The 144,179-nt window shown below is 40.9% G+C and overlaps 1 long non-coding RNA gene across 1 annotated transcript; it reads left to right on the top strand.

The window, feature by feature from the left end:
- The first annotated feature begins 38,739 nt into the window (after positions 1-38,739).
- LOC124256781 lies at positions 38,740-132,765 on the top strand. Its single transcript, XR_006893096.1, has 6 exons — positions 38,740-39,652; positions 44,850-45,115; positions 53,330-53,396; positions 81,052-81,100; positions 117,502-117,696; positions 132,738-132,765. It is a non-coding gene; the product is annotated as an uncharacterized LOC124256781 (long non-coding RNA).
- Positions 132,766-144,179: the final 11,414 nt, after the last annotated feature.

The raw sequence follows: 144,179 nt of genomic DNA, 5'->3' as shown, positions 1-144,179 counted from the left end.
TTGACAGATTTGTGAATGTACATGGTAGTTGTAGTGACATGTCTAAAGGTAGGTACCTTTCTTTTCTTGATGTCAACATTGTGTTCATTGTGAAATCTATAAATTTTCTACTGAGTTGCTGAATACACCACCCTGTTCTACAATCATATATCACCCACTCAAAACAACACCCTGATCTACAACCATATATCACCACCCTGTTCTACAACCATATATCACCCACTCAAAACAATACCCTGATCTACACCATATATCACCACCCTGTTCTACAACCATATATCACCCACTCAAAACAACACCCTGATCTACACCATATATCACCACCCGGTTCTACAACCATATATCACCCACTCAAAACAACACCCTGATCTACACCATATATCACCACCCGGTTCTACAACCATATATCACCCACTCAAAACAATACCCTGATCTACAACCATATATCACCACCCTGATCTACAACCATATATCACCCACTCTAAACAACACCCTGATCTACAACCATATATCACCACCCTGATCTACAACCATATATCACCCACTCTAAACAACACCCTGATCTACACCATATATCACCACCCTGTTCTACAATCATATATCACCCACTCAAAACAACACCCTGATCTACACCATATATCACCACCCTGATCTACAACCATATATCACCCACTCTAAACAACACCCTGATCTACACCATATATCACCACCCTGTTCTACAACCATATATCACTCACTCAAAACAACACCCTGATCTACACCATATATCACCACCCTGTTCTACAACCATATATCACCCACTCAAAACAATACCCTGATCTACAACCATATATCACCACCCTGATCTACAACCATATATCACCCACTCTAAACAACACCCTGATCTACAACCATATATCACCACCCTGATCTACAACCATACATCACCACCCTGATCTACAACCATATATCACCACCCTATACACCACCCTGATCTACAACCATATATCACCACCCTGATATACAACCATATATCACAACCTTGATCTACAACCATATATCACCATCCTGATCTACAACCATATATCACCACCCTGATGTACAGCCATATATCACCACCCTATACACCACCCTGATCTACAACCATATATCACTACCCTGATCTACAACCATATATCACTGCCCTGTACACCACCCTGATCTACAACCATATATCACCACCCTGATCTACAACCATGTATCACCACCCTATACACCACCCTGATCTACAACCATATATCACCACCCTATACACCACCCTGATCTACAACCATATGCCACCACCCTGATCTACAACCATATATCACCACCCTGATCTTCAACTATATATCACTACCCTGATCTACAACCATATATCACCACCCTGATCTTCAACTATATATCACTACCCTGATCTACAACCATATATCACCACCCTGATCTACAACCATATATCACCACCCTGATCTACAACTATATATCACCACCCTGATCTACAACCATATATCACCACCCTGATCTACAACCATATATCACCACCCTGATCTGCAACCATATATCACCACCCTGGTCTACAACCATATATCACCACCCTGATCTACAACCATATATCACCACCCTGATCTACAACCATATATCACCACCCTGATCTACAACCATATATCACCACCCTGATCTACAACCATATATCACCACCCTGATCTACAACCATATATCACCACCCTGATGTACAGCCATATATCACCACCCTATACACCACTCTGATCTACAACCATATATCACTACCCTGATCTACAACCATATATCACTGCCCTGTACACCACCCTGATCTACAACCATATATCACCACCCTGATCTACAACCATGTATCACCACCCTATACACCACCCTGATCTACAACCATATATCACCACCCTATACACCACCCTGATCTACAACCATATATCACCACCCTGATCTACAACTATATATCACTACCCTGATCTACAACCATATATCACCACCCTGATCTACAACCATATATCACCACCCTGATCTACAACCATATATCACCACCCTGATCTACAACCATATATTACCACCCTGATCTACAACCATATATCACCACCCTGATCTACAACCATATACCACCACCCTTATCTACAACCATATATCACCACCCTGATCTACAACCATATACCACCACCCTGATCTACAACCATATGCCACCACCCTGATCTACAACCATATATCACCACCCTGATCTACAACCATATATCACCACCCTATACACCACCCTGATGTACAACCATATATCACCACCCTGATCTACAACCATATACCACCACCCTGATCTACAACCATATATCACCACCGTGATTTACAACCATATATCACCACCCTGATCTACAACCATATATCCCCACCCTGATCTACAACCATATATCACCACCCTGATCTACAACCATATATTACCACCCTGATCTACAACCATATATCACCACCCTGATGTATAGCCATATATCACCACCCTATACACCACCCTGATCTACAACCATATATCACTACCCTGATCTACAACCATATATCACTGCCCTGTACACCACCCTGATCTACAACCATATATCACCACCCTGATCTACAACCATGTATCACCACCCTATACACCACCCTGATCTACAACCATATATCACCACCCTATACACCACCCTGATCTACAACCATATATCCCCACCCTGATCTACAACCATATATCACCACCCTGGTCTACAACCATATATCACTACCCTGATCTACAACCATATATCACCACCCTGATCTACAACCATATATCACCACCCTGATCTACAACCATATATCACCACCCTGATCTACAACCATATATTACCACCCTGATCTACAACCATATATCACCACCCTGATCTACAACCATATACCACCACCCTTATCTACAACCATATATCACCACCCTGATCTACAACCATATACCACCACCCTGATCTACAACCATATGCCACCACCCTGATCTACAACCATATATCACCACCCTGATCTACAACCATATATCACCACCCTGATCTACAACCATATATCACCACCCTGATCTACAACCATATATCACCACCCTGATCTACAACCATATATCACCACCCTGATCTACAACTATATATCACTACCCTGATCTACAACCATATATCACCACCCTGATCTACAACCATATATCACCACCCTGATCTACAACCATATATCACCACCCTATACACCACCCTGATGTACAACCATATATCACCACCCTGATCTACAACCATATACCACCACCCTGATCTACAACCATATATCACCACCCTGATTTACAACCATATATCACCACCCTGATCTACAACCATATATCCCCACCCTGATCTACAACCATATATCACCACCCTGATCTACAACCATATATCCCCACCCTGATCTACAACCATATACCACCACCCTGATGTACAACCATATACCACCACCCTGATGTACAACTATATATCACCACCCTGATCTACAACCATATATCACCACCCTGATCTACAACCATATATCACCACCCTGATCTACAACCATATACCACCACCCTGATCTACAACCATATACCACCACCCTGATCTACAACCATATACCACCACCCTGATCTAAAACCATATATCACCACCCTGATCTACAACCATATACCACCACCCTGATCTACAACCATATACCACCACCCTGATCTACAACCATATATCACCACCCTGATCTACAACCATATATCACAACCATATGTCACCACTAAATACACTACTAAATAGCAACATATTATACCAATTATGGTACCTGTATTTCTATAAGTGACATGTTAAGTGATTTTTTGTATCCCAAACCCCGATTTACAGAATATTTTCAGGGTATTTTATTAAAAAAGAATAATGTGACAAAAGCTGTATTTGCCGGTGCCAGCATAGATGCACAGGCAGGTATGGACATCTGAAACTCTTGCCCATCAACAGAAACACTCTCCTCACACAGTGTACCCACTGTTTTCACTTGACAATATTTGTTACATCTTCTACAAATGCTTGCAACCATCCACATCCCTGATACAGGCTTCAAGCTCCAACAAGAAAGCGTGGGGGAGGAAAGCTATATATAGTGCTTATTCGACAAATGCCAACTTAGCCGAAACAGACTATAAACTGCCACAGATCTTCACTGATTTTGCAGGTTCCATTAGGCAGTGGTTGACACCTTTTCTGAAATGGGTCTTAGAAACTGGTTTGAACACGTGCTGACATGCATTGATCCTAAGTGTTGGTCATGCAAGATCTGAAGGTGTATACATGTGCGTACTGACAGCTTTCTGAAGTACTGTTAAACTCAAGACCGGGTCTGAAATTTTGGGCAGTTTGGGGCCACTGGTCCCCTGGCTAGAAGGACACTAGAGGTGATGGTGTTTAAGTCATGCCTATTTTCGGCTCGGAGGCTGATGTCACAATGTTGAGAGATAGTTTTGAGCCATTAAAAGCTGCTCTTATTGATTTAAATACAGAACCTCGCACCTGTCTGTAAAGGGACTGTTTCTAGGGGTCCCTGCTGTGGACGAGAGGGATGCAGTTTACAGAGGTCAGTGATCTGCCTCCTGGGAATCTGAAGCAATTTTCAGATGAAGTTAATCAGTTTGTGTTATCAGAGTGCTGCGTGGAGGTGTTTTTGTGGATGACCTTGAGATTGATGTCGTGCCTTTGAAAGTCTTCTTCCAGTTCGCCATGACAACCACACATTGACAAATAATTGATAATACCTGTTTCTAAATAAAAAAAGTTTTGTGAATGTAGTTAAAATATATTAAACAGAGATTAATTTAATGTGTAATGATACAGGTATGTTTTTTTATGATTGTTTTTTGTCTCAAGATGGTCAGGTGTGATTTTCTCCAACTGACCAATTCTGATTATCTGTAACAACATGGAACAAATCTTATTTCAGTGAACAAAAGTTTAGCAGCTTAATGCTGGGTTTGTAGCTATGCGAGACAGGTACTAAAGTTGAAATATCGTCTGCTGCATAATGGGAGAAGAATGGATTTCCTTGTGGGAATTTACCTACCTGTGATGTGGTCTACTTCTAAACATTTATATACCACCCACCCACACCTCTCCCCTTCCTGTCTCACTCAAACCTTTGCCCTCCCGCCGCCATATAGCTGGAATATTGCTGAGTGCAGCGTAATATTAAACTCACTCACTCACTCACTCACTCACTCACTCTAACCCTCTCTCACTCAAACACACACTCACACACGCATGCATACGCTTTCCCCCTACCCAACACACATTTTCCTCCCATTTCCAAGCCACACTCACCTTTCTCCTTCCCACCCACACTCACCTTTCTCCTTCCCATCCACACTCACCTTTCCTCTTCCCACCCACACTCACCTTTCCCCTTCCCACCCGCACTCACCTTTCCCCTTCCCACCCACACTCACCTTTCCCCTTCCCACCCACGCTCACCTTTCCCTTCCCACCCACTCCACCTTTCCCTTCCCACCCACACACCTTTCCCCTTCCCACCCGGACTCACCTTTCCCCTTCCCACCCCACTCCCTTTCCCTCACCTTTCCCCTTCCCACCCACTCACCTTTCCCCTTCCCACCCACGCCACCTTTTCCCCTTCCCACCCACGCTCACCTTTCCCCTTCCCACCCACGCTCACCTTTCCCCTTCCCACCCACACTCACCTTTCCCTTCCCACCCACTCACTCACCTTTCCCTTCCCACCCCACTCACCTTTCCCCTTCCCACGCTCACCTTTCCCCTTCCCACCCACGCTCACCTTTCCCTTCCACCCACGGCTCACCTTTCCCTTCCCTTTCCCCCCTTCCCACCCACGCCACCTTTCCCCTTTCCCCTCTTCCACCCACGCCACCTTTCCCCTTCCCTTCCCACCCCGCATCACCTTTCCTTCCCACAACCTTTCCCCTTCCCACCCACACTCACCTTTCCCCTTCCCAACCATGCTCACCTTTCTCCTTCCCACCTACACTTCTACCTGCTGAGTCAGGTAAAATCTAAGCATGTCGTCAACTCTGCATTTTTCACAACCTCTAACAATATCACATCCTGGTTTTCCCGACACTGAAAATTACCCCCAGATTAGATTAACCAAGTGATGGTGAGGCCCTGTGGGGGTGATTAAGACTCAGGTGGTCAACAAGGGATCAATACAATGGAGCCAGCAACCCCTACAGAGCCCCTGGCCCCTTCAAGGGACTGCACAGGTGTAGCCACACAAACCATTATGTGGATTCTGCAGGCTGACCAGAACTCAGTGTCTTCGTTAACCTTTACTAGGGATTTCAGGGACAGGGGGCCTTCTCTACCCACGTGGTAGTCTTCAGCCTCTCGATAGCGCCCACTCCTTGGCTATAAATAGAACTGGCCTCATACCCCGAACGGAGCCTTGCCATTGGCTGGTGTGTTGCTTAGCTTAAACCTTACTTTTGTTGGGAGTAAAGTGGTAGAAACATGGAATTTCTGCTTCAAGGTTACACATTTTCACATCCAAACATGTAGAGATATTCTAGGTGTGTGATAGCCCCTTTTGCCTGGGTTTCAGGGGCTCATGTTGGTCCAGAAGGGGTTTGTACTGCCATCCCTTCTATGTATACTTTAGGTACATATTTGGTATATCTATGGTAGAGTGTTTATTTGGGTAGTGTTGGTAATGTGTAGGTGTTGGGGGTTGAGGAATTTGAAATGAAGTTACAGTTGTTATTCAGTATTATCACCATGGCAACAAAGGTAAAAACTTTGAGTAACTGAGATATTGAATTTATGATGAATATAATTGTTATATGATAGTAAACTGGCTGTTTGACAAGAGCGATATTAGCAACAGAATGTACTGCCATGCGTTGTTGCAGTGTCAAAGTTCAGCTGTTATCTTGGTTTTAAGAATGATGTTTGAATAGTTTATGGACGGTTCATAATTTATGGCTGGGTGTGTGTGATTATTTTAGGGGGGAAGGGGGTGTCACCCATTTTGTTCTGGGGAGGTAGGGGGTCATTAATTTTGTACACGTTTCTAGGCTGTGTCAGCAATTTTGTACATACATTTTTTAAAATTATTCTTAAAATATATTGGGGGGGGGGTCATTGATTTTGTACATGACATGCAGGGGGGGTTACCTACTTTGTACAGAAAGTTTAGGAGTGGTCGTTCACATTGTACATGCTTCTCCATAACAATCATCATCACCCCCTGCCTGGCCATAAATTAGGAACGGTCCCTTAATGCTGCCCTCCGCAATATTCCTGCTATATGATGGTGGTCTGTAAGTAATCAAATCGTGACCAGACAATCCAGTGATTGGTGGTGTAAACATTGCTTTCCAGCTGGATACAATGACAAGCATCAACCAAGTCAGTGGGTCTGGTCGTTGTTGAAGGGGTATTGTAACCTGGATCTTCACTTACCAGCCCCTCAACACAGCGCACCACCCCTTGTTACACTAACACCTTCCCCACCCCGCAATATTTATCCCCAAACGCATTTCACTCATCCATACTCTCTGTGTGTGCACTAATGGGGGTGAGGTGAGAGTATTGAGGGGTGAGGAGACAGTACTGAGGGGTAAGGCAGTGTTGAGGGGTGATGTGATGTTAAGGGTGAGGCAGTGTTGAGGGGTCAGGCAGTGTTGAGGGGTGATGTGATGTTAAGGGTGAGGCAGTGTTGAGGGATGATGTGATGTTAAGGGTGAGGCAGTGTTGAGGGGTGATGTGATGTTAAGGGTGATGCAGTGTTGAGGGTGATGTGATGTTGAGGAGTGATGTGATGCATGTGATGTTAGTGATGTGATGTTAGTGTTAAGGGTGAGGCAGTGTTGAGGAGTGATGTGATGTTAAGGGTGAGGCAGTGTTGAGGGATGATGTGAGGGTGAGGCAGTGTTGAGGGGTGATGTGATGTTAAGGGTGAGGCAGTGTTGAGGGATGATGTGATGTTAAGGGTGAGGCAGTGTTGAGGGATGATGTGATGTTAAGGGTGAGGCAGTGTTGAGGGGTGATGTGATGTTAAGGGTGAGGCAGTGTTGAGGGGTGATGTGATGTTAAGGGTGAGGCAGTGTTGAGGGGTGAGGCAGTGTTGAGGATGATGTGATGTTAAGGGTGAGGCAGTGTTGAGGGATGATGTGATGTTAAGGGTGAGGCAGTGTTGAGGGGTGATGTGATGTTAAGGGTGAGGCAGTGTTGAGGGGTGATGTGATGTTAAGGGTGAGGCAGTGTTGAGGGGTGAGGCAGAGTTGAGTGATGTTATGTTAAGGGTGAGGCAGTGTTGAGGGGTGATGTGATGTTAAGGGTGAGGCAGTGTTGAGGGATGATGTGATGTTAAGGGTGAGGCAGTGTTGAGGGATGATGTGATGTTAAGGGTGAGGCAGTGTTGAGGGGTGATGTGATGTTTAAGGGTGAGGCAGATGATGTTAAGGTGAGGCAGTATTGAGGCATGACGACGTTGTTAAGTGCTGATGCGTGATGTGAGGGATGAAGTGAGTGTTGAGGGGTGAGGTTAAGGGTGAGGCAGTGTTGAGGGGTGATGTGATGCTAAGGGTGAGGCATGTTAAGGGGTGAGGCAGTGTGAGGCAGGAGTTGATGTTAAGGGTGAGGTGTTGAGGTGAGGCAGTGCTGAGGATGATGTGATGTTAAGGCTGAGGCAGTGTTGAGGGGTGATGTGATGTTAAGGGTGAGGCAGTGTTGAGGGATGATGCGATGTTAAGGGTGAGGCAGTGTTGAGGATGATGTGATGTTAAGGGTGAGGCAGTGTTGAGGGGATGATGTGATGTTAAGGGTGAGGCAGTGCTGAGGGGTGAGGATGTGATGTTAGGGTGAGGCAGTGTTGAGGGTGAGGCAGTGTTGAGGGGTGAGGCAGTGTTAAGGGTGAGGCAGTGTTGAGATGTTAAGGGTGAGGCAGTGGTTGAGGGAGCAGTGATGTGATGGGTGAGGCAAGGAGGTGTGCTGATGTTGAGGGGTGAGGCAGTGTTGAGGGTGAGGCAGTGTTGAGGGGATGATGTGATGTTAAAGGTGAGGCAGATGTTGTTAAGGGTGAGGCAGTGTTGAGGGATGATGTGATGTTAAAGGGTGAGGCAGTGTTGAGGGACGATGTGATGTTAAGCGTGAGGGGATGCTGAGGAGGGGTGAGGCAGCAGTTGAGGGTGATGTTGAGTTAAGGGTGAGGCAGTGTTGAGGGTGAGACAGAGTTTAGTGGCACAGTGTTGAGGGGTGATGTGATGTAAGGTGAGGGGGAGGATGATGTGTGTGAGGGGTGAGGCAGTGTTGAGGGGTGGGATGTGATGTTAAGGGTGAGGCAGTGTGAGATGTGAGGGGTTGAGGGTGAGGCAGTATTGAGGGATGGCACAATAAATTGAATGGTAAGGCAGTGCTGAGGGATGGAGCAATAATTGAGGGTCAGGTGAGTGGCAGAGTTGAGGGTGATTGAGGCAGAGTTGAGGGGTCAGGGGGTAAGGCAATGCAGCAATAAATTGAGGGGTGAGGGGTGGGATAATTTGTATTTGGGTGAGGCAGTGTTGTGGAGTGGCACGATACATTGAGGAGTCAGGCAATACATCAAGGGGTGAATTGAGGGGTGGACTTATATGTTGAGGGTGAGGCAGTGTTGATGGTTGAGAGAGTGTCTAAAGGGTCGAGGCAGAGTTTTGAAAAGCCTGAGGGGCTCAGTTTGATGAGGAAGGTGACAGTGCATTGTGGGGTGGGGCAGTGTATCAAGGGCATGTTTACAGTAAGTTTAGGGGTGAGGCAGTGTACAGTGGGATAGGTGTACTGATTCCTTAGAGTCTCTTGTACACCTTCATGACAAAGGGATCTCACGGTGCCAACTGTACCAACAATGAACGAAATATCAAGTACTTGTGAAACCTTATGTTTATCAAAGATGGGACTATTTTGTTTGAAACGGAACTTATTGATTTAGTTAGGAACATCAGACATGAACAGTAAAATGTACCCTTGCTTCTTTGCTTGGCTGTCATTAAATTGCTTTAATGATATCTTTGAGTCCCAAGGAACGAGCAGTGCAAATTATTTGCTTCCAGTCTCAACATTTTATGCGTACAGAGTGCAATAATTTGACAAGTACTTTTCTAGAAATATTCGCTTCCAAGAAGTGGTTAGTGTGATTTGAGTGAGTGAGTTTAGTTTTATGCTGCTTTTAGCAATATTCCCACAATATCACGGCAGGGGATACTAGAAATAGGCTTCACACATTGTACCCATGTGGGGAATCGAACCTGGGTCGTGTGACGAGCGAACGCTTTAACCTCTAGGCTTCCCCACCGCCCCTAGTGTGATTTGAAACCTCCGACTATTCAGAATGAAGTAAGCTACCACCCTCTTTGTATCCTGGAGTGGGAGAAGGGAAAGTACTTTGTGGAGACAGTACATTTTTTCAGCCATGGCTATAAAACCTGATATTTTTTAAATTAAAACTATGAGACTAAATCTTTTTTCTTTAAAAACACCTTGCACAGGTGGTATTTTTTTTTTCTATTTTTTTTCAACAGTCTGAATCATAACAATTTTGTTAAAGAGTTTGTGGGGACAATTATTCAATTTAAAACAATTTAAAAAATTCCTTAACCCCCAACAGAATATTACATGGTTGCCACCACATTTCCAAATTCATGGTAGAATTTATATCAGCTGCTAAGAATTGCTGCTCACAGCCAAACAGCGTAATCCTAGGGTACAACTAAAGTATGGAGTTTTCAGATCCACAGGACTGAATATTTAAACGCTGAAAGTTTCTAAGCTTCTTTAGGTGTTCAGGCAAATTTGAAAATTAGGTCAGTTTAAGGCCTAGAGAAGAAATTAGTGAGCTGAATGATTTAGAATAGAGAGATTAGGGGGCTGTGATGGGGATTTGAGTACTCCGCTTTGAAGGTCCACATTACTGGAGGTCCTTGGGGACATATTTTTGTGGGGATGGGTGCAGTTGTGATTGTTATCAAGTCACTGCTGAGAGTGTATGTGCTAATTGGAACCTCATTAAGGTTAATCAGTTGACGTGTTCTGCGGTCACTTTTGTCCATTCGTTGGGAATGGACAGAAGGTGGTCTCGGTGTTGGCTGGCATGGTTTCTTTACTGGCTGGCTTTGTTCACTCGGACTTCGGGGTGGTTCGGGGTGAGAGGGTGTTGCTGCGTGGAGATTGATTGAGGGGTCGGGGAGAAATATGGAAGTAAGATGCGGTGGGGGAGGCTTGGGTTTGAGGGTTAAACAGTCACAGAACGACTTTCCCTTATTCAAGGACTTGTGAAAATCTTTAGCATCTTGTTTTTTTCACCAAAACGAATTACTATGCAAAATCACATGTCCGATAAGACTCATTTGGTTGATTGGGGTCTGGCCCCAATGACTTCATCTTGATTGGCTGTCTTCACTGGTATAAAACAAATCCAGTCTGCTCCTGTCTCGAACCATCCAAGTGTCTGCTAGAGAATAAATTTTCAGGTAATTTATGCTTGTGTTTTTTCACAAAATTCTGTTATTAAGTTTACCTGGCTGAATTACTGGATTTAGTGATCTGAGAAAACCCTAAATCTGAAAGAACTTCGAAGAAATTCCACTGACTTTCCAAGTGCGCTTTTCACGCTTGGATCTGCTGCATGTGAATTCTCCTTGTGAACGAGCTTACCTGTGAAATACCCAGGTAGAAAGAAACACAGGTAATGGATCCTATAGATAGCATCAGTGGCTCGTAAAGCCCGGCTGTCATCTCGCCTAGTTCATTTGTCAGGCTGGTACCAGACTCGCCTCAGCGGGGTGACCTCCGGAGGTCAGCTCATTAAGGCTCCAAGGCTTGCTATCAGCTTGGTTATCCCAGTAATGCAAGGTTTGGGGACTTTGGGGGTGTTGTTTGGCTTGTTAAGTTGGTATCTGATGCAAACTTGGACTTAATACAGGAGGTGGCAAGAAAATGACATCCACGACATAGAATACAGGGCCTAATCTCTGTCAACACCTTGATCAAGGTCGCGGCCTCGTTAAGGATTTTTATATCTGATTTTTCTCTTAACATAACTTGCATTGTTGCCATTTTTCAAAAGAAATTGAGCTTGAACATTTCAGAATATTACTTGTCCTATTTGTCAGTTACCTATTATAACTTGAAAGTCTTTGTCAATGTATATTTCATGTTCAGTATTTAATATAACATTATTGAGTGTATTTATTCACAATAATGACCCTTAAGTATTTATGATTTTAAATGTGGATTAAATTCAATTGAGATTTTGGTACTTTTGTTGAAATTAAATTATTTTTTCCTTGTTTGAATTTTATCATTCCATTTTTTGGCAATTTCCATAATTTTCATCACTAACCAGTTTCTGAGAATGCGAGCCTTTCGTGAGCTCCTTCTTTCAACGACTTGGTAATGTTTGCCGATTCCCGGGGGATGTTTTAGTCAAGTTTTGTTGAATATATGGAAAAATGTCGTAGGCTGTCTTGTTTCTTCAGCAGATGAGTTAAAAACAGTGTCAGTATGTCCTGTGGGACCCTTGATGATTCTTTTTGCCATGGCGACTATACATGGCGGCAGTTATGACCTTGACGCGGACAGGCCTCTGGTTGTTATGAAAAAAATATGCTCTTGTCATCATATGAAAGAGACAAAATTTTTTTGGTGCGTGCTACCAGCTTCGAGGTATCGTCAGTAACAAATCGTCCTGCAGTCCGATATATCACAGAACGGTTTATAAACAGAGGCTCGGTCACTATCTGCTGGTTTGGGCAGGAACTGATATCAGTCATGGTAACTGTTTGAATTTGAGATAGATTCAGTTGTAAAACTGATAGTTCCATATGTGCTCGTTACTGAGTTTCTGTACATTGTTTTTCGGTATAAATGGATTCTTTCAAGTTGAGGCCATTGAAATTTATCATTTGTTTGACAGTTATGCGTTTCAGAAGTGTTTTTCTGTTTTCATATTGTACAAGGATTCTGGGTTAGACAACATCCCTATCTGCCTGTCATGGTTTGTGAGGCGACTTATTAGATGGTGGTGAGGCTTGATGACTTAAAAATGATTTTCTGAAGGCGGTTATCTTGTAACTAGAGTAGTGCTGAGTGAGTTTTTAAAAAAGAAATAAACAACTCTTTCCCATAATTGGATCTTACATCTACAGCTGCACATGTCTCTCTTCACACAGCTGCACGTCTCTCTTTACACAGCTGCACGTCTCTCTTTACACAGCTGCACATGTCACTCTTCACACAGCTGCACATATCTCTTTACACAGCTGCACATGTCTCTCTTCACACAGCTGCACATATCTCTTTACACAGCTGCACATGTCTCTCTTCACACAGCTGCACATATCTCTTTACACAGCTGCACGTCTCTCTTCACACAACTGTACATGTCTCTCTTTACACAGCTGTACATATCTCTTTACACAGCTGCACATGTCACTCTTCACACAGCTGCACATGTCACTCTTCACACAGCTGCACATGTCTCTCTTTACACAGCTGCACATATCTCTTCACACAGCTGCACATGTCACTCTTCACACAGCTGCACATGTCTCTTTACACAGCTGCACATGTCTCTCTTCACACAGCTGCACATGTCACTCTTCACACAGCTGCACATGTCTCTCTTTACACAGCTGCACATGTCTTCTTCATTGTGCCGTCTCTCTTACACAGCTGCACATATCTCTCTTTACACATCTCTTCTGTACATATCTCTTTACACAGCTGCATGTCTCTCTTTACACAGCTGTAATATGTCACACAGCTGCACATGTCACTCTTCACACAACTGTACATGTCTCTCTTTATACAGCTGCACATATCTCTTTACACAGCTGCACATGTCACTCTTCACACAGCTGCACATGTCTCTCTTTACACAGCTGCACATGTCTCTCTTCACACAGCTGCACATGTCACTCTTCACACAGCTGCACATGTCTCTTTACACAGCTGCACATGTCTCTCTTTACACAGCTGCACATGTCTCTCTTTACACAGCTGCACATGTCACTCTTCACACAGCTGCGTCTCTCTTCACATGTAGCTGTACATGTCTCTCTTTACAGCTGCATGTCTCTCTTCACACAGCTGCACATGTCTCTCTTTACACAGCTGCATATCTCTTTACCTGGTACATGTCTCTCTTTACACAGCTGCACATGTCTCTCTTTTACACAGCTGCACATGTCACTCTTTACACAGCTGCACATGTCTCTCTTCACACAGCCAATACATGTCTCTCTTTACACAGCTGCACACATATCTCTGCTTACACACAGCCTGCTGCATGTCTCTCTTCACACAGCTGCACATGTCTCTCTTTACACAGCTGCACATGTCTCTCTTCACACAGCTGCATGTCTCTCGCTTCACACAGCTGCACATGTCACTCTTCACACGCTGCACATGTCTCTTCACACAGCTGCACATGTGCTCTCTTTACACAGCTGCACATGTCTCTCTTCACACAGCTGCACATGTCTCTCTTCACACAGCTGCACATGTCTCTCTTCACACAGCTGCACATGTCACTCTTCACACAGCTGCACATGTCTCTCTTTACACAGCTGCACATGTCTCTCTTACACAGCTGCACATGTCACTCTTCACACAGCTGCACATGTCTCTCTTTCACACAGCTGCACATGTCTCTTTACACAGCTGCACATGTCTCTTCACACAGCTGCACATGTCTCTCTTTACACAGCTGCACATGTCTCTCTTCACACAGCTGCACATGTCTCTCTTCACACAGCTGCATGTCTCTTCACACAGCTGCACATGTCACTCTTCACACAGCTGCACATGTCACTCTTCACACAGCTGCACATGTCTCTCTTTACACAGCTGCACATGTCTCTCTTTACACAACTGCACATGGTTTCATAGTGCCAGCTCACTGAGATACCATGCCGCAATGAAGCATGAATACCTTACTCAGACACATTATACTGACTCGAGGCGACCTGTCGCTTTTGTACCCATTAATGCGAACGCCAGGCAGGGACCAACAAGTGCCATATTTGGCGTCTTTTGGTATGGCGGTCGGGAATCCGAACCCGTGACCTTTCTGGGCAGGCGGCTCTAACCACTACACCACGGGCGGTCCACACACAGAGTATAAGTACAACTAAACTCAATACAGCACATGAAGACACAGCCAGCCCCCACTCGGTGCACACCCCAACACAGCAAGGAGTTCACTAAATGAAGACAATCAAGCTCCATGTAGTCTGTCTCACAGTCCCGAACCGCAATATTATTTTTCCTGCAGCCTAGCTCTCCCTGCAATGTTAAAGCCCCAAGTGAAGCAAGTCTACAACTTTCCTCAGGTTTTGAATCTCCCATCTCACTGGGGCTCCTTTTCAATTTAACAGCTGCACATGTCTCTCTTCACACATTAGCTGCATCGTCTCTCTTTATTAGCTGTACGTCTCTTTACATTAGCTGCATGTCATCTTACCTTCACATTAGCTGCACATATCTCTTTTACAGCTGCATATGTCTCTTCTGCTTTTGAGCTGCATATCTCTTTACATATTGCACATGTCTCTCTTCACAGCTGCATATCTCTTTTACATAGCTGCCGTCTATGTCACTCTTCACACAGCTGCACATGTCTCTTTACACAGCTGCACATGTCTCTTTTGAAGGTATTACAACATGTCACTCTTACATTAGCTGTATACATCACAATAGCTGCACATGTCACTCTTACATTAACTGTACATATGTCTCTTTATAACAGCTGTATATATCACTCTTCTACACAGCTGCACATGTCACCTTCACACCAGCACATGTCTCTCTTTACACAGCTGCACATATCTCTTTACACAGCTGCACATGTCACTCTTCACACAGCTGCACATGTCTCTCTTTACACAGCTGCACATGTCTCTCTTCACACAGCTGCACATGTCACTCTTCACACAGCTGCACATGTCTCTTTACATAGCTGCACATGTCTCTTTACACAGCTGCACATATCTCTTTACACAGCTGCACATGTCTCTCTTCACACAGCTGCACATATCTCTTTACACAACTGTACATGTCTCTCTTTACACAGCTGCACATGTCTCTCTTTACACAGCTGCACATGTCACTCTTCACACAGCTGCACATGTCACTCTTCACACAACTGTACATGTCTCTCTTTACACAGCTGCACATATCTCTTTACACAGCTGCACATGTCACTCTTCACACAGCTGCACATGTCTCTCTTTACACAGCTGCACATGTCTCTCTTCACACAGCTGCACATGTCACTCTTCACACAGCTGCACATGTCACTCTTCACACAGCTGCACATGTCTCTTCACACAGCTGCACATGTCTCTTTACACAGCTGCACATGTCACTCTTCACACAGCTGCACATGTCTCTCTTCACACAGCTGCACATGTCACTCTTCACACAGCTGCACATGTCACTCTTCACACAGCTGCACATGTCTCTCTTTACACAGCTGCACATGTCTCTCTTTACACAACTGCACATGGTTTTATAGTGCCAGCTCACTGAGATACCATGCCGCAATGAAGCATGAATACCCCACTCAGACACATTATACTGACTCCGAGCCGACCTGTCCTTGTTGTACCCATTAATGCCGAGAGCCAGGCAGGGACCAACAAGTGCCATATTTTAACGTCTTTTGGTATGACGCGGTCGGGAATCGAACCTGTGACCTTTCTGGGCAGACGCTCTAACCACTACACCACGGAGGCGGTCCACACACAGAGTATAAGTACAACTAAACTCAATACAGCACATGAAGACACAGCCAGCCCCCCACTCGTGCACACCCCAACACAGCAAGGTTCACTAAATGAAGACAATCAAGCTCCATGTAGTCTGTCTCACAGTCCCCGAACCGCATTATTTTCCCTGCAGCCTAGCTCTCCCTGCAATGTTAAAGCCCCAAGTGAAGCAAGTCTACCTTTCCTCAGGTTTTGAATCTCCCATCTCACTGGGGCTCCTTTTCAATTTAAATGGGAATTTTGGTTTCTATCAGAATTATATATATTCACAAACTAAGAAAATTATATGTATTCAGAGACTAAGAGTTAGTCTAAGCTCCATACAACACCCTGAAGACACAACCAAACTCCACACTGAGCCCACAACCAGGCTTCAATTTGAAACCCCCCAAGCCTGCCTTAAACTATAGTGTTAGCACTGAAGGCAGAGAAAGGCTGGCTGGAAGTGCAGTCCTCAAGCTCAACTGCCATACCTCCCTCGCCCATGGCCCTTTAAATCATGCTTGACTGACCAGGAGATTAATACCTGGGTCGGTAGACCGTGAAATAATGCGAGGTTTATTATCCTCCAGTGTGGTGGTGACCACTAGGTCGGGACATTCCAGCACCACGTGCCCGCCCTCTCCGCCAAACACTGGCGTTTGTTACAGCCACTCGGGGGATAATCCCTGATTGTTAAGTGGTCAACTGACTCATAGTGGACATAAGCAGGTTGTCAATAACCTAGGGTTGTTGTTGGTAGAAGTAGGAGCTCAGTCTGGCCCTCAGGGCTTTACATGGTGATGGGCTTGTGTGTGGCAGGCAGTCACTGAGTTAGGAGACAACTGGAAGATTGTGGGCTAGCCAGTTTAGACGGAGCCTCACTCATATCAGAATAATTTGTGGCAGTCAGTTATTGAGTTAAGAGAGCTAGGAACTGAATTGGAAGATTCTAGTGTTGGAAGTTTAGAGGGAATCTTCTTGGTCTGAGGATTATGTGCAGCAGTCAGTCATTGAGTTAAGGAAGTTACTAAGTCGAACTGGAAGCTTCTGGTGTTGGAAGTTTAGAGGGAATCTGCTTGGTCTGAGGATTATGTGCAGCAGTCAGTCATTGAGTTAAGGAAGTTACGAAGTCGAACTGGAAGATTCTAGTGTTTGAAGTTTAGAGGGAATCTGCTTGGTCTGAGGATTATGTGCAGCAGTCAATCATTGAGTTAAGGAAGTTACTAAGTCGAACTGGAAGATTCTAGTGTTGGAAGTTTAGAGGGAATCTGCTTGGTCTGAGGATTATGTGCAGCAGTCAGTCATTGAGTTAAGGAAGTTACTAAGTCTAACTGAAGATTCTAGTGTTGGAAGTTTAGAGAGGGAATCTTCTTGGTCTGAGGATTGTGCAGCAGTCAGTCATTGAGTTAAGGAAGTTACTAAGTCGAACTGGAAGATTCTAGTGTTGGAAGTTTAGAGGAATCTGCTTGGTCTGAGGATTATGTGCAGCAGTCAGTCATTGAGTTAAGGAAGTTACTAAGTCGAACTGGGAAGATTCTAGTGTTGGAAGTTTAGAGGGAATCTAATCTTGGTCCAGGATTATGTGCAGTCAGCTCGAGTTACAAGTTACTGTTTAACTGCAGATTTAGTGTTGTCAGAGTCACGGCTTGGTCTGAGGGATTATGTGCAGCAGTCAGTCATTGAGTTAGTTAAGAAATTCGAACTGGAAGATTCAGGAGTGTTGGAAGTTTAGACGGAATCTTCTTGGTCTGAGGAGGATTTGTGCAGTCAGTCATTGAGTTAAGGAAGTTACTAAGTCGAACTGGAAGATTCTGGTGTTGGAAGTTTAGAGGAATCTGCTTGGTCTGAGGGTTATGTGCAGCAAGTCAGTCATTGAGTTAAGGAAGTTACTGGTGAACTGGAAGATTCTAGTGTTGGAAGTTTAGAGGGAATCTGCTTGGTCTGAGGATTATGTGCAACAGTCAGTCATTGTGAGTTAAGGAGGAAGTTACTAAAGTCGAACTGGAAGATTCTAGTGTTGGAAGTTTAGAGATCTGCTTGGTCTGAGGATTATGTGCAGCAGTCAGTCATTGAGTTAAGGAAGTTACTAAGTCGAACTGGAAGATTCTAGTGTTGGAAGTTTAGAGGGAATCTGCTTGGTCTGAGGATTATGTGCAGCAGTCAGTCATTGAGTTAAGGAAGTTACTAAGTCGAACTGGAAGATTCTAGTGTTGGAAGTTTAGAGGGAATCTGCTTGGTCTGAGGATTATGTGCAGCAGTCAGTCATTGAGTTAAGGAAGTTACTAAGTCGAACTGGAAGATTCTAGTGTTGGAAGTTTAGAGGGAATCTGCTTGGTCTGAGGATTATGTGCAGCAGTCAGTCATTGAGTTAAGGAAGTTACTAAGTGAACTGGAAGATTCTAGTGTTGGAAGTTTAGAGAATCTGCTTGGTCTGAGGATTATGTGCAGCAGTCAGTCATTGAGTTAAGGAAGTTACTAAGTCGAACTGGAAGATTCTAGTGTTGGAAGTTTAGAGGGAATCTTCTTGGTCTGAGGATTATGTGCAGCAGTCAGTCATTGAGTTAAGGAAGTTACTAAGTCGAACTGGAAGATTCTAGTGTTGGAAGTTTAGAGGGAATCTGCTTGGTCTGAGGATTATGTGCAGCAGTCAGTCATTGAGTTAAGGAAGTTACTAAGTCGAACTGGAAGATTCTAGTGTTGGAAGTTTAGAGGGAATCTTCTTGGTCTGAGGATTATGTGCAGCAGTCAGTCATTGAGTTAAGGAAGTTACTAAGTCGAACTGGAAGATTCTAGTGTTGGAAGTTTAGAGGGAATCTTCTTGGTCTCAGGGTTGTGATGCGCACTCAGTTTTTGAGTTATTAAGCAAGAAAGTCGGAACTGCAAGAATCTAATGTTGGCTGTTTAGATGGCTTTTGTTTGATCTGTCATCATTGTTTCCAGGAATAAATTCTAAACTTAATTTATGAAACTGAGAGTCTTCCTGACCATAGTCCTCCCCTGTGGGCCCTCTAACTTGCCTACGCTGATCAACGGTGCCTGGTTGGTACTGCATAAGGACTCTTTTACATGCCCCACTGTGACCCATGCAACCTTCCTGTGGGCCCTTTAACATGCCTGCAGCGGCCAGTGGGTCTTCCATGAGGGCTCTTTAACATGCCCACAGTGTGCATGAGTCTTCCCTGTGGGCCTTTTAACTTGTCCATAGTGACCTATCGGCCTTTCCAGTGGACCCTTTAACCTGCCTTCAGGGTATGAGAGCATGGCTCGTCCAGCTGTCCGACTGCAGGAGGCCGGTTGACCATCATGATCTATGACCTGAAGTTGTTAACGAGATGCTTATCACAACACTGGGCGATAAAGCTATTAACTCCCTGCTGTTTGTTTGACCACTGGGCGCTCTTAAAGGGTCTGGCTGTAATTGTGCTTGACCATTGCCTCAACTGACCAGTGGCCATGTGAGATGGTAGGTCTTTCTGGTGATTTGCTTAAAGGGGCCGTGCTGCAGCAAGAGTTGATTGCCTGATGGTCAGTTGAAAAGTGTCCAGTGTGATGCTTTGCTTAAAGGGGCTGTGCTGCAGCAAGAGTTGATTGCCTGATGGTCAGTTGAAAAGTGTCCAGTGTGATGCTTTGCTTAAAGGGCCTTACTGCAGCAAGGGTTGATTGCCTGATGGTCAGTTGAAAAGTGTCCAGTGTGATGCTTTGCTTAAAGGGCCTTGCTACAAGAAGACTGAATGACTGGTTGTATATCCATTATTATTTTATTTATTTATCCTCCAAGTTGGGAGAGTACAAAGTACAAGTTGCAAAAGGTAATATTTACAAATGGTAATATTTACACCGCTGTGACATTGTTATTCAGAAAGCTGGCTGCAGTGCTTAGTGCTGTGTGACCTCTCTGCAGATCGGTGATATTGTTGGAATATTGCTAGAAGTGACATAAAACTAAACTCACTCACTTTACCAGGACTGTGAGCAAAATGAGCTGCTTCACCAAGAATTCCCCCCTTCATTCCAGCAGGCATACAAAGTCTTTAAGATGTGCCAACTGATCCCCATGTAAGTCACAGTCTGTCGAACCAATCCCCAGGTACATTATAGTCTCACCAACCAATCCACATATAAGTCACACTGACCAACCAATCCACATGTAAGTCACAGTCTGACCAACCAATCCACATGTAAGTCACAATCTGACCAACCAATCCACATGTAAGTCATAGTCTGATCAACCAGTCCCCATGTAAGTCACAGTCTGACCAACCAATACCCATCTAAGTCACAGTCTGTAAATCAATCCCCAGATACACATAATAGTCTCCAACCAATCCACATACAAGTCACAGTCTGACCAGCCAATCCACATGTAAGTCAGTCTGACCAACCAATCCCCATGTAAGTCAAAATTTAACCAACCAATCTCCATATCTCAGTTTCACCAACTGATCGCCATGTAAATCACACTCTCCATGTCATGTTTTCCAATGAATTACTCCAGATTAACACATTTTACTTCACAATAAATTTCCAGTGAACAGATCTGTCCAGATAACATGAATAGCATGGTTTCAGGCGTGAGATACCTTGTGTAAAGATCCAGATAGCTTGACCAGTGGTCAAGATGGTATCTCCGCTATTCCCTGCTGAGTAAACAAATCCTTACCAGTGTAATGAGATAACGAGTTTCACTTGACCAACATCTGACCAACCAATCCACATGTAAGTCACAGTCTGACCAACCAATCCACATACAAGTCACAGTCTGACCAGATCAGATGGCGGTAGTGGGTAAGATGAGTATCTCGCTATTCCTGCTGAGTAAAACAAATCCTTACCAGTGTAATGAGATAGCGAGTTTCACTTGACCAGCAGCCCAGAAGGTGTGTTGATCTGACGATGAAGTTGTCAGTGGGTTGTTATAATGATGACCACAAAGGAAGTCATAAACACTATCGAAGTGTTTGAAGAGCTTGTTGTGACCAACCAATCCACATGTATGAAGTCACAATCTGACCAAGCAATACGTAAAGTCTTAGTCCTGATCAGCCAATGATCCCGCCCCAGGGCGCATTGTGTTGATGACGATAAGTTGTCAGTGGGTTGTTATAATGACCACAAGGCGTCATAAACACTATCGAAGTGTTTGAAGAGCTTGTTCGGCTTGGCCACTGGTCAGCCAGCTACCATGGGGAACACATGCCTTTTAAAGGGCTCTCAGCCTGCAGTAGTGGAGGGTCCCCTGGCTCCAACTGATCCCCATGTAAGTCACAGTCTGTCGAACCAATTCTGTAGGTGTATGGGCTCACCAACCAATCCACATATAAGTCATACTGAATAGCATGGTTTCCAATACCACATGTAAGATCACAGTCTGACCATGTCCACATGTAAGTCACTAATCTGAAAGCAGTCCACATGTAAGTCATAGTCTGATCAACCAGTCCCCATGTATCGAGTCACAGTCTGACTGAACCAATACCCATCTAAGTCACAGTTTGTAAATCAATCCCCAGATACACACATAATAGTCTCAACCAATCTTTTTGGGTTAATACTATCCAATAAGTCAGTCTGACCAACCAATCCCCATAGGCTAGGGTTAACCAACCAATCTCCATAATCATGCTTTAGGGGTTAATATCAAATCCATGTCATGTTTTAGGGTTAATATAGGCTAGAGTTAACACATGCTTTTACTTAACAATAAATTTCCAGTTAAACAGATCATGTTTAGATAACATGAATAAATCATGGTTTAGAGGAGTTATACCTAGTGTTAATCATGACCAGTTGAAGAGTTAATACAGTGTAATGAGATCATTTGAAGTTGACCAACAACCCATCATGACTTCCTAATGACTGAGGCGTCATAAACCTTAAGGGTTAAGACTGAATCATGACTTGAAGGGATAATATTGAATCATTCCTTAAACAGGGCTTGATGTAGTGCTTTATTACTTGCACAGGTGCAACCCAATATTACAAAATGCAACCTAGTTACTAGTATAACTTGCACCAGGTGCTGAATCATTCCTTAATGCTGAATCATTCCTTAAAGGGTTAATGCTGAATCATACATTGACGGGTTAAAGGAATTTTCCTTCACATTCAAAACGTGGGTGCATGGGGAACCCCAGCGAATGTTTTCAAGGGTCTCACAGGAGTTTCGAAGTTCTTAAAAAATAATGAAATGGTGTTCTTTACTTTACTGTTAGAGAAAAAACAAGGAGAAATATTCACAAAAATCATTCCTTCAAATTATGAACAAAATACTCCTTCTTCCCAGGTGGTTAAGCAGTGCTGCCGGTGGCTTCACAATCAGAAAGTGCTGAGTTTGGATCCCAGGTGGGAATGTTTCCATTTTTGCTTTCTTTTGATTTTCATTCATGTCTGGAAATGTGTTAGTATTTTAGTAAATATATTTAAATGGCAACCAAAGGAAATTGTTGCTGTTTCAACAATGGAAACAAACGTTAACCTTGGCGACCTTGAGGTCTTCCACGTTCTTTGAATATGGGACCCCACAGTATTTAGTTTTGAACACTTGGGTTGTTGTACGGACCTGTTGACTTTCATGTTTAATTTGGAACTCGATTCTGCCTTTGATTCTGACCATGATGATTGTTAGCTTCAGATGGTTTTTTTTTTTTTCAAATCATCTTTTCCCAGGTAGTGTTAGTTATACGTCCATCAACGATAAACACAGTACATCATTACCTGATCTATTCCTTTTTTGACATGTTTGCAGAAACTTTGTCAGGTTCATCTAACAAAAGATAGGGGGTGGGGAGGGAGGGATTAGAATGAAATTCCTACCCATGAAGGCCTGGGTTAGAACTGGTCTTTATCAACCCATGAAGGTCTGGGTTAGAATTGGCCTTTATCAACCCATGAAGGTCTGGGTTAGAATTGGTCTTTATCAACCCATGAAGGTCTGGGTTAGAATTGGTCTTTATCAACCCATGAAGGTCTGGGTTAGAATTGGTCTTTATCAACCCATGAAGGTCTGGGTTAGAAGTGGTCTTTATCCCCATGAAGGTCTGGGTTAGAATTGGTCTTTATCAACCCATGAAGGTCTGGGTTAGAATTGGTCTTTATCAACCCATGAAGGTCTGGGTTAGAATTGGTCTTTATCAACCCATGAAGGTCAGGGTTAGAATTGGTCTTTATCAACCCATGAAGGTCTGGGTTAGAATTGGTCTTTATCAACCCATGCTTGTCTACTTTACGAAGGTCTGTGTTAGAATTGGTCTTTATCAACCCATGCTTGTCTATACCATGAAGGCCTGGGTTAGAATTGGTCTTAATCAACCCATGCTTGTCTACTCCATGAAGGTCTGTGTTAGAATTGGTCTTTATCAACCCATGCTTGTCTATCCCATGAAGGCCTGGGTTAGAATTGGTCTTCATCAACCCATGCTTGTCTACACCGTGATGGCCTGGGTTAGAATTGGTCTTCATCAACCCATGCTTGTCTACACCGTGATGGCCTGGGTTAGAATTGGTCTTTATCAACCCATGTTAGTCTACCTCATGAAGATCGAGGTTAGAATTGGTCTTCAGCAACCCATGTTAGTCATGCTTGTCTACACTGTGAAGGCCTGGGTTAGACTGACTGACTGACTGACTGAGTTTGGTTTTACGCCGCTTTTAGCAATATTCCAGCAACATCACGGCGGGGGACACCAGAAATGGGCTTCACACATTGTACCCATGTGGGGATTCGAACCCGGGTCTTCGGCGAATCCCCACATGGGTACAATGTGTGAAATTGGTCTTCATCAACCCATGCTTGTCTACACCATGAAGGCCTGGGTTAGAATTGGTCTTCATCAACCCTTGTTAGTCTACCTCATGAAGATCGAAGTTAGAATTGGTCTTCAGCAACCCATTCTTCTCGTAAGAGGCGACTGATGGAATCAGCTGTAGGAATGAGGTTGATGCATGTCATCATATCCCAGTCACGTAGATCGATAAACATGATGTCAATCTCTTGATTGTCTTGTCCAGACTGCGGTCATAAATAGGGGTGGGTATTGCAGAGAAGTTTCATATTGCGATGTATTGCGATGTGAAAGCATGTGTTGCGATGTGTATTGCAATATATTGCGTGAAGTATTTTTACACAAAAAACTACTTATAATCGAGGAAATGCTTGATTTATAGAGCAAATACACAGCAAAATCACTAGGCTTGATTAAGCTTTAATAACAACTTTTATTCATGATTAAAAATAAAAATGTGAATAATATTTGGCACAAATGAAAAAAGGAAATATCCTAAGATTTCCGAGTGTTACGAAGTTTTCCGAATGCAAATCAAAATACCGGTTTTCGATCAGCATATCGCAATACGTATCGTTTTCATGTCTGAACCGGTAAATACCGGTAAACCGGTTATATTGCGCAGCCCTAGTCATAAAGCTGGAATAGTGTTGAGTGCGGCATCAAACAACCACAAGAATGAGACACCCAGTTCAGACTGACTGAGTTTGGTTTTACCCCGCTTTTAGCAATATTCCAGCAACATCACGGCTGGGGAACACCAGAAATGGGCTTCACACATTGTACCCATGTGTGGAATCGAACCCGGGTCTTCTGCGTGACGAGCCAACGCTTTAACCACCAGGCTACCCCACCTCCCCCACCCAGTCCAGACGGGAAGCCATGTTCAGGATGCTGGTTTGATAAGAGTTTTGGTGTCATTTCATCGCTGATTTCAAAAGTTGTACAAAGTTCAAGTACTATATTTGTCCTGCAAAAAACGAGACCAACGACCACCTTTAACTAAATTTACTGGTTCTCAAGAAAATGTTGCAGGGCGTTGAATCATCTCACAGATGACATCCTTATCTTGTCAGCTTCCTGACAGGGTTAACATCTTTGGTCATGTGGACAAGGCGTCTGATTTCGGATCGGAAGGTCCGTAGTTCAAATCCCAGCACGGGACTCGAAAATTGTATCTCTTCTACAAAAACACACTTGACTCGGAGCAGTGGACTAGTGTTAGTTCTGAACACTGCTATGTCAGTGTGAAGCAGACGTAGAAAAGAGAAATGTTTCTGATCATTGAGATTTGTACCACACAAATGAATGCATGGCCACGAAAGTGTCATTTTAATACAAAGTTCTGTGTATGTGCTTTGCCGTTATCTCAGTAATATAATTAATTATCAAACTAAGCTGTTCAAGGAAGCTGAGCGGCCACAAGGAAGTACTTGCAGGTCAAAGGTCACGACCTTGACACACAGTACAGGGTTTCAGTATTACATGACTACATGTCTGAGATTGCAGCGATACATCCGGATCTACACTGTCTAGAATATATCCGGATATATTGTAGGAGACGATTTGATTGGTCGATACAGTGCTAGGTCATGTAAACTTGAATCGCATGACAGTGGGTCGAATATACTTGGTATATTCGGTATATGACTGCCCTGTTTTTCATTGAGGGTTGAAGTACTATATAGTTTAACTCACGTTAATTGTTATTATCCATTTGGGGTGATGGAACATCAGGAGTTGGTGACGTTTAGTGCCCATTTTAAATTAATATTCAAGACATATTTGTCTGTGGATCATTGAGATTTTGTCTGTGAAATGTTGAGAATATGTTTGCAGTGTTTTGAGAATACGTCAGTGGAATATTGAGAATATGTCTTTGGAATATTGAGATTATGTCTACAGAATGCTGTGATTATGTTTTCAAAATATTGAGAATATGTCTTCTGGAGTTTTGAGAATACATCTATGGAATATTGAGATTACATTCTAAGAATAGTGAGAATATATCTACGGAGTCTTGAGAATATGTCGACAGAATATTGAGAATATGTTATCATAGTCTTTATATTATGTCTGCAGGATAATGAAAGTATGCCTTCAGAATACTGAGAATATATTGATGGAGTCTTGAGAAACTCATATTATAGAAACGCATGTCTATAGAATACTGAGAATGTTCTGCAGGCAGATACCCATTCAAATATTCAGCAGCTTATTTTTCATACTATATATTCATACTAGCCCACAAAAGGGAACTAGTTTGCTCCTCCTCAGGGTGTACAACTCCTGCTTGAAGACGGAAGACATTGGCTGTGTCCAAGCATAACTGAGACTTTGGGAACTGGTACAGAGTTACTGCCCTCAAAAGCTACTGGTCAGTGAAGCCTACCAACATTCCCCATTTTGGTCGATGGGGTAGTCTAGTGGTTAAAGCGTTTGCTCATCACGCCGAAGACCCGGGTTCAATTCCCCACATGGATACAATGTGTGAAGCCCATTTCTGGTGTCCCCCGCCGTGATATTGCTGGAATATTGCTAAAAGCGGCGTAAAACTATACTCACTCACTCCTTTGTTCCTTGTGATCAACACAGTTTAGTACTCTATGACCATGGACTAGCATGAGTTCAGCAGGCTAAATCATTGGCTGAAGAATGGTGCTGAGGGCCAAGTTGGGCTAGAAGTCTCCAAATTTTTTAGCACAGGCTGTGGTAACAATGAAAAACTCTGGATCTAAAGGACAGATGTGGTTATTCATGTGTCTCGGTGGTAATTGGTAGGCTGGTTTACCTGATGTTATATATAGGGTGTTATTGTCATACAGATTGACAATATCGAATCAATAATGCCAATTAAATTAGCTGGCAATTTTTAAAAAAATATGAGGGGTGGTGGGGTAGCCTAGTGGTTATAGAATTCGCTCGCCAAATCATACCCATGTTCATGGGTTGCACTGGTAAAGATCTGAGATTGGCATCACTTCAGGATTTCCTTCCACAAAAAGCTTACAAGCAGTGATAAATCTGGAATACTGTTCAAAACAGCTCTAAATCAAACTCATTTTCTCACTCACTAACTCATTCCTTTGTAGGCGTTAATGACCCAAAGCACGGACACAAACCCACACCCGGAGACCCTTAAAGGGGCAGCCGTCTGCCGTAAAAATCCCATTGACCATTGGCTACTGTGGACAAATCGCTTAAGCCGTGTGCCGGACTAAACAGGCCCTTGATAGTGTTAGAGGTTAATCTAGCGTGATAAGATGTCAGGGGTTACGCCTCCAGCGGCCATTGAGACTAATTGACCAGCAGGAGGTTCTCAAGCTGCTGCTGAGATAAATACTTGGATGGACATGGATGACCTCCGTGGCCACGTGCCACGGTTATCCCTCGTAAGTAGGTGGTGTCCAACAGAGAAGGCCGCACCTCCTAGGCTGGACAGGTATTGTGGTGAATGCAAGAAAGCTGGCCTTTGACTAACACTGAGCTCTTCACTGTAGCCATCTTGTGAGGGCTTTGACAAGAAGGATCAAGTGTTGGAGTGTGTGTACAAAGGGGTTTGATAGTGGTAGTTTAGGTAGTTATTGTTCCTTTATGGTTTATGTTTGGCCTCTGATCTTTCACTTTCCACCTCGGCTAGACTTAGCCTCACACTGCTGTTTGGGCTAGAATGACATTCAGACGGACCTCAAGTTTATGCTGTAGTTGACTTGATACTTTCTGATCTGATACTTGAGTGGACATTTCACTATCATCACTGCTAGATTGGACCTCACACATCCTTCAGTCTAGTGTGGGCCTTACACTACCCTTCATTCTAGAATGGGCCTTACACTACCCTTCATTCTAGAATGGGCCTTACACTACCCTTCATTCTAGAATGGGCCTTACACTATCCTTCATTCTAGAATGGGCCTTTCACTATCCTTTATTCTAGTATGGGCCTTACACTACCCTTCATTCTAGAATGGGCCTTACACTATCCTTTATTCTAGCGTGGGCCTTACACTATCCTTCATTCTAGTATGGGCCTTACACTATCCCCCATACTAGTTTCCATTCTTGGGCCTTACATTCCTATTCTAGCATGGGCCTTACACTATCCTTCATTCTAGCATGGGCCTTACACTACCCTTCATTCTAGAATGGGCCTTACACTATCCTTTATTCTAGCGTGGGCCTTACACTATCCTTCATTCTAGTATGGGCCTTACACTATCCCCCATACTAGTTTGGCCCTTACACTATCCTTCATTCTAGCATGGGCCTTACACTATCCTTCATTCTAGCATGGGCCTTACACTACCCTTCATTCTAGCATGGGCCTTACACTACCCTTCATTATGGGTGGGCCTTACACTATCCCCCATACTAGTTTGGCCTTTACACTATCCTTCATTCTAGCATGGGCCTTACACTATCCTTCATTCTAGCATGGGCCTTACACTATCCTTCATTCTAGCATGGGCCTTACACTATCCTTCATTCTGGGTGGGCCTTACACTATCCCCCATACTAGTTTGGCCCTTACACTATCCTTCATTCTAGCATGGGCCTTACACTATCCTTCATTCTAGCATGGGCCTTACACTACCCTTCATTCTAGCATGGGCCTTACACTATCCTTCATTCTAGCATGGGCCTTACACTATCCTTCATTCTAGCATGGGCCTTACACTACCCTTCATTCTAGCATGGGCCTTACACTATCCTTCATTCTAGAATGGGCCTTACACTATCCTTCATTCTAGAATGGACCTTACACTATCCTCTATACTAGTGTGGACCTTACACTATCCTCAGTGATAGATTAGACCTCACTAGATTACATCTCACACTCTTCTTCATGTCAATGTGGGGCTTTGGGGTAGGCCAATGGCTCAAATATTCGCTTGTGATGCTGAAGCTTGGGTTCAATTCCCCACATGGGAAACACATTTCTAGTGTGCCCAGCCCTGATATTGCTGGAATATTGCTAAAAGCACTCTCTCACTCACTCACTCACTCACTCACTCACTCACACACTCACTCACTCACTCACTCACTCACTCCACTCACTCACTCACTCCACTCACTCACTCACTCCACTCACTCACTCACTCTCCACTCACTCAACACTGAGTGTCCCCTATACAGGCTCACTCACTCACTCACTCACTCACTCTCCACTCACTCCACTCACTCACTCACTCAGTGTCCCCTATACAGGCTCACCATGAGATACAGTGTATTCAGCAAGTAGTTCAGGCCTTGTCCCAAACCATTACACACATCTACAAATATCCTTTGAATGTTGAAGGGCTATCGCTCTGGTTGCCAGGTCTTGTTGGCGGTGAGGGGGACGATAGCAACATTTTATCCATTAACTGCCACAACACAAATGTTAAAATCAAAACCAATTGTGTGTAGGCGCTGGTAATTACAAGACAACGGTCACCTCAGTCTTTGAAGTCAGCTCCTTTAGATCGGTGGTCTCAGTTGCTGCATATATTTTTTGTGTCTGTTAATCATCCAATTATATTAGTGTTGAGTCTCTGGTACCAATGTCCGGTGTTGCCTTGTTTGAAGAAAGCTTCCAGAGCGTCTACAGCGTCTACAACTAGTTAGTTGGAAACAGCACACTGTCGCTTAGCTCTTGTTGCGCACATTGCATGTCGGGACATGTTTGTTTGAAGACTGTTATTTGTTCCATAAACACTTTGTTGTTGTATGGAGATGTTGCTGTCGACGGAGGGGTGAAAGAATGTTTTTGCCACGATTGACAGGAGGAGGATGGAGGAATGTGTCGGTGGGAAGGTGCTTGAGGGAGGTGTTAGGAAAGCATTTAGGGAAAGGTGTTTGTGGGTGGGAAAGTGTTAGGGGAATGTGTTGGAGGAAGAGGGTTTTGAGAAGATGTTTGTGGGAATCTGTTGGGATGAAGTTGTTGGTGGAAAAGTGTTTCGGGGAATGTGTTGGAGGAAGAGGGTTTCGAGATGATGTTTGTGGGAATTTGTTTGGATGAAGTTGTTGGTGGGAAAGCGTTAGGGGAATGTGTTGGAGGAAGAGGGTTTTGAGATGATGTTTGTGGGAATCTGTTGGGATGAAGTTGTTGGTGGAAAAGTGTTTCGGGGAATGTGTTGGAGGAAGAGGGTTTCGAGATGATGTTTTTGGGAATTTGTTTGGATGAAGTTGTTGGTGGGAAAGCGTAAGGGGAATGTGTTGGAGGAAGAGGGTTTTGAGATGATGTTTGTGGGAATCTGTTGGGATGAAGGCGTTGGTGGGAAAGCGTTTAGGGGAATGTGTTGGAGGAAGAGGGTTTGAGATGATGTTTGTGGGAATCTGTTGGGATGAAGGCGTTGGTGGGAAAGTGTTAGGGGAATGTGTTAGAGGAAGAAAGTTTGAGATGATCTTTGTAGGAATCTGTTGGGATGAAGTTGTTGGTGGGAATGTGTAAGGGGAATGTGTTGGAGGAAGAGGGTTTTGAGATGAATGTTTGTGGGAATCTGTTGGGATGAAGGTGATGGCAGGGAAGCTGTTTTTGGAAGATGTTTGTGATAATCTGTTGGAAAGAAAGCATTTCGGGGTAGGTATTGGGAAAGCATTTCGTGGGATGTGTTGGAGGGAAAGCACTTTGGGGAGGTGTGTGAGACAAGGTTTTGGGAAGGCATTTGAGGGGAAGGTGTTTGTTGGGAATGTTTTGTAAAGGAAAGTATATTGGGGTAGGTGTTGGTAGAGCTCTTGGCGAAACATGTGGAAGGTGTTGTTGGGAATATGTTGGATGGAAAGCGTTTTGGGGTAGGTGTTGGGAAAGTGTTTTGGGGTAGGTGTTGGGAAAGTGTTTTGGGGTAGGTGTTGGGAAAGCGTTTTGGGGTAGGTGTTGGGAAAGCGTTTTGGGGTAGGATGAATTGGGTTCAATTCCCCACATGGGTGCATCGTGTGAACCACATTCTGGTGTCCCCTGCCATGCTATTGGTGGATTAGTGCTAACAACGGCACAAAAACATCCTCACTCTTTTGTTTCGTGTTCAGTTATTTATTGCGGATTTCGAACGCGCACAAACTTCTTCTTTTTTCCTTCAAAATTGCACAAGACAACCGAACCACCATTTACATATTTTTAGTGTTCCTTAAGAAAATATACTAGACTTAGACTGGCAGTCTAGCGGTCGTGTCGTGTACTGGTTTAACACAGATGTCATGGGCAGGATGTTTGGTTGAAATACAATGCTGCTGTTTCCGGTTTCATGAAGAAATGATAAATATAAGGAAATAATATCTAATAAAAGTTTAAAAATATATGAAAGTTTGGTAGAGCTAGAATGGCATCTTTTAAAATTAAATTAAATTTGAAATTAGCAAATTAAAGCTTCGAAATATGTTTCTGAAGTTTTTTGGGGACTGTTCAAGTTACATGTAAGGGACAAAACTGATCTATTCATGAGAATATGTCTTATGTTTTAGTGGTAAAGAGGATGAGTGAGTGAGTGAGTGAGTATGGTTTTACGCCGCTTTTAGCAATATTCCAGCAATATCACGGCGGGTGAGACCGGAAATGGGCTTCACACATTGTACCCATGTGGGGAGTCGAGCCCTGGTCATCAGCGTGACGAGCGAACGCTTTAACCACTAGGCTACCCCACTGCCCTTAAAGAGGATGAATATCATTTTTGTGTTGAAATGCTACTTATGATAGGATATTTATAAAGTGCACATATCCACGCTACTAGTACATGCTCAAGGTGCTTGAGTGTACCCTTGATCAACGGATGTCTTGTTTGTCTGGCATTATTTTTACCATCTCAACTCCCTGGGGAATATTCAACTCATGCAGCCTGTTAGGCGCAGCGAGTTATCACACAGATTCATCCTCACAAGGTACCCATTTGCAGCTGGGTGAACTGGGACACATAGTCACAGTATTTTGTCCAATGATACTGCACGTTACTGTACCCACAACTAGGTGTCTGCGCGTGTTCGTGTGTCCGCCATCTGGTCACCTACCGTCGGATGAGTGGGTTTTTTAAGTGCACAGGTTTGTGTACTGCACACTAGGGGTTGTGACAACACTGCAAGAGCCTGCAAGTAATGTTATGATGCTATAAAATTTAATATCTACCAAGAGAATGCATTATTGGGAAAATAATTAACACATGATCCTGAACAAATCCAATTGTTCTGTATGTATATTTATCATGCTTATGAAAGGAGAAAGATTTTGTTTAACATTTTTCAAATTGATAAATTGTTTTTCTTGTTTATTTTTCATGCGTGTGAAAGGAGATATCTATTGTTAAACACTGATTAAAATGATGTATATTGCCAATGTCATACATAAAAGTTGTTATTTGTATATGGGACCAGTATGTGGCTAGTAAAAATCCAGTCAGGCCAGAAAATCTCCAGTCACTGGCCTGACTGGGTAGTGAATTTTCATGGGGGTCATTTTGTAAATATTTCACTCTTCGACGTGTTAAGTTATAATACGCTTTTATATCATGCAAGATTATGACCTAATGAAAATGTTCATCATATCAGCTTAATGATGAAACCCGTGTCATGCAGACAATATCATATTCTCATCTATTTTTGTAGTCTTTTCCTTAGGGTCTACATTCAAATTTTGGAATTATTTTGTGGACTAGTAACTTTCAGGCATAGCTAGCCCTATTGGCTGGCAAAATTTGGAAACTATTTTGCACACTGTATGGGACAATGGCCTTTATACCGAATAAAGTATTGTGACTGAAACTTACGGAACATATCGTAGCACCTAACTTCATTCATATCTTCAAATATAAGTTGAGTAAACTAAGTTTTAAACAAACACGCTTATGATGAACTGGCGGATGCTTATGGATGCTTGCTGACTATTTATTTGAAATGCGTATAATGAACATCAAACTAAAAATTGCGGTTTCTTTGAGTTCATTACAACTGTAGTCTACTCTCTGTCTCTGTGTGTTGACTGTCTGAGATTTAATGAAATATTTTGTGATCATCTTGTTCATCTGTTTAAAATATGACTTTTCTTTGAGGTTTAAGACAAAGGATGGTGATGAAGATATGGTTGATAGTAAATAGGGAAAAATTCACTACTTGATACGTTCAGACACAAATTCAAGTATGTATGTACGCTCTGAATGTTTCAAAATTTAAATTTTGTTGAATTGGGAAATTTTCTCAGTACAGTGCTATATAGATTATAAGTTTAAAATAATCTCTTTAAGCTATAACATATTATCAGAAAGAAAATTTCACTTTATAACCAATATGTGCTTTAAAGATACATATAAATCATTCTTAACTGTAGAGTTTATGAATAGATAAATAATATACCTAGCAACAGGACAAAAATTAAAGTAAATTTTTCACTATAATTTCCTATTCAGTATTAAACATAAATTCATAAATCTAATAAGTGTACATCGTTATGAAACATTCAGTTCTATTGCACCAAAATCTAAATTAAATTTTCACAGTAAAATTAACAATATCCTTATATATATCTTAATAAATTATAATAGTTAGAAATAGGTATATAAAAATCTGCTATTGCACCAGAATCATAAAGTAAAGTTTTCATAGCAAAATTAACTATATTCCTATTAAATATATCGTAATAAATTATAAATGTTATAAATAGATAGAATGCAGTTAGAAAGTGACAGACAAATAGAAGTAGGTCCAGAGTTTGGGTCAAAGTTGTCCAAGTTGAGCCACAGTTTAGACACACCAAGGCCATTGCACCTACTACCCTTTCCAGTTAGTCGTTTCTTCACAGACAAAATGTACCCCAGTTTCTTGTGCAGAAACTGGTTTCGCTAATATTTCATCCTGGCCCTATACATTAATGTTGGTGCAAGCGTTCTGATTGGCTGGGCTAGGCTCACGCCACAATATGGGCCTGGGCTTAATGTAGTGCACAAGTTATTCGGGGGGATGGAAGAGAGAGAGGGGGGGTCGAGGCTCTAGTGGACTCAGCCAGACAGTTTCCTTGTGGGTTGCCAGACAGACTGCCGTGGAATACCTCCACCAGGCTTTACTCACAAACTGCTTACATACCACTACTGTTCTTTGGAGATTAACGGCACTATTACAAACTACTGCTGAACGATTTTAATGAGTTTGGGTTTTCAAGTGAACATTGCCGAGTTCAACTTTACCACTGAACATTTTTAATTAGTTTGCTTATAAGGATTTTTCTTTTCAAGAGATTCTATACAATCCATGATGTATTTTGGAAGATTTATCATTAATATATGTATCAACAATTGAAGCTTTAATTATAAATTAATTTTTATTGGCATATGTAACAGTTTGGAATTTAATGAGGGTTTTTTAATGAGTTTGGTTTGTCTTATTTATCAATTACAAATTTGATGTTTTTTCTTTTCTAAAGCACTTATTGTTCTGTATTGAAATGGTGAGTTCAGACTTTAGCACCAAGTTTTATCGGTTAATAATTCATTAATTGTTGAAACATTCAGTTAAAATGAACTATTGGATTCACCATTTGTGAATTGTAGAAAGCGTTGATGTAAGGATAGTGTTGGTGTTATTTAAATATTTATTTGTGATCTTCTGTCTTAACTGGTGCATTTTTAATATCAAGACAGAAAACTGGTAGATAACAGAAATTAAATAAGTTAATATTACCTTAAGAATACTGACCTTTCCGGAAAACAATTTATCGGTCTGTGTTACTGTCAAATAATAGCAATAGTTTTATAAATAATTATATCAACATCACTATGTGTTGAGAAAAAGATGGATATATATTTTAAAATGACATACTAGCAAAGTTATCGTTTCAGAAAGGATATTGAACGGTTCATCAGTATGAACTTCTATATATGTTGCCTTGAATCAGTTCGAAAAACAACTTTGTGTCAGTTCTTTTGATTATATATTGTTTGATCTGGTATGATGAAAAATAGAAAATTCGGGAATATTTCCCTCATTTGTTGAAAAATCATTCGATGAATTGAACCTTATTAACATCAAAGGTGTATGGTTTGTTAGTTCCTAGAACAAAGAATTAATATAAATCTGTTTTTGGGTGTGTGTTTTTGTATTTTAATATTTTTTTAGATTAATTAGTCTTTTTTCTGTTCATGGAGATAGGTTAATGTGTTGCATAGCACAAGCTAAGCATTAAAATCTCCCACCTGTGAAAGATAAGTGATGGGACACTTTGTTTTAGATTTGAAATTAACAGAATTCATTAAATTAAAATTTAATAATGAAATGGGAATTTCAACAGTGGATATGACATTTGACAAGAAATTGTGTTTTGACTGACAGTAAAATCACTGAATGATTTTCATGAAATTGTGATCTTGCATGAATATTGAATATATGTAATGTCTATCCGAAGTAACTTCTTGAAGCAGAATGTTTTTAAATCAAGTGAAAGAAGCTATTTGACACAGGTATTGAAATTTTCTGATAATCTAAATAAATATGACATAAGTTCACAGATTTGTATGTTTGTGAATTAAGTAAAAGAAACTGATTAGAACCAGCCATTAATACTTCTGATCTGAATATGTCAGAAGTAAATGTTCAATCTGAATGTACACGTATTCAGATTCAGTGAAAGTGACTCATATTGAACCCAGCAATTAATACTATGATCTGAATATATCAGAAGTCTAAAATCTAAATGTTTTCATTGCGGTGAAATCTGTCAAAAGAAACAACCTTAAATATTATGATCTGAATATGTCAGAAGTAAATCATATATCTGAATATTGTGAAATTCAGACAAAGTATCTCATACTGAAATCTGCCATTAATACTATGGACTGAATATACCTGAAATAAGTCTTAAAATCTGAATTTTTTAAAATGAATTTACTCATCAAATTTTAATGTTATTGAAACCAGCCATAAATATTATCATCTGAATATATCAGAAGTAAGTCTTAAGTCTTATTTTAAAATTCAGTGAAAGTAACTAATATTTAAACCAGCCATTAATGTCAGGGTGAAATAGAAAAAAAACACAAAAGTAAGTTTTAGATCTGAATTTTTTAAAATTTGTTTGCTAATCGGTTTCACCTGTCCTTGCATTAGAAACGAGCAACACTTACTGCTGCTAGGACAGTAAAGGGGAATATGACAAGGATGTTCCCATGTGCCACCAGGATAGTTTGGATGTTGCCATGTGCCACCAGGACAGTATGGATGTTCCCATGTGCCACCAGAATAGTAAGGATGTTCCTATGTGCCACCTCGTACGCTGGATTGAATCCAAGATTACCTTTAAACCTTTCAGGTAATTCTACTGTGACTCAGACATCACACAAGCACTGGTGTATTATAGCGTAGAGGTCGGAGGTCAACCAGTGGGATTGACTATCTCCATAGCAACTGCCAATCAGGGTTGTACAATGTTGAGTCGAGTCGTCCTATTTCTGCTATATCAAGCAGGTTGGCGGCCGGCCGGTCCTTGTTATTTCCAAATTGAGACTGGAATATTTTTTGACACCAATTTCTTTAAACAGGTCCAGAGATTCAAATCCTACCAGTAACAATTCCATATTAAACACCTGTGCGGAGTCGGAGAGATCCTTCTCTCAGTCCTAAGATCTCACCACTTGGTCTGAAGCAGCTGCAGCAGTGTGTCGGTAGGGCGCCCACCTCTCTTGTTCTGGCGAACTGGCTTAGCCAGCATGGCTGTTCAGTCAGCTCGCTGATACCACAGTGTCATAGGGTAGCTACGCAATGCTCACACTGGCTAACATGGGAAGAGTGACCTAGATTAAGGTCATGTTCTATATAGTAACGGGCAGGCTTTTCTCTCTTGTGTCCCCTCACACACTATCCTCCTCTTCTTGTAGTAGCTACGTCAAGAAACAGACTGAGGCAGATCAATGAATTTCAGAGAAGACATGTCTTTTCCTTCCTCCTTGTCTCCCATCCTCGCCTCTGGCTCCCACATGTTACCGTGACAGTGTTGGGCACACAAAACACACACATCCCTGGTACTCCGATGATCGAGATCTGTGGTGGGGACTGAGAATGTACCTGGTGTAAATTGGAAGAAGCTCACTAACACTGTGGCCGGCTTGAATCTCTGCCTGCCTGGCTGGCTGGCTGGCTGGCTGGCTGGCTTGCTCGGCTGGTAGGCTGGCGGAGTGAGTTTAGAACAGTCAGACAGTTCAGTACTGTGACATGGTGCAGTCAAGGTTACTAGGGCCTCGGCAGGCGAGCCAGCCACTCTTTGTCAGATAACGACTAAACATATTTTGTGGATTCTTACATTTTACATGAGGCAAGATACTCCCCCTGACGGTGACAGGCCTGCGACTGTGAGTATGGGGTATTTCCCACTGTCGTTGTCTCGGGTTAGATAATGCCTTGCTGTCTGACCTCCCTCGGCAGTCAGTCGAGGACTTATAGGCATTTTTGTGTTGGGGATGAGAATATAAACGCGTCTCGTCCAGATTTGGCTCGGGCTAGGCTGGGGCCAGATTGAAGGGAGAAGTCCATAGTGGGTGAAAGAAGTCACGTGTTAGGAGAATAGACGCTATGCTACTGGTTACTTCCTATTGGGCTGACCTCTTCTGCCAGCCATGCGACTCACTCAATGGCAGACTCCGCCATCAGAGAGACGAGATCTTTCCAGGACATGGAGGTATTTCAGTCTGGATGTTGTGTCACTCGTGGACTTACCACGCAAAAAGTGATCGTCTGCACGTTGTTGGATCTTTAGAAATGGCGGGAAGGGATGATGAGCGAAGCAAGCCCGTGGCTAGACTTATGCAAAGTGGCCCCACAGCCAGGACTAGCACAACATGTTGGACTGACCTCACTACTCCTTCTCTCAGCGCTTTTTGAGACTTTTGAAACGTCTCGAGTGATTTTGTGCGCTCTATTCAAGGTAAGTATACCAACAAGCGTTGGGGTGATTAAGCCGGGTTAGTGCATGCACCAGGCATGGGTCAGGTCGTCTGTGATGTAGCTTGCTACTCAGCATTTATCTGCAAATGCATTTACTCTATGACATACTCATGCGCCAGATATTTAAACTGCGCAGGGGGTGTCGTTCCTTTGCCTCTTTTTAATATCGGCCAGACAGACACCTCTGTGATTTCGGCATGCCGTCTGCCTGTGATCTGAGAGGTCAGACATTATTCGCAGCCCTTTTTTTCTCCTTGCTCAAACTTGAACCTTGCCTATCTGCGTCAGATACACCATGTCGTAGCACTTCCCGCCTGAATCGCGTCCCCTTGCTGGCAAAACCTGTGTCTCGCTTCAGACATGCTGCTGTAGATTGGTTCTAAGTCTCCTATTCAAAGTTTTCACACATAAAATTGAATGAAATTTTTCAGTTGAGTGACGTGTTCAGTGTGCAGGCTTGACATAGGGTGAGCAAGCGTGGTTTCAGACAGTATGGCGGATTGTTGGTCTATCGAGGAGGGAGGCTGTATGTAGAGTCTTCTGCATGTCTTGTGTCTGGCTGTTACCCTTTTCTTGATGGCGCAGTGCGAAAATATTCATTTGGAGTTCTATCTGTTTCCTTTTTGTTTGGATTTTGAATTATTCATAATGGTTTGTGGATTTTTAAATGTGGCCATGTGAGTTGTGGTATGAATAACTACCTGACATCGAGTCTTGCTTGTAATGGCGTCCTCGTAGGTGTGTCGGCATGGTGAAGTACTTGCATCGGATGCGCCTCGCTTGGGAAGAGGCGACCTCGCGGGGTGGATTTTCTGCACTTTTTGACATTGTGGGTGTGTGCACTGTGATAGGACAGGGGACACATACCTAGTGTACATCTTGTGAGACTGCACAGACGCTAGGCGGGCGCATGCGCAGACGACCTAGCTGTATATGCCCATTGCATTTCTAAACCGCCAAATTCTGGTGCAGAAGAACGTTAGGTCTTTAGTGTGACCGGGGCTGCCTGTTTATGAGCATGGAGCTATTATGCAGAGAGAGTTCGTTATGGTTTTTACATCTATGGAAGACATGTGTTTCTTAGTCTGGAATTGAGATGGAGACAGTTGAAGTCATCTGCAGGTAGTGGTTCATCTAGGATGGCCGTCACGTGGACTTCTAGTCAAGACAGACGATGCAGATCACTCTGTCTGGGGAGTAGGTATGTTGTCTTCGTTAGTTATTCAAATTTCTCGGTGCTTCTAAATGATATGACGCGCCCCGCCTAAATTTTAATGCATACAGTTACCATATTATCCTGATTTGAGAATATTTTTCTCAATTTTTCACTCGAATTTTCACAGGCGATAATTTATGTTACTTCCCTCTCGATGTCTGTCCTCTACCTTGGCGGTTGGAGGCTGAATGTGAATTCTGTTTTTTGAAGAAAAAGCGTTGGGTTGTAGCGTCTGCATTATCTGTGCATGTCTGCATGTCACCGCTGTGCACTAGGTGTCTCATATTTTAGGGTTATTGTGGCGCGGGGCTAGATAGCTCACATTTACCTTGCATAGGATCCACAATTACACTCATTTCTATGCAGTGATGTAAGGGTACAGGGCTATTAGGATCTCGAGGTGTGTCAGCGCTCCATGCACACGAGACACTTTTTATCAAAGAGACTTTATTATCAAGATGTATATGGGATCAAGAATAATTATGACATTATTTGTCGACGCTACTGTCTAGGACAGACTGACATAGGGTGTTTTCATATATACGAATGTCGCTTTCAAGATGGCACCCTCGCTGTAATGACACGTGAACTTGAGCTGATCAGACGGGTCTGAATGCGCCTCGGAGATGCGCATGTCTTGACGCCAAATTTGCAAAAGTGTACATTTGCGCATGCGCCCGTGATATATTTTGCTAAAATATTTGGTTCGTTTATAAATTGCGCCTTCCTTCCCTGTACTCCCCATCAACACATTTTGAAATAGATCCTACAAATTTTAAAATAATTTATATATTCTTTAAATGGACACCCGTCAACGGTATATAGACATATACTTTCTCCTTTTTACCTACGTCGCGCATTTCGCTCATCTTTATTAGCGTGTAGAATGATTTTAAAAACTTTCTTGCATAATTTAGTCAGATTAGGCACTCACAATGACGGCATTTTGAAATTTTGGGAATCTTCAGTTTCTCAATATGTAACTTGACAGTTACACAGATCTTTAATTTGTCACCAATACATGCGATAATCGTTAACGAAAAGACTGTGGATTGTGCGCACATGAGATTTCAAACTCAACGTTTTTCTCAAGATCATCATTTCGACACACCTGGATTTCTTACTTAGTAAAGTTGGTGCATGATTGGGGCATTGTAATTTCCAATTCTGTTACTTTGAAAAGTTTGTGACCAAACAATTTCCTCAGAGTGTTGTCTCTTTCCCATGGGAAAGAACATAACTAGATTGCAGCGAGAGAGCAAGAAAAGTCATCGATGTCAAGGCATCAAGTGTCCGAATTTAATAATGTTGTTTCATGACAACAATATCGTAAGATTATTAAGAATTATGAAACACTTTTGAGAGAGACTGGGGTCACTTTTCCTTCTGGCTTCTGGAGAGTTAGTGAGTGCTACACTTATATTTCACTTCAGGTTCCAAAACTGGGGTTGTAAAATCTGCACTCTTAAACATGAATGTTCAGAATTCTGGCTGTTTCATTGCAAACTTCATTTCTGACACATTAATGATGTTATGTAGTCTTTTGGGGTATAGTACAGGTGAAAAAAACAGGCTGGCACTTGATTGATAAGTTACGGTAAGATGAGACAACTGCAGCAGAAGATGGTTGTTAATGATGTTCGGGGACAACTAATCATATATGGTGTAAGTAGGTTTCTTGTCACTTATGGTGTTAGTAGGTTACTAGTCATTTATCTTGTACGCAAGTTACGATTTCTGTATATTGTACGTAAGTTACTAGTCATTTATGGTGGTAATAACTCACTTGTCATTAATTATATTCGTAAGTTATGAATCAAATATATAGTTCGTAAGTTACTTGTCACTTTAGGTGTTGATAGGTTACTAGTCAGTTATCTTTTACGTAAGTTACAAATTATGTATATTGAACGTAAGTTACTAGTTATTTATAGTGTTAGTAAGTTAGTGGTCATTTATGGTGTGCGTAAGTTACTTGTCATTTATGATGTACATAAGTTACTAGTCACTTGTGTTCGTAGGTAACTAGCCATTTATGGTGTACGTAAAGTACTGGTCATTTATGGTGTGCGTAAGTTACTTGTCATTTATGATGTACGTAAGTTACTAGTCACTTGTGTTCGTAGGTAACTAGCCATTTATGGTGGTGTAGCCATCTTGTCATTTATGATGTTAGTGAATACAGGAACTAGTCATATATTGTATGAATAGCTGACTCAGCTTTTATAGTCTTAGTAGAAGAGTAGTCATTGATAGTGTCAGTAGACAACTTCTCATTTATGAAATTATTGGGTGACTAGTCATTTGTTGGGACCGCCATACGGCTGGAATACTGCAGTGTTGAACAACAAACCACCACTTGTGATGTAAGTAGATGAGAAGTAATTCACAATGCAAGTAGAGATTTCCAGCCGTTTATGGTTTTAGTAAAATACTTGTCAGTTTTGTTCTAGTATACTTCTTGTCAGCACCAACGTCGTTGACAACTTGTAGTGGATGGTGTTAGTAGTTACCGTATAACTGAACTCCTACGATATGTTCATACTCTCTGGGGGCGGTGGGGTAGCCTAATGGTTAAAGCGTTGGCTCGTCACGCCGAAGACCCGGGTTCGAATCCCCACATGGGTACAATGTGTGAAGCCCATTTCTGGTGTCCCCCGCCGTGATGTTGCTGGAATATTGCTAAAAGCGGCGTAAAACCAAAACTCAGTCAGTCTCAGTCAGTCTCAGTCAGTCATACTCTCTGTATCTGGAGGTAGAAATGATCCAGGTCTTTGAATGGCATTTGGTAGTGAGACACACAAGGAAGAGAGTTTGATGGTGTCAAATTCTAGAAGTAGAAGCTGACATCCTTGAAACTCTTCCTTAGAAATGATCCAGTATTGTATATACACAGTTTATCTAAGAGTAGATATCGTCCAATATTGTACGCACTCTATACATCTTGGTGTGGAAGGGATCCATTATGTGTATATGTTGGGTATAATGAGGGCGAAGAATGATCAATCTAGACATAATTCTTAGGACATCTCTACTATTCAACAGACTGACCATGGTTCTGCCATGACTGCAAGGTTGTATTGTAAGGTACTGCACCTGTAATATCTCCTAGACATAAATGATACCTGTTAATGATACCTTGGTGAATATGGTACCTGTAATATTTGCTGGTATAAATGAAACCCTTAATATTTCCTAGATGTAATGAAACCTTTAATATTTCCTAGATATAAATGAAACCTTTGATAATTCCTAGACCTAAATGAAACCCTAGTGTTTCCAGGATGAAAATAAAACGTTCAAAATTTGCATAATTTCAGTGAAACATTTAATAGTTGCTAGTTGTAAATGAAACCTTTAATACTTCCAAGATGTAAATGAAACCTTTAATATTTCCAAGATGTAATGAAACAATATTAGAAACTTGAAATGTTATTAATATCGCCTGTCCAGGACATCTGCAGTACACATACCTATAATTGCTTGTTACAGATAACACCTGTAATATCTGCTGGTTACAGGTGATGCCTGTAGTATTTGATGGACATAACTGATACCTGTAATATTTGCTTGATACAAATGATACCAATGTAATGATAAACACAACTGATTGCTGTAATTATTGCTAGATTAAAAAATGATACCGGTAAAAATTAATGGATATAAATGATCCCTATGTAATAATTGCTAGACATAACTTATACCTGTGATATTTGCTCGTTAGAAAAGTTTCCAACACAGGTGCTTCTGTATCATTTCCTAAGTATTAACGATACTTGTAATATTTTCTATGTTTAAAGGTTTCTGTAACATTTTTTAAACAATTATTTTCACTCAAGGTTTCTGAGAACATTTTAAATCAATTATTTGTATAAATGGTGTCTAATATATTGAGAATATTAATGATACCTTTAATAGTATTAATGGTATTTGTATAAATGGTGTCTAATATTTTCTGGTATTAATGGTACCTTTAATAGTATTTATGGTATCTATAGTGTTTGTTGGGTATTAATGATACCTTTAATAGTATTAATGGTATCTGTAGTGTTTGTTGGGTATTAATGGTACCTTTAATAGTATTTATGGTATCTATAGTGTTTGTTGGGTATTAATGGTACCTTTAATAGTATTTATGGTATCTATAGTGTTTGTTGGGTATTAATGGTACCTTTAATAGTATTTATGGTATCTGTAATATTTGCTGGGTATTAATGGTATCTGTAATATTTGCCGCGTAATAATGGTATTAATGGTATCAGTAATGGTATTTTGGTATTGATGATATGTGTATTATGTTCAGATCATTGACCACAGGTACATACACTATGAAGTGTTCTCTCCTAGAGGCAGAAAGGGCGTGGAGAGTTAGTCATGTTGTCTAGTTTATTTTTAAAATTGATTGTGTTAGTAAGAGGTTGCTGTGTCAGAGTGTTGTGTGACAAGGGATGACATCACTCTCTGTCAGACAAGTGACATGGCAGACAAGTCTGGTTGGGTTTACACAAGGGTTCAGACAGAGCGGACAAGTCTGGCTGGGTTTACACAAGGGTTCAGACAGAGAGGACAAGTCTGGTTGGGTTTACACAAGGGTTCAGACAGAGCCGACAAGTCTGGTTGGGTTTACACAAGGGTTCAGACAGAGCTGACAAGTCTGGTTTGGTTTACACAAGGGTTCAGACAGAGCGGACAAGTTTGGTTTGGTTTACACAAGGGTTCAGACTGGGGGGACAAGTCTAGTTGGGTTTAAACCAAGGTTCAGGCTGGTGACAAGTCTGGTTGGGTTTGAACCAATGTTTAGACTGGGGACATCCATACACATCCATATATACATCCTTTGCTCCCATGAAACCATTTAATTCTAATACATACACAAACAGTTTTCTGAGTTCAAAACAAACAGCTTATTTCTACTGCAAGAGGGCGGTGAGGTAGCCTAGTGGTTAAAACGTTTGTTCGTCACGCCAAAGGCCCGGGTTAGATTCCCCACATGGGCACAATGTGTGATGCCCATTTCTGGTGTCCCCTGCCATGATATTGCTGGAATATTGCTAAAAACGGTGTAAAACCCAACTCACTCACTCACTCTACTCTAAGAATGAACATTTTTGCCATACCATTAGCATGCCAGAAACTCAAGGTTACTTCAAATATTTAATTTCGCCTGTTTTCCCTTCCACAGAGCGTGTTCACCAATTTGGCACCGAGTCCTTGGGAGAAGACCATGCCTGGCACCAAGCCATTGTACAGAGACGCCCCTTCCAGGCAGTTCCAGTGCTCTTTGAATTCCCTGATACCTCTCAATTCTGTCGCGACAACCGAGAATTCCAGTCATGCTAGGAACTGTCAGTGACTTGGATCACTTTCAGACAGGATTGTGCCATTCATCCGAGTGGTCTTCTAGCAGAACAAATTGTTAGAAACATGTGGGAATCTTACTATGTGAAGGTGTGTTTGTGTGGAGATCTTAATAGATTTACCTGCTTTACTCGGCTTACCTGGTGATGTGAAATAGAAATGGTTCGACAGCATTATAATTCATAGGAATGTACTGATTAGGGGTGGTTATTGCAGAGAATTTTCATATTGCGATATATTGCGATGCGAAATCATATATTGCGATATGTATTGTAATATATTGCAAGAAGTTTTTTTCAACAAAAAGCCACTTAGAATCGAGTTAATGCTTGATTTATAAAGCAAAAACACAACAAAATAACTATACTTGATTAAGATTTGATAAAAACTTTTAATCATGACAATATACAAATGTAAATAATATTTGGAACAAATAAAAAAAGGAAAGGAACAACTTAAAAAACGGAAATATCCGAGGATTTCAGAGTGTTACGAAGTTTTCCGAATGCATGTCAAAATATCGGTTTTCGATCAGTGTATCACAGTGCGTATCGTTGTCATGTCTGAAACGGTAAATACCGGTTATATTGCACAGCACTAGTAGTGATGATGGGTAGTGAAGGATTGAAGTTAAACTTGTGAAACATTCTTGGTGTAGAATTGAGATGATTTTATGTTTTTCTTGCTGAGCATTTACTTGGTGTAGGATTTAGAAGATTTTATGTTTTTCTTGTTAAACATATTCTTGGTGTTGAATTGACAAGATCTTACATTTTCCCTTCCAAACACTTTCTTGGTGTAAATTGAGAAGGTCTTATGTTTTACATACTCCTGAAGATTTGATGTTTTACTTGAAAAACATATTCTTGATGTTGGCAATAGAGGTGTTGATAGTTATTTACGGAACATATTCTCAGTATTGAATAGATAAGATTTTATATTTTTTTGCTGAACATATTCCTGATGTTGAGATAAGATTTCATATTTCATGATGTTAACCTATCTTGGTATTGAATAGAGAAGATTTGATGTTTTCTTTCAAAGCAAATTCTTGGTGTTAAGGAGAACATGTCTTTCGTTGTACACACATCTTTGGTATTGAATAGAGATGATTTCACATTTTATGTTTATGTGAACCTGTCTTGATGCTATGGTGGAGGTTTGATGTTTTACATGGTTGACCAATCCTTGGTATTGAACAAGATTTAATATTGTACTTGCAAAACATATTGTTGATGTTATGTGGAAAATGTGATGTTCATGAGGTAAACGTATCCATAGTATTGAAAATAGAGGAGTTGATGGTTTGGTTACTGAATATCTTCATGGTGTATAATAGGGAAAACTGGACATTTACTAAGCATATTCTAGGTGTAAAATAGGGAAAACTGGACAGTTACTGAACATATTCTTGGTGTAAAATAGGGAAAACTAGACAGATACTGAATATCTTCTTGGTGTATAATAGGGAAAACTGGACGTTTACTGAACATATTCTTGGTGTATAATAGGGAAAACTGGACGTTTACTAAGCATATTCTAGGTGTAAAATAGGGAAAACTGGACAGTTACTGAACATGTTTTTGGTGTCAAATAGGGTCAACTGGACAGTTACTGAACATATTCTTGGTGTCAAATAGGGTCAACTGGACAGTTTACTGGCATTTTTGAATAATGCAAGGAACAGTATTACATAGTACAATATGACATTGCTATACACCAGGTTGTACAATATGACATTGTTATACACCAGGTTGTATGATATGACATTGTTATACACCAGGTTGTACAATATGACATTGTTATACACCAGGTTGTACAGTATGACATTGTTATACACTAGATTGTATGATATGACATTGTTATACACCAGGTTGTACAATATGACATTGTTATACACCAGGCTGTACAAAATGACATTGTTATACACCAGGCTGTACAGTATGACATTGCTATACACCAGGTTGTACAATATGACATGGTTATACACCAGGTTGTACAATATGACATGATTACACACCAAGTTATACAATATGACATTGTTATACACCAGGTTGTACAAAATGACATTGTTATACACTAGATTGTATGATATGACATTGTTGTACACCAGGTTGTACAATATGACATTGTTATTTACCAGGTTGTACAATATGACATTGTCATACACCAGGTTGTACAATATGACATTGTTATACACCAGGTTGTACAATATGACATTGTCATACACCAGGTTGTACAATATGACATTGTCATACACCAGGCTGTACAAAATGACATTGTTATACACCAGGCTGTACAGTATGACATTGCTATACACCAGGTTGTACAATATGACATTGTTATACACCAGGTTGTACAATATGACATGGTTATACACTAGGTTGTACAATATGACATTGTTATACACCAGGCTGTACAGTTTGACATTGCTATACACCAGGTTGTACAATATGACATTGTTATACACCAGGCTGTACAGTATGACATTGTTATACACCAGGCTGTACAGTATGACATTGCTATACAACAGGTACAATATGACATTGTTATACACCAGGCTGTACAGTATGACATTGTTTTACACCGGGTTGTACAATATGACATTGTTATACACTAGATTGTACAATATGACATAGTTTTACACCAGGTTGTACAATATGACATTGTTTTACACCAGGTTGTACAATATGACATGGTTATACACCAGGTTGTACAACACAGCATAGTTATAAACTACAAGATACAATATACATTAATGCAAAGCTCCAGATAAGATTTAGCTCATGTGGGTACTGTACCCACTGTATTTTTTTGAGTGGGTATTATGAATGTTAAGTGGGTATTTCATTTTCCGTTACCCACTGCTTTCAAATATGTGCATATTTAAGTCATTTTACTCACCTAAGTATTATGTCATTGAGTAAGTTTACTAAGCAGGTATGTTCTGCCTCATGTCATACCTAATCAAAACCAACTTAAATATAATGGAAATGATTTCATAAAAAATCACTCATCCTATACTGACAGTGCAACACTAGTCCTATACTAACAGTACAACTTGATACCAATCAGTGTCTTTTTCATTACACAAGCGATTTTTATAAATATATTCCGTACGCATTTGTTTTAAACTTTTTGTGTATCTAACATTTTAAATGCGTAATTGGTACGCAACAATTACTTTTCAATGCATAAATGTAAATTTTCTATGCGTATTTTACCGGATACGCAGCTTATCTGGGCCTCTGCATTAATGCATGTTAACTTGTTGCATTTGACATTCACCATCATACACTCAAGCACGTGCCTGATGCATGGCGTCATATCCCCAGTACTAGACCCCAATCACTAGATTGTTAGGTATGAGATAATTTACACACCTCTGTCATAACTGAAAAATAGCATAGCATTAAACAACAAACAAACAAACATTATGTTGTTCCGTGCAACAGTGGGCCAATGTACTGTAACATTGTAAATGATCGTTGTGTTTCCACATATATCTTTTACTGTGTAATTATGACAGAATAACACTGTATTTGAAGGAATATGTCGTCATAGCACAGAACTCAATATTGGACTGTGGGACACAGATGTCGTGGAAGATAATGTTGTAAATCTGAGTCTTCGATCTTCGTTTAATGTCATTTAGTTTAATTTTCCTTTAATGATAGATGATGAAAATGGGAGTGTATATCAAAGAACTGAATGATGACCCGCTTGATAGAATGGATATGGCAAGTTTCTATTTTGACGACTTTCAGTAGACAATCAGGACTTTTCTTGTCAGAATTATAGTCGTCTAAGTCAGAGTCAGGTGTCACTAGGAATGCAGATGAACTTGCGTTGTTTTCACGGATGTTTCAGAAGTTGTGCCTTGACCTACGTATCTTAAGTCCCACCCACTCATCACCTACCATGGGGTGGTGGGGTAGCCTATTGGTTAAAGCGTTCACTCAGCACTCCGAGGACCTGGGTTCGTTTCCCCATTTGGGTGCAATGTGTGAAGCACATTTCTGGTGTCCCCTGCCGTGATATTGCTGGAATATTGCTAAAGGCAGCGTAAAAATAACTCACTCACTCACTCATAACAAGAAATATGAGGCTCCTCAAGCAAAGAAATTGTGTAGCATACTGAACTGTGAGATATGACAATTATTTTAATGACCATGTCTTTGTTAAAACTGGTAAAAAGAATAATGCTGTGTGTTCCTCAGAATGAAGCACCTTCTATTTTCGATGTCCGTTCTCAAATTTAGACGTACTTGGTATTTAGACATTTCTGCATTGTGTGAAACTGTTGATATCTTATCCTTCTCGAGTCTTGCAACAGATACGTACATGTACCACAGTGTGACTGTACGCTCTGACAATGAATACTCTTGCAACAGATACGTACATGTACCACAGTGTGACTATACGCTCTGACAATGAATACTCTTGCATCAGATACATACATGTACCACAGTGTGACTGTACGCTCTGACAATGAATAATATGTTAATATGCACTCTGGATTATAAACCATGAAGATCCGGGTTAGAATTGGTCTCAGCAACTCATGTTTGTCATAAGACGCGACTAACGCGATCGGGTGGGATAGTAATGTACGTAGTACCGTGAGCAGGCAATGTGTCTGGATATGAGCGCCATATAAGCGGAATTATTGCGATATATTGGTAACTTCATAGATGTATTTTACCCAATATACCGGTTTTCAGAAAATATTTTGCAATACGTAGCGTTTGAAAAGCGTATTGCGATATACCGATATAACGGTAATACCGTGCAGTCCTATTAACTATTAGATCGTATTGCGTTATATTGCAATACTGTGTACCGATCCTCAAAGCAGTCGTAGCATTATGACCTATTGTAACTGTATAGGTTATAACAGGCCGATACTCACACTATGTAACGTGATAATAGTTAGATTGTATATTGCAGTACTGTGTACCGATCCTCAAAGCCTTCAGGGGGCGGTTGGGTAGCCTAGTGGTGAAAGTGTTCCCTCATCATGCAGAAGATCTGGGTTCGATTTCCCATAGGGTACAGTATGTGAAGGGTATAATATGTAAAGGTGTGTGCATTGTGACATGTTTTCTGATGTATTGGGAGTTACCAAATTATATATTGAGTTTAAGTTAACATTGTCAGTAAACAACATTTTCTAGTCAGGCGTTCAAGGCAGATAACAACTCAGGGGTGGAAATAACCCATTGCCCGCAACCCAGTCCAGTGTTTTTTTCTGTCGGGCTAGCAAATTTGTATGTCACGCTGTACCGGTGTCCAGTTGACTTTCCAATGTTAATTATGTTGTTTATTTAAAATAACAACAAGAAAATCGGCCGGTATAGTGGAAGAATTATCAGGGCAAGTGATTTTACATGTGCCACTGTACCGGAGTACACTAACAATTTTAAAGTTATTTCCATCCCTGCAACTTCAGTAAAAAATATAATTTCTCATTTCCTCCGTATTGTCAATCAGTTTTGAAGGGACACATCATTTGTGAATACATTTCTGTGTAGATTTTATGCTCAGACATGTAAACACTAATGAAGCTTTGAGCATATATTTTACCCAGTCTACATGAATGAGTGAGTGAGGTTGGTTTTACGCCGCTTTTAGCAATATTCCAGCAATATCACTGCGGGGGACATCAGAAATGGGCTTCACACATTGTACCCATGTGGGGAATCGAACCTGAGACTTCAGCGTGACAGGCAAATGCTTTAACCACTAGGCTACCCCACCGCCCCTCTACATGAATGAGAATAAAATGGCAATGTGTATTGTTTGAAAAGCAGAGCTGTACTCCTGGGCCTATATTTTCGAAGCTCTCTTAGCGCTAAGATAGTCGTAAGTTAATGTTAATGTATGGCACTTACGACTATCTTAGCAGTAAGAGAGCTTCGGGAATCTTGTCCCAGAATGCTGATGGACTATCAGAGCTGTGGGGTAGTCTTGTGGTTAAAGCGGTTCGCTTGTCAACCGGAAGACCATGGTTCGGTTTCCCACATGATACAATGTGCGAAGCCCATTTCTGGTGTCCTGTTCTATAATAATGGTTGAATATTGCTAAAAGCGACGTAAAAACAAGACTCACTCACTCACTGATACTAAGTGTTGGTCATTCTGTCAGGGTTATTCAACTTATGTGGCTGTTGTATAAAACCAGCGTTCATGGTGCAACATTCTGACACAAGGGCTGTTCCATATCTCAGCAAGATAACTACAAGGATGTTCCATATCTTAGCTAGATCTTACCGGGATTATTCATATTTTAGCAAGATAATATCATGTTTACCTCAAATATCAGCTTGAAAATATAAGGGTTGTACCTTATGTTGATCAGATTATGCAAGAGTTTCATTGTATCTAAGTTAGATAGTTCCAAGTTTATCAGCAAGAGATCCAAACTAAACATCAGTGTTAATCTGGGCATCAACACTATCATATTGGTATTGATCCAAATGTGAGCAGTTTTATATATAAGTGTTATTCCATGTCTCAACAGTATGATATCAGTGTTATTCCATGTCTCAACAGTATGATATGTGTTAATCCATCTCACAACAGTATGATATCAGTGTTATTCCTTGTCTCAGCAGTATGATATCAGTGTTATTCCATGTCTCAGCAGTATATCAGTGTTATTCCATCTCTCAACAGTATGATATCAGTGTAATTCCATGTCTCAGCAGTATATCAGTGTTATTCCATCTCTCAACAGTATGATATCCGTGTTAAATGTATGATATCTGTGTTAATCCATGTCTCAACAGTTTTATTGGTGTTATTCCATGTCTCAACAGTATGATATCCATGTTAATCCATGTTTCAGAAGTATTATATTTGTGTTATTCCATCTCTCAACAGTATGATATCAGTGTTAATACATGTCTCAGCAGTTATATTGGTGTTATTCCATGTCTCAACAGTACATTATCAGTGTTATTCCATCTCTCAACAGTATGATATCAGTGTTAATACATGTCTCAACAGTATGATATCAGTGTTAATCCATCTCTCAACAGTATTATATCGTTGCTATTCCATCTCTCAACAGTATTATATTGGTGCTATTCCATCTCTCAACAGTATTATATCGTTGCTATTCCATCTCTCAACAGTATTATATCGGTGTTATTCCATGTCTCAACAGTAGGATATCGGTGCTATTCCATCTCTCAACAGTATTATATCGGTGTTATTCGATGTCTCAACAGTAGGATATCGGTGTTATTCCATGTCTCAACAGTAATATATCAGTGCTATTCCATCTCTCAACAGTATTATATCGGTGCTATTCCATCTCTCAACAGTATTATATCAGTGTTATTCCATGTCTCAACGGTACTGTATCAGGTTTATGCATGTCTCACTGAATGTCTCAAGAAGGATCTCTCAAGCTTGACAGTAAAACCTCAGGCTGACAATAGAGTATATATATCTCAGCCAACATTTTAAGCACTACCTGAATTGTTTTTGTCATGTGTATGTTCAACAGTCCTACATCAGATAATGTTCTATTTTCCCCATTTAGTGCATCGGAGTAAATCTCTAGAAATGTTAGACATTGTATCTTATTACAGTTTATTACAATTTAATGTCTGACACAAATGGCGATTAGCATCAGCTGTAAACTTTGCTTTGTTGTCACGACTGCCTTTTTTTTACAAGCATAGAAAATTATTCTTCACCTGAACTATCAACGCCAACAAATGTTTGGTATTTTGTAGAAATATGAGACAACATCCTTGAATTATATACCGCAATTATATCAAAGCAGAATAGAATTAGAATTGAATAGTTTGGACAGGGACAAAGAACTAGGGTTGTTTTTTGTTTGAATTGCTTTCTGTTATAAGTTCATAATGTTGGGTTACTAATGTTTCAATACTCCATGGATGGTATAGGCTGACATACACGCATTGATTAGGTTTGAAAGTGGTATTCAGTAACCATGCTTGTCGTAAGAGGCAACTATCGGGATCGGGTGGTCAGGCTCGCTGACTTGGTTGACACATGTCATCGTATCCCAATTGCGTAGATTGATGCTTATGCTGTTGATCACTGGATTGTCTGATCCAGATTTGATTATTTACAGACCGCCGCCGCCATATATACTAAACTCACTCACGCTAATTCCAAAATGGATAGGAACAATATTTTGTGCACTGGCTGAGCATTCATCTAATGAATGAGCAAGAATTAGCTCTGGAAAGTGGTATTAAACCAGCTCCCTGGAATGTTGAGATTTCAAGGTGATTCTAACTGTTTTACATTATGTTTCAGCTCTGTGATCTGTTACAACATCGTGCACGGGGAGGGATGCTGAGGAACATTGTCACGTCTCTGCTGGGTGAGTCTTGCTTCCAATGCACCAAACAGTTCTTGACGACCTTGTTTCCCGAGTCAAGAGCCACATACACACCACATACACACACATTTTGTTATATCTGACCAAAAAACAGAAATATTGTATTAATATAGGATGAACAGTATCCCATAGAGGGTTGTGGATGGTGTTATGAGTTTAGAAGATTTTAGATTCCAGTTGAGGAAATAATTCATGCCTGAAAAGTGACCTACCATTTATGTCATCCCAGTGAGGAGAGCTAGTAGACTTGGGCCAGCAGACCAGCGTTAAAGTTTACATGTAGGACTGGTGGAACAATGAAGCACTGTGCTCTGACAGTTCTCGATATACTGATTCGGTTATGGATTTTACTGAAGTTGATCCGAAAGCATCTGTAAAAACATGTCGAAATAGTCTTTTACTTTCGATGAATAGGGCATGAAAAGATATTTTCAGTGGTTGTTTTAATCCGATATTTACAGGAAAATATTAAAAATGACTGACCTGTCATTAATCTCTTAAGCCCTTGATACAGATTATTGCCTAGACCATATTGATTTTTACTAGCCTCTGACAAAAGGGTCAGCGGATAACCTACCTCTATATACATTCAGCTGTACCTGAAAACTTGACAGCACTTGTATGTAGTGGATATATTCAATTGTCACCATAGGCACACCTGTGAAAATTGGTAAACAAGTATCTATATTACGTTTTAGACCTAGTGACGTCATGTTATGGTGCAACCTGAATTTTGATGGTGCAGCCAAACCTAACAGCCAGGTTGCAATCAGTGCAGGAACTGACAAAATAACATTCACGGATCGGGATGAGGGATTATAACTTGCCTTCCATCAGGCTTGGTTGGTCGTAGCTGATACTGTGCCCCCCCATCCCCCGACAAAGAACTTGTTTATCGCTGTGTTAGCTGGGGCAATGGGTAGCCTAATGGTTAAAGTGTCCGCTCATCACACTGAAGACCCGGGTTCGATTCCCCACAATGTGTGAAGCCCATTTCGGGTGTTCCATGCCAAGATATTGCTGGAATATTGTAAATATATTAAAAGCTACGTAAAACCCCATACTCACTCACTGTATTAGCTGGCTCAGATTTGGTTATGTATTTTATTAATTCGGGTATACAAAAATATATTTAACTTAGAACCTGATAATATTTTGTCCCAAATTCCGTGCCACTGACTCATAGTTTCCAAACCTTAGAAAAAGCCCTGGTGTTTAAAGAATTCAAAATATGCATTATTTGTAACAACTGATTATTTTGAAGTCATTAATGTTTAAATTTGGACAAAGGAAGCATTTATTCTAGATGTTGGGTACAGTATTTCCTCATGGATGATTTAACAGTAAACATTTTCATGCTTTTACAAAATCTGTAGCATAGATAACATGAGGATATTTTGAAATCTTCATTTCCTTAAGTAATTCATACACCAGCAGTGAATTACACAGTTACATGAAATATTTATCAGTACAATAATGTAGGTTATAATATTAATATACAATAATAAATCGATCTGGGCTGAAATCTGAAATATTGATGAATGAAACGTGTTCAGTCTTGCAAGATAAACATACTGGATGCATTTACTGGTGTGTTGCAAATATAGTGAGATGCATTTTTAGTTCAGGTTGCTGAATTTTTTTATTTACAAGTATTTTCAATGATGAAATCCGACATATTTGAAGTTAGCATTGGTTGATAGCAAGTGTCACCAAATGTGTGGTCTAAGGGGAGACAATCTGAAAATTCCTTGACAGAGTTATAGAACTTTGGTAGCTTTTCCTTATTGTGATTCATTCACAGAAGGTTTGACAGATGTTTTTAAGTGGTTTTTTTTCACAGTATCTGTAATAGATGTTACAAAACAGTTTATACAAGCTGTTTCTAAGTCAATGAAAACAAATTGATTTGAAAAAATTGATATTTTTCTTGATAGAGTCTATTGTTGAAGGAATGTAGATGTAATTCAAATAATATTCTTGTTGTACCTCAGTGAATATTTCACTCAAGTTAAAATTTTATCTGATTGATAGATCTATCATAAAGATTTATTTTTTTTATGATCATACAAAATAAAGGTCGATACCTTTATCTATTCACAATTTCTTGCAACATATGTCTGGAAAATGGCTTAAGCACTGAAATATATTATTGTTTGAAATACGTAACCTTGGCAATTCAATGATTTTATCCTTGTAATCAAATGTATCTTTGAAAGGGACTGGTCATATCATATATGTGATGAGTCAGATGTCCTATGCATAATATTTTACAATCCTTCCTCAGAATGCAAAAGGACTTTTCAATTTTAACATAAAATGCTCATATTCATCTCTCTCTCTCTCTCTTTCTCTCTCTCTCTCTCTTTCTCTCTCTCTCTCTCCCTCTCTCTCCCTCTCTCTCTCTCTCTCTCTCTCTCTCTCTCTCTCTCTCTCTCTCTCTCTGTGTAGATTTTAACTAAAACCATAGAGATAATCACAAACCTTCATACATATTTTATTACCCAAACTGGGAAAAAAACATTGCAATGTGTATCGTTTGAAAGGCGTATTGCGATATACTGGTAGTGCTATGAAGTCCTAATCATTGGCCTCTAAGTGTTTGAGACAGATTCCAAATAAACTAAAATGTCATCAGGAGTCAATGTATAACATGAATTTAAATAAAATGTAGTCACTTCTACTCCTGAAAGCCTAAAACAATTACACGACGAAATACAAAAATCACAAATGTCCATGAAGATTATGAATGTTACAGATCAGTTATACAGTTTAAATATATTTTCAAGTTACTTGATGAAGGCGAATTTCAGGTAGAAATAATTAGTTATTTAAGAATATTTGAAAAATGAATAATAAATAAATAAATATTGTTTCAGAAAGAGGGGACAGAGACAGGTCTGATACTGCTAGATTTTCCATTGCCGATACTGGGGAGGGTTATGGTCAAGGGGAGATAATTTGCTTTTCTTGTTGGGCTTAAAGACTGGACCAGCTTGCCATACAGTAGTGTAGAAAGAGCTAACAGTAAATTGGACACATGTTTATTTGATATGTTTATGTAAACATACGTTTATCAAATGTAAAAAATATAATTAATAATAATGTATTAATAATTAATTTTAATGTATAATTACTGGATAATAGGTTGCGATATTTTTCAAGCTGTCTTGGATTCAACGCTGCACTAAGCAATATTCCAGCTGTATGGTGGCGGTCTGGAAATAATGGACTCTGGACCAGACAATCCAGTGATCAGCAGCATGAACATCGATCTACACAATTGGGATAATATCACATGTGTCAACCAAGTCAGCGAGCCTGACCACCCGATCCCGTTAGTCGCCTCTTACGACAGACATGGATTGCTGAAGCCCAATTTTAACCCGGATCTTTACATGATATTGTTTCTTTTAAATGAACATGTATTCATCTAATGTCAAAAATATTATTAATATTTGAATGAAGTACTGGGTTATAGGTTGAGTAAATTTTTAAACTCTTATTCATTGTCATTGTCTGATCCAGACTCGATTATTTACAGACCGCTGCTATATAGGTGGAATATGGCTGAGAGCGGCGTAAAACTAAACTCACTCACTCACTCACTCACTCACTCACTCACTCACTCACTCACTCACTCACTCACTCACTCACTCACTCACTCATTGTCAAACAGTTCTTTTGGATGGAATCTTAATATGATGATAACTTATTACATATTTAATTTTAATTTAAAATTTTAATTGAATTAAAATTCAGAAATTGAGGGGAATCAGAAAGAGTGAAATATTTAAATAACATGTTGACCCCTCCTAGTAACTGACTTATGTTGCAATGTTGTACTGAGATACGAGATGAAATTATATGCTATATAGTGCACTTCAGTCTTTCTTATCAGATCATTGTATAATTATCTATAATTATCTTGGCCCAGGTTCACAAAGGGTTGTGTAAGTTAAGGAATAGGAAGTGCAAAAATCTTAGTGCTGAGATATATTAAGAGAGAATTAAGTAGATTTCAAAGTAGGTACATTGATGTTTTGACATTACCATGTGTATTTGTCGTTTTATGTAATGCTGGCAATATTAATTACATATAATCTCAAAGTTATTAGGAAACAAAATGTTGTTCTTGAAAGGCATTTTGAAGTTGGATGAACGTGAGTACATGTTATGCTGTTGATTATAATTAGATGTGATCAAGATTATAATTACATATAATCTCAAAGTTATTAGGAGTTTTATGGATAACAGGTTCTTTGTCTGTTTTATCACAACGTTCCAGAGCTAATTCTGCTCCTTCATTAGATGAATGCTGAGCCAGTGCACAAAATATTGTTCCTATCCATTTTGGAATTAGAGTGATGGAGTTTAGTTTTACGCCGCACTCAGCAATATTCCAACTATGTGGCAGTGGTCTGTACATATTCGAGTCGGGACCAGACAATCCAGTGATCAACAGCATCATCATCAATCTACACCATTTGGATACAATGACAGTCAGCGTGCCTAACCACCCGATCCTGTTAGGCGTATCTTACGACAAACCGCATTTTTAACTTCCAACATGATTTTACTCCATAAGTCAGTATTGTAATACATATTGTGAGGAAAATATTACCAATTATTTTGTGATGTCATCAAATCACTTCGTGCCAGTTGACAAGTGTAAACTTGGAAGTATCTGTGCAATCAATGGCTGCCTGTATACCTGCTTAAGGCAATCTGGGATTTATTGATTACCATGAAAATTGCCTCGATGGCCATGCGGAATATATTCTACCGTTTTGAATAATACACACTTTCTATCTTGGATTAGTCCCAGGGCAGAGGAGAACATATTGTCCCAGGAATCCGGCTCAGAAGGCCGCTAATAGCCACACTGGTTGTAAGATCCGACTGAGTTGATGAGGTTGTCCGATGTTTCATCGTACATGGATGGCATGGATTGTCATTTACGATGTTTTAATCACGGGATTGTCTGAGTGTACAAAGAACAACAAACACATATATTTTCTTGTGTCTTTGATAATACGGGCTATCTTTTTGGCATAAGACTTATAGCTCATGTTTTGAATATTACGAGCATAGAATCTTGTGGAGAGTTCCATGTAACTATTGTTGTCATGGCCGTCGTCATCATCATCATCATCATCATCTCTTCAATACATGTGAACACTGATGTCCAAGATTATTACCGAATTTTGACCATCACTTTAATACAAAGCATGTCCTGGTTGTCAAATGCCCTGCAATTCCTTACCATTAAGTACACATGACTTTCATTTGGAGTGGGTGCGTGGCATGAGGGAGTTATCTGCTCCTGACTGCACGAGGCGTCGGGATGAATGTCAGTTGGACTACAGAGGAGTTCAAGTGTCGATGAGCAGTGACAAGTTCGGTCATCAACGATATGTGTTCACCCTTGCTGACCCGATACGACCCCATGCATCTTTGTAATGTCAACTTTAATGTCAAGAGGACATTATCTTGATTATACAATAGCATGTGATACTGAAGAGTACTTATCTCAACACATGACACTGATTGGGCAATTTCAAGAATGAAGAGTCTGATTGGGCAGTTTCAAGAATGAGGCGTTCTGATTGGGCAGTTTCAAGAATGAGGCGTTCTGATTGGGCAATTTCAAGAATGAGGCACTCTGATTGGGCTTAGTTTGAAATGCTTCATACTGACGGGACATTTTTTCTCACAGCTCATCAAGATTCAAGTGCAAGTGGGATGTATCGGATCTTGTAGCTGAGAAATATGTGATGACACTGTTTTAACTTACCAACGCTTGGTGACAAACCTATGGCTCAGCAACGCTTGATGACAAACCTATGACAGGACAATGCTTGATGACAAACTCTGAGTAATCGGCCTGAACAGTGTTGCCATGACAGTGGAAACCAGGTTGTAATGTAAGACCAGTGTCCAGTTGTTAAAACTTTCTTCCTTCCTCTGACAGTTCTGAGTTTGATTCCCAGCATGGGTACAATATGCCATTTCTAGGGTGCCATGTTTGATACTTCTTGATACTTCTTGATACTGCTAAAACCAGCATGTAACTCTACTCCTACTGATTTCAGTCAGATAAACGTAAGACTTTCCTAAAACACATCATAACTTATAAACTAGAATGGTAGAACTGTTTCCCGCTATCAATTGATCACAAAGTTTCAGGTTGTATATCAGCACAGACCTTAAAATTCACACTGGTCCTTTGGGCCCGTGACTGCTAAATTGTGCTGAGGACAAGTCAAAATTCTGTTTTGTCCTAATAGTATTTAAGGGCAGTATTTAACAAAGAATCTTTACCGTTTCAATTTTTCAACAATCTGTGACAGAATAAAACTGACAGAGAATGTAGAGATAGTAAATATTTATTTTTTATTTATATGGCTGAAATATTGCCGATGTGACTTCAAATTTTAACTCACTCACTCACAAACTCTGAGGATGAGCGAAGTAAGGTTTATAGAAGTCCCATAGACTTCTAGAAAAATATAGATTTCGAAATGTGTCAAAAAACGCTTTTGTCCGATCCCACTTCGACACACACTTTCATTCCCCATCAGCACTACCAAAACCGCTGTCAACTCCCAACAAAATACTTTACTTCCAAAAAAGAAATCCTTTGCTATCTTTGCCATCAGCAGGACCAGAAACACCATCGTCTCCAAACAAAATACTTTAACGTAAGAAATAAGCCCTCAGCTTTAAACAAACAGACATGAGCATCGGGTATTAATGTTATCGTCAGTCAGGGATGGCCTGTAGAAATCTACCGGTGAGAAGGCACATTGAGATAGAAAGCACATTCATAGAGTCGTCAGTGTACGGAATCATTCACCACGTGTGCCGATCCCGACTTAGAAGGATCATCGAGTGTCTAGCCGCATCACCGATATATTGTTAACTTAATATGATGTGATCTTCTGTAATGCAAATATTGTCTGCATCTCATTGATTCTTGCTGCCAAATACCAAGAGCGCTTCGCCATGACAGGCCTGGTTAAGTATATATCCTTTTCAAATATCTGTCTACGTCTTTACATATAGGTTTAAGATAGGCCAAGGTTGAGGCTTGCTAATGGTGGGATCAAGAAATTAACGATTTGGGTGGAATTAGGAGTTAGATTGATGGCATTTTTATTAAGTTTATCTATTTTTTAGGAGGAGTTGGGGAAGGGGAATCTATATCGTTATAGTCACGAATCAGAAACCAGAAATTTGGGGGGTTAAAATGTCATGATGCTTGTTTATTGATGGTGATCTTCTGATAAAATATTTTTTAATTCATTTTTTTTATTAAACTTTAAAATATAACACCTGTTTATACATACAATACTGAGTTAAGAATTCAGTTAAGAATTCCTGAGAATGGTAGATGTTCTGTTTTCATGTCCTTCTTCTTTAGTCATAACAGTATACAAGGCTGAGCATTACAGAACGTTTCATAATGTATTTTGGAGACAGACGGCACGGGATATAATGAAATTCAAATTGGGTAGGAGGCTATTAATCACACATGTTGAATAACCATGAATCATTCCATGGAAGAGTGTGTAATAGTGAGGTCACTGTGGCCTTATAGAGAGGTGCGTTGTCAAGTACTGTGGTGACTAGCTGGGTTTATAGCCAGTGCGAGAGACTGATGCACTGTCTCACCCTGGAAAATGTCTGCCTCAGCCAAGATCAATGTTTGAACAGCTCAGACCACGCCTTTATCCATACATGTATGTACTGGTTCATCTCCCAAAATCAATTGGACATAAAATACAGCTCATGCTTGATAAAAGTATTAATTTTAGATGTGTATGAAAATGACGGCTGATATTGTTCATTGTACCACAGCTGTGGGTATTTTTTTTTTTAACTTTATGGTCAGAATGGGCACTTCATGTAACTCGTATTTGGCGTATTTGACGATATGTCAGAGAGAATTTGAATAAGTAGACTATGGTCACCACCACTAAACTTGTTGAAGTTTAATGCTGGCATACTGACTGGATGTGTTAGTTAGCGATACCACCTTGCTAGTATGAACCCTATTAATCAGGATGTTGTTTGTCTGGATATTGGTACCCCATGAAGATCCGGGTAAGAATTGATCTTCATTAACCCATGCTTGTCTCCCCCATAAAGATCCGTGTTAGAATTGATCTTCATTAACCCATGCTTGTCTCCCCCATGAAGATCCGGGTTAGAATTGGACAGGACTCTGTTAGAAAGGACACTGTTAGACAGGACTCCTCAGGACTCTGTTAGAAAGTACTCTGTTAGAAAGGACTCTGTTAGAAAGGACACTGTTAGAAAGGACTCCGTGAGGCAGAAATCTGTTAGAAAGGACACTGTCAGCAGAATGTAAGTCAGGACGCTGGGAACTTTCGGAAAGGGGTGTTACGAAACCAGCTAGATTTCACTGTGTAGTACATACACTGCTCTCTCCCTCCACCAGTACTCTGACATTCTGGAGTTGTTATAACTCGGGGATTCCCTGACCCAATCTGAGGTCAGCCGAGTCTAACAGCTGGCAGTCTAGCACCCCCCTCCCTCTCACCACCCCTCCCCTGGAATGTGGGCGCAAGACAATTCTATATTTAGATGTCTAGGCTGAGAAACTAATATTGGTATGTTTGTGAGTGGGTCTAGCCTGTGTGTGTGTATGTGTGATATGTTTGTGTGTGTCTCTCTCTCTTTCTCCCCTCTCTCTCTCTCTCTCTCTCTCTCTCTCTCTCTCGTTTGGGTGTGCCTGTGAGTGTGTCTCTCTCTCTCTCTCTCTCTCTCTCTCTCTCTCTCTCTCTCTCTCTCTCTCTCTCTCTCTCTCTCTCTCTCTCTCTCTCTCTCTCTCTCTCTCTCTCTCTCTCTCTCTCTCTCTCTCTCTCTCATGTTAGCTAGGGTGTGTGGAGCTTGTTTCCTTTGGTTAGCATTCTTCAAGTAGGTCCATCTAGAGAAACAAAAACAATGTTTCTAAGGATATTATTTCCAAGCATCAAAGAATGAACTGTCAAAGGTAAAGCATACACTTAGCCTCAGTAAAAACTGTTCTTGTCACTTAGGCTCATGTCTCCATGGGCTGGAACTTTCAAAGCGATTATCAGAAAATCAAAGCCTGTTCTTGTCAGTGTCCATTAGGCGATGGCTCCATGTCATCAGCTCAGACACACCATTATATGTAAGAACACCACCACAGTTCCACAAATTTTCACGATCCAAATCAAAGCTGAAAGACACAGCCATTTAGACTATGTAGGTGACAGCCCTTGGCCTGGGGGTATTCCAGCATGAGAGAGGAAGTGTATTCGCAAATCTTCCATCTTTCCCCCCAGCCAGTGTCACAGGCAAAATACACCTGGCAAGCATTTTGACTGATTTCTTTAACAAACGTTCCAGACTTACCTAATTCCTCACTGAAACTCGGTTCCGGAATGCTTGGAATCCCAGTGAGTTGCTCTTGGTGTATAGGAATCTCTGATGTTGGAGCAGACGTAACAGCAGACATAGTGTTGCGGCAGACGCCGGCCAGTGATGGTGAAGGAAGCGTGTAGGCTACGTCTGGACCATGTTTTTATCTGCTGTTCGGTACACTATTAGCTCAGAAGGAGTGACTCGAGCTGGCCAAATGTTCTTACAGTGTTTTTGGAATTTCTCACATGTCAACCATTCTGATGTACTCCTCTGCTGTTTTCATTTTGGAAGATTGTTGAGTCAGACATTTTGAATTCTGTGTACATCGGGCTACTCTTTAACTGTTACTATTCTATTCAGTGTATATTTCTTTTTCAATTAGATATATTGTTTGGGGCAGTCCATGTACTGTTTTTTGTTAGAAGGTTGTTTGATCTGTAGGGTGGTGAACTTAGTCCGTACATTTGTATTTTGATCCTTAGATAGGTTTTGTTGGTCCTTACACAGGTTTAGCTGATCCTAAGAAAGGTTTATTTGGTCCTTAGGTGTATTTCTCCTGAAAAAGGTTTACTTGATAGTTGTTTTTTGTCGCTAGATATGTTTAGTTGGTCCTTAGATGGGTTTTGTTGGTCCTTTGATAGGTTTTGTTGGTCCTTAGATAGGTTTAGTTGGTCCTTAGATAGGTTTTTCTGGCTGATACTTTGATATATTTGGTTGATATTTTAGTATATTTCATCCATTGAGAGTTGTACAATACTCAGCCATGCATGGAATATAATTGTAATCTAATAATCTGTCTCAACCTTACATTGTACCGGTATGATTTATGCCCAACCAATCTATGTCAACCTTGTATTTCGTCTATATAATTCTATAGCTGAATATTTTATCTCTATTGTTGTATAATTATACTACACAACTCTGTATCGGTGTTGAATATTCAAGGCAAGCCAAGCAATGGTGGCAGGCTGTTGGTATTCCATATTATGCACTAAATCTGCTGATCAAGCAATCCGACACTTGTCTTATAATGAGGACCAGCTGTGGACAGACTGGAAGCTATGCAGGATGTACTCCAGTGACCTCGAAAGACGAGTTTATCATTTTTGCCTTATAATGAGGTATGAGTTTTGTGACAGCTGTTTTGGTGCTGAATATGTCCTGAACTAACCTGGATTGTCTGATGTGCAATAACTGTCATGTTATCCAACCGTATATCTTTCATTGGGGTGGGGAGGGGGCCAGCATCTTATAATGGGGTAGGTGTACTAATGGGGTAGTAAGGCAGACAGTGTCAATCAGTCTAGGGTCGTTGGCCACCCTTGGTTTGTAAATACCCAACCGCACTGTCTACCAATATAGGTTTATTAAATTGCCTTATAGCGAGGCAGGGGGTAGATGACATTCGGGTCATGTGTTCTTTCAAAGAGACAGTAATGGAGAGCTCGATTCATCTCCATTGCAAGTAGGCCCTCTCTACTGGACTGTTTCAGGTGTAATTTAGGAGAGAGAAAATATCGTCTGCGAGTTTCGCACGGCTAGACTTGAGCATTGTTGCAGATAGCTCAGCTCAAAGGTTTAATAATAATCAAACAGATTTGCTGTCTGGTAGGAGCAAACACATGTGCGTCATCAAAGCTTTCCTAATTATCGCCAGACTTTTATTCAAACTTGTAGCTTCCACAAGGAACTCAGCTAGCCGGCTGACACACGTTCATTATGGGTGCCAGATGAATTGCTTTATGAAATTGTTGCCTTAATGTTTAGAGAGAAACACTTACTTCCTGCAGCCCAATTTGACACAGTATCGCAACAGATTATTTTGATCTGCTTTCTCCAATAGGATGAGACGTGGAGCAAGTTATGCTTTTATCTTAAAGGAAGCCCGAGTTGTTAAGTAGATTAAAAAAAATCCCGCTGCGACCTTTTTATGCCACGTCGTGCGGAGAGGTACAAGGGCTATGTTTGATCACGATAATGACTTGATTCAACTTGTGTCGGGAGCAGATTTGATTATTTGAGGCCATTGTACGTGTCGATACATTGGGATTGTCGTAGACCTGTTATGTTTGTCTTCAACGATGATGCTCTTATACAGTACTTGAAATGCACAGCAATGATGATTAACGAGGTTCACGGGAATATGTACCATATACCTTTGTTGGCAAAGTTTATTGTATCATTGGATACAAGTAGCACTGCAGTCCAAGGTCACAAATTTCTCTGTCTCTTAGGCATGCTGGAAGCCATGATTCTGGGTTTGAACCCCAAGTTGGGCTTGGATCTTGTTTCCAATGTGTCAACACATACCAATTTTGTGGGTTTAAGAAATGGGATTATTGTGCGTGGCTTACATACCTCTAGCTTTTCTCATGACATGTGATGATTAAAGAAAAATACTGTTAAAATTAAACTCAGTCACAATGAGAGGTAAAATTCCAGATGTGATGAACGGTGGGGTAGCCTTATGGTAAAAGCACCCGCTTGTCCCGCTGAAGACACGGTTTGATTCGCCAAAAAAGCATGCTCCCTCCCTCACTCACTCGTGACCACCCACTACAACCATTATGAGGAAATGATGTATGTTTTAATATTCAGTCATGCTAAATACTGTTCCATGAATCAAGCAAATAGTGTATACAGTAAAGGGGTGTTCTCTTTTTTCCTGCAGGTGCTGTTTAGGGATTAACATCAGTGGACTGTGTTAATCCTTAGAACAATGAGCATTAAGGGAATAATGGGAATTTATGGCATATAACATCTGCAAAAACAGTAGATATATGAATATGAATTATTTGACAAATATGGTGAAATTATAAATTTTATTGCAAACATCAGCAAATATGTAGATATGCATTAAGTGCCATTCAGTATTTATTTCACATGACATGACTTTTAATGACTAAGTTCACTAAACAGTAGGAACTGTGGTCAGTGAGAGAACTTGATGGTGAGTGAACTCCACTTACTCAAACAGACCAATTGTGCAAGCACTGTACTGTTAATCCTAATCCGCTTATCGCCAATTAAAGTGCAGGCAAAAAGAGAATATACCACAGTAAACTACTGTTATAACAAAGTCAGAGGGACCACAAACTTTAGTTCGTTATAACCGCAGCTTATTATAATCATTTTGACTAAACTATACAGCAAGAGGTGGGACAGCTCTGGCCAGTTTGTAATATCTGTTGATTTGTTATAGCGTGTTTGTTATAAAACGTGGTTTACTTTGTACGATAATCTTGCTTTTCTTATGGAAATGGTGTCTGCGTAGGTAAACATATTTGTCATTAATACTGTCGTGTGTTGTGGATTCTGTAGTTAAATTTAAAGTCAGTCTCAGTTTTCTGCTGAAAGATATTCCATTGAGTGCAGAAGACAAAATGTGGTTGAAATAATTTCAATAGATGGCTGAGAATCAGAAGTGAAGGAAAGCTTACTGATCATCGGGTCATGGAATCAACGCCCCCCAGTGTTTCCTTGATTATCAAATCTACTGGCCAAAATGTCGCTTCCTGCCTGTGTAAACAGACGATGATGATTACAGTTTACTGAACGTGTTTATAGCAGACGCTTGCAGATTCAGGGGAAGTAACTCTGCACAACATGATGCAACGTCTTGCTATTACACAATGTTACAAATCAGGATCTGTACACCATTCGCAAATTAAGGGAAAGATGTCAGATCCAACCTTGGTTTTTTTGTTTTTATTTGAAATCCCCCAATCTGATGTTTGATGTTCAGTAATACAAGATTTGGACCTTCGTCTTGAGTTTATGCAGATAATGTATGTGTTGTATGTGTTGTAGTGCATTAGAAAGCCAGTCTCGTGTGCCTTGGAGACTTCTGTCAGGCTTCACTGGCTGGACAGGTTCCTCACGACTCCCCCCGCGACTCCCCCTATGATTCCCCCTCAACTCCTGGTGTTTGTATCGTGAGCGTGCTGCATTTGGAAACTTAAGATGGGATATTTTTTACTCCTGCGCTTCTGTTTTGAAACAGCGCTTCTGAAACAAGCGCACTTAAAATATTGAGAAAATGACTTTGAAATCTAAATGTCTTGTGCTAACACACTGGCTAGACGTAAAGTAGATTTTACACAATGGAGTTGCCCCACCTTTACCAACAGCGACTGTTACCCCACCTGTACCACCAGCCACAGAGTTACCCCACCTTTACAGCAACCACTGAGTTGCCCCACCTTTACACCAACCACTGAGTTACCCCACCTTTACCATGAACGACTTTAACTCCACCTGTTCTATCAGCCACAGAGTTACCCCACCTGTACCACCAACCACTGAGTTGCCCCACCTGTACCACCAACCACTGAGTTACCCCACCTTTACCATGAACGACTTTAACTCCACCTGTTCTATCAGCCACAGCATTATCCCACCTGTACCACCAACCACTGAGTTGCCCCACCTGTACCACCAACCACTGAGTTGCCCCACCTGTACCACCAACCACAGTTACCCCACCTGTACCACCAACCACTGAATTGTACCACCAACCACAGAGTTGCCCCACCTGTACCACCAACCACTGAGTTACCCCACCTGTACCACCAACCACTGAGTTACCCCACCTGTACCACCAACCATGAAGTTGCCCTACTTATACCAACCATGAAGTTACCCACCTGTACCACCAACCATGGAGTTAACCCACCTTTACCACCAACCATGGAGTTAACCCACCTGTACCACCAACCATGGAGTTAACCCACCTGTACCACCAACCACTGAGTTGCCCCACCTGTACCACCAACTACAGTTATCCCACCTGTACCACCAACCACAGAATTATCCCACCTGTACCACCAACCACTGAGTTATCCCACCTGTACCACCAATCACAGAATTATCCCACCTGTACCACCAACCACTGAATTATCCCACCTGTACCACCAATGTTACCCCACCTGTACCACCAACCACTGAATTATCCCACCTGTACCACCAACCACAGAATTATCCCACCTGTACCACCAATCACGGAATTATCCCACCTGTACCACCAACCACTGAATTATCCCACCTGTACCACCAACCACTGAATTATCCCACCTGTACCACCAACCACTGAATTATCCCACCTGTACCACCAACCACTGAATTATCCCATTTGTACCACCAATGTTACCCCACCTGTACCACCAACCACTGAGTTATCCCACCTGTACCACCAACCACTGAATTATCCCACCTGTACCACCAACCACTGAATTATCCCACCTGTACCACCAACCACTGAATTATCCCACCTGTACCACCAATGTTACCCCACCTGTACCACCAACCACTGAATTATCCCACCTGTACCACCAACCACAGAATTATCCCACCTGTACCACCAACCACAGAATTATCCCACCTGTACCACCAACCACTGAATTATCCCACCTGTACCACCAACCGCTGAATTATCCCACCTGTACCACCAATGTTACCCCACCTGTACCACCAACCACTGAATTATCCCACCTGTACCACCAATCACAGAATTATCCCACCTGTACCACCAACCACTGAATTATCCCACCTGTACCACCAACCACAGAATTATCCCACCTGTACCACCAACCACAGAATTATCCCACCTGTACACCAACCACTGAGTTATCCCACCTGTACCACCAATCACAGAATTATCCCACCTGCATCACCAACCACTGAATTATCCAACCTGTACCACCAATGTTACCCCACCTGTACCACCAACCACTGAATTATCCCACCTGTACCACCCACCACTGAATTATCCCACCTGTACCACCAACCACTGAGTTATCCAACCTGTACCACCAATCACAGAATTATCCCACCTGCACCACCAACCACTGAATTATCCAACCTGTACCACCAATGTTACCCCACCTGTACCACCAACCACTGAATTATCCAACCTGTACCACCAACCACAGAAATATCCCACCAATCACAGAATTATCCCACCTGTACCACCAACCAGTGTTATCCCACCTGTACCACCAACCACTGAATTATCCCACCTGTACCACCAACCAGTGTTACCCCACTTGTACCACCAACCACTGAATTATCCCACCTGTACCACCAACCAGTGTTACCCGAGACCCCCCCTCCACCGATGGCCGCACCAAGCTGTCGACAATGCCCCAGTCAGGTGCTTCTGTAATCTGTCATGGTAGTAGGTGATTGTCACTGTTAAGTATTAGATATCTTCCTCTAGAATCTCTCCGGGGAGATAATGCATGTTGACAGTGACTACACTATGAGTCTAGACACTCCGTTATTTCATGCACAGTTGACAAGTTAAGCAATTGTTTAATTATTAACATCAACAGCTCCACCACATCTATCCGTCCCGCTTTTACCGATTCATGTTCAAATGGCTGCATTGTCGTCGTTGGGATCTGCCAGTTGGGTAATGTTCTGAGGAATACCGATCATATTACTCGGCTGTGTTTCGATTGAATATCAGATTTGGCACTGGCCACACACTTAGAAGAAAGATATTGAAGTAATATTGTTAACTTCTCCCATTCATTCTGATCATTTAATTGTCTGTTTGTTGATTGTTCGTCTGTCTTAGTTATAGTTGCTTGATGGGTTCATTTCCATTACTTTCATTGTCTGTGTTCCCTGCCAAGGAATCTCCATGAGTCTCTTTAATAGTTTCATTGCCTGTGTGTTCAGTAGGCTCAAGTCTCCCTGCCCTCTGATAGTTTGACTGCCTCTTCAGTAGGCTCACTGCTCTCTGATAGTTTGACTGTCTCTTCAATAGTCTCCCTGCCCTCTGATAGTTTGACTGCCTCTTCAGTAGGCTCACTGCTCTCTGATAGTTTGACTGCCTCTTCAATAGTCTCACTGCCCTCTGATAGTTTGACTGTCTCTTCAATAGTCTCACTGCTCTCTGATAGTTTGACTGCCTCTTCAATAGTCTCCCTGCCCTCTGATAGTTTGACTGCCTCTTCAATAGTCTCAGTGCTCTCTGATAGTTTGACTGTCTCTTCAATAGTCTCCCTGCCCTCTGATAGTTTGACTGTCTCTTCAATAGTCTCCCTGCCCTCTGATAGTTTGACTGTCTCTTCAATAGTCTCACTGCTCTCTGATAGTTTGACTGCCTCTTCAATAGTCTCCCTGCCCTCTGATAGTTTGACTGCCTCTTGAGTAGGCTCACTGCTCTCTGATAGTTTGACTGCCTCTTCAATAGTCTCACTGCTCTCTGATAGTTTGACTGCCTCTTGAGTAGGCTCACTGCTCTCTGATAGTTTGACTGTCTCTTCAATAGTCTCACTGCCCTCTGATAGTTTGACTGTCTCTTGAGTAAGCTCACTGCTCTCTGATAGTTTGACTGCCTCTTGAGTAGTCTCACTGCCCTCTGATAGTTTGACTGTCTCTTCAATAGTCTCCCTGCCCTCTGATAGTTTGACTGCCTCTTCAATAGTCTCACTGCCCTCTGATAGTTTCACTGCCTCTTCAATAGTCTCCCTGCCCTCAGATAATTTCACTGCCTCTTCAATAGTCTCCCTGCCCTCTGATAGTTTGACTGCCTCTTCAATAGTCTCACTGCCCTCTGATAGTTTGACTGTCTCTTCAGTAGTCTCACTGCCCTCTGATAGTTTGACTGCCTCTTCAATAGTCTCACTGCCCTCTGATAGTTTGACTGTCTCTTGAGTAAGCTCACTGCTCTCTGATAGTTTGACTGCCTCTTCAATAGTCTCACTGCCCTCTGATAGTTTGACTGCCTCTTCAATAGTCTCACTGCCCTCTGATAGTTTGACTGCTCTCTGATAGTTTGACTGCCTCTTCAGTAGGCTCACTGCCCTCTGATAGTTTGACTGTCTCTTGAGTAAGCTCACTGCTCTCTGATAGTTTGACTGTCTCTTCAATAGTCTCCCTGCCCTCTGATAGTTTGACTGCCTCTTCAATAGTCTCACTGCCCTCTGATAGTTTGACTGCCTCTTCAATAGTCTCACTGCCCTCTGATAGTTTGACTGCTCTCTGATAGTTTGACTGCCTCTTCAGTAGGCTCACTGCCCTCTGATAGTTTGACTGTCTCTTGAGTAAGCTCACTGCTCTCTGATAGTTTGACTGCCTCTTCAGTAGGCTCACTGCTCTCTGATAGTTTGACTGTCTCTTCAATAGTCTCCCTGCCCTCTGATAGTTTGACTGTCTCTTGAGTAAGCTCACTGCTCTCTGATAGTTTGACTGCTCTCTGATAGTTTGACTGCCTCTTCAATAGTCTCACTGCCCTCTGATAGTTTGACTGCCTCTTCAATAGTCTCACTGCCCTCTGATAGTTTGACTGTCTCTTCAATAGTCTCCTGCCCTCTGATAGTTTGACTGCCTCTTCAATAGTCTCTGCCCTTCTAGTCTCACTGCCCTCTGATAGTTTGACCTCTTCAATAGTCTCCCTGCCCTCTGATAGTTTGACTGCCTCTTCAATAGTCTCACTGCCCTCTGATAGTTTCACTGCCTCTTCAATAGTCTCCCTGCCCTCTGATAGTTTGACTGCCTCTTCAATAGTCTCCTGCCCTCTGATAGTTTGACTGCCTCTTCAATAGTCTCACTGCCCTCTGATAGTTTGACTGCCTCTTCAATAGTCTCCCTGCCCTCTGATAGTTTGACTGCCTCTTCAATAGTCTCCCTGCCCTCAGATAATTTCACTGCCTCTTCAATAGTCTCCCTGCCCTCAGATAATTTCACTGCCTCTTCAATAGTCTCACTGATCTCTGTCCAATGGGTCAACAGTATCTGCAATAGTTCTGGTGTTTCTGCAAAACCTCTGTTCTTTCTTCAATAGGTCCGCTCCCTCTGCAATAGTTGAGCTGTCTCTTTAATAGTCCCATTGTGTGTGATATTTCCATTGTCTCTGCAGTACTTCAGCTGTATCTTCAATGGTCTAGCCAATGTCTATTGATCAAACATGTCTGTTGTTTCGCTGTCTCTCTATTTACCATTGTGTGTCCATTATTCAGTTGTCTGCGTGTTGACCAATTGTTTACATGTTGGTCTCCTGTCGTCAGTTATTGGCTGCTCTGATCGTTGTGTATCTACCTTGGCTGAGTGTTCCAGAGATCCTCTTCTTGTCCTGTCACTGTCAGTAGGTAGACAGGAGACTCACCTTAGATCTTTATATTTCACCTGTTGAGAGGGGCGGTGGAGTAGGCTAGTGGTTAAAAGGTTAGCTCATGCCGATGATCCGGGTTTGATTCTCCACATTGGTACAACCACACTGTGATTACCACTTTATTCTTTAATCTCTTTATGTATCACTTACCTCAAACCACTCATCTCATCTAAACTACTCAACCACTCACCTCACCTCACCTTAACCACTGGTTTACCTATTATCTCAACCACTAATCTCACCTCACCTCAATTACATGCCCACCTCACCTCACCTCACCCACTCAAAATGTGTCCAAACCCACCCCACTCCAACCTCTCTTAATGTGTCCCACCCCAACCTCTCTTAATGTGTCCCACCCCAACCACTCTTAATGTGTCCCACCCCAACCACTGTTCATGTGTCATGTGTCCCACCCCAACCACCCCAACCACTCTTAATGTGTCCCACCCCAACCACTCTTAAAGTGTCCTACCCCAACTACTCTTAAAGTGTCCCACCCCAACCACTCTTAATGTGTCCCACCCCAACCACTCTTAATGTGTCCCACCCCAACCACTGTTCATGTGTTCCACCCCAACCACTCTTAATGTGTCCCACCCCAACCACTCTTAATGTGTCCCACCCCAACCACTCTTAATGTGTCCCACCCCAACCACTGTTCATGTGTTCCACCCCAACCACTCTTAAAGTGTCCTACCCCAACTACTCTTAATGTTTTCCCTTAGAATATTGATCTTCAGTAACCCATGTTTGTCGTAAGAGGTGACTAACAGGATCGGGTGGTCAGGCTTGCTGACTCGGTTGAGATATGTTATCGGTTCCCATTTGCGCAGATCGATGCTCATGCTGTTGATCACTGGATTGTCTGGTTCAGACGATTATTTACAGACCGCCGGCATATAGCTGGAATATTGCTGAGTGCGGCATAAAGCTGGAATATTGCTGAGTGCGGCATAAAACTTAACACTCACTCACTCCTCTCCACTCCACTCCACTCCACTCCACTCCACTCCGCTCCGCTCCGCTCCACTCCACTCACTCACTCACTCACTCACTCACTCTTGATGTGTCGTTGACTGAGGAGATCGTTCGCTACAGACTAGACTGTGGTCTAGACACTTGCGGTTAATTATTGATGGTTAGTACAGCGGGATCTATCTGGCATTTGAATTGGTGCGCTCCATGGGTAGACATGCAGATGTAGATATCAAGACTATGAATATTTAACAAAGGCCAAGGCGGTTGAGCTGGATGCCAGGGCAACGAATAAATGACAAAAATTAACTTAAAAATTTATGGACTAAAGTAGAGCAAACGACTGGGTAATATTGAAAGTGCAAGCTTGATGCTGATACGACGAGGTGGGGATTGGATATTGAACATACTGGTTTGCCTGGTGAAAGGAAATATTTTAATATAAGTGCAGAAATAAATAAATCAATAAATAAATCTGTCCATAAATATGAATACACACTCAACCACTGCCCAACCTTACCTCAAATAACTCACACTCAACCACTGCCCAACCTTACCTCAATCACTTAACTCACCTCACCTCAACCACTGCCCAACCTTACCTCAATCACTTAACTCACCTCACCTCAACCACTGCCCAACCTTACCTCAATCACTTAACTCACCTCACCTCAACCACTCACTCAATAACTCAACTCACCTCAACCACTGCCCAACCTTACCTCAATCACTTAACTCACCTCACCTCAACCACTGCCCAACCTTACCTCAATCACTTAACTCACCTCACCTCAACCACTGCCCAACCTTACCTCAATCACTTAACTCACCTCACCTCAACCACTGCCCAACCTTACCTCAATCACTTAACTCACCTCACCTCAACCACTGCCCAACCTTACCTCAATCACTTAACTCACCTCACCTCAACCACTGCCCAACCTTACCTCAATCACTTAACTCACCTCACCTCAACCACTGCCCAACCTTACCTCAATCACTTAACTCACCTGACCTGAACAAGGGGTGGCTGGGTGGGCTAATGGTTAAAGCGTCTGCTCATCATGCTGAAGACCCCAGGCTTGATATTGCTGTAATATTGCTAAAAGCGGCATTAAACCATACTCACTCACTCTTCTCTCATGAATTACTCAATAAAAGTCACCTTTACCACCTCAGCCACCTTGTCTCATCCACTCACCCACCTTGTCTCACCCACTCACTCAACTTGTCTCAACCACTCACTCAACTTGTCTCAACCACTCGCCCAATTTGTCTCATCCACTCACCCACCTTGTCTCATCCACTCACCCACCTTGTCTCACCCACTCACTCAACTTGTCTCAACCACTCACTCAACTTGTCTCAACCACTCACCCACCTTGTCTCATCCACTCACCCACCTTGTCACAACCACTCACTCAACTTGTCTCAACCACTCACTCAACTTGTCTCAACCACTCGCCCAACTTGTCTCCCCCACCTTGTCTCAACCACTCACCCACCTTGTCTCACCCACTCAGTTTACCTCTCAACGACTCACCCACTCACCCACCTTGTCACACCCACTCACCCACCTTGTCTCAACCACTCACCCACCTTGTCTCACCCACTCACCCACCTTGTCTCAACCACTCACCCACCTTGTCTCCCCCACTCACCCACCTTGTCTCACCCACTCTGTCTCACCCACTCAATTTACCTCTCAACCACTCAACTGACCTCACCTCAACCACTGGCCAACCTTGTCTCACCCACCTCTCCTTACCCACTCAACTCAACTCGTACACTAAATCCACCAACCTGACTGCTGAAACAAGGGTAGAGAAGCCTTTAAGTCTTAACACCTTCTTGATGTACTAAAAACGACCCCAGCCGTTGAATTAGGCCATGACAGGGCAGTGCAATATAACTGGATTGCTGTTTTTAGAACCAGACTCTAAACAAACCTCAGCGGCAAATTTACAATGGGAGTATTTACATAACATCCAAAATAAAGCTGTGTTGTTAAGTTTGTCCAGGGTGTTTATCAATTAGACGTATGGCACTGGACAATGGTTGATGATAGAAAATTTACCAATTACATAAACAGTCTGATCCTGCCTTCACGCATGCAATAGACTGATACCCTGAGTATATATTAACTTGGAATGTGCTTTGGAAGCTAACTGAGCTGTCCACAATAATCGTGCAGAGTGTCAGTAGTTTGACAACCTGAGACCTCTGTGTATCACCTGAGCCAGGGTATGGGAGGGTGTATGTCTACGCATGTACCATTTGTCTTCCTGAGTTACCTCCCTTGACGATGCCAAAATACCAGACGGACCACCGAGAGTTCTCGATTTTCTTCTGAAAGGTTATCGCGTGGAATAATAGCTTTGTTAGACAAACCGCTGTCTGTAATTTGAAAGTTATTCCATCTGTTCGGTTTTCATACAAAGTTGCACATGAAACAGAACTGGGAGAGTGAAAGCTGAGCTTAAATGTGGCTGGCCATTAAACGTCTTTCATAAATGATTTCACCGCCATCATCTTCTAATGGCTAGTGCTCTTAACTGGAGAATGGATGGTGTGTGATTTGATCCTTGACTTTGTCACACCAATAATGTACAATTTCATTTTTTGTCACATCCTGCACCAGGTGCAACCGAGTGAATTAATCAGGTTGCACCATCAAGTTTTTGCCTACTCCATGTTATAAACAATCCTATCACTGTCACGGATAAAAGACGACACTTTATCAGCAGAGGGATATTCATAACCAACTTTACTATCTCCAAAAAGGCTCTCAATACTCGATGTCTGATAAGATTTCTTCAAGTGGAATTTTAGAAGCTGGTATGAAAAGACGAACAAGTTTTATGGATAGACATCTTATTTATTGCAATAAAAAAGTTGTCCACCCGTACAACTTGTTCATCTTTGTCTGAAAAGATGTCTTGATAGATTGTTGCTTTTTAACTGACATTTTCATTCATAATTTTATTTCTTTCCGCTTGGTAAAATCAGTTGATGCAACACATGATAACTGGTCGTACATGAAGTATCGCAAGATTGCTACAGTGTAGGGTCTACGGCACTGAGTCATGGGGGAGTGGGAGTAGCCTAGTGGTTAAAGTGTTTGCTTGTCACACCGAAGACCCGGGGTCGATTCCCCATGGGTACAATGTGTGAAGCCTATTTCTGGTGTTAGTCCACCAGGTATGCTGGAATATTGCTAAAAGTGGCGTAAAATCAAACTCACTCACTGAATGGGATGTCAGCCTTAAACTAATGAGTCCCTTGAAGATTCAAGGTTAGAATTGTTCTTCACCAACCCGCACTTGTTGCAAGAGGTGACTAACGGGATCGGCTGGTTATGTTCCCGAGGTTGGCTGATGCATGTTATCGTATTCCTACCGTGTAGATCGATGCTCATGATGTCAATCACTGGATCATCTGGTCCAAACTTAAGTATTTATACTGTCATACATGTTACGGGGTGGGTGTGTGTGGGGGGGTGTTGTTTTTTGTTGTTGCTGGGGTTTTTTGGTTTTGTGGGAGTGTTTTTTGGTGTGGGTAGGTGTGCGCGTACAAAACAATTTTTTTCTGTCTGGATAATCAAATGGTAGTTCACAAGCAAAAAGTTATTCTGAATAATGCAATGGCAATGCAGAGTCCCGTTACACACAGCGATAGTGGCGTTAGTGCTGCCATAAGTCTTTTTTGTAAGGATTGGCGATACGTACTATCACATTAGAGCTAAGATCACTTTGTTGGGTAGGGCCGAGATTGCTTTTGTTGATGAGTGACCTTACTTCAGTCACCATCAACAGATGGGACTCAAACCAAAAATTACTTCAATCTGAAATTTACTGAGAAAGTGTAATCCCAAATATAATGTTTGTTACATAAATGACATTGTTCCTTTATTGCCATTGTAAACCTGAAATAATCCAGTATTTACAAACAAACAAACCCAGAAAACATTAAACAGAGGCATGACATTTGAGAATTCTTGCACTTAAAAAACGGCCTAGCTGCTAGACTAGAACAAGCAGGCACACACGTTTATGCAGTTCAATACGCAAGTGGAATAATCCTGGATGCCCTGTTAAGCTTCGTTAAACCTCACTTGACCTGTCCTGACCATTCTAGAACAAGACGCCGCTTGCTGACGTTAATATAATTTACAAAAGCATTTCGCGGTTCTCCTTATAATATTCAACATATTATTCAACACAGATTATGAGTTTTCTATTTTAAAATTACACGTAGCTACTTTGGTGTTATAAAATAACTTTCACGTTCCCATGAAAAGAGGATTATCTTCGGATGTTCCGGTATTAAATCTTTGATACCAAATTGTTGCCCTCTTGCTGTGAATGAATGGTTTTAATACAGTAATGGAAATTGCAAAAACACGAACATAAAAATACATGTTTCAAGTCCATCTTGAGCGTCCCTACTTCCATGGCGATGGTGATTTTCTTTCACGTGGACATTAAATCTTCAATCTCCAGATTTATTGAAGTTGTAAGTCTCCGGGTCTGAGGTAATGCAGTTGGTCCCTATTGACTCGCGTCGTACAATAGCCGTCTGGAAGAGAGTGCCTGTGTAGTATCTTGTACTTGGCTGTGCACTTTGAAACTTTAAGTTAGATTCCAAGTCTGTCTACATTTATTGTAGCAATGGCGGACGTCGTGGTCGTTTGCGGACTGCCTTAATTGACAGGAAGTCGCTCGTCTCGCGACAAGAAGCCAGTTATGAAGTAATTTTGAGCTCGACCAGACACCAGCTAAAGCGATTTAGCGAGAGCGCAGGGCCAGGCAAGGGAGACAATCATGTTTGAACACAGTAAATTAAAGAGAACTGTTCTCGCTGTTGGTATAAACTGTTTGGGCAGTGAAAGATGTCTGGCAATCTGGACAACAGAGATCATCTAGACCATAGACGCTGACCATCATACTATCTGGACGCAGATGCATCGTCTCATTGACCACGGCTGGCTCCTTGAGACGATTGGGGCTGGGCTAAAAGGTTGGAGACCATAAACTGCTCGCCTGGTCAAGCTGGCAATAGATTAATGGCCCTATCATGGTCTGTGGTCTGCTTGAAAAGAGCTGTGAAATCTTAAATGAAACAAAACACCATTAAGCCAATACAGATTGTCGCCTCTGTGGCTGTCTTCCCGAACAGAATGGTTATTGCCCACATGCTGGATCCTGAAGTCCGAGATTTTGTCGGACCGGAAAAAAAGAGAGAATAAGTACAAAGACTGAGATTGGGTTTTCGGTGGGTTTGCTGATTGTTGGATTATGCTTGTGAGAGCTTTCCTCACGCTGAACAGATAACAGCGAGTATACGAGCGAGATGAGGATGCCACAGCCAGCTGCATCTGAAGCTATTGCACTACAGGGAGAGATAAACTGTTTAATAGTCTTTCTTGTATGTATTATGTGATATGGTCTATGAATGTTTCATTTGCTGTCTGGTTCTACGGGTCGTATTTAAAAGGCAAAGTGTTTTTATGAAACATTGTCCTTGTGAGGGCTGTCATCTTGGAACAGATCAGTAGGTTTCAATACTGTAATGTAATGGAGTTGTTTAAGTTGGTGAAAATGTCATTTTGTCATATTCAAGTGTGCAAGAGTTTGGAGCTGATGGAAATCGGCACCGGTTCTGTAGCCCTTACCAAAAGCCCTGTATTTGACATATAGTGAGTGAGTGAGTTGAGTTTTACTCCACACTCAACAATATTCCAGCTATATGGCGGCGGTCTGTAAATAATCGAGTCTGGACCAGACAATCCAGTGATCAACAGCATGAGCATCAATCTGCGCAATTGGGAACCAATGACATGTGTCAACCAAGTCAGCGAGCCTGACCACCCCATCTTACGACAAGCATGGGTTACTGAAGATCAATATTCTAACCTGGACCTTCACAGGTGTATTTGATGTATAATAAGATCTAGATCTAGTAGGAATTTGTTATGATTTTATTTCAATTGCATATAAAGGGAAGGGACATCTGATGTCTGTAATGCAAAGGGGAAAGATTGATCAGAGTAGATGATGCTGTTTCTTGATACGTTACAGCTTCAAGAAAACTTTTTTACGTCCATTAAAATCACTGAGTTTTATTTCATAAAGGTTTATTAGTAAGATGTTGTTTTTAAGTTTCTGACTGCTTTTTATTATGATTGATAATACCTTTCACAGCTTGATTTAAGAGACTTGGTTTAACTTACACCATGAGCATGTTGACTTGAAAAACAGTTGCACCACACACAATCAGGTTGCACCCAAGTCCATGTATTTATCGTTATGAAAACAGGTGCTCATCAACATGAAAAATAGTTGCACCAGACACAACCAGGTTGTACCCGAGCACAAAAATGTAAACAGGTGCTCATTGACATGAAAACCAGTTGTACAAGATGAAAACAGATTGCACCAGGTCACGAAAATATTATCTTAATGGAAACCAGTTGTCCATTGACATGAAAACCAGTTGTACCAGATAAAACCAGATAGTACCAGGTCACAAAATTTATCATCATGAAAACAGGTGCTCATTGACGTGAATAAACAGTTGCACCACATGCAAGCAGTTGCATTCTGTACAAAACATCATTATTTCATCCATAAGCTAGTCCAAATAAGTAAAATTGTTATAACTATCATGATTTTTCATAAATTAGTGCATTGTTGTAAAAAATAACAGGAGCATAAGCTCAGTTGACGTCAAACCCAAGAAAGCGTGACAAATTACGCATGACATAGAGATTAATGATGTATATGATATGTCAAGCTTACAGGTACTGTGTTCAATTATCGTTGATGTGTTTAAGAATTAGGCTTAGTCATACACAAATTTGAATTATTTTTCAAAAGCTCTTGATGAATGTGGGCGTAAACATTTGGTTCCACTTCTCAGTCAGGGGTTTTCTTTCCTGCCCTTTGTAATGCCTCTAACCTCTAATATGTTTGATGAATCATACTGTGCCTATAACATCTTCCAATGTTCATCATTTTCGTGGGGTAGCCTAGTGGTTAAAGCGTTTGCTCGTTACGCCGAAGACCCGGGTTCGAATCCCCACATGGGTACAATGTGTAAAGCCCATTTCTGGTGTTCCCCCGCCGTGATGTAGCTGGAATATTGCTAAAACTGGCATAAAACCAAACTCAGTCAGTCATTTTTCATGTGTTTGTGCATAAGTATATTTGTAACTTAAATTTAATAAGTGTAATGTTTTTGTGTGCCTTCATGCTCCAGGAACTTGTTAAACTCTCTTAAACTTCAGGGGGCGGTGGGGTAGCCTAGTGGTTAAAGCGTTGGTTCGTCACGCCGAAGGCCCGGGTTCGATTCTCCACATGGGTACAATTTGTGAAGCCCATTTCTGGTGTCCCCCGCCGTGATATTGCTGGAATATTGCTAAAAACGGCGTAAAACCATACTCAGTCAGTCTTAAACTTCAGCTACTTGTCTGAAGATTGATTGCATAGATAGCTGCACATGCTGTTGATCACTGGATTGTCTGGTCCAGACTATTTACAGACCGCCGCCATATAGCTGGAATATTGCTGAGTGTGGTGTTAAATAACAAACAAACAAGTATCAAATGATCTACTGAAAATGATGCTAAGATCCTTATTTGGGCCACTTCTTAACAGTTATCCTTTATTGAAGTCTGAGAATATTCTCGGAGCTGTGAGGTAGCCTGGTGGTTAGAGCATTTGCTCGTCACGCCGAAGACCCAGGTTCAATTCCCTACATGGGTACAATGTATGAAGACCATTTCTGGTGTCCCCCGCCATGATATTGCTGGAATATTGCTAAAAATGGCGTAAAACTAAATTAATTCACTCTTGCTCGCTCGCTCGCTCGCTCACTCACTCACTCACTCACTCACTCACTCACTCACTCACTCACTCACTCACACTCACTCACTCACTCACTCACCAATACTGTAAAGATCAAATCCAGTAAAATCCACTCTGTTCAGTACCAAGTTGATAGTTCATATGACTAAAATCTGCTGGAAATGATGCTAAGAGACTTCGGCTTGTACTCAAAAGTTTTTTTAACTTTTTACACAGACTGCCCTTTACCAATACCTTTCTCTTTTGTTTTCAGAATATAGGACATGGAGTTTGTTTAGCTGTAATGGATGAACAGTGTCTTGGTGAGTACATGCTGTTTTTGTCGAGTAGACGGCGTTACTCAAATCCAATCTGTCCGGAACTCATGTCGGACAAGGAACTATGGGGTAGCCTTGTGGTTAAAGCGTTCGCTCATCATGCCGAAGACCCAGGTTCGATTGCCTGCATGGGTACAATGTGTGAAGCCCATTTCTGGTGTCCCCCGCCATGATATTGCTGGAACATTGCTAAAAGCGGCGTAAGACCCAACTCACTCACTCACCCTGGTGTCTAGTTCCGTGATATTGTTGGATTGTTGTTGAAAGCGGCGTAAATGAATACTCACTCATGTCTCAGGAGTGGTTGAGGTAAATGGTTAAATATCCTCAGAGTTTGGGCTCGTCCTACTCAACACATGACGAAAATGATGTGTTACATACATTTTCTGACAATTTGTTTAGTCCCAGATTGTTGCAAAATTGAGAACCTGTTCTAGTTGCATATGTCAAATTGCTAGATGTGGGTCGAAAACTACAAAATTGTTCATTTCACACTCCACAGTTTGTAGCTTGTCCTGCTTACACACAAAATAAATTCTTTATTAACATTTTCAGTTTTATTCAGTTCCCATTTGTAGCAGAATAAAAGTATTGAGAATCCTAGCAAATAGTGCGAGGAATGTCATTTGGTTTTTACTCCACACAGCAGAATTTGCAGAATGAAAGCCTTAAAATATACAAGTTTAGGAGTATTACCTGTCATCAGCTCATGTTAGTTGGTTATTTCAGGGGCGGTGGGGTAGCCTAGTGGTTAAAGCGTTGACTCGTCACGCCGAAGACCCGGGTTCGATTCCCCACATGGGCACAATGTGTTAAGCCCATTTCTGGTGTTCCCCGCCGTGATATTGCTGGAATATTGCTAAAAGAGGCGTAAATCTAAACTCAGTCAGTCAGTCAGTGTTAGTTATTTCTGCTATTAGACTAGCCTGAATTTCAATAGCTGGAACAATTAGCTTTTAGCCACGGGGTACTAAGATGTAATATCTTGCTGTGAGTATATTGTCTGTCTGCACTTGTCTGACATCTGCCATCAATTGGCGTCTGCCACTATCCCTCCAGTATGGATACTTACACCACTGAGTACAGAAGGTCATGTTTGAAAATGGAAAGCATGATTTGCCAATATCATTTCGGGTTAAATTTTCTTACTAATTTGATGATCGTCCCTGCTGTAGTAAACCTCCTTGAATCTGAGAACTCCCTGTACGACTGTAGTCGAATGTCGATATCTGTCTGGATGGTTATGGACAATGTATATGTCAACTTTCACTGGGTTTTGTGTACAGTCTGATAGCGTCCCTGCTGATTAGGTGTGCTTCGCTGCTGTAGCGTGTAGTCATCATGTCATACTTCCCGTCTGCTCAAGTCGTTGCTGCTTCTTGATGGACTGGCTAAACCTGTTCGGAGTGGCGAACTTTGTTGTGGTGAGCGGTGTGATTTTGAGTCACATGGTGGGACGTTAATGTTGTGTAATTGAATTTACGAGAATATTTGGCGATATTGATGATTTAACTTATTGCTTTTTCTTCTGTGATTGATCGACATGAGCAGTGCTCTTTAATGTCTTTGTGAACTGAGTCAACTTGGTCGTGTACTCAGTCCTCCCCGTCATTAGTTGAGTGGACCTCACGACCTTTGATGTTCATCCCCAGACAGTATACTGCATCTGTATTTGTTACGGCTGTAACAATGCATCGAACTATCGATGAATTGCAATTGTTAGGTCTCCGATAGCAATTAATCGATGGATGAATAGAAAAACTATAGATGCATCGATAGTATGTCTGATTATCGATAGTTTAGTAATTGACTTCTGATGATAAATGCACAGCGCAAAATACAGGAAATACCATATTCATTCACTTTGATTTAGAGTTATCTGCCCCTGTTACCTCTCAAACAAACTTAATCTGAGTTTCAAGTTTCTTGTCAGTTATTAAAAGAGACTGAAACTATACTTGAGCTTGTTTATGTTCCATATAAACTATACATTTATTTGGGAAATGACTTCAAATGAGACAATTCATGGAGAGAAATTACTATTGCAATAGTCACCCTTTAACCATACATGTAGCCTATCACAGGTACCCTGATATCCTACCCCCACTTCCGTTTTATCTCACACATGCCACTTAACCACCTCTATTATATCATTCCAACACTATCCCAGCCTCCCTGATATCCACCCTACTACCCTGATCTCCCACCTCACTACCTAAGTATCCAACCCTACCTACTACCTTGATATCTGATACCCTGATATCCATCTACCTGATATCCCACCCCACTACCTGATATCTAACCCCACTACCTGATATTCCACCTCACTACCTGATATCTCACCCACTACCTGATATTTCACCCCACTGCCTGATATCTCACCCCACTACCTGATATTCCACCCCACTGCCTAATATCTCACCCCACTACCTGATATCCCACCCCACTACCTGATATCTCACCCCACTACCTGATATTCCACCTCACTACCTGATATCTCACCCCACTACCTGATATTCCACCCCACTACCTGATATTCCACCCCACTACCTGATATCCCACCTCACTACCTGATATCCCACCCAACTACCTGATATCCCACCCCACTACCTGATATCGCACCTCACTACCTGATATCCCACCCCACTACCTGATATCTCACCCCACTGATATCCCATCTCACTGCCTGATTTCCACCCCCACTACCAGATATCCCAACCCACTGCCCTGATACTCCACCCCACTACCTGATATTCCATCCCATTTCCCTGATACCCAATCCAACAATCCTGCTATCCCACTCCACTACCCCTATATATTGATTCACTACCCTGATATCAATCCCACTACCATTATATCCCACCCGACTATCCTAATACCACACTCTCTACCCTGACAGCACGCCACTCCATGCTACCCCCACCCCAGACAGCCAGTATCAACCTAAGTTGTCCTAAAACCCCACCCTGAACCACTGTGTGACCCTTTCCACATGTCCAAAATCATCCTATATTCCATTCAAACCCACCCAAATTAAGCTGCATCCTCACCACCCTAGCCCACCCTAACCCACCCTAGCCACCATACCTCACCTCTAGGCGTGCCAGCCCCAACCCCATCATTGTCATCCGAGACCCGCATCACTTCCACTCTCCTCCAACATCAAGCTGACGCACCGTGATATCACTGATGTAACTGAAACACTGCTCAAAGAGGCATAAAAACCAAACTCACTTACTCACTCATTAACTCCGAGCGGCCTTAGAGTTACAAATGACTCACGGTCGTCTGGTCAACATGCTCCCCGGTCACTTAGCAGACTTGAAAGTATCCGATTTACAAAATCAATCAGCGTGAGTTTTGTTTTTAAGGGGCTTCTATCAAGGGACACCACACTTGAAGGGCTTGTGGCACTCTCAGACACCCACCGAGTTGAGCCTTTCCTTGTAGAACTAGTGTCAGACGCAACACGGTCATAAATCTACCGGCCTGGCTTGACCAAGGGTCAGGAGCATACAATCCCCATCCTCGGACACGGATAGGCCACCGTCTGACCGCATTAATTACTGGATCAGAAAATGGCTACCCATTGCCACTTTTGCTGCAATATAAAAATGCGATACTTTGATCAGGGGCTATATGTTCGCGGAATTGGTCGTATGTCTGGCTGAATATTATGTGAGAAAGAGACGGAATACCAAGGGTCGGAGAAGGTCAATATCTTAGATTTATCGCTCGTCTGTTGCTGGTTATTAAACGGACAATTCTGTAATCAAGGGAATGGTCATTTTGGTCCCGGATGGAATTATTACTAGACACAGTGCAATAAGCTTCTTAGAGGTCTTTGATAAAGTGATGAGGTAATTTTTGTGGCCATCAATTCTATTATTAAGTAATACGACAACTGGGCATGAAGATAAACTGTATATTACTGAGTATGTTAATAGCAGGTCTGGTGCGTTTATTACACACTGTTTTCGTTAAAGTCTTTTTGTTCTTTGTCTGTTGATTCCGTTCGGTCTGTAGTTGTTGACCTGTAGCCAGTGTCAGCGTCTGTGACTCAGTTTGTGTTGTTTGTGGGGAGTCGTTTAGACTGTAGGCATCTGTGGTGATAAACTCTCAGGCTTGTATCGTTTCGAGTGTTATTGATGTTTGTCCAATCTGTTCCATCCCAGTTCCATTACACTTTCTACATACTACTGAACCCTACTCCTTAGTCTGCCATACAGGGGCGGTAGGGTAGCCTAGTGGTTAAAGCGTTGGCTCGTCACGCCGAAGACCCGGGTTCGAATCCCCACATGGGTACATTGTGTGAAGCCCATTTCTGGTGTACCCCGCTGTGTTGTTGCTGGAATATTGCTAAAAGCGGCGTAAAACCAAACTCAGTCAGTCTGCCATACAGACCCTGAAACAAATATACACAAAGTAGCCCATGCAAGTCTAGAATGTGTGGCAAGTCTTGATTTCCAGAGTTTCATCCGAAAATGAAGAACATCTCTGGCTCCTTTTTTATTGTATTTTATTTGAATTCAAAAACTTTTTTTTTTCTGTTTAAATATGTTAATTTTAGAGACTAGCTGTTAGTCTACCTACTCCTACCTTAAGCTTTTATAACTGTGGTGAGGTATAACTGCGTAGATCGATGCTCATGCTGTTGATCACTGGATTATCTGGTCCACAGACCGCCCTCCCTCCCTCACTCACCCCATTCACATCCAACAACCACTGATCCATCCACATCCCTCAACCCAAGCAACACTACTACCATCTTCACCATCCATCTTCACCATCCATCTTGTAACCAGGAAGCTATTATTTCAAGATGCTGACTTCATATCCAGTAATTACTAATTCCACGATGTCTGCCGCCCGATAAGCTGTATATGCTGAGCCAGCGTAACTAGAGGCGATGTGAGCCAACTTGAGCTCAGTTCGTCCTGGTTAATACAAGACATTGTATTAATCTTACAAATGGCCATTCAATCCCTCAGAGGTAGTCCACCTAATGCAGACACAGAGGTTCGAGTAGACCATGGCTTGCCTACTTTGTAAATCACCGGAGGGGATTAACTCAAAGCATCTATCATTTTGTTCGCTGTAAGTATATTATATAGCAACTGTTGCCCCAACGTTGATGCTTAAGTGAGCATCTTCAAGACGACATACTGTTGCACAGCATCCCGTAGTAATCAATTTCAGCCTTTATAACTTGTGATATTAGAGATTTTAATCATCCATATTGTCACCGAAAGGACAGTTCACATTATTTAGGCATCAGGAGCTAGATAGTTAAAGGGTAACATTGTCAATATTTGTTTGTTAACTTAAATTGAAAGATATATTTATTTGTCATTATAGTTAAATATTCATACCAATTGCCTTTGTTTTATATAATAGAACTAGAAGATGTGGAAGTCATATGTGATGAGATTTTTCTCCTGTTAGATTGTAATGGGTGTGAATATAGAAATATGAAGAGTATTGGGTTCATATACACAGCTGTAGGACCCCAAATCCCATAGAACAGTACAATATAACTTCTTTGAGTTTTAGAAGTTGTAAAGAGGAACAATATGTCTTTGAACAGCTTTTAGAAGTGATAAACGTAGAACGTGAAAGTTTATGGATGTTAATGTCGTGTTCCTCATAACAAAATGGTAGTGAAACATGTTGAAAATGAGTGATAGGGTAGCCTGGTGGTTAAAGCATAATGAAAAACTCACTCACTCACTCACTCACTCACTCACTCACTCACTCATGTGTATTTGAATCTGGAGATCAGAGTCTTTTAACAAGGAACTTTCATTCTTAAATCTCTAACACTATTCGTTTCAAAAGCCGTGAATGTAAGTTAAACCCTCAAAAATGAGGGTTTCATCACACAGGTGTGTAGGCCAGCTCCCAGCTGAAGCCAAGCACCAATCAAACCCATCTTTATCTTCCCGCTCCCCACTACGAACACATGGTGCTGTACTAAAATATCCTGGCACGTTGTTCAACCCTCCTTGGCTGGATTGGGTACAACAGGCTTACGTGAGTGAACAGAATAAATTCGGGTTTATTGTAAAGGCTGATTTGCAAGCCTCGTTTCCATATACAGTGAAGTGCAATACAAATTGTCACTTACGAGTATCTCCCGGCCATGTGTGAACGATGCCGACAAAAATAAACCTATCACGGTGGCTATACATCCTGCTACTCTAACAAGTCGCAGTGCCAATGAAACTGTGGCTACGCGCCCCAGGAGTAGAGTAAACCGCTATGTAATGCAGTCGACTGAGGTGCTGTGCACAGGCTTGGCAGACACGAGTTAATTGATATTTATCACCCCTCGGTTGAGAGAGAAACTAACTAATTGATAAATACACTGTCTGATTGGAGCTACCAGACAGACCCCAATACTCTCTAACCGTCAATACTCTCCGACCCTTGCGACTCTCAAACCCACAATACTCTCCGACCCTCAATAACCTTCAGCCCTTGCGACTCTCGAACCTTGGTACTCTCCGACCCTCGATACTCTCCAACCCTCAATACCCTTTGACCCAGTCAGGTCAGTTTGTTCAAAGCCTGACCAGCTAATGTTAAACTTAGTTTTATCCGTAAGACCATATATCGAGGAAAATAGTCGCCATTGTCCTCTATTGGTCAGCTATATAAAAGGTTTTCGTGATTTGGATGAGATGGGAGATTGGTGCTGGCAGATACTCTCCAACCCTTTTCAAATCCAGCAGATCTTTGTTGTTGAAGCAAGCTGTAGCCTGGGGTGTTGTACAAATGGAATCCGGAATTGTAGATATATTTGTCTGAACTTGGGGAGGAAAATTAATCACCCCATATCCAGTCCTTATAACTTCCGATGTTTCCGTGACGATGTGAGCATCACGGAATATCACGCTGTGCCAATGTTACACAGGGCTGTTGTATATGACAACAGTGATATGGGTATATAGATATATATAGCTTACAGCGCACTTAACTTACAATAATCTCTAAAACAGAGTTGTCATTAACTGAAGTTTTTTTTGCATGGGCCTCTTTCGATATCAAATTATCCTGAACCCACAATGTTGACAGTTAACTTTCAGTTTGTCCAGATTTTTTTAATTTTTAAAAAATATTTTGAAATGTGTGTGTTGGGGGAGGAAACATAAGGAAAATTATGTTCTTTTTTCAAATATTTAGAACATGCATCTCTAGTGCCTGCCAATTTCCAGAATAACAATTCGACATTCTAGTTTAAGCAATGAACCCTCTAACCAGGCGTGTTTAGAATTGCCCAATAGGACTCAAGTTAACACAAGTGTTCTCTCATTTGATTGGCGAATATTTGATTTCAAGATATAAAGATCGGGTAACTAGATACTGTACTTTCCTAACATAATTTTCTCTTGTTCGTTTTTTATCAGAAATAAAAATTCAATGGTGATGAATGTTTAACCAGAACAACGTCCCACTTCGTTTGTCTCCGACACCATTAATCATTAAACATTTAAATATGGTTGTCTTCATGGTCTGATGGCTGCGTCAAGTCGAGATCCAGACAGATAAAAGATATTATAGCTGTCTCCTAACCAGTTCTTGCCAGATTCAGCCAGATATCCAGTTGGGTTTTCAGACTAGAAATGTGTGGTATGGAAAGTAGTATTAAAAACAGAGTGGGATCTGATAGCTGAGAATGCCGCAATACAATACCGCAAGTTGTGCTAATTAATATCAATTGTTGGAAATTGATACAAGTCGTGAAACTAATAAGATTAAGGATATGAGACACAGTCTTGTGGATTTTCACTTCTATCACTGGGTGGATGGTTATTCTGTAGACGGTCAATTTAGCGGATGAGTGAAAATACGAATTAATTGATTCACACAGGTGGTGGTTTATTGTGTCACACCAGAGATACAACTTAACCTAGACTACTGCCGAGATACTGATGTGTAGAAACATGCCAAAAAGATCAGAAACTCCACCTACCCTTGGCCAGGTATATCATTTTAATAAGTGTATTAATCCCCCTCATTATATGACTGAAATGTTGCTATTATGATTTAAATTTTAATGAACTCACCAGATATATGTGAAACGTTCGTGAAACTGGGTGTGAAACAAACGAGTGTGAATGTCTTTCCCCAGATATTAACCAACAAGCATTATTTCTGCATTTTAGCATATTTTAGACATACACTGGGATTGGGGCTACCTATTGTAATTAAGGGTGGTCAAATGGTTAAAGCGTTCACTCGTCACACTGAAGACCCGGGTTCAATTTACCACGTGGTACTATGTGTGAATCCCATTTCTGGTGTCCCCCTACAGAACTGACTAGGCTGAATTTTACAGTACACAGGTTTCATACCAGTTGCTGAAGTGGCCCTTTAACCAATATTCCTGCTTGACCACCATTCAACAGATACTGCCTTGGCAGTAAGCTGCATGAATGACTGGGTTTGTTGATCTATTCAGTAAATGATAGAAATCTGTTGTTTAGGAAGGAGTTGAGTGAGTGAGTGGGTGTGGTTTTACGCTGATTTTTAGCAATATTCCAGCAATATCACGGCAGGGGACACCAGAAATGGACTTGTACCCATGTGGGGAATCGAACCCAGGTCTTCGGCGTGACAAGCGAACGCTTAACCACTAGGCTACCCCACTGCCCCTAATGTGGAATGAAAGCTATATATGAAACAGAACAAAGCCATTAAGCACTTTTTTTTATACCGTTGAGCTGACAAACCTTGATATATATCATAGTGAATCTGAGATTCAAACCCACTCCCGCAGGTGTTGAACACAACAAAGGGAGGCAACTCTTCACAGAGATACGACCTTAAATACTCTGCCATTATCCCTTTCCAACTAAGACACATTGTATTTAAAGATAAATATTACCCCCAGGTCCATTTCTGCTGATTCAGCATCTGACAGCATCAGAACTTACAGCACCTATTGATGATAGATACATTGTATGATTGGCTCCGCTAGATGTCGGCTGACATTCTGAAGGCTCGGATAGATATCTATTGTCTGTTAGAGTAGCAGTTCAAACTGGTTTGTGACGGCTGTGAGAGGCGTTTCGCTGATAAAGTTGTAACAGTAATGCTTTTATTATCAGACAAAATGTCCTGATCTGTTTCTTAATGGATTATTTGGTCTTAATGGATTATTTGGTAATATCATAGCACATACTGGTTCCGAGCCAGTTTTACGTAAAACGACTTCCATTATGCCTCGGCTGATGGTAGTTGGAGGAAAACATGTAAGAAGTTTGTTCAGATTCTGTTTCTGTTCATGGTATTCAGATATATAAATCAAGGACAGTCCTCTGATGTTTTCAGTTAATGTGGGAGAAGGGAGTTAGGAAAGACTTTTTCTCTCCCTCCCACTTCTCATTGCTCTCTCCTCTTTCTCTATCCTTTTCTCCTTCCATCCTTCCTTCCCTCTCTCTTCTCCCCTATCTCCTCTGTCCATCCCTCTCCATCCTTTCTCTTCCTTCCCTCCTTTCTCTTCCTTCCTTTCTCTTCCTTCCCTCCTTCCATTCTCTCCTTTCTCTCTACCCTCACTCTTCTTCTTTCCCTATCTCCTTCCCTCTTTCCATCCGTTTCTCTCGCCATCCTCCCCTCTCTTTCTCTTTTTCTCTCCCTATGCTATTTCTCCTCCACCCTTCTTCCTCCTTCTCTCACTCTGTTCCTGTCATTGTATCAGCTACTCAGTTAACTAATTTAACAGCTATCTCATTCCTTCTTTCCATCGGGGCGGTGGGGTAGCCTAGTGGTTAAAGCGTTGGTTCGTCACGCCGCCGAAGACCCAGGTTCGATTCCCCACATGGGCACAATGTGTTAAGCCCATTTCTGGTGTCCCCCGCCGTGATATTGCTGGAATATTGCTAAAAGCGGCGTAAAACTAAACTCAGTCAGTCAGTCAGCCTTCTTTCCATCCCTGATTCTCTCTCCAGCTTCCTGTCTCTTTCTGTCTTTTGATGACTTCTATATACCTATATCACTGAAACTAATATTGGTAGGTTTGTGAGTGGGTCTAGCCTGTGTGTGGGGGATCTCTCTCTCTCTCTCTCTCTCTCTCTCTCTCCACCCACCCTCCCTCCCTCCCTCTGTCCCTCTCCTCCCTCCCTCCCTCTCTCCCTCTGTCATTGTACCAGCTACTCAGTTAACTAATTTGTTAACAGCTTCTCTGATGCCCAATTTATTTGAACAAGTGTCTCTCTACTCCGTCTCCACATTCCCACGTGAATAAGTCTGTGATACACAAAATGGAAGCTCTGCCAAGACAAAACATCCTCATGGACACCGTGGACCACTCTTATAATGTGTAACCGTGTCTCTCTATCACTCCCCTAGCCCACCACTTCAGCTCATCAAACATGTTCTCCAGGTCCAGGATTGAGTCTCATGAATCTTTAAACAGAAGTAGTCCTTTTTCTTGAAAAACCACCTCAGGTGCATTCCACACTTCTGTCTGTCCAGTTGAGCATTCACAGTGGGTCACATTGTCGTGTCTTGTGGTGATCCGGCATTCTGACCTAACTCCAGTTTTATTGTACTGTTGGTTTTTGTGATTAATGAAAAATATTCACGCACTCGCTTATAAAAGACCCCTTCCGATTGACGATAATTGAAGACTTGCCAATGAAATCATGAAAGCTACTTCAAGGAATGGATCACTAGATTGAATAGAATATCCTGTCCCATCAATTTGTCTTGCTTACAAATAAGTACAATTTACCTTTTGGCGGAAGTGCCCATTTTGATGGCGTGTAACATGAACGAAAATGACGCCTGCGATGTTTAAGGAACAATGTGGATCTTGGTAACGGCTTTAGTTAGTTTGGAAAAAACAACGGCGTGTTAATTACTGGTCTAGACTATGCGTCTGCAGAGACTAGCATCTATTGTCTGTGAAGACGTATTGTGTTGGACTCCTAATAAGTCTACTTGTATAATCCATTTGTCTCTTTTCTCTCGCCTCTCCGTCGGAGACGTCTAATGGTTCGGAGGATGGTATAAACGCCTTGGGATTACCAGCCTAATCTCAACAATGTCACAAGCACCACCATTTGCAACATCGTCTGCAACATTGTCTGCAACACCGAATCTGTACAAACAGATTATGGAGATTTACATTACAAGAAAATATACAGTTTGGGAAAGGAAATATTCAGTTTGGGAGTTCAGCTTTTTTGGAAATGTTTTTATAAAGGAAATAGTTATTTTAAAGGTGATAGTGTCGGAATGAAGATAAAATATTCATTGGTGTTTGAATACCATACATATGTTGTCTGTTAGTTGTGATTATGGTATTAAAAAAACAGTAAATATTCAACACTTCTGAGGGTAGAGACTGAAATTGTGTTTTATCTGACTAGTCTACTGGATATTGGATATTGACCAGTACAGCACTGCTCAAGTTACGGGTTAGCTTTCAGAGACATTCTGGGATGAAAATACTGTTTCAGGAATCAACAGGTTGTGTGATTTCTGTGACTTAAGTTGTGTTGTTAGTTTTAGTTTAACGTTTTTAGTTTTAGTTTAGTTATTGATTTGGTCCTTAGCGAATGTTGAAAGAACAGAAAATATTACTTTTCAGTGTTTTTTATGACTTATTCTTCTGTGAGTTTTGCTTGAATTTTGTTCAGGACGATATTGCTGAGTGCGGCGTAAAACTAAACTCACTCACTCACTCACTCACTCAGGACGACTGCTGTTGGACTGATGTCATCATGTTGAATTGATGCATGGTAGCGGCACGTTGTGTCATCATATGGGTTCAAGTGGAAGCATAATGTCGTAATGTTTTAACAAATGGTAGTGTGATGTCCTTTCAATGGTTTAACAAAAGTTAACATTATGTCATTATGGGTTAACAAATGGTAAATGTCATTGTGGTTTACAAATGGTAAATGTCATTGTGGTTTAACAAATGATAGATATCATTGTGGTTTGACAAAATGTGGCAAGATGTCATTGTGGTTTAACAAATGATAGATATCATTGTGGTTTGACAAAATGTGGCAAGATGTCATTGTGGTTTAACAAATGGTAAATGTCATGGTGGTTTAACAAATGAAAGGTGTCATTGTGGTTTGACAAAATGTGGCATGATGTCATTGTGGTTTAACAAATGGTAAATGTCATGGTGGTTTAACAAATGAAAGGTGTCATTGTGGTTTGACAAAATGTGGCATGATGTCATTGTAGTTTAACAAATGGTAGTGTGATGTCATTGTGGTTTAACAAAAGATAGCGGAATGTCATTGTTACGGTTTAAAGTAAAGCGATGTCATTCTAATGGTAGTGTGATGTTTACCTTCAAACACTGCAGGAGCAGTGGGGTAGCCTAGTGGTTAAAGTGTTCGCTCGTCACGCTGAAGACCCGGGTTTGATTCCCCACATGGTTACAATGTGTGAAGCCCATTTCTGGTGTCCCCTGCTGTGATATTGCTGGAATATTGCTAAAAGCGGCATAAAACCATACTCACTCACTCTAATGGTTGTGTGATGTTTTACCTTCAAACACTGCAGTCTGTACATTATGTTGACACGTTCAGAAAGATGAAACAAACTTTAAGGTGAATATTTTTCAATGTTACCTTCATCATCAGGATGGCCAGATGGGTCAGGTGCTTGCACATTATGAGAAGGCTTAGGTTCAGTTCCCGAGTCCACACTGTGAAAAACTCACTCATCAAATTCACAGTCCCTGGACAATATAATTTTCTCTCCAGACAAGACCTTTTGGTAATGGGGCGATGGGGTAGCCTAGTGGTTAATTGTTCACTCGTCACGCCGAAGACCCTGGTTCGATTCCCCACATGGGTACAATGTGTGAAGCCCATTTTTGGTGTCCCCCGCCACGATATTGCTTGAATATTGCTAAAAGTGGCGTAAAACCTCACTCACTCACCTTTTGGTAATGCAGATTTCATCAGGAATTCACATCTCACTGGGGCTCGTTTAAATTCAATTTCGACTTCAATTTAAACAGAATTATTTGGGGTTTTTCTCATACTTCTATAGTTTCATAGACTTTGCATCAATCTAATCAGTGTCATGACTTGGTATAGTAGTGTAATAGTACTGTAACAGAACTTCAATTTTCAAATCAAACACACTGTAACGAAAAGAACGGCCGATTTGATTATTAAATCAAATATGAAACTAGATCTTGTTTGATCATTGATCTGACCAATTCAGATAAATTCACCAGACAGACGAAAAAAACGGACATGATTTAAACACGCTAAGCTTCTGTATCAGCAGATCAGGATTGCTATCAGACCATCTTCAACAATACCTACATATATAAGTATAGTTTTTATGGATACTTGACACGGGGTGAGGCTATTTTCCGATGTCTGATTTACTGATTAAGTAACCATGACAGACAGCCAACTCGGACAAGCCCTCCTTTGATGTTGTGGTGGATCTATATGGAACAATCTCGAAACCATTATTTTGATAAAGAATAGGTTTTTGCGAGTCTAGGGTCAGAAATTGCATAGAAAAACATTTTTGTCATGAAGCTCTCTGTCCGGGACTAGCCAAGCTATCAATTTGCAATTGATTCAGCAGAAACATAGTGCTTTTGTTCGTCCGCGTCGTATATAAAAAGTGTCATCATTATTGGACCACCGTGCAATGAGATCGCAACATGAATTGAACATCTCTGTTCGGCTGTACGAACTGACAAATGAATTTTGATCAATGAGAGGAATTAAGTGGCATCTCGAACAGAAAACAGAACAGTCATCCAAGTTTTTTTGTCTTAAGTTAACTTTTAAGATTAAACAAGGATCCTCATGAAATTCATGTACTCGTTTCAGCATAAAATTCATGAACCTTTCAACGTGGTTGTTTTTTTAATAGATCAGGGGCTTAGTGAGAGTGTATAAGTTCTCGTATTGTGTAAGGAGATCCGTCTGTAATTTATCTCTGTCGTGGTATGGTTATATGGTTGCTATGTTATATAGTGGGTGCCTTGATTTAAACACTGTTGCTGTAGTTTAAAGATAGTTGTTATAGCAGTCATGCTTGTATAAGTTTGCTGTTATGTATGTGGTTGCCATGTTATATAGTGGGTGCCTTGATATAAACACTGTTGTTGTATTTTAAGGATAGTTGTTATAGCAGTCATGCTTGTATAAGTTTGCTGTTATGTATGTGGTTGCCATGTTATATAGTGGGTGACTTGATATAAACAGTGTTGCTGTATTTTAAGGATAGTTGTTATAGCAGTCATGCTTGTATAAGTTTGCTGTTATGTATGTGGTTGCCATGTTATATAGTGGGTGCCTTGATATAAACAGTGTTGCTGTATTTTAAGGATAGTTGTTATAGCAGTCATGCTTGTATAAGTTTGCTGTTATGTATGTGGTTGTCATGAGTGATGGATGTCATGTAATAAAGGTTAGTGTCGTGTTTTAAATGATGTCAGGTTACAAAGATGGGATATGTGTTATAAATGTGGAGATCATGTTACAAAGATGGGCAACTTGTTGTAAATGTGATATCAGGTTACAAAGATGGACGACATGTTATAAAGGTGCCTGTCATGTTATGTAGATGGGCGACATGTTATAAAGGTGCCTGTCATGTTACGATTAGATGGGCGACATGTTATAAAGGTGCCTGTCATGTTATGTAGATGGGCGACATGTTATAAAGGTGCCTGTCATGTTATGTAGATGGGCGACATGTTATAAAGGTGCCTGTCATGTTACATAGATGGGCGACATGTTATAAAGGTGCCTGTCATGTTATGTAGATGGGCGACATGTTATAAAGGTGGATGTCATGTTATGTAGATGGGTGACATGTTATAAAGGTGGATGTCATGTTACGTAGATAGGCGACATGTTATAAAGGTGCCTGTCATGTATTTAGATGGGCGACATGTTATAAAGGTGCCTGTCATGTCATGTCATGTTATGTAGATGTATGATAAAGGTGCCTGTCATGTTACATAGATGGGCGACATGTTATAAAGGTGCCTGTCATGTTATGTAGATGGGCGACATGTTATAAAGGTGGATGTCATGTTATGTAGATGGGTGACATGTTATAAAGGTGGATGTCATGTTACGTAGATAGGCGACATGTTATAAAGGTGCCTGTCATGTATTTAGATGGGCGACATGTTATAAAGGTGCCTGTCATGTCATGTAGATGGGCGACATGTTATAAAGGTGCCTGTCATGTCATGTAGATGGGCGACATGTTATAAAGGTGCCTGTCATGTTACGTAGATAGGTGACATGTTATAAAGTTGCCTGTCATGTTATGTAGATAGGCGACATGTTATAAAGGTGGATGTCATGTTACGTAGATGGGCGACACATAAAGATGGATGTCATGTTACGTAGATGGGGGGACACATTATAAAGATGGATGTCATGTTACGTAGATAGGCGACATGTTATAAAGGTGAATGTCATGTTATGTAGATGGGTGACATGTCATGAAGGTGCCTGTCATGTTACGTAGATAGGCGACATGTTATAAAGGTGAATGTCATGTCATGTAGATGGGCGACATGTTATAAAGGTGCCAGGCATGTTACATAGATGGGCGACATGTTATAAAGGTGCCTGTCATATAATACAGGTGACATTCATGGTGGATGCCATATTATAAGAGTGATTGTGTTTTAAGGTGGGAGGGAGTCAGGTTACAAATGTTATGTGCCATAAAGTTATCAGTCAACGTGAGTATCTTGTTGACATTATTATCATATTACATTTGATATTTAAAAAAAAGTTGTTGACATTTAATGAAGATAGCCATGTCTTTAGCAGTCTTATAAAATAGGGAAACAAATTTTCGAGTATTTTTGGTCCAGATGAAAATGTTCCCAGTTTTGAAATCAAACATCATATTCATCGGTTATTGTGCAAAACAGTTTAAGAGAATGATCAATTGACATAATATTTCTAAAACCTTCATGTCAAGCCGGGGCGGTGGGGTAGCCTAAGTGGCGTAAAACTAAACTCAGTCAGTCAGTCATGTCAAGCCAACAAGTTCATAGCGGAAATACGATGCCAAGAAATATAGAAAGGTCAGAACAATAAAATTATTCAGGCGACGAACTATACTGGGGAGTCCGAGCGTGATTAAATTACGAAAAAGATTGACTTAGTATACAGACGCTTTTTTGAGCCTGGTGATTTCCCAAATGGCATTCTACGGAGAGCACTCCCGTCTGCTGACTCAGCGAATAATTAAGCTGTACTATCAATTCACTTAATCAAATCATATATATGATAATACCACCCCTTGGACAGGAAGGGTCGCCATTATTGTTAGTTGTATGGCTGCTAGCATCTGCGATTGCAGACTTCACGCAGCCTGAATTTCATTTTGTGTATCTCGGACCATAGCATGATCATAGAGATCTGTGATGCTTGTAAAAACAGAATTTGACCATTTTTGATTTATATGTGAGAGGTTCAGCTGATGGTACATTGTCGTTAAGAATGCTTGGCTGGGATTAATTCTATGGGGTCTGATCTCAGGGTTTGCGAATTTCGATATGTTTGTCTACTTGTGAGAGTGAAATTGAAAACCAGGAACTTAGTTCCAGATCGGTTGATACCACAATCCAGTGAAGAAATGTGATGAATTAGAAAAACCCATTTAACATTTTATGTCAGAAAAGCACTTGGGAGGTGCCTCGTAGCCATTGAAAACCCATTTATCACAGGATTGTTGAAAATGTTTTTGTGTGAATTTTCATGGGTTTTTTTCCAACTCAGTAACTATATTGGTGTCTAACAGAGCATTATATTAATGTGAATCCCTACAGAGCCATAAACACAGGATCACCTAAATAGATTTACCTGAAATTCAAGTAGTTGTAAAGAATAGTGTATTATGTTTCAGTCAATATCGTTTATCCTTTTGTCATATGTAGGTGCAAGGAATATAGTGCGGTGCTAAAGTTAATAGCTTTGGTGTCATAAGCACCGTTTAATATATTTATGCCAAAAATATATACAAAGATTAGTGAATGGTTCTTAAGATTTAAGTCAATATTGTCACGTTTTCTTCACTGTATGTGTATAACCTGAGCAGAATCGGTTGTGAGGAATACAATATCTTGTATTCTTTGTAATATATAATTTGTTTTGAAGACAATGGCTCAGGTTTGACTGGCAGTTCCAATATGGTTTTCAAGCTGATATGATGGAACTGGCTTATTGCTGGCTCACAGACTTATCCTGAAATCTCAACTCATTGCCTTTGGCTGGCAGATTAGGATAAAATGGTTTTCCTTCTCAAAATATTATTTTTCTGTTGTCTATTTTCATAAATTCAGATGTTGTTTTTTCATTGATGTTCCAGATTGCATTAAAAAAAAATTGAGTTTATAACTTATAATTAAAATCTGCAGGTTCTGTATTCATTATCTGTACCGGCTTATTGTGTGTAGTTATTAATTGTAATTATATTTTCTACGAGTAATGTGGGAAATTTTTAAAATTAAATTGGGATTTTGTGATATGTTAGGAGTGCGATAGCCATGGGGTTAAAATGTTCACTCGTAAGGACAAGGGTCCCAGGTTCCATTCCAACATTGGCACAATGTGTCAAGTCCATTTTTGGTGTTGTCTATTTTCATAAATTCAGATGTTGTGTTTTCATTGATGTTCCAGATTGCATTAAAAAAAAATTGAGTTTATAACTTATAATTAAAATCTGCAGGTTCTGTATTCATTATCTGTACCGGCTTATTGTGTGTAGTTATTAATTGTAATTATATTTTCTACGAGTAATGTGGGAAATTTTTAAAATTAAATTGGGATTTTGTGATATGTTAGGAGTGCGATAGCCATGGGGTTAAAATGTTCACTCGCAACGACAAGGGTCCCAGGTTCCATTCCAACATTGGCACAATGTGTCAAGTCCATTTTTGGTGTACCTTGCCGTGATGTTGTTGGAGTATTGCTAAAAGCGGCGTAAAACTCAACTCAACTCAACTCAACGCAACTCAACTCAACTCAACTCAGTGTGTATTTTTAGTAATTCTCATTCATACAGGTGCTGTTTTCCAAGAAAATTTACATGTTGATTTGATACGACTTCTGTAACAAGGCTAGTAGGGCGGTGGGGTAGCCTAGTGGTTAAGCTCTTGTCGCCAGGCTGAAGACCCGGGTTCAATTCCCCACATGGGTACAATGCGAGAAGCCCATTTCTGGTTTCTCCACGATATTGCAAGAATATTGTTAAAAGCGGCGTAACTCACTCACTCAGTAACAAGGCTGGAGCTAATCTGGGTTTTGGTTAAGCTTTTGCTCGCCAGGCTGAAGACCCGGGTTCAATTCCCCACATGGGTACAATGCGAGAAGCCCATTTCTGGTTTCTCCACGATATTGCAGGAATATTGTTAAAAGCGGCGTAACTCACTCACTCAGTAACAAGGCTGGAGCTAATCTGGGTTGTGGTTAAGCTTTTGCTCGCCAGGCTGAAGACCCGGGTTCAATTCCCCACATGGGTACAATGCGTGAAGCCAATTTCTGGTTTCTCTACGATATTGCAGGAATATTGTTAAAAGCGGCGTAACTCACTCACTCAGTAACAAGGCTGGAGCTAATCTGGGTTGTCTTTTAGCCTTGATGCTGATTATATGCTGGAACACTGACTAAAGTGTTCAGAACTGTACCAGCCCTCAGGATATCTTTAGCATTAGCAAAAACGGCTGAGATTAATGGACAAGGGCGAGTTTTTATCCTCGAGTTACGACCGACAAGCATCTCTTCCATTTTCTCTGTGAGATATTATCAGGGGCACTGGGCAAGCTTTTGTAATGGGAAATAATATTTTGGTCCAAATGGCGGTGATGTCCCTTGTTGTAGACCCAGGAACTTGGTGGTCACTCCCAGACACTGACAAATAATGATACTGTTTCTTTCCCGTCTGAAGTCATTGGCCAGAGAGGCTTAAACGTTCCTCAAATGTTCGGTTACATGTTCTCGGAAGAAAATTATTAGTACAATTGTTTTCAAATTCACCTGGGAGCTTTTGATCTCTTTGAGAAATAATGGGTTGATTGTGGGTAAACTCCCAAGAGATGTTGTCACAGTTACAAGACTTTGTGACCTTGACCTCTATCATGATAATTATTTGCATGATTAACTGAGCATTCTGTAAATGTTTTTGATATTTGTTTATTCATGTTTCATGCCTATGAAGAAAGAAAATTTTAAATATATTTTTGGTCTCTACTCAACTTATGGGGTTAGCGGTGGGGCAGTCTAGTGGTTAAAGCATTTGCTCTTTGTGCCGAAGACCCAGGTTTGATTCCCCACATGGGTACAATGTGTGAAGCCCATTTCTGGTGTCCTGACTGGGATATTGCTGGAATATTGGTAAAAGCGGCGTAAAACCATACTCACTAACTCAGCGAAGGGAAGAGGGTGCAGACAAAGCTTGTAGCGATGACCATCACCACATACTTCTACCAACTTGTATGTATACATGCTGCGTAAAAACAGGACTTCTGTACAGCAACTCCATATTCACACCACAAATCTGTTGATTACAAAAAATAGTATCTCTGTTTTTTCAGGTGTCCCGAACCATTATATCTATGAATATATTTTTACATCTTTTCAAACTTTTTCCCACAATGCCTCTGCACCCAGTAGGGGTCAACGCACCGAGCTGGTGTATCGTGATTGCCCTGCTTAGAAAAATACATTTGTAACACCAGAAATCTAGCGAGCTTCAATAATTGGAAAAAAACGCTGATGCAGCAAAAAACAACAACAATAGTTCCCCAACATTACACTTTCTCGGATTGTTGGGAGTTGTGCCGAATTGAATTTCATGCGATCAGAAAAATATTTTTCCATGGAGTTCATCACTGTGATAATTCAATCCTCCAGAGGGATTTGGTAACTGTTTTAAACAATCACTGTTTCCGTCACTTCTCGGAAGGGTCTTGCTGTAACCCTCAAGACACTCTGGTCTAGACAGTGTAATTTGGCTTTCAGATTGACTCGAGTGATTGAATTTGATCCATTCTTCCAGAGATCACTGGAGATTCGGGCAAAGAATCGGTAATTCCAACAGTGACATTGTATGCTTCCTTTGTTCCTGTCCTACCATCTTCCATATGGGACAAGTCAATTGTCCCACACCGGATGGCCCCTCCATCTACTTGCTTGGTGGAGTAGTGTCTTGTCTGAATGAGCTGGGTCTGCGTTTGAATCCAAGACCTGTACTTATACGAACCATGGTTAGTTAGTATTTGGTCTGTCAGATGTATATACTGTGCAGTCAACCAAATTTGTCACATATTTGTCACATATTTGCTTGGTGGAGTAGTGTCTTGTCAAATTGAGCTGGGTTGGGGTTTGAATCCCAGATTTAGGGGCAGTGGGGTAGCCTGATGGTTAAAGCATTTGTTCGTTACACCGTAGACCTGGGTTCGATTCCCTTCCTGGGTACAATGTGTGAAGCCCATATCTTGTGTTCCCTGCCGTGATATTGCTGGAATATTGGTAAAAGTGATGTAAAAATAAACTCACTCACTCACTCACTCAGAGGTTGTTTTTTTTACAAACCCTGGTTTCTCAGTATTTATTCTGTCAGATGTTAACATTTAGCAATCGACCAAATTACTAACATCAGCCAAATAAATACTTCCCCTTGTGATGCATTAAAATATTTGAAAATTAATATTCCACTGTACGAGTCAGTAGTGTGTTTGAGAAAATGTTCGTCTTGTAGATGTCAATTAAACTAGCAGTTTTGTTCATGAGGATAGACCTTTCATGATGTTCTCTTTAATGATATGGTTAAAGGGTAGTTTCTGGCAATAAAACTCCGATTAAAATGTATCCGGGAGCTTAGAGTCACAGTTATTTCAGCAAGGACTATATTCCAGACAAACAATTCCAGTACCAATGAATTTTTAAATTCTATAACCTCAGTCAGACAAGCGTAGGGAATTATCATTGAAGAACATGAATACTGAAAGCAAATGAGCGCTATTTTCTGTAAGAGTACTTAGATATCATCGTTTAGGCGGTGCGGAAAAATTAATTATTATCAAATAAAATGTTAAAGTACCAAAATGTGCGTATACACAAAGCATTAGTTGAAATGAAAATGCTTTAACTTACAAACGAGACGATGATAGAGATTTGAATCAAAGGTTCTGGAAAAACTGCCTATTTGCCTTGAAAGTGTATATAGCAACTCCAAAGAGCTATCTAGGTTGAAGTTTGTCACTTGTCATTGCATTCAGCAGTATTTCAACTATATTTCAGCAGAATTTCAGTAATGTTTTGGCAATATTTCAGCAATGTTTCAGCATTATGGGAATGAATTATAAAATTCAATCCAATGGTAGTAAAAGTGCCCCATAACATTAGAGGACAATGATATTGGCAGATATAATGTATTGCAAGTTATTACGATTCAGGTACCCATATATAGCTATATATATTACGATATATTGGGAGCTAAAGTGTTTGACAGTGAGTGACACTGGTTGTACAGGCAGATCCTATTTTGCTACATACTATTTCCCTAAAATAAATATTATGGTTCAAATAACAGCAATCTCAAAATTAGGTTGGATAGTTGCCGATTATTTTTTATGCAATTTATTGCATGTAAAAAATGCTGTTTTGCCAAGTAATTAAAAAGGGAGACGTGTTGTGAATGAGGGGTTTAACTTAAGCCTATTATCTACCCGTGAAGGATCGGGTTAGAATAGACCTTCAGTACAGGGTTTTACTTGACGTGTGATTCATGCGTATTTGACGCAACAATTTTGTAAAAGACTCTCAAAATATTATCATACGAGTCAAGCTTAACACAAGTTTTATGAGTGACCCAGAGAAATCACTTCAATAAAATTGATTTGATGATCAAACAATGATAGTTTTCATGTCTTCATTAATTTAGATATTTCTTTCAATTCATGTTAATAACTGTATGCTACAGTGAATAAATCACAAGCATGATTATTTGTTCAGTTTACTGGATTTTGTTATGACTGATTTGAACTGTGAAATATAAAGTATTTATTAACTTCCGGTAACATTTAAATGACAATACAATACAATAGTCTCTCTCCCTCTCTCTCTCTCTCTCTCTCTCTCTCTCTCTCTCTCTCTCGCGGAGGTAGCCTAGTGGTAAAAGTGTTTAAGTGTTTGCTCGTATCGTATGTGTCTTTCCCTCTTTCTCACTCTCTTTCTGTGTTGTGTTTATTTCACTCACTCACTCACTCACTCTCAACAGACAGACTTTGACGGATTCTGATTGCTATAAAAAGCTTCATCAAACCCCACTCTTTCAGTCTGTCAGTGAGACGGTCAATAACTTTGACTTTTTTAGCTTAATGTCAGAAACAGCGGATTCCTCTGAATGTTTTAAACATTTCCATGAAAATACATAAATACAGAGCACATATAAAATTGAAATAACAAAATGTACAAGATCTTAACAACTTCTCTATGATAATCTTCAATATATAACAAGATTTTTTAACACTTCTGTATTTGCAATCAGCATTTTGAAAGCTCTCAAAGGAATTTGACCGAAGCCTCTTATTCTTCTGCAACGAAAACAAGGAAAATATTTCCACTTCATATTACATCCCAGACAAGGTAATAATTTTCCCGTAAAACATGACCAAAGCATTTACACATTTATTGTCCGAGAATATTTCCCAAAACGGAAGTAAACAGAATTAATTTTCCAATTGAAGACCCCTTTGCAGGAGTATTTGTCTGAATGAAGCTATCAAAGTGTAATTTGTCCGAGTCTGTCGCTTTGTCCAGTTTGACTGGGAAGCAGACGTAGCGAGCTAGGAGGGCTAAAGTCAGACCAACGAACCATAGATCAGTGTTTGTCGATAATATTAGGTCAATATCCATTTTCTAGTCATTCCTTCGCTTGTTTATGCATCGCCATTTTGGTCGTAAATACACAGTCAGATCGGGGTTATTGATGGCGAGGACTGAATGCACGTCCGGCTTGTCTGGGCTGACCAGTTGAGGTCCAGATTGGATGACATTTATTGCATTCATATATTCGTATCACATCCCGCGTATCTTACCTCTGTCTTGAAACTGTATCTGTGTGGCCAATCCTGCAAGTGTTGGCGGCACCAAACGGCCATTCTGGTCAGTTGCCCCTCATTTTCATCACTCATCGTCCTCAGGCAATTTTCTTAACCGGACATTAACGGAATCACTTTCGTGTCGAAAAGACAAGAAAAAGGGTCTGTGCAATTTAGCGAACTGGACATTTAGAGAATTACTTATCATTTTGAGAAGATATATGAGAAAAACGGATGTTGCTGCGTCTGCCATCCTCGACTTTGCCGAGTGTTGACATTGAGATGAAGTGTGGTGATCAAAAAGTGAAATGATTTAGGAGAGTAATTCTGGTTGGAGCCATCCTGTACTCTCCGTTATATTTGTTTTCCATATTCATTGATAAACAGACTTTGTTCTGTTTAATTTGTAAACAAAATATCCATGAAATAAAACGATTTTGTTTTTTTCTGTAAAAAAGCTAAACATTTGGTTTGATGGGTATAGATTAATCCCAGCCAGTCTGTCTGTACAGAATTAATACCAGATGAATATACAAGCATTTGATCCATCACGATTCACAGCACCATGTGATGGGTGTCTCTGATCAGGCTGCAAATAATATTTAGAGCTGAGTGAGTGAGGTGGATTGGATGGTCGATGTATATAAGGTCACTGCGATAGTCTAGTGTAGTGTGTCTGCACAGAAAGTTGAACATTGTTGCTTCAATCTCAGGAATCAAACCTTTGGAATCAAACAGTGGATAAAATCTTGGGAATTCAATCTGGGGGATCAAACTTTAGGGAATAAACTTTATAGATCAAACCTTTAGAATTAAACAGTGGATCAAATCTTGGGAATCAAACCTTAGGGATCAAATCTTAGGAATCAAACCTTCGGAATCAAACAGTGGATCAAATCTTGGGAATTCAATCTGGGGGATCAAATATGGGGATCAAACTTTAGGGAATAAACTTTATAGATCGAACCTTTAGAATTAAACAGTGGATCAAATCTTGGGAATCAAATCTTAGGGATCAAACCTTGGGGATCAAACAAGAGGTCAAACAAGGATTGGTCAACTTGTCCATTGGGTGTCCCTATGGCACATTATCACATTAAGCTAGCTCAATTAAAACAGCTTTACTCAAAATACACATAGCCATACTGATGAGAGGGATTTACTAAGATAATAAAACTGCTTGTAGGTTAACAGTTTGTTTCTGAGATATGCTGGATGTCCACCCCAGCAATAGGTGTACAAAAAGACATCTATTGTTGGAGGGCATGGCTGAGAATGTCCCTTTATATGGGAACAGAGGTACCTAAATGTCCAATATATACTCCAGTAGTCTGGTTATTTTATTGTTGATTGTCTGCCTGTGAAGATCCGGGTTAGAATTGGTCTTCAGCAGTGGTTGTCATAAGAGGTGACGTGAAATTGGGTTTTACGTCGTACTTGAGAATATTTTGCTCATATGACGACGTGCGTGCGTGTGTATTTGTATGTGCGGCTGCTTGTACTAGCCTAGTCTGAAGCTGGTTTTATAGTGCTAGCCCACTGAGATACTATGCGGCAGTGATGCTTGAATACCCCACTCTGACACATTATACTGACTCCGAGCCGACCAGTCCTTGTTGTACCCATTAATGCCGAGCGCCAGGCAGGGACCAACAAGTACCATAATTTAACATCTTTTGGTATGATGTGGTCGTGGATTGAACCCGCGACCTTCCATTCTCCGGGCGGATGCTTTAACCACTACACCATGGCGGTCGGTTGTCATAAGAGGCGACTAACCGGATCGGGCGGTCAGGCTCGCTGACTTGGTTGACACATGTCATCGTATCCCAATGGATCAATATGTCAAACAAACAGTTGTTGGCTGCTTGTAGATTGGATTAAATAGTATTTACTGTGTAGATCTCACCTTAGGCAAGTGAGTTTGTTCAAAATTGTTCACCCAGCAGAAGATGGGTACCCAGTGGAATAAGTCATGTGACTATAACCTTCTAGCACCTGACAGGCAGCTTGGGTTATCTGGGTGATAATGTGTGATGCGTTTTAAGCATACCTTCATGGTGTGGAGATAACACAATATTGCCATTATTATTATTATTATCTTCCAGTTGACTTTTTGACCGCCTCCGTGGTGTAGTGGCTAGAGAGTCCGCCCGGAGAGCGGAAGGTCGCGGGTTCGATCCCCGACCGCGTCATACCAAAAGACGTTAAAATATGGTACTTGTTGGTCCCTGCCTGGCGCTCGGCATTAATGGGTACAAGGATTGGTTGGCTCGGAGTCAGTATAATGTGTCTGAGTGGGGTATTCATGCTTCTCAGTGGGCTAGCCCTATAAAACTAGCTTAAGTCTGGGCTAGGACAAGCAACCGCACATACACGTACACACGCATGCACGTCATATGAGCGAAATATTCTCAAGCACGACGTTAAACCCAATTTCACCTCACCTCACTCATATGTTACTGTCCTTTATTGACAGTTCCATAAGACAGGTTCATTAATCCCATCCATATGACCAAAATATTGCCGGAGTAATGTTTTTTCACTCTTGTTTTCGAAGCTTACCCAATAACTGCATCCATTCTTGTAACCAACGGCATCACTGAACGTCACTACCAGCAGCTGTATTTGTTCCATCATTGTTTGGTCGTCATGGTTATTCATTACGCCGGCAGGTCCAAACCCAGACCTTTCAATCATGGAAACCAGATTAATTATTGAGCAGGTCACTTATGCATGAGACATGTAGAACGTTGTAACTGGAGAAGCTCGAACGTATGACTACCCGTGTCACGACTGGCACATTTAATTATGTATCTGCCCTCGGAGGAAGCGTGCCTTCACTCAGACAATAAGGATGTATAATTTGTCTCTTCCTACTGACGGTGTTAGGAACAATTGAATCCTTGGGACACTGAGGGATCGCAGGCAACATCGCGGCACCAACTAGCCCCTATATAAACAGATTTATATAGATAGATATTGTTGTATTCGCGGATATGATAGTCAAGCCTTTGTATTATTTATTGTAGTGAAACACTATCTAATGTTTTGGTTGACAGTGAGGTGGCACATGACAAACTTGTATTCTGGTACTTGTATTTTCTCCTTTTTTGCTTTTTATGTTTTGACAAATAAAAAGGGAGTTGAAGTAAAAGGTATCTTTCTTTTATACACCACAATGCCCTTATATATCCCAGCTAGTCCTTAAATAAACCATGATGTCCTTGAATACACCATACTGTCCTTCTATATTCCAACTAGTCCTTAAATACACTATATAGTTCTTATATACACCCTTATGTCCTTGAATATCCAGTCTGGTCCTTAAATACCCCACATTCTCCTTATATATACATACACTTGTCCGCTTGCACTCTTGTTACAACTGTCAGCAACCAGCAAATCCTGTCACCAAAGAGAGACAACTCTGTACACCTTTTTCTTCTTTTCAATATGGTGGTTATCAGAAAATCTTTCTGTAATGAATAGATCATTGTTGTATTACTTATTTCTTTACCAGTGAAGGTCCGGATTAGAATGAGTCTTCTGTAACCCATGCTTGTCGTAAGAGTAAGAGGCGACTAACGGGATCGGGTGGTAAGCCTCGCTGACTTGGTTGACACATGTCATCGGTTCCCAATTGCGCAGATCGATGGTCATGCTGTTGATCACTGGATTGTCTGGTCCAGACGCGATTATTTACAGACCGCCACCATATAGCTGGAATATTGCTGAGTGCGGCGTAAAACTAAACTCACTCACTCACACTTATTTCTTTATAGGCAACTGGCAATCTGAGTTAAGACTCGTTATTTCATGAGATCGAGTCGCCGGGGGCTTCCCGCTCCTCATTGCTTTGTAATAGCTTCAATTTCTCAAATCCTATTTTCATTACAGCAAGATAAAACCCAGACCAGATGAGACAGTGGGATATTACAGGGCTTTATACTGACAAGGACTTTATTTTATCATTTAGTAATTAATCAGACTGGTGTAGTATTAAAATCACCATGGAAACCAGGAGCCTTGGATTTAGACTTGATTAATTCAATACTTACCTGTTCCCATTTCAGAATGTGAGGCTTTTAATGGAAAAGATATTTATCTGGCTTTGTGGTTTTATTTTGTGTTTGTGATTTTCTTTTGCACTTTATGTCTTTATATCCCCCTAAATTATAGAAATACAAGAATGTTTTGTTTTTAGTGTTTTTATGTGGGCTCAAAGGCACTGTTTAGATATTTATGTATGGCATGTGATGCAATTAATCTGTGCTAAACTGGGAAATTCTTTTCAGTGATGAACAAAGAATTATAATAACCTACTTGTGGTATCTAGCATGTTTCTTTGTTTCCCCCAGTATATTTGTGTGTACATTTCTCCGACTACAAGCCATCATAAGGTTCATTTATTCATAGACAGTATCATGTTAAGACATTGGGAGCTTGTTTAAACTGCGCCATTAGGATTTTAACAACACAATTGAGTGTTTAAACGTGCCATGAAATTTGATATACGAGTCATTTCGAAGCCTGAATTATGAATGATACGACAGCATTCTTAGTCATCGTCAGTGTTAGTTATTGTGTATTGGAGTATACTCTTTCAAGTGCACGTACTGGAGCTTGTTAATGAGCCTGTTGACAGTGGTGCAGCGTATGACGTCGATGACAGTTCATTCTCATTTGGGCAATTTGTGGATACAGAATCTATCTAGGAGCCAGCGTTGATAATTGTTCATTTATACTTCCATTATCACCAGGCCAAACAGAGTGGATGCACTGAAAGCTTGAAGTAGTCCGATCTCTTTTCAAGCTGTCTGCTTCCGTTTCGCTCGGACCATTGTCCAGCTTTCCTTCCTGTCTGGGAGACAGGACTCTGCAAACAGCCGTCTGCTCCGTTGTCATTAACCTGGCCTCAATCTGACCCAGTTTCTGCCTGACAACACTGACCGTCTGCCGGCTGCAGCCAGCTGTCAGACTTGACCACTAACCTATTGACCTTGTGACCATACAAGGTTCCTTCGACCCCTGCTGTGTCCTCGTCTGACCCTTCACCTCGCGTGTCAGGTCAACCAGCCCTCCATTGGGTCATTATGCCAATAAAGCTTGCTAAGCAGCCTGACCACACGGACTGGTCAGTGTGTAAACCGCTGGGTCAGTAGCACACCTCCACCGGACTACGGTCAATGGCGTTGTTGAATCAATGGCGTCGTTGAATCAATGGCTTCTCAAACTGGGAAGGCTCAGTTAAGTCAGTGAATCCTGCTCAATAGTCCAGCCCCATGTGATCATTATTCTTAGTATTTCATGGGTTGGAACCGATTGTCAGGATCGCAGTAGTTAGTTGTTAGGTCGATAGTCCTACTTGAACTGCCGGTCAGTTGTGAGGTGGCTCTCATCGTCAGGGGTGTTTTTGCTACGAGCTTGCTGAGGCTATTAAATGGCTAATGTGTCACTAATGATTCTGGGGAGCTTGGCCCGGCCAGTCTGTGGTCAGTGGAGAAAAATCACCTGTTTTGATGGCATTTAGAGGTGTTTAGAGAGCAAATAACCCCATGTTGACTTGAGCTGACAGTGCTGTTTTATCGAAGCTGGAGCCGTAAGAGACTGATGCCCCAGCTGAGCAGCCATTAAGCAGCTCATTCACAGATCTACTATGCACAGCTATGATTGCATCTACAGGGATTACATTTTTTTTAGAAAGAAATTATCTCGGGGAGGCCAATAAAAAAATCCCGTGTTGCCATCTGTTGATTGGGATGCCCAGGACGCCCATGACTAGACACTGTATTGATAATTTAAGCAAATATCAGGTTGCAGGTTTTGTAATTAACGGGAAGAGAAATTAATATGTCATTTAAAAAAGATTAATTGTGAAATACTGCTGAAGTTGCTTTACAGATTTAATCATTAGAAAGTCCTGTATATCTACCATGGAACCTTTGTAATCCAAATCTTGTTAATACAGGAAATTATAAGTTTGTTGATAATGCATAAATTTGGGCTGCTTTACAGATTTAATTGTTAGAAAGGCCTGTATATCTAAAATGACAATGGAACCTTTGAAATACAAGTCTTGTTAATACAGGAAATATAATTTTGATAGTAATGCATACATTTGTACAAAATGACATGAAATTGAGATGCCATTAATGGAGATTGTTCCATTCTGACCACTTTTTGTTCCGATAATAATGACTAATTGATGTTATGGCTCTTTTTTTTAAGAGACTGGTTTTATTGCACTGATAACATAGTAAAGAGGAGGAGGTTTTGTTTCTTGTACATTAGTGTATTGAGTTCACGGTTACAATCTTGCCAAATTTATTCTGAATGTAACGAAGTTTCTTTTTTCGAAACTCGGATTGCACTAACACCGTAAACTATGTTTATGACGAACACTTTTATAACCAACTGTCGAGTATGACATATTGAAGTTAGTTCTAGACACCTGCTGCATATTTTAGTTTGTATTTGTTATAAGAAGTGAGTAAGTGTGGTTTTACTCCACTTTTAGCAATATCCCATCAACATCATGGTGGGGGACACCAGAAATGGGCTTCACAGATTGTACCCATGTGGGGAATCAAACCCGGGTCTTCACATTGTGGACGAACACTTCAAACACTAGGCTACATCACAGCCCAATGGGTTAAAGGGTTAAGTTTTATGGTGTAATGGTGACGTTAGTGGATAGAGGGTTAAGTCATATGGTGTATACTTGCACTGAATCTCACAAACCACAATTGGCATTTAAACCTATTCCACCAAATTTGGATCTGAAAAAAATCGTCAGATGACCAAAACAATTACCAAGGGTAGACACGACACACAGCCTTTTGACAACCAGTGTCTGGCTTGTGTAGGAATCATAACTGCTTTCCATAGCACTGGTGCCTGGTGGAAATCATGGTAAATACTGTCTACCTTTTTCCTACCCATGCTCCAAGCAGGAGACTATCCAGGGCATGGAAACAGGAGCACTGTAATACCCAGTAAGTTTGTTATTGTAAGGAAACTAGATTGGGTCCAGCTTCATGTAATACAATTTACCGTTACGAAGAGCTGACTTCTTCGAGAGGATTACCGAATTACGACAAATTTCCTCCAAACTTCATGCCCGTAGATTAGTTTTTATCTCAGATGTTTTTTCATGCCCATGACACAAGACTGGCCTTTTGCCACGTCGTCGACGCAGTCGTGTCGATATCTTCAGCCATTTCCTCTAGACAAACATCTAGGGGTATGGCGGTTTTACTGACGCCGCCTGAATCATACGCTCAAATGGACTTGAGACGAGTTGGTGTGAGCTGGTAGTGATTTAGCTCTGTTAGTTGTAATGAACGAGAATGCAAACACGCGGCTTCGTCGTGTGATTTAAGTTACAGTGTGACGAGGTAACGCTGATGCACTCACTGATTCTGGCAATGTCTTTCTACAGCTTACTTCATTGGTTGGAAAGTAACGTCATATCTTAATCAGGAATTTATTCCTTTTTAAATCTGTTTGGATGTTTCGATGTTTATTGCCATGAAAATTGGTAAATAATCAGGAATTTATTTCTTTTTAAATCTGTTTGTTTGAAAATTAGTGAATGTTTATATATTTTCTTTTTGTAAAATACCCATGAAGGTCCGGGTTAGAATATTGATCTTCAGTAACCCATGCTTGTCGTAAGAGGTGACTAACGGGATCAGACTGGCTGACTTGGTTGAACATGTCATCGGTTCCCTATTGCGCAGATTGATGCTTATGCTGTTGATCACAGGATTGTCTGGTCCAGGATTATTTACAGACCGCCGCCATATAGCTGGAATATTGCTGAGTGTGACGTAAAACTAAACTCACTCACTCACTCATCTTGGAAGACTTAGAACCCCTTAATCATGATGCTCTCTAATAACTATCTTGAAAGGCCCAACCCATCGGCCCGGTTATTTCTAGAAATCTGCTACTTTTTCGCTTCCCGAGATTCATCCAACCCATGTTGGGGGTCAGTGAGGCCTTGTATGTCAATAACAACCTGAGAAAAATGAAATTGGAAAAAAAATATTCCTTTTGACAAAAAGATTTAGGCTAGCTTTGTTTGAAACCTAGTGCCATGCTATGAATGTGCATGTGATGTGGAGCTAAAGCTTGTTGAAGAACCAAAACACTACCAGTAACAACTCCAGCTCCACAAATGACTCGAGCGTCTGCAATTGAAACTAGGATCGACACACGTGTTGATTTTCTCTTCAATCTCTGCAAATAATGGTGTCGAACCATTGACTACCAACACAAAAGTCAATGTCGTGCCAAGTTCAAACTTGTTTTTCTTCCTAATGGGAAGCTAATTTGGCAGTTTATGTTTTATTTTTTCCGACCATACACTGTGATCACCGTATTGAAACTCTGCTCGATAACAGCTCGCTGATGATGTGGACTGGTATAGTGAGTAATCTGTAAGTAATCTGTGAGTGCCTAATACTAAGGTGACAATTTATGTGTCTATCCACAGGATCTTTTGTATAGTGAGTGAATGAGTTAAAGGTCACATGCAACATAAAACACAACTTTGCAGATGCTGATACCTTTCGGTATGGACTTACCAAAACAAATCATCAAAATTGCAAATTCAACTTATAAAGTTGAAAAATAACGCGATGAAAAAACCCGTGCGAATTTATATCACAATATGTATCACAATACCGGTACTTGAATCACAATATATTGTATTCTGAATACAATTTATTTGCCAATACACAGTCCTATAAATAGGAGTGTTCAAGATTGGTAATCGAAAAAAAGCATCAGGAAAAAAAAGAATTTGAAAAGAAGAATCAAATTTTGCTAGGAAAAAAAGAAACAGGAAAAAAAGAATCAGTTGACAGCAGTTAAGACTAGACTTCTTTGAGCACTTCCACCAGACCTTGTTCCTTCTTGTACAGTTTCTGGTGTACATGTACCCATTCCAGCAAAGCTTCTTGCCACCCTTGTTGCTCTCTATCACCTCCATAATGTCTTACCTCAATCTTACATGCTTTACTCTTATATAGATATATTGGTACCACTATCAAAACTAATGTAACCATATACCAATTATACATGATTGGAAGCCAGTTAATCCCTTAACAATATCTCTTCCACTCTGGGGGCGGTGGGGTAGCCTAGTGGTTAAAGCGTTGGCTCGTCACGCCGAAGACCCGGGTTCGAATCCCCACATGGGTACAATGTGTGAAGCCCATTTCTGGTGTCCCCCACCGTGATGTTGCTGGAATATTGCTAAAACCGGCGTAAAACCAAACTCAGTCAGTCAGCCTTCCACTCTGCTGTTGTGTTTTGTCAGGGGATGATACACATACACTTCAAGATTCTGACCGTGATGACTCTTGTTATTTTAAGGCCTTCGCTCACATGACATTTATGTCTTTTAAGGTAATCTGTCATATATTTGTGAATATCTAATTCATATTCAGCTCATAAGACAATTAATAACTGTGAATAGTAAATGCCCACCACTTGTATAAGTTACATTTTAGTCATCAATATTGAACTAAACCCAAATTAGTGAAGCACAGTAATTAATTTCTATCAATAAATGATTCGAAAATAAACATTTTGATAGCAAAAGATGTCAATCTTTAAAGTTCAAAATTAGTTTCAAATCTAAATGACAGCACATCACATTAACAAGGTCTAACTATTTAAAAATATATTTTCTCATGATATGACCTAATAATAATTGTTCAGTGTCACATCAGTTGATGATTTTACATACTTTATTCATGAAATTTAGATTGTCGAAGGTAATGTTAGGTCTAATGCGTGACTAACTGACTGTGAACCCTTTCCATTTTCCAAGGGAAGTTTCAGATCCAGATTTACCACTTTAAAGGCCACAGTGACCATTTTCGTAATTCCAGTTGAAATTGTATTTGTTTTTTGTTGACAAAAAGTGATTGAAATCGATACTAATAATGTAGCTTCCATTTAGAACACCCATCTTCTTTTTTCTTAAAAAGTCAACAATGGGGATACTTTTAAGACAATCACCAGTTTCATAATTCCAGGTGAAAACTGATTTTTTGGGGGGTTCAAATGAATTTTGTTATGTTTTCCGACATATTTTTGTTTGACTGACAAGAAGTGATTGAAATAATATAAGAATAATTAAGGTTACATGTGGACAATTCTAATTTTTCAAATTTAAATTATGATTTTTTCAAATTTAAATTATGATTTTTTTCAAAGTCAACTACTGCAACCACAGAGGTAAAACCTTTTATAAAAGTTATGAAAATGACAACCTTTTCGGAAATTTTTCAAAATGACGAAGAGTAGATCCTTCTTTGAAACCAACGTTTCAGTTCAATCAGTATTAATTAAGTGCGGAGTTCAAGAATCGTCACATCATTGTCTGTTAATTTGTAAGATTCCCTCAACTCTAAGTCAGCAAGTCTTCTCTCCCGGTCAACAATCGATGTGAAAATGCCAGATCTACTCAGCTCGATCGTCTGGACACTTTCACCCTAGACTGTCCTCCCATACCATTTATGAAAAAACGTGGAATATCTATATATCTGGTTGTTCAGATACTTGTCGGCTGGCCTGACTCTGTAGCGGTATGTCGAGCCAGCTCGTCTGGCGTTTGACAACATCAGTGAACATCACTGGCCAATCAATCGCATCCGTCATTCGGACTGAAACATCTCTGTAGCTCCGACCCTAATTTCAGCGACTAGCCATATATATCCTTCGTAAATACTTACATTAATTTGAATTTTTTTTCATTCCCAGACGTCGAGGGACTTTTTTCTTGGCTTTGATTGAATTCATCGCGGGCTTATTTTTTTAAATGCCTTTTGATTAATGAGATTTGTTGAATAATGGTGGCAAGTCTCTCCATGCAATGGAAGTACTTGTTGTTTTTGGTAAAGAATTGTTAAAATACTCCAGAATCTGTCTTTAAATGTTATAATTTGTTTGTGTTGAAATTAGAAGTCGTGTTATTTTAACTTGATTATTGAATTAGACTGAATCTGATGAAAGATTTGTAGAAAAGGTAACACTATTAAATGTCAACTGTTTTCCCTGGCGTGAAATTGGTTATTTTCAGTTGTTAAGATAATGAATCTTTTTCTTTGCTTGTTGATAAAAATGAATTTGTTCCGATATCTCTTTACAAATGGCAAAAAATGTGCTGATTTAATGATAAGTACAATTTTAGTTGTAATGAGTTTTCAACGTTTTTGTACGTGTCTGAGAAAAGGGCTTAAATAGTTATTAACAGATCAAGCGAATATTGTAGGCTGTTACATGAAAAAAAAGTCGTTGGAAAGATCGGTTCCAGATTAGCTGTGTATGTACATTATTGTTCTAGTGTTCGGAGATAAAAACATTTTCTCCATTTCAAAACCAGAAAGTATAGTTATGATGTGTAATTAGCCTTGTGGGTGTTTCATCTCAAGTTCAAGTATTTCCCGACAGACTCGTAGTCGTTGATGGAGTCTTTGCAGACAACTCCACTGCAGTGAATGATGTGCAGAAGGTTTATAGGGGTTGCTTCTTTGTAACTCAAGACACATGTATAATTAACATATGGTTTATATGGGATTCCACTTTCTCAGTAAAGTACAGATTCTAGTTCTTCGGGAGCCACATTCGGGGCGGTGGGGTAGCCTAATGGTTAAAGCGTTGGCTCGTCACGCCGAAGACCCGGGTTTGAATCCCCACATGGGCACAATGTGTGAAGCCCATTTCTGGTGTCCCCCGCCGTGATGTTGCTGGAATATTGCTAAAAGCGGCGTAAAACCAAAACTCAGTCAGTCAGTCGGAGCCACATTCTCTGAGTCAGGCACCAGATTGCCAGCACACAAAGTCAGCCATCTAACCCACTCAGCCACCGCAGCTTCCATGGAAGTCTGACAACTGCTTGTCCACATCACATACTTTGTGTACACCTCTGACTCAGGGTATCAATTGTGGAAAGATAAGAATGCCCAATGCCATCTAGAAAGTGGTCAAGTGGAGCATATTTTTTGTAATGGAATATATTTTTTATACCACTTGAAACAGGTCCCCCCTACTCTATCCCTCCTGGACCCTACCCTACAAACCCCCACTCCATGAACCCTTCCAAGTTTTGGCCAGCAGTAAAGTATGCTGGTTGTAGAAGATGGTGTGGATCAGATGGTCAGCTTTGGTCACTTGGTTGCCAGATTGTCATGATATCCCAACAATATAGATCATTGCTCACCATGTCAATCACAGGTTTTTCTGGCCCAGAATGTGCAAGTCATATATCTGATGAATGAGGATTTCACAGCTTTCTGGATTAGAATTGGTCTGCAGTAACCTATGCTTGTTGTAAGAGGTGATCGGGTGGTCAGGCTTATTGACACATGCCATTGTGTCCCAATTACGTAGGTCAATGTTCCTGCTGCTGGTCACTGGATTGTCTCACTCGCTCACTGACAGGAATTAACGACAATACTGAATTTCTCTCCTTCCCTACATTATCAGATATGTCTATGAGGCTTTTCTGATGTGACTGTGTGCTAGTTTGACATGAATTGTGGGCTAGTTACATGCGAGTTGTAGACTAGTCAGATATAAGCTGAGGACGAGTTGAAGTGGACTAGTCAGAAATGGTCTGTGGACTAGTCAGTAATGATCTGTGGACTAGTTCGATATGATCTGTGGACTAGTCAGATATGATCTTTGGACTAGTTTGATATGATCTGTGGACTAGTCGGATATGATCTGTGGACTAGTCAGATATGATCTGTTGACTTGTTGGATATCATCTGTAGACTAGTCAGATATGATCTGTGAACCAATCAGATGTGATCTTTGGACTAGTTGGATATTATCTGTGGAGTAGTTGGATATGATCTGTGGACCAATCAGATGTGATCTTTGGACTAGTTAGATATGATGTGTGGACCAATCAGATATGATCTTTGGACTAGTTGGATATTATCTGTGGAGTAGTTGGATATGATCTGTGGACCAATCAGATATGATCTATGAACTATTTAGAAATGAAATGTGTTAAGTTATATAAAAACAGGGGATATAGGATAAAACTGTATACACATCAGAAGAAGTTGTGTAAATCTTTCTGTGAACTGTGGACTGTTCATGGACAGTTAGCCATGACCAACGGCGCCGTCTCCCCCTGCCTCTACGTCCACTACACCGCCAACGACTAAGCCCATTCATGTGTGGTGTGGCTATTACTATTAGTGCTATATTGGACACATATCACACGCGTGGTATTATTACTAAACATCGTGCGTTGATGTTTTTCCAGACATCAGTGAGACGTGGTCACTAGGAGGCCAGTCACAGCAGCATTCGGAGGAGCATGGTCAGTGGACGTACAATGGGAGACGACGTGCTGTCGGCACACTGGGCTGCTAATGAGGTGAAGAGTGAATCGCTTGATGGATGGACAGAGGAGGAAAGGAAGGACTGATGGAATTACTGGGGTTCACAAGAGATACAGGTATGTCATATTGAGCTGGTTATTTTTATTGTAATTTTTTTGTCAGTGACTTATCAGTATTGAATGTTTTTTTAGGTAGTTTCCTCAGTCTCGGGTTAATCTGTGTATTTTCCTCTCCTCGTGCTGTTCCCCTCTCTTCGTGCTGTCCCCACCCCTCGTGCTGTCCCCCTCCCCTCATGCTGTTCCCCAGCCCCACTCAATGAGCCACACCTATCTCCCACCTGAACTTATCAAACTCCTCCCACCTTCAGTTTAACTCCACCCCATTTTACCCTCACCTTAACCAATCCATGATCTGTATTAACTCAACTGTTCCCATCCCAGATTTAACCCATTCCCAACCCCGACAGACGACCTATTCCCCTTCCCCAGACTAAACCCATATCCAACCCTAAGCCTTACCTCATTTCCCTCCCTAAGACTCAACTCATTTCCCACCCCCATTCTTAACTCATTCCCCATCCCCAGACAACCCATGCCATTTTTAACCCTCAGACAAAATTCATTTCACACCTTCAGACAACCCATTCCACACCCCAAGCTTCAACTTATTCCACACCCCCAGGCAACTAATTCCCCACCACCAGACAACCCACTGCCATCCCTAGCCTCAACACATTCCCTTTTCCCAGATTCAACTTATTTCCAACCTCCAGAAAAAAAACCAACTCATTCCCCACCCACAGACAACCAATTCCCCACCCCAAATCTCAACCTGCCAGACCCAAGTCATTTCACCCTGAACCAAACTCCACCCACCCCAGTTTCAATGCCTCCCATCTTATCCTAACCATAACCTAGCTATGGTCCATTTAACCCTCCAGACCCCACCCAATTTCATAGTCAACCGAACAAAACTCTACCCCAAACTCACTTCAGTCCCACCCCAAAAAACCAATTCAAGTCTTAACCTCAGCGACCCCCTTCCTCAGTATCTCCCAAACACATCAACGTTCATCTCATCTCCCGACTAACACTGACAGACAAAAGACATGAATCATTGTTTTTTAAATGTAATTATCACGTTTGATATCCAATCATGACTTCAAGCCATGTTATCAACTGGGGTATGAGCATGTAACAGTTTATGACGAAAGTTAAAAAAAAAAAAAACCCCGTCTCGCCATCTTTGTAGATCTACATGATCGAGAGAGAAGGCAGCCAATATACTACCAACAATGTGTCAAGTTCGGACGTCCAATAAACCGATGCCCCCACACCATTCAGACAAACAATCACTAGCGCCCTGCCGTAGCGTGGCCAGCTCTCCCTTATGCAGCACTAAATCCTGAATAGTAAGCCCTTACGCTGCAGCATCGCTTTAAATCTCCCAACGTGGCACGTACCAATCACGAGCAATTGCTACTGCCTTTACCCCTCATTCTAGTGAAAAAACTCAACGACTACTCCATCCTTGGCCCATTTGTCAGCCGCTGATCGTGTAGAGGCCGTTACGAGTATTTCGATGTGACGCCTTTTCGTTGTCAAACAAGCCATCACCAAGGAACGGTATTCTTAGACACGTTTTTTTTCCCTTCTAAATAGCAACCGCTCGGTAAGATTTTCACCTAACTTAAAACGTGAGCTATTGTTTGTTGTGGCCGATAGGATACAGAGGCAGCGGTAATGGCTTTAAGTCGTTATCGGTCTAATGTGAACAGTCTCGACTCGAAGATTGATTTTACTGCCAGTTAGCTACTCGGTAAGACCCAGGAAGGAATTCGCCTATCTGTGATATCAGTCGTGGCCTCAAGCAATCACACCCTATTTCAAATTACGATATTTCATTATACAGACAGACGAAAATAAGAAAGTTATTTCTCCAGAAATTAGAGTTGGTAGTACTGATGATATGTTTATGATTGAATGAAATTGTATGGACAAATCTGACACACAGACGAGGGGTAAAACATCAATACTGGCTATCGACTCCCTGTCAACCATATTTCTGTGATTCCAGCCAGAGATACACCCAGCTGATTAGATATTTTGGTGTATAATGTTATTTGCGAGTATCACCGATTTGTAATGTTCGTTTTATAGCTCGGAGTCTCGTATCAACTAATAAAGTATTTTTTGTGAGTTTGTTTAACCAGCGAACCTACAATTAGGTGACTTCTGTGCTTTAGAAAGCGAGGCTGACGTCAGGTCGAGAGATATTAGAAACGGCAGTTAAGCGAATTAGTTTTGTTCTGTATAGGTTTGAAAGGACTTCAAGAGGATAAGGGCTGTTTGAAGGTCTGATTGGGGTTTTATTAGTGTTTGTGTTGCTATGGATATCTTATTAGTGTACGCAAAGGAGGGTTGTAACGCCCACACGTTTGCTTACTCACTCGCTTATTCACTCACTCACTCTTTACTTTTGCCTGAAATACAGAAATACGGACAACCTTGAAAAGGAACAACATTGCTCTCAACATGAATAACTAGATTAGCTGATTGATGTTAGATGACAGAACCCTGCCATCTTGTTGGAGTTTGACAAAAGTATGACCCAAAAAAACACACTCATGCTCACTCACTCACTCACTCACTCACTCACTCACTCACTCACTCATTAAATCACTCACACAATTTATCTCTTTAGTTTTCTTATTATTTACAATAAGAATCATCTGGGATAGAGAAGAATAGTTAGCTGATACTGCATCAAGGAACATTGACTCTCTCACTCACTGTATTACTTAAGTAATTACGTTTTGTTATCATTTACAACACTCACTCACACATATTCTGTTATATTTACAACAGATACATTAAGATAGAGCGATACAATTGCAATATTAAACAACAGATGCTCATTCACTATCTCACTCACTCACCCAACTCAATTACGCACCCAACTCACTCACTCACCCAACTCAATTACTCACCCAACTCACTTTACTCACACACACACTCACTCACTCACACACTCACACACTCACTCACTCACTCACTCATTCACCCAACTCAAAGCAGTTCTGAATTTTTTTTTTACAACAAAATCAATTAAAATAGAAAGCAGCCAGTAACTGTATATCATTATTTCTCATCAATTTTCCATCACTACCCCAGGTGTATCGCAAGTGTTCACTGACGCAAACAGTGCAACAAGGACTCGGCCACAACTGTGCCAGTAGAGTGGAGACACAATGTTTGCTACCGCGTATCCAGTGTCAACGACCTGGCGTGACCTACTTCCACAACATACACTCATTTCAGAATCTCAAAGATTGCATAGTTTTAGTCAAGGTCTCAATTTCAAGACAATTTCATTTCTAAATCAGAATTCTGATGATTCCTTGGAAGGCTTCTTGGCTGGTCATTGTTGTGTTTATGTAAGGCCTGCTGGACGTGGTAGTTATCTCCGCTAGCTGGCTCCGGCAGCCATTAGCCCACTGGCAAATATCAGCTGGGTGTAATGAAAACAATAGTGGCCTTGTCAGCAGCAGAGTCGCATGGCCTGTTCCTTGTGTAGTCATTGAGGGGGTTGTTTGTTGGGGTTAGGTATTGGAGATGGGGTTGTAAGTTGGGTTTAAGGTATTGGTGGTGGGGTTGTAAGTTGGCGTTAAGGTATGGGAAGCGGGTTTAAGGTATGGGAGGTGGGGTTAAGGTATGGGAGATGGGTTTCTAAGTTGGGGTTAAGGTATGGGAAATGGGGTTAAGGTATGGGAGGTGGGGTTAAGGTATGGGAAATGGGGTTAAGGTATGGGAAATGGGGTTAAGGTATGGGAGGTGGGGTTAAGGTATGGGAGGTGGGTTTCTAAGTTGGGGTTAAGGTATGAGAGATGGGGTTAAGGTATGGGAGGTGGGGTTAAGGTATGGGAAATGGGGTTAAGGTATGGGAAATGGGGTTAAGGTATGGGAGGTCGGGTTAAGGTATGGGAGGTGGGTTTCTAAGTTGGGGTTAAGGTATGAGAGATGGGGTTAAGGTATGGGAGATGGGGTTAAGGTATGGGAGGTGGGGTTAAGGTATGGGAGAAAGGGTTTAAGTTGGGGTTAAGGTATGAGAGATGGGGTTAAGGTATGGGAGGTGGGGTTAAGGTATGGGAGGTGGGGTTAAGGTATGGGAGGTGGGGTTAAGGTATGGGAGGTGGGGTTAAGGTATGGGAGGTGGGGTTAAGGTATGAGAGATGGGGTTAAGGTATGGGAGGTGGGGTTAAGGTATGGGAGGTGGGGTTAAGGTATGGGAGGTGGGGTTAAGGTATGGGAGAAAGGGTTTAAGTTGGGGTTAAGGTATGGGACGTGGGGTTAAGGTATGGGAGAAAGGGGTTAAGATATGGGAGGTGGGGTTTAAATTGGGGTAAAGGTATGGGAGAAAGGGTTTAAGTTGGGGTAAAGGTATGAGAGGTGGTGTTTTAAGTTGAAGAATCCTCCTTCAGAAGATCTTGCATTACACATTAGCAATTGTTTAGCTTGACTGAAACCATTCCTACTGGACTCAGGCTTCAGACAAGCGGATGACATCATAGACTGTCTCAGAAGCAAATCTACAAGTCATGAAACACCAGTCTAACATAGGCAGTATGTATTGTTGAGAACTGTCGGGAGCTCAGTGTCGTCCTAATAGCGAGACCAATGATCGCATCATCCCGAGATGTAGTTGCTAACTCCACGAGGAATATACAGACAACAAAAATGTGTTATTTATGCAAAAATGATCCGTGCTTGCATAAGGAGGTGTTTGTAATGAAAACAGTGTGTAATGTAAATCTTGTGCTAAGCTGAAGTGACAAGTACCTCCACAGGATATTCCGGTATTGTGCTGTCATCGAGCTGAGGCAGAAATTAGCTGCAGTCCTTATGACAGAAATACTTAATGGAAATAAAAAGAGCTTGTAGAAATAGGTGATTAGGGAGGAAATTGTTTACACCTGATGTCATTGAGGGATGATTGGACATCACTGAGATAAATATCTGTGGCATGGCGGTCTGTGAACGCTTGTATTTGTGGCGGTGGTTGTAGGATCCGTAATACATGGAGGGTAGAATTTGAAGAATTCTAATTGTTGACCAGAACATTTAGGTATATCTGTCTTTTTCTTGTTTGAGATGCTTGTCAGGGATTCATGTTTGAGGTGCACTTTTGGGATGCACGTTCAGGTGAGACATTCAAGATGCATGTTCAGAGCTCCAGATAAGATTTAGCTCATGTGGGTACTGTACCCACTGTATTTTTTTGAGTGGGTATTATGAATGTTGAGTGGGTATTTCATTTTCCGTTACCCACAGCTTTCAAATATGTGCGTATTTCGGTCATTTTACTCACCTAAGTATTATGTCATTGAGTAAGTTTGCTAAGCAGGTATGTTCTGCCTTATGTCATACCTAATCAAAACCAACTTAAATATAATGGAAATGATTTCATAAAAAAAATCACTCATCCTATACTTACAGTACAACACTAGTCCAATACTAACAGTACAACTTGATAGCAATCGATGCCTTTTGTCATTACGCAGGCGATTTTTATAAATATATTCCGTACGCATTTGTTTTAAACATTTTGCGTATGTAACATTTTAAATGCGTAATTGGTACGCAACAATTATTTTTTCAATGCGTAATTGGAAATTTTCCATGCATATTTTACCCGGATACGCAGTTTATCTGGGCCACTGCATGTTCAAAATGCACATTAGGGAGACATGTTTCCGATGCATGCTAGTGATGCAGACACTCTTTGTAAAATATTTAAACCCAAGACTACAGGTGTGGTGCAGTTGAACCAAGAAATTTCATTGTGGCAAACTTGGATTCAAACCCAAAACACTGAGATGTATTATAGAAGTTTCACTTATGTGATTGGTAAGTTCAGTCTCTGTAAATGTAAATTACTTGTCTTGCGCAAGTGACAATTATTGTCTAAACTTGTCTTTTTTTCTAAAGAACTTATCTGGGGACTTTTCGCAGACAAATTGAAAGTCAATTAAGCTTATGGATATAGACATTTACGAATCCCCTTGAATCAGATATTTATCAGATGAAACAGATTATCCATAATGTATTTTGTTACCATTATATGTTCTGGATGGGTCATTTAGGAACTGTTAGTTTGACTGATTCGTACATCTACATTTTAAGTAGTTGTGCAAGTCATGAAATTACAATTAAAAGGTGTCGATTCATATAACAATGATATTCTGAGAAACTGGTTTCATCTTGTATGTTCATAAAATGGCCTGTTATTTCGAAGACATTGTTACAATTTATTTTCAGCAAGAGAACTACAATCCTTTAATTCCCTATTATGACAAAGGTTAACATTTCAACATTTGTTGAAATACCAGTGCTTGTTTTATGTTCGCAAAGCAATTTGTTCAAAGATATTTTATTTAATAGCATAAGTAAAATTGTCATAGGAAGAGAAATTGGACCTGATATGTTTTATCTAAAGATTTATTTTTTGCAGGCTTAATGGTCTGCACCAAGGTTCAGAAATATTAAAGTATTGTTAGAGTTTGAGATTATCTGTAGCCATCCATTATCACAACTTACCCTTTGGTGTGGTGCAAGGGTGTACATACTGTATTAATTTGCAAGGGTGTACATACAGCATTTCTGTTGCAATTTGCAAGGGTGTACATACATTGTTTCTTTTGCAATTTGCAAGGGTGTACATTCAGTATTTCTGTTGCAATTTGCAAGGGTGTACATTCAGTATTTCTGTTGCAATTTGCAAGGGTGTACATTCAGTATTTCTGTTGCAATTTGCAAGGGTGTACATGCAGTGTTTCTGTTGCAATTTGCAAGGGTGTTTCAATTGCAAGTATTTCTGTTGCAATTTGCAAGGGGTTTACTCAGCCTCATCTCTTCTTCCACATGCCTCTGTCATGTTTTACAGTCAGTTCCTGTCACAGTCAATTTCACACCAGGTCATTTTCAAGGGATCACGTATAACTTAAGACTTAATAGCTGTGTCTAGGTTTGTAATCTGCCCTTTGTGGCTATTCATGGACATTCTTCTTCTTCTTCTTCTTCTTCTTCTTCTTCTTCTTCTTCTTCTTCTTCTTCTTCTTCTTCTTCTTCTTCTTCTTCTTCTTCTTCTTCTTCTTCTTCTTCTTCTTCTTCTTCTGTTTGGGGCTGTGGGGTAGCCTGGTGGTTTTATGAAGCAAACTTAGTTTCTCCTTTTCTGGCTGGACCCCAGATTTGTTTGTTTCTAGTTAGATGATGCCGCTTGTCTCAAGTCGGCAATGGGAGAGGAACTGTGGAATGTCTGCCCACCACATGGTACCGATGGCAGCATGGCAAGATTGGTTGAGGTCATTCAAAATCTGTCTTTTTGTGTCCTAAGACTTTACGAGGTCAATATAGATGATAATGAAAACGTTGATTCAGGACATTTTTTCACACAAGGAACTTGCAGTCTGTGACTTAAAACACTAGCCTGAAACCTACATCGAACAACCCCTGAAGATCCGGGTTAGAATGGGTCTTCAGTAACCAATGCTTGTCGTAAGAGGCGACAAACAGGATCGAATGGTCAGGCTCGTTGACTTGGTTGGCACGTCATCGTATCCCAATTTCTACGATTGATGCTCATGCTGTTGATCAATGGATTGTCTGGTCCATTACCAGACTGTCCAAGATATTTTTGATGGATTTAAGCTTCTTTATTATTTCCCACACAACTTAAGAATCTTAAATCCATAACAAATATTTTTTTACATCTATACACAACTTCTAAATGCCCCTAAAAGACATCACTTACAGACTGTTGCCACATAGCTGGAATATTGCTGGATGTTGGATGAAACCGAACCGAATCCAAATCCGAACCAAACCAAAGTCAAACAGAAGAAATTATTCTAAGTAGGATTTATTTCAAATTCCAAACTAAGTGCCTGTGCCAGGCAAATTAGGGGGAAGAATCGTGACATTTTTCAGAATGGGTTCTTACTGTTTTCATTTCTCTAAATTCTGAGGAATTGGGAAATTTTGAATTCAAATTGAGAATTTTTTCATCATTAGCTATAGACTCTGGGGCCAAATATTGGCATCTGTGTCATTGGAAGTAAATACTTGTCTTAGAACAGTTTATACGAGGGTTGACGTTATTAGATCTAAATCCTGAGCACCTAAACATTCGGCTTGAAACATTATGCTTATAACGAGGATTCCGATTGCTAATTTCCTGGACTCCACAGTCATACATCACATCAAGGGTTAACTGCCGTGGATACCGCCATCTAAAGCTGGGTCTCCATTAGACGGAATCTATAGAATCTCATTTTTCAATGTTTTAACATTATTAGAAAAAACAGACTCTCTGATATTGATAAATGGATCTGGGAAAAAACTGAGCAGAGTTGGACTACAGTGAATATCGTTACAAAATGGTTTCACTAATGGCTGTAGTCGGTTGATGGGACTGGGAGGTTTTATTGTTGTAATAAATGACTTTATACAACAGACGAGGGATTATATGATTTATATTTAATATGGCCCTCGACATCCGACTAGACGTGGACCACACCCTAGCATTGATCGATAATGATGCTCAATAATTACCGTCTGTTACTTAATCAACTTGTCTGAGGCCTGAGTCAAGTAAAATTCTTTCGGTCTTGTAGCCTCATCTTTTTGTTCTTGTAACCTCAGCTGATTGTAAACTCTACTGAAAATTACTTCTTTAAGTTTAGAAGTTTGTGACGAATAAGGGGGAGGGTTCTATGGATATACAACTTCTTTGTTTTATATTTGCGACGTTTCATTGTAGGTGATAACACTTGCTTGATAACAGTTTTAGCTCCTTTACCGAAACTCCGCATATATTGCAATAAAGAATTTGCGTCTGGCGTTAAACAACAAAACCAAGTGTATCCATAGAATTAGAATTATTTTAGTTTGATTTTCAACTGAAGTTTGCCACAGACATGTCACCAAATATCCTTTGTAAATGCAATTGTACAACATAAACCTTAGCCTGTCATTGTTGCACTAGTTGTCACATCCTTGACCTTTCTAAATATTTGCCCACGTAACAGTGTTTAACATTTTTTTTATGGGCTTTAAACTAAACGCTATAGATATCGAGTACAGTGATTCTTTGGAAGCAAACAATAATCTCTGATTTTACAACATGACTAATCTCAAATGTCAAGGATGAATTTAGTTTAATTCTTGTGGTCATTTATCATGCTGTTTTGTGCGTCAGATTTTTCAGATGTGAACAAAAGAGATTTTAAGAAAAATGAGGATATGCAGTATCAGAAGACAGGGTTTATTTATCTACCGTAGTCTGATCTAACGTAGATCATAGACGTTGATATTCATTCGCTTAATATCTGTTATCGATTGATTTTTGGTGAAGTAACTTTAAGTGACAATGCGAAAAACATTCAAGTATAATCGGGAGGTTCCACATGACAGGTGACACATTTACGTTTCTGAACATAATTCTGAAGTTGTCCTCAAAAGTGTAACATTAGGTATTAAATGTGGAAATTAAAACTATATTTTGTCACTATATTTTATGTATGATTATATTGATGATACAGTCGTTCAACGGTATCTGATTATCGATCTTTATATCCAGCCTTAGCTTTTTCCAATCAAATTTATGTCACTGTCCTTGATTGACCTTGACCCCAATCAAAACTGAAAAGCTGTTAAAAGGAATTGACTTTTTGAACAGGTAGCTATCTCAAGGAAATCAGATCTCATATACCGATTTGATCTTCTTGTTTGTAAAGATCTGATGACAACTCCATTAGTGTCATTGGACTTTGCAATTAGCCAATCAGCATCAATAATGTGAAGCAATCACAACATAATGACAAGTCCTGAAAGTAGAAATATGGTGGCAGTATGATATTGTTGTGAATGTTTCAAACATATTCTCGTTTCTGGGTAGGATGAAACCTTCAGGTGATGACCTTGAAGAATGTTTCCGTTCCGCGTCTGTTTTCATGTTTACAAATCAGTATGCGAATAGCCACTGGCCCGCTAGCCCATCGCTAGTATAATTACAATCGGGCCAGTAAATCTGCACAGTCACTGGCCTGAGTCGCTAGTGAATTTTCATGGGGTCATTTTAAATAGACATTACTCACTCCGACTTGTTAAGTCATGATACACTTTTAAATCTTGCAAAATTATGGCCTGATAAATGATGGTATTTTACCTTTTTGTAATCTTTTGCTTAGTTTCTACATTCAAATGTTGGGCTTGTGAAGTATTTTGTGGGCCTGTAACTTTCAGGCATAGCAAGCCCGACGGGCAAGCAACATTGGAAAACTATTTCACACACTGGTACAAATCACAGTTTAATGGTGTTAAATTTTCAAAAACAGACTACAGTCAAAGTTGAGCATACTGAACTGGACGTTCTTTACCAGATCAAGTCTTCCGACGCTGGATCTGAAGTCTCTCACTATAATAGACCTGTAGAACCAGCTTCAGCAGCGGGCAGACGACCAGAGCATTGTCTGACCTGCAGAGCGCCCTCTGTTGACAAGAGAGTCAATTGATTCAACTGTCAATAAGTTTTCGGATGACATAGCGTACATTGATGTGTTCAAGTCACACAGGGCTGTAAGTGGCTCAGTAGAGTTCCATGTACTACAGATGCCTCAACACGTTGGCTCGCAGCAGCTGTAACATTTGCTGATTATGGATGATTTGGTACGTCATGGGCAACAGAGAGATGGTGCCATGATGCATCGATCGGTCAAATTTTTTTCTTTCTTTTTGAATCGTCAAGAATACCGTGGGAATTGATCCCTTGTCACTTATTCAGGTCGTACAAGGTGAAATAGGGGTTAGACTTGTTGATGGTGTGTCTTGATACCTGTGGGGATTGTTGGTCACAATGTCGGTCACTGGATTGTCTGGTCTGTCTGATCACTGGATTGTCTGGTCTGTCTGATCACCGGGTTGTCTGGTCTGTCTGATCACTGGCTTGTCTGGTCTGTCTGATCACTGGCTTGTCTGGTCTGTCTGATCACTGGATTGTCTGGTCTGTCTGATCACTGGATTGTCTGGTCTGTCTGATCACTGGCTTGTCTGGTCTGTCTGATCACTGGCTTGTCTGGTCTGTCTGATCTGATTGTCTGGTCTGTCTGATCACTGGATTGTCTGGTCTGTCTGATCACTGGCTTGTCTGGTCTGTCTGATCACTGGCTTGTCTGGTCTGTCTAGATCACTGGCTTGTCTGGTCTGTCTGATCACTGGCTTGTCTGGTCTGTCTGATCACTGGATTGTCTGGTCTGATCACTGGATTGTTAGTCGCCTTTTACGACAAGCATAGTCGCCTTTTATGACAAGAATGGGTTGCTGAAGACCTATTCTACCCCGAATCTTCACGGGTCTCAGCATAGGAGGAACCTTGTCATATATAATGTTGTAATGCTCATGATATTGATCACTGTATCGTCTGGTCCAGACTCGATTTTTTTCAGAATGCCATCATGTAGCTGTATGTAATATTGTTGAGTGCGGCTTTAAACAACAAAGAAACGAATCGTAGCATCAATCACTGGCTGGTGTTGTCCAGACTGGTTTATTTTAAGGTTCAATCCTATAAGTAGAATATTGTGTGAGACGATAAACAACAAATAAACAAGCTTCACAATTTCTGATAGGCTCCATCACGGCTGTGGGGCAGAAATCGTATCTTGTATGTAGGTGTGGAGATATAATTTGATTTATCGTGTAGACAACTTTATCGATTTTAATCATCATATTTCTTATTAGTTTATCATGTTCTCTTGCCACAAAGGGGTAAATCTTGTGATTTATCTCGATTGAAATTGACAGGTTTGGGTCGTATTTTTAGTCGTCAGAGATGAAACGTTAGGGAACATGGAGGGTCGTTCCTGTAGGACGAAAGTTTGCAGCGGTACTGGTCACTTTATCTTTTTCAAGTTTTGACAAGAATATCACCAGTGTATATAGCAAGGGTTAAATGTGAGGGGTGTTTTTTCTTGCAAAGATTTCTAGGAAATGGTTTATGGATAAATTTGTTTAGGTGTAGTGGAGGTTGGAGGTGGTAGCCGCGTGGTTAAATCATTGGCTCGTCATGACGAAGACCCGAGTTTGATTCCCCACATGCGTACAGTGTGTGAAGCCCATTTCTGGTGTCCCCCGCCTTGATATTGATGGAAAACTGCTAAAAATGGCATTAAACTGATGTCAGTCACTGAGGTGTAATGATTGTGGTGTGAAGCAGTGGTGATGGTGCCAGTAAGGAGGATGATGATGATGATGATGATGACGGGGACTTAGAATTGTATGGATAACATGTTTTGTGCTTTACTAAAATGAAGATGGAGTACACTACATTTTAACTAGGTATAGAACAAGTCTAGAATGAAGACCATGTACACAAGAGTACACCACCAGTTACTTCTGGACAAGTCTAGAATGGAGACCGTGTACACTAGAGTACACCACCAGTTACTTCTGGACAAGTCTAGAATGGAGACCGTGTACACTAGAGTACACCACCAGTTACTTCTGGACAAGTCTAGAATGAAAACCGTGTACACTAGAGTACACCACCAGTTACTTCTGGACAAGTCTAGAATGGAGACCGTGTACACTAGAGTACACCACCAGTTACTTCTGGACAAGTCTAGAATGAAAACCGTGTACACTAGAGTACACCACCAGTTACTTCTGGACAAGTCTAGAATGGAGAATGGTACACTAGAGTACACCACCAGTTACGTGGACAAGTCTAGAACTGGAAGTACACTAGAGTACACCACCAGTTACTTCTGGACAAGTCTAGAATGGAAGTACACTAGAGTACACCACCAGTTACTTCTGGACAAGTCTAGAATGGAGACCGTGGTACACTAGAGTACACCACCAGTTACTTCTGGACAAGTCTAGAATGGAGACCCGTGTACACTAGAGTACACCACCAGTTACTTCTGGACAAGTCTAGAATGGAGACCGTGTACACTAGAGTACACCACCAGTTACTTCTGGACAAGTCTAGAATGGAGACCGTGTACACTAGAGTACACCACCAGTTACTTCTGGACAAGTCTAGAATGGAGACTGTGTACACTAGAGTACACTACCAGTTACTTCTGAACAAGTCTAGAATGGAGACAAAGTACACGACAGTACATACACTAAGTAGAAATCTGGTTAAAGATGGGTATTTTCACTCAGGGATAATCCCCCGTATCGTTGTATTCTCTTGGTGTTTCGAATAATCAATACACAAATAAAGAGACTGTATTCTCGCTTTGAAGTGGATATGGATTTTTCATCTATCAGCGCAGATCAACAAAATTTCATTGAATCGTAACTCTTAGTCTAGACATCGTTGAGATAAGTCCGCCTCAATTTGATCTCATTGTTTACAGCTGTTTGCCCACAGAGTTGCAGGAGGGGAAATCTTTGATGCGGAGCTTGTTGGCCAAAGAGGTTTCTTCTTCTTGCGACAAACATTTACTGTGTATGTCCGTTGCTATTCGAAGCTGACAGTTTCAGTGTTGGGACGTTTGTTGTCGTGTAGACATTTTCACATCGGTTCAATACGACGCCTGTTCCCTGACAGCTACAATGGTTGTACAATCCCACTTGCTGTCTTTGACCATTTAGTTCTGACTGTTCACCTCTGATATGCGGAGAAATGTTTTTTTAACGACCCCGACAATAATAACCAACCCGTATGAGACATTACAGACAGACCGAAATAGTCTCGTGGAAATAGAGCCTTTAAAAAACACTCTGTAAGTCTTATAAATCAATTTGTCTGAAAATCTTGCCGTACAATCATAAACAGGGTCTTCATGGCTTTGATAAACCTCGGTGTTAAATAGTCTGTCATTAAGATCCGGTGGTATCGTGTTGGTTAATTACAATGATCCGTCATCTAGCTGCAGAACCGGTTTTGTTGCCAGCCATCAATTTCTCCATGATCCAGGATTAATCAGCTAAATTTCAAGATCTCACTCTGAAACGAAAGCACTTTTTTGTCGTTAGTGGGCAGAACATAGATGTATTCCCATTAGGGTATGTGATGACAGCCGTTTGGACTTCCTCACAGACATTGTAGCTATTGAGCGTCAGAAACAGGGGAGGACAATTTGTCAGACCCCCCAGAGTATTACAAGCGTAATATCCTTGCGAGTATTCATAGAGGGTTTTTTTCTGTCTGTGGAGAGGGTGGAAGAACTGCGAAGTGCTGAAAGAAAGTTTTTCACCTAAATCTCAGAGTGTTTTGTCGAAGGAATGTCAGGTGTCACTATTCCCAGCAGGAATAATCTTGTTGCGTCTCCTACCACGCTGCAAACCCCACCAGCCATGCCGCGTCTTATATTTCATCCTACTAATAAACGCTGTACCGTTTCACCTTTCTCACCAAACTTTTCTCTTTTACCATTTTCCCCAATTCACCACTCCCTACAGGAAACTAGTGGTCCATCTCTGTGCCCAGAAATCTCACACCTCACCACCATCCCCATGATGCCATTTTGCCCCTCCCTACAACAGGTATCCCCTCTCTCTATCCTTCCCTCTCACCTGTCTTCCATCCCTCCTTTTTCATTCTCTTTCTCTCTCTATCCTTCCCTCTCACCTGTCTTCCATCCCTCCTTTCTCTCTCTCTCTTTCTCTCTCTCTATCCCCCTCTCTCACTTGTCTTTCATCCCTCCTTTCTAACTCTTTCTTTCTCTCTCTATCCCTCCCTCTCACCTGTCTTCCATCCCTCCTTTCTCTGCTCCTCCCTTCATCCTCCCTTCTCTCTATCCCCCTCACTGTCTGTCTCTCTCTCTCTCTCTCTCTCTCTCTCTCTCTCCTCCTCTCTCTCCTCCCATCATCCTTTCTTCTTCATCCTTCCCTCTCTTTTCCCCTCCCTCTCTCTGGCAATCTATAGCCTGTTATATATTGTATTGTGTATAGTTAACTTACATGCTAGGTTTACATCTTTATCTGTGATGTTCTAGTTTTTACTGTCTTTTGTTGCAGGTTTATATATTCTGAGTTTATGTGTGAATGTATAACTTGTTTTAGCCACAATATGGCTGAACTACTGCTTACCCTAACTCACTCACTCACACTCTTGCTTATCTGTTCACAATGCATTGATCTTCTAGGTGATGCAACCTTCAAGTGATGCTACCTCCAAGTGATGCTACCTATCAAGTGATGCCACTTTAAGGTCAGGCTGTCTTTTAAGCCAGGAGAAACAACCTTCGCGTTATGCCACCTCTCAAGTGATGCCATCTTCGCGTCAAGCTTCCTTCAAGTGCCGCTACCTTCAATCCATCCTCCTGGCTGCAGATGACACAAAACTTCGTGGATGGGGATACCATCCTCGTCACCCGGCATCTGGTAAGTTCATACAGTTACTCACTTGCCTCCAGAATCGATGATAGTCTCTCAAACAGAATGATTTATGTCGATTGATTGTTTCCAAGTTGAACAGTGACATTAGCTGCTTAGGGACCGGTAGCAGTAGAACGTTTTACACAATGATTGAGGACGTTTCTCCCAGAAACCAGACAATGCAGAAAAAGTCAGACATTATCATAACAAGCGTGTCCAGTTTTGGTCAGTATCCACAAGTAACTTCACCTTGTCCAGGGGTCGTATGTCGAGTATGACGTATGACAAGTAACTTCACCTTGTACAGGGGTCGTATGACGAGTATGACGTATGACAAGTAACTTCACCTTGTCCAGAAGTCGTATTAGTACTTAAGACATGGCTGTTTTCAGAAAGAAGTGGTATAGGCTAGTGGTTAAGGTGTTCGCCTGTTTGCTGAAGATGTGGGTTTGATTCCCAATATGGGAACAGTGTGTAAAGCCATTTTCTGGTGTCATACTTAAAATAGACTTAGATCGTCATTGTTAAAATGGATCTGGTCAATGAGTTTAGTTTTACACTGCACTCGGCAATATTTCAGTTATATGGCGACGGTCTGTAAATAATTGAGTCTGGACCTGACAATCCAGTGATCAACAACATGAGCATCGATCTGTGCAATTGGACCTGGTTAGTATACACACTGGCTAATTTCTGACTCTTGTCAATTCAAACCACATATATTATGACCCGAGGCCACGTACCTTGTCTACATGGCCAGAGTTAAGGTCGGGATGTGATCTGTGAGATGGCGGCAAACACCACGAAATTCTCCGTCCTCAACAGAAGGCCTCAGAAGGCGGAATACTGATCCATATTTTGCTTCAATTTTATCTGAATATACTTAAATGCCAGAATTGCAGCAATAAAATCCCTATTCCTGTGTTGGGATTCAAACCACAGACCCTCTAATCTAAGCCCTCTGATGCTCTGTCCAAATGATCAAAGAGGTTAATCCCGTGCTTCCCCGCCCTGTACATGGCATTTGAAATTCAGGAAAAAATTACACCCTTTCAGACCTCGTTTACATATTGAAACAGGACAGAAAGACAATCTTATGGAAATGTTTGCTCCGGTTGTAAATCGCTGGTCTGTGATTTAGGAGTTGTAAATAAATTTCTTTCAAGTTGAGACAACCAGTAGTAGTTTTCATGTCAGAATTAGTCGGTTTGGATTAAAACGTGAATAAGGCCACGTTATCTACCCCAGACAGAGCTGGTCTCGTTTCAGCTGACAAGTTTATCAACAGTGACCCGGAATTTGTAGGAAACGGCACCGACCTCCTAACTGTATTAGCTGAGAGGAGAGGGAAAACACCGTCTCTCCATAGCATTGAATCAACCTCTCATAGCTTGAATGAAAAAAGGGAAAATTAAATGAATCGGACAAGTGGGATTCTCTCGAGGATAAACCGAGATGTGAAACTGCATCGTGTAGAATGAACTTGCAGATGTGCCTCCCGGGTTCATCTCTCAAGTCTGGACTTTTGTTTGTGGGAGAACACAAGGGGTGGATAAAATATATTACTGCTACCGTATTTATTCCGCAAGTGTGCAAAATGAAAAGGCTAGCTTGGAGGCTGGTATTTTTCCCCTTCCGGAAGAATTGGTCTGAGAAATTCTTTAAGCAGCTGTCATGAAATCATATGATTTGATAAACTGAGTCTTTTTTGTCTGGTACCGAAGGGATATGGTGTTATGTGCATGGAAATCTTTTTATGTCTTCATGTGAGATTGTTCTTGCATGTTTTACAGAACTAGGTCACATGTTGGAGCACGTGTTGTATGTCTCAACCCTTGTCCCTTTAAGGTGTTTGGGGCATCTACAGGGGCACGTGTTGCCTGTCCAGATCTTTGTTCCGTAAAGGTCTCTGTGTTGGTCCACCTATTGGGGCACTTGTTCCACACCTAGACACTTGACCCTTTAAGATGTTGGGGCACCTGTTGCCTGTCCAGATCTTTGTTCCGTAAAGGTCTCTGTGTTGGACCACCTATTGGGGCACTTGTTCCACACCTAGACACTTGACCCTTTAAGATGTTTGGGCACCTGTTGCCTGTCCAGATCTTTGTTCCGTAAAGGTCTCTGTGTTGGTCCACCTATTGGGGCACTTGTTCCACACCTAGACACTTGACCCTTTAAGATGTTGGGGCACCTGTTGCCTGTCCAGATCTTTGTTCCGTAAAGGTCTCTGTGTTGGTCCACCTATTGGGGCACTTGTTCCACTCCTAGACACTTGACCCTTTAAGATGTTTGGGCACCTGTTGCCTGTCCAGATCTTTGTTCTGTAAAGGTCTCTGTGATGGTCCACCTATTGGGGCACTTGTTCCATACCTAGACCCTTGACCCTTTAAGATGTTTGGGCACCTGTTGCCTGTCCAGATCTTTGTTCGGTAAAGGTCTCTGTGTTGGTCCACCTATTGGGGCACTTGTTCCACACCTAGACACTTGACCCTTTAAGATGTTGGGGCACCTGTTGCCTGTCCAGATCTTTGTCCCTTAAAGGTCCTTTGTTGGGGCATCTGTTGGGGCACTTGTCCCTTTAAGGTCTTTGTGCCCCTTGTACCTTGTATGGCACAAAGCTGGGATGACTTCAGGGGCACTTGTTGCAACCCAAAATCCTTGTTGCCTTTACAGCTCCCATTTGAGATAACTCCAGCTGCAATGTTGCCCCTCAAAATCTTTGCTTTCTGTGTCTCCTTGCTGTCAAGACTTCAGGGGCACTTGTTGCAACCCAGAAGCCTTACACTCATGTTCCATGTTTTAAGCATTCAGAAATGTCCTTATGTACATTGAAATCTAAATACCACAACTACAGACAAGCCCAGTCAAGCCGTACAAGATTGTAGACAATCCAGGAAGTATTACATGACACTTTATAGACAGTCCAGTCATGTTTTTGCTTGTTCAGAGGCACTGAATAAACATTGTCATCATGAAATTTGAGTTATTTGGATAGATTCTAGTATGACCAAGGTTCAGTGAACTGTATAAGAATGTGAATCTAGGAGCTGAACCGGAGCTCACCGTTGTGGAATTGTCCCCAGGATGGGAAACCAAGACCTGGTCTAGACACTTTGATTAATGCCGTGTAAACTCAGCCAATCTGCTGTGGATTAGGGTCCGAGTAATTGCCAAATTAATTAGATACTCATATTTGAGATGCAGACACATAAAGTGTCGGAATAACCAGAGTCAGTGAGGCGTAGAGAAGAGTTTATTAATTTGTCTGCCACAAGGGTCTGGATTAACCAGACCCTACTGTCGACAAAACTTTGATATTAAAGACGGGATTTAGAGAGGGCAAGCGTGAGGCCGGGGAGACCAATGGACTCGCTGAGAGTTGCCTCCCCTGACATGTGCCCCTGTACCCACTGTGATATGAACTTTTATCTCCTGGCGATCAGAGCTGCTTATTGGCTAACAAGGCTCTGCCAGGACAATTTCCTGGATCATTAGCACAAGCACCTTTATGTGTTTCCCGAAATGGTAAATGTTTTACTGTACACAGATTAGAAGCATCAGTTGGTCAGTTTGTGTGAATTAAGTCTGTGAGGAATTATTGAGCGTAAATAGTTTATAGTGGCACTCTGCATGTGATGTAAGGATGTTTCAGACTTTTTACAGTACTTTGAAATCAGTGTGGTGGATACTTATCTGAAGATAGGGATGCAAACTTGGTTGTATTTTCAGTAGATTTGATAGTAGGCCTTGGGGTAAGGCTTTGTCTAGATGTGTCACCATGTCTAGATGTGTCACCATGTCTAGATGTGTCAACACGTCTAGATGTGTCACAATGTCTAGATGTGTCACTGTCTAGATGTGTCACTGTCTAGATGTGTCACCACGTCTAGATGTGTCACCATGTCTAGATGTGTCACCCTGTCTAGATGTGTCACTGTCTAGATGTGTCACCACGTCTAGATGTGTCACCACGTCTAGATGTGTCACCACGTCTAGATGTGTCACCACGTCTAGATGTGTCACCACGTCTAGATGTGTCACCACGTCTAGATGTGTCACCATGTCTAGATGTATCACAATGTCTAGATGTGTCACAATATCTAGGTGTGCCACTACATCTAGATCTGTCACAATGTCTAGATGTGTCACAATGTCTAGATGTGTCACCATGTCTAGATGTGTCACCATGTCTTGATGTGTCACCATGTCTAGATGTGTCACCATGTCTAGATGTGTCACCCTGTCTAGATGTGTCTCAATGTCTAGATGTGTCACAATGTCTAGATGGTCACATGTCTAGATGTGTCACCCTGTCTAGATGTGTCACCATGTCTAGATGTGTCACCATCTCTAGATGTGTCACAATGTCTAGATGTGTCACCATGTCTAGATGTGTCACCATGTCTAGATGTGTCACCATGTCTTGATGTGTCACAATGTCTAGATGTCACAATGTCTAGATGGTCACATGTCTAGATGTGTCACCATGTCTAGATGTGTCACCATGTCTAGATGTGTCACCTTGTCTAGATGTGTCACAATGTCTAGATGTGTCACAATGTCTAGATGGTCACATGTCTAGATGTGTCACAATATCTAAGTGTGCCACTACATCTAGATGTGTCACAATGTATGAATGTTCCACTGTGTCTAAATGTGTCTCCAATGTCAATGGTTTATAGACAGACATTCCATCTTAACTTCAAATTGCTGAGAATCACACTGAATAGAGTTCCTTTTCCCATTGTGTGATAAGGGATTAAGCAAATTTGTTGTCTAGCGATGTGGGCCGATCTGGGCTGTGGACTGTGTTGATTATCTTCGCCACAGAGACAGTTGCAGAAGAAAGCCGATTTGTGTGAATATGCGAAAGAGTTCTGTTGAGTCAGTAGAGTGGGATCTCCTGACTGGGCTTGGCCTGTCTCGCTGGCTCGTCTAGCCTGTATCCCCCTAGGCTAAATATAGAGTCTGCCCTACTCTGCAAACTGGAAGGGTCTATTATTGGCACAGGGGAGGAGAAAAACTAACATGCCAGAAGCACGGAACTCACTGGCCAAACTTCTCCACACTGTTAGGAATTTGAAAATTCTCCTTACGAAACTCGGAATGAGACAGTGGTGTTGTTTGGCGGAGCCCGGACAGCCCATATGGGAAGGAATAGTGGGAACAATCTGTTTGGATAATGATTATAATAGGATTTAATCATATCCCCTTCGGTCAGTCAGTCAGTCAGTGTGTCGGCCAGTCTAGACGAACAGACATCTGACTCGAGGTATGTACTTTTCATGTGTAGTATTACTCATTGATTTGAATAGGATCTTTATTGTGAAGTTCTCGCTGACTTTGGCTGTTGGGCCATCTGGTCCGCTTTTACCAGATTCCACCTTGTCTGGGTCACACACAAAACTCAGACAAACTTAGCCCGTGGCTGTTCCGCCCCAGCGGACCTAACCATCTGTCACTTCAGAATAGAGGACTAGGGTTCACTCAACCATGATCACCAACTTATTCATGATATTACCCAGTCTGAACCTTTTTTTCCGGTCCAAACTTCAAATTTATTGGCAGGACTTTAATCAGTATGGAAGCTGACTATATCAGCAGACAGGCTATCCCAGACGGTTGTCCTCAAACGACCTCCACCCCCTCACTGGGAGTGGACTCGGCCGTGACCTCAAAGTGCAGACAGCCCAATATTTTATCTGTCAGAAAGGCTACAAACAGTCTGTGTTGTTGTGTTGCTAACGGCAACCGGCGTGGAAGTTGAATTGGTGTTTGGCCTGGGGGAGGGACAAAGTATTCGTATCGGCCATTCGTAGTGTTATGTCTGATAGGAGAGGCGGACTCTTCAGGGTCAGTAGTCCACCGTAGAACACAATGCCGACTACCTCCAGCTTTCAAAATTGTTAATTGAGCAGAAAGCCGTTAAACTAGTTTGATATTTCCGCATCTTTTCATTACAGTGGCAGGAAGTTTGAGAAGTTTATTAAACCGCCACCCGCTCAGGTTACCAGCGGGATCAAATTCGCACTCTTGACATCGGGAGGCTTAGCTAAATCATCTCCATCTTCATCCCCAGTGTTATTTGGTAACAGGAGTCATTTTCCTCTCTTGAAAAAAGAATTTCCTTCATATTTCCACATTTCTCCAATTCGTGTGCTCCAGATTGACAAAGGTATCATGTACGGCTTTCCAAGATCTTCAGATTTCTTTTGGTATAATATTTCTGATGGCTCTTGGTAGTCAATATTATGTATTTTGTTATAGGAGAATGATAAGTAAATAGACACCAGTGAAAGCCTTTACACTTAGAATTACAGTTATTTATCAAAGTCAATAACTTTGATACATGAAAAAATATCCTGTAGAAAAAAAAACAGTTATTGGTAAAATATAAGGAGAAAATAGATGTCATTAATGAGAGTAGTTTGAATTGTACCTGTGGAAGGTAATTATTTTTAACAGTGAGGGAAAACGTAAAAACAAATCCTTATTCAGTCACCTGGTAGTGTTGATGTAAATCTCAGTTATATTGTTCGTAGGTGTGACCTATGCAAATCAAAAACATATCCGTTTTTTGTGTGTGACGATATTGATGTTCTAGTTTCATAAAACAGGATTTATGCAGATTTGATTGATCTGAATTGTGCTTATTCATATTAGTGACCATAAATATTCATTTATGATGAACCATTTGAAGTTGTGTCACTCCAATGTTGGAATGTACAGTGAATGAATAAATATCTAATAATCTCTGTGCGTTGATATGGAGATGAGAACATAACCGTTGTGTTGTATACTCCCTAAGGAGCTGAGAATGTCAACTGAGGCTTGTTTATTTAACACCGTGATACACTCGGCAACATTCCACCAACTGAGAGGGCGGTGGGGTAGCCTAATGGTTAAAGCGTTGACTCGTCACGCCGAAGACCCGGGTTCGATTCCCCAGAGAGGTACAATGTGTGAAGCCCATGTCTGGTGTCCCCCGCCGTGATATTGCTGGAATGTTGCTAAAAGCGGTGTAAAACCAAACTCACTCACTCATACACTCCACCAACTGAATGAAACCTGAGGTGTGTTAGCCAGAGCAACCTTCTGAGGCCTTTCCTTTTCTGTATGATGAAATATTTTAGCTGATTGTTAAGTGAGAGTTGTTTTCAGGACACTTTGAAATGAAAGTTGATCTACTGACTTGACAGACTCAGTTAGGACAGTGGGGTAGCCTTCTGGTGTTTGCTTGTCATGATGAATGCCTGGGTTTGACTCTCCACATGGGTACAACATGTGGAACCCATTCCTGGTGTCTCCAGCCATGATATTGGTGGAATATAAATCAATGTAAAACCATATTTATTTATTTAGTCACTTACCCACCCACCCCCACCCACCCACCCACTCACTCACTCACTCACTCACTCACTCACTCACTCACTCACTCACTCACTCATGTTTCCTATTAACATATTGATTCCCTTGTAATCTCTGAATAACCTTCATAACTGTAAATCAAATATTAAAAAATAATTTTAAAAATTCATATCGAATATCGGATTGTAGCTTAAGTTCTGTTAATTTTTTCAGGTAAAAAATCTAGGTTTTTTTACATTCACATAATTCTCAAATCCCTGCCACCTGACCCAAGTGGGTTGTTTTTCAATATGACTGACTAGGTTTCACACACTCCTGTGATCGTCACAACAAGAAAGGAGTGTGGAAAATTGATTATTTTTTGGCTGTTAATTAGATCTGACTTTTTTAAGGACAGATGGACATCTGAAGAAATGGTAGCCATTGACAGCCGTATCACCTTGTAATTCCTTTCCTTTTACTTGTGCTTTCAAATCTATAATTATCAGTTTCAAACTTCATCAGCTCTTCAGATGAAAAAAAGTACTCTCTCAAATTAAATATCTTCCTTTTCTTCATCGGGTCCATTGTGAGTAATTAACCTCGTTTAAAGAAGGTGGGGCAGCTTTTTGTCGTGGTTATTTTGTCCAATAACGAACTCGTCCAGGGTTCCGTCCAGGAATTTTCCCCATGAGTATTTAGTCACTGTTATCATTGACACTGGGGATTTATCGTTTCTTGTGGACATTCAATATATTTTTACTCCATTGGGTCTAGTCTTTTGGCTTTTTTCCACCTGTGACTGGACATTTTTCCAAAATGATTCTGATTCAAATTCTGTTTCAGTGACTTGTAATATATATCTGCTGTACTGAGTGCACATGGGTACAATGTGTGAAGCCCATTTCTGGTGTTCCCCGCCGTGATATTGTTGGAATATTGCTAAAAGCGCAGTAAAATATCACTCACTCACTCACTCACTCACTCACTCACTCACTCACTCACTCACTCACTCACTCACTCACATTCATCTGATGCAGTTAAGGATGTCAACACAACAAGATCAGTTGATGGTGACAAATAAATAAATAATAAATAAAATAGTTCCGGTTTTACATTTGAAATCTGATTTTTCCTTCCTTGCTTGTAGGATTAGGGTTCTATAAAGTATTGAAATGCTGTAGTCTACTGTTGTGTCAGATAATTACTTGAATGAATCAGTGGTCATGAGGTCATGTCTGATGAGTGAAATGATGGACACAGATAACTACTCTTGATACACAGGTACGCTTTCGGTATTTGTGCATCTGTTCAGACGGTGTATTTGGGGTTTCGGTGTCCTTTCTCACCATTTATGCGTACTGGATCAACATTTGTACATTTGTTAAGGATACGTGTTGCATATAGTTTTCCGGTATTATATTAAAAACATGTTTCGTAAATATTTGTGTAATTCATATTGAACTCTTCACGGAAATGTCGACACAAATGATGTTTCCCTTGGGAATTAATGTCCGAAATGCGGATTTGATTTTTCTCATGACTTGGACATCATGACATTTGCTTGAGTCTTAGAAAACTGAATCAATAGCATAGTGGGTGTCAATCACTGCTAAACATTTTTGCTGCCGATATATCGAAATACTTGTATCTCAATATTTTGCAATGCAATTTTGAGCCCATACACAGCCATAATACCATTTTTGTTTGTTCTATAGCCAGCCTTCATCATTTTCCTCTTGCGATTGTTTGAACTAAAATACTATTCAAAGACGCGGTAAAGCTGAACACTGTTGTCAAAGACAAAGGCTCTAAAGACCAGTGGCATTGACCTTTAAATAGCTGTAATGTCATTATTGGTACCAACAAGTGGCTCTTGCCCTTCAGGAAAGAGCTTTGTCTTCAATGACAGACAGTTCTTGAGATCAAGTTTGCTATTTGCATAATGACTGATAAGTTGTCATGGTGACGTCCCTGTAAACATTCCCACAATGCTTCAGTGAATTATTTTCAGGACCATAAAAAAATCAAACGGTATATTTTTCGTGACCATAGAGAATTTTTCTGGGTTACATCTTCTTTTTATTCTCGAGTACAGAATAAAAAGAAGATGTAACCCAGAAAAAATCTCTATGTTCATCAAATATCATCTTCTAAAATGCCAATCAAGCATCGTATATTTTTCCTTCTCGTGACAGTAATTGTTATCTTTTTATAACATATTTTTTTAAGATATCGAGCAAAAGATATCTTCCTACCGGTACCCTGAAGCAAAATTAATTTTTTCAAACACCATACCATCCTCATTTTGAGACTCTTAAGTTCCAAACTGACCCCTCAATTAGTGGTAGCACTTTCAAGGAAGTTAATATAATGGCTCTTGGTCATTTTATACCATACAGGATGTAGTGACCGGCGGCCATTGTTGATCAGCTGGCTATTGATTGGTCAGTGTTTGTTTAGGGCGCGGCTCATTTCGATCATATCGGCTTCTGTGTGCAACAGCTGTGGGTGCCCCAGACTGTGCTGCCTTGTACACTTAAACCGGGACTCACACACGCTGTCTCGAGACTCGTAAACGCTAGGCTGGGTCCTCGTGGGACAAAAACAGCCGGTGTTGCACTATGAATATTTTACTCCAGACTGCGATGTGATTAAACATTCTCAACAATTAGGTGCTGCTCAGATAACCAACCATTCCTTGTTAATCACTGGGAGTGTGTAGCTGTGTAACAAATAGATAGGGCTAGATATAGGTAGATCCCCCTGGCCTCCAAAAGGGGGATTCTTTTGCTGTCATGACATGCAGATTAGCACTAACACTTTTGTCAAGAGTGAGTCATTTTCTGTATTTTTTTTCCACATTTGTATTTTGCTATCTCTCCACGAACAGATTTTGGTAGTCTGTCGTACAGACCCTGAAGCAAATATATCCAAGAAAGCCTACGCAAGTCTAGAAAATGTGGCAAGTCTAGATTTCCACATCTGAAAATGAAAGTCCCTGGGCTCCTTTTTATTGTATTTACAATATTAATTTAAAAACTTTTATTTTCTGTAAAATATGTTCATTTCAGAGACTAGCTGTTAGTCTAAGATTTTGGTTTCTTCGGATAGAAATTTTATTTCATATCTGTTTGATGGATAGGGGAATGCTTGTAAGATTCAACTAAGGAGCTGGTGGTCAGGCTAGCTGGGGTGCGGTGGGGTAGCCTGATTGTTAAAGCATTGGCTCGTCATGCCGATGATCCGGGTTCGATTCCCCACATGGGTACAATATGTGAAGCCCATTTCTGGTGTCACCCGCCGTAATATTGCTGGAATATTGCTAAAAGCGGCGTAAACCATACTCACTCACCTCAACCAATGTCTGGAGTCTGACCTTGACCTTTCATGGGTTGACTACAAACATTGTATCAGTCTAAGTAAAACAAACTATTGGTACATTGTACAAAATTGCGTGCTGACATTTTCTATATAAGTGTATAATTCAGCAAAATAGCTCAAAATGTTATTGCATGAATGCAGCATGTTGTTTTTTTCACTACAGTCAAACTTCTTAATAGCATACATCAACAATTAATTGACAAGAGAAAAATATAACTGGTGTATAATACCCTTGGTAGATTGAGCCAAGAACAGTTAGTTTTGTCCGTCACTATTTACGATATGACAGACACTGTAGATGACGCAGATTGGCTTTGGCATATATATATATGATGATATTCCATCAACATTTTAACATACATCATGTATAAGTGATTGTCGACAGTTTGCGAAATCGATACGTTAAAGCAGACCCAGTGTTAGAGACTAGTCTCAGTGAAGCCGGCAAAATCAATAGGTTTGATTAGCCTTGTATATTC

Source organism: Haliotis rubra, unplaced genomic scaffold (genome assembly GCF_003918875.1).
Source record: "Haliotis rubra isolate DU_JTF1 unplaced genomic scaffold, ASM391887v1 Scf64, whole genome shotgun sequence".
NCBI lineage: Eukaryota > Metazoa > Mollusca > Gastropoda > Lepetellida > Haliotidae > Haliotis > Haliotis rubra.
This window is presented reverse-complemented; position numbering and strand designations above follow the sequence as displayed.